The 144,179-nt window shown below is 38.7% G+C and overlaps 4 protein-coding genes, 1 non-coding gene and 1 pseudogene across 5 annotated transcripts; 2 read left to right on the forward strand and 4 right to left on the reverse strand.

Annotated features, from left to right (window-relative positions):
• Positions 1-5,129: 5,129 nt before the first annotated feature.
• On the reverse strand, positions 5,130-27,692 carry LOC139731303 (acyl-CoA (8-3)-desaturase-like). Its single transcript, XM_071642191.1, has 12 exons — positions 27,527-27,692; positions 25,873-26,085; positions 11,527-11,667; positions 10,164-10,412; positions 9,445-9,504; positions 9,014-9,140; positions 8,145-8,221; positions 7,337-7,434; positions 6,732-6,831; positions 6,344-6,423; positions 5,875-6,000; positions 5,130-5,231 (listed from the first exon to the last, which is right to left on the reverse strand). Exons 2-12 carry the CDS (start codon positions 26,077-26,079, stop codon positions 5,159-5,161), a joined length of 1,338 nt encoding a protein of 445 aa, XP_071498292.1. The 5' UTR covers positions 26,080-26,085; positions 27,527-27,692; the 3' UTR covers positions 5,130-5,158.
• Positions 25,060-25,131, forward strand: Trnag-ucc (transfer RNA glycine (anticodon UCC)). Its single transcript has one exon. It is a non-coding gene; the product is annotated as a tRNA-Gly (tRNA).
• An 8,644-nt stretch (positions 27,693-36,336) lies between the features above and the next one.
• LOC139731334 (stearoyl-CoA desaturase 5-like) lies at positions 36,337-65,176 on the reverse strand. Its single transcript, XM_071642227.1, has 5 exons — positions 64,837-65,176; positions 47,012-47,258; positions 43,800-43,930; positions 42,402-42,607; positions 36,337-38,556 (listed from the first exon to the last, which is right to left on the reverse strand). The coding sequence occupies exons 2-5, from the start codon at positions 47,238-47,240 to the stop codon at positions 38,127-38,129; spliced, it is 996 nt and encodes a 331-aa protein (XP_071498328.1). The 5' UTR covers positions 47,241-47,258; positions 64,837-65,176; the 3' UTR covers positions 36,337-38,126.
• Positions 65,177-69,090: 3,914 nt separating this feature from the next.
• Positions 69,091-77,824, reverse strand: LOC139731304 (biogenesis of lysosome-related organelles complex 1 subunit 2-like). Its single transcript, XM_071642192.1, has 5 exons — positions 77,666-77,824; positions 75,722-75,844; positions 74,649-74,768; positions 72,082-72,186; positions 69,091-71,253 (listed from the first exon to the last, which is right to left on the reverse strand). Exons 1-5 carry the CDS (start codon positions 77,757-77,759, stop codon positions 71,222-71,224), a joined length of 474 nt encoding a protein of 157 aa, XP_071498293.1. The 5' UTR covers positions 77,760-77,824; the 3' UTR covers positions 69,091-71,221.
• Positions 77,825-80,600: 2,776 nt separating this feature from the next.
• LOC139731305 (E3 ubiquitin-protein ligase RNF181-like) lies at positions 80,601-88,812 on the forward strand. The gene is made up of 6 exons (XM_071642193.1): positions 80,601-80,766; positions 83,080-83,121; positions 84,063-84,157; positions 84,982-85,088; positions 87,506-87,580; positions 88,753-88,812. The coding sequence occupies exons 1-6, from the start codon at positions 80,684-80,686 to the stop codon at positions 88,810-88,812; spliced, it is 462 nt and encodes a 153-aa protein (XP_071498294.1). The 5' UTR covers positions 80,601-80,683.
• Positions 88,813-96,158: 7,346 nt separating this feature from the next.
• The window catches only part of LOC139731338 (uncharacterized), an 82,500-nt pseudogene continuing 34,479 nt past the window's right edge, over positions 96,159-144,179 (reverse strand).

Raw genomic sequence — 144,179 nt, forward strand, 5'->3', positions numbered from 1 at the left:
GCTAATGTAGAATGCGCTTTATTAATGGTGTGTGTATATAACGCCGTCAGTTGAGCGTATACGAGCCACATGGGGGCGGTGTCGTTCAGTAATGTATGTGAACCAAGTGAGGTGATGCAGCATGTTGATTATCGTCAACACGCGCGATTGGCCAGAGAGAAAAGTACAGATGCAATGAATGTTGGTAGGAAGGATCATGATCCTCCTTACCTTGTGTAGTCGTGACCACAGTTATGTGCTGGCATTTTCTTTGGGTAGAGCGCCCTCAGTCTGCAGTTGTGCTCAGTGAGTGTTGCGAAGATGCATTTTTTTTTCTTTGAAAGGTACATCAATTCAAATTTTCTTACCACTTTCTCATAGACGTGTGCTTGCTATAAAGAAACACAAACCAAAACAAAGCAGCAACAATATTCAATAATTGGTGTTTGCATATTTCAATTTGTTTCACTGCCGTCTTGAAACTCATGAGTATGTATGTTTGCTGTTTGTAGATGGATGAGTGTGTTTTCTGAATATTACTTTTGGGGTCCGAAGGCCCTGAAGGGAGCCCTAGGGATTATGAATCTCTGTTTCGTTATGTATTTTTCCATTAAAATGCACATTTCCTTTTATCTTTTTCTGATATTAATTCTTTAAAAAAGGAGAAAACAAACTCGCACACTCCCCCCCCCAAAAAAAACCCAAACAAACACTATTTCCTTCCTAGTGGGAAAGAAGAAGAAGGAGAAACATTAAAGCCTCCCAATGTAATGATTTGGCTCCCAAGGGTCAACTATGATTTGTTTTGCATGTTAGAACTGCCTTCACAACTAGGAATTTTCCACGAAAAAATATAATTGTCAAATTCGGCACGTTGCTGTGGCAACGTCCTTAGAGTGGCTATATAGGAACACAAGATGGCGCCCTCACATTTACAGAGCGGCTCCTGGAGGTAAATGACATCCTGTTTTCAATCTCACGACCTCACGCGCATGCCTCGCTGTTATCTCAACTTGTAGGTACATGTAGTAGTATAGTTTACAAAGAATTTTAGCGTTTTGGCAATCTGTGTGATTGTTTTGTTTTATTTTGCTTTGTTTTTACTATTGCAATCGATCACTAATCAGTTTGAAACAATGAAATGAATGATATGAAATGAAAATGAAACAACTGCAAGCAACTGTAGTCCCGTTGTATTCTGAGGTGACCACACAAAAACGATACTTGTTCAAAACAGTAAGAAAAGATGTGATGACAACAATTAAATCACTTCTTTAGCATGTTTAGGGAACTGACATTCATTCATATTTCCATACTTGAGAAACCTAGAGTCGTTGAATGTGTTCGCTCCCCACCCCTATGACCCCCTCCCAGTACGTCATTATGTGAACAAAAAAATTCCACTCCATTTTTAGTCAATCAAATCTTTAGTCACCTACATACACCTCATTCAAAAGGTTCAACACTATTTTTTCAGCTTTCCTGAAGAAAGTTTGTTATTGAAATTATGTTATTTAACTTGTATTTAGGCCGTATAACAGTACAAGCTTTGCTACGTTGAAACACACACAGACAAAACCAGGCGTATCCTCTTATTCGTGACTACAAATGATTTCTAGTTTTTGTTTTTAGTCTGGTTTCTTCGTGATTGTAAATTGTTATTTTGTTTGAACAATGTGTCGAAAACAATATCGTCCGACCGATTGCACATTTGAAACTATGCTAACTTAATTCCAGTGGTCATATAACCTTATGATGTCATTTATTTTCAGAGTTTATCTTCGAATATGCCTGATGATTTAATGTTTTAACCATCTGCACTGGGTGTCGAACCACAAACACTGTCTTGTTTGTTTGTTTGTTTGTTTTGCTTGTTTTGCTTGTTTCATTCAAAGCGTCTGTATTAGACTCTGTTAAACATTAGATAAGAAACACCTTTCCACTTTCAAGCTAATTACAAAAATGTAAAGCTTATAACATATTTTTCCAAGAAGTGATATCGATTGTAAGAACTTAATGTAAATTAGATGAGGTACCCTGATGTCTAATTTCACAAGTCTGGCATGTGATAACCTGTAAAATCTTCGAAGAAAGTTCCTCTTCAGATATGAGTTTATTAAGTACATTGTATATCCTTCACATCAAATTATTCCTGGCTTGTAACGATGTAGCGGTGGCGAGCGGGTAAGAGGGGAGGTAAGTAGTTCACTAAATTACTGCTTTAAAAAAAAGATATGTTACATTTCTTTGTCAAAACTGATCAGAAAGTTGTGATGCCATGGACATCATTGGATGTCTAATTTGCATAGTATGATTGGATCTTTATAGCTACTTGCGAAAATGTGATACATGTTGATAGTCCATAACTTTCTTGCTTATATTCTGATTTTATTGAAACTTAGTTGTTGTTTTTTTCACTCTACCCATTACATACATTTTGAACATCAAGTGACTTTTTCATTTTAAATTACAAAATGATCATATTGCAATAATAAGACATCATAAAAAAACATCTGTATGAGATAGATTTAAATAATGATTCGTTTTGGTTTCAATATAGACTTAATCAAAGGATGACGACAAAGTAATCAAACAAGAAAGTATGATGATCTCATTACATGTTTATTTCGGCACTGCGACTTTCAGTGGGTACAATGAATAAGGCAAATGCGTACTGACGTTTGTAGGAAAAATACAAAAGATACACATTTTCTGAAGAAAAAAAATCCATCAATATCAATTCACTGCCACTGATATAAAATAAAGTCTCATCGTTTACATATAAAGCAGGCCACATTAATTTTGGTACCCGTGTGGGTCTCAAGAAGCGCACGTGATAATGATCTAAATATCGCGGTGCTTTCTTCATGTCGAAATATGCCAAACTATTCTAATCAAGGAGCACCGGTAATGATCTTTCTAGTAATCCAAACTGAAACATACATACACAATGTTTGTCACAATAATCAAACTCTTGCCCTCCACCTAACAAAGCCTAGTATCATAACCATTTAATGTAAAATAGATTACTGTCAACATAAGAAGAGCTAAAGTTTCAAACCAATACTACTCTAGATCTTTGAACATAAAATTATACACAGACCGCAATGGTCATTCTACCACAATGTCATTACATGCCCAGCTCAGTGTTCTTCAAATACCGATCAGACTCACTGTTGTGTCGGTACACTCTGTATAACATTCAAAAGGTAACCTTCATTTAGGGCGACTCAGAGTTGTAATTCGAAAAGAAAAGGATTATATTTCTATCTTATAGTGCATTAACCAATTATCGCATTTATCATCATATGCTGATTTAGCCGTTGATATTTATACCAATGTGTTTATTTTTGACGTAGTATTCAGTCATTGTAACCCAAAATAATTTGCTCACATTTATTCTTACAAGGACTCTCGACATTGAAATCATTGTTTAAGCAGCAAATGGAAAGTTACGAAGGAGGAAAATGTTCATCATAATATGAATGCAGAGGAGTAAAGGCGACAGATCAGCTCATCTGAAACAAAATGTCTCTGCAGGTGAATTAAATTTCGTTGGGTCTATCCTTTACTGCGGCAAAAAAAAAAAAAAAAAAAAAAACAGGCTTCAGGCTCATTGCTCCTGGGCATTCAAATTACATGTTCCTTCTGAATATGAATTATTGGTCAACTTTATGCCACTCCAGGGCTACAGTATGTATAGAAGTGGACACACATTCGTCACCGAGCCCTAAATGTGCACGTTTCACTGCCAGACCATGGTTGCATAATATTCATGATCAACGTATTCAAAGTGGTGTAGCACAATGTTACAGCCGATATTTCAAAACATGAAATATAAAAGAAAGGTACAAAGCGCACTGATTAGTGGCTTTAAAGTAATGTAACAATTTTCCTGATGGTGAAAACTGATGAATGGTGATGTCTTGCATGAGTTTCCAAGTATACGTATGTACGTCAGCGCAACGGGTGCGACTGCAGCCGTTCCGACTAAACTTAAGAATAACATCTGTAAAACAAGATGATCAAGTGAATACTTCCTATGCAATACATTAAAGAACAGACAATCGAAAAATAAGACAGATTAATGTACATAGAAAATCCAGAAGAAGAAATATCTGTCACTTAAAAATGACATTGTTTTGTTCAAGTCTTATGCCGAGGACGTTAATGCATTTATTTCATCGTAAACTCACAATCAGGATCAAGGAGCTCGAGAGGAATGACGAAAAAGAGTTTTGCTCTCAGTACTATTAGAAGATGGGATGCTTCATTCGTTGCTCTAACACGGATACTGGAGTCGGATTGTGATCAGTCCACTCCACGAGAAACAGTAGGTCGTGTGAAAACTAGAGGAATATCGATTGTGATTTCTCTTGCACACGTGAAATATGGGGGCGCCCTTCACGGCATTGAAGGACAAGTTCACCTTCATAGACATGTGGGTTGAGTGAATGCAGCAATATTAGTAGAACACATCAATGAGAGTTTGAGGAAATTCGGACAATCCGTTCAAAAGTTATGCATTTTTTAAGTTTCTGCTCAGTCACGGCTGGATGAGAAGACTACTATAGCTTGTGATGTCATATGACTACAACTATATAAAGAAAGTATAAAGAAAATTCAAGATATTCTCACTTTTCTCACATAATAAAAGAACACTCGACTTCTCTCTTTCAGAAGTCAGGGGGAATAATATTACCCCTAACATAAGTCAGTAACAGGTCGAGGAAGTCAAGTTTTGTGAAATTCTCTTTTTATTTTTCTTATATCGTTGTACTCATGTGACATCATACACTAGTCTTCTCCTCCAGCAGTGATTGTACAGATATTTCAAAAATTCGTAACTTTTGAACGGATTGTCGGATTTTCCCCAAACTTTCACTGATGTGTTCTACTAACATTGTTGCCTTCAATCAATCCACATGTATATGGAGGTGAACTTGTCCTTTAAGTGTACCACACTTAATTAAAAAAAAAAAAATGATGACACACGCAAATTCTCTCTAAAACTTGAAGGTAGTTTTCAAACATAGCGTGACGTTTTCAACACTGAAATCGTTAAAATTTTCATTTACATAATGGTTTGGCACATGTGGATCAAAGTAAAAATGTGCGTGAAAAGTTCCAATCATCATATTATCTGAGAGGGAGAATGAAAACGCCAGTCTGTGCTACATCAGTGGATGTCACCGCTAGCGTCCATAGCATGGTACAAGTCATACCAGAGGTTCCCCGACTTTTTCAGCGACCTGTGGGCAGAAATGCAAAGGGATATATAGATATCAATGAACATACAACCAGAAATGATAACTGAATGACTAAATAGTGATGTGCAAAGACGGAGGAGACAGAGTGTGGGAAGGTGAAACACAGTCGCCCGTTTCGAGTTTTTGGAGTTTTTTTTTTTCTTTTTCTTTTCTTTTCTTTTTTTTTTTTTTTTGGGGGGGGTCTCCTCTCACTGATAAGGAAGAGTATGATAAGCGATCTGTCTCATTATGATCACTACTATACTTTTATATGTAATAGAAGCAAAAATGGTAGTCATTTGGAAAGCCCTTTTTGCCCCATTTTCTAAGACTGAAAAAATCTTACCCTACTGCAAGTGTCCTATATCTATTATAGGCATGAATAGGAGTAAAGTCCGTTTTCACAAAAGTCATTAAAATAAAGAGGAACTTCCAAATATTACATGAGCAAGAATTTTTCTCATTTCGTTGGGTTCTTATGGACCACGAGTGTCTTCGTAAAGAAACAGGAGATCGTCTTCTTGTTTCCATCTCTCTTTCCAGAATATCATTTCTACCATTCTACCACCAGTAATGCTTTGCCATTTCGTTTTCTTTATAAAAAGTTTTGAGCACGTTTCCTGAGGTGAGAAGGTGTATTACTTACCTTAGAATGTCTGCTAAAGCCGTCCAGAATGGCTTCTTGATGTATGGAATGCCATGCTTCTTACACAGAGACTCCACGTGAGGCTGGATTTTGTGAAGATTGTGTCTCGGCATAGTGGGAAATAAGCTGGAATGAACAGCGTATAGAGAAATACGATCTTTCCTTTATTTTGATTAATAGAGGAAAATGAGTCTTCAGAGGAGTAATTGGGTGGTCTTGAAAACAACCTGGTTGGGTTAGCATGTTATTTACATTCACACCATTTTAACTGTCAGATTTTAATATTCTGCTATTCTGTTATCATTTTTACTATCAGAATATTATAGACTAACTGATAGTGTGCCCTTAGAATAAATTAATGTAATATGCAGTAATATACGGGATTGGAGAGATGAAAATGCAGAATCAGAGATAGGGACAAGGACAGAGACAAAGACCTGTACTTGAGGTTTTGAAAGATAATACTTACTGATGCTCAACTTGGTAGTTAAGATGCCCAGTAAACCAATCGATGAATAGGGATGAGTTCAAATTGCAGGTTGCGTGCATCTACAGAGAAGATAAACGAAACACAAGCACAGTAAAAAGAAAAATGAATACATTGTGTACATGAGTCACCGCTTCAATATTAACGGGGTCCTAAAATCGAGAAACAATTCTAAAGGGTTCGTTGTAAATCTTTGAAATTTTCGAAAAGACAAAAGGACGCAAAGTCAACAATTGTCAACTGAACTGCTGTAGAAAGAATCTACAGCTTTCACCGGCATATCTTTTGTAGTTTTTCTTCATAATTCTCTGTCCTTTATCGGGAGGGGGTACACTCGTGAAGACATCCCCTTGGGAAGTTCTTGGCTCACCTGAAGGCGGACCCAGTGCCTGCTGTCATCGTCGTGTTCGACAGCCATCGGAATGTGATTCGCCTGACTCACCCATACGAACCATGTGCTCTGAATTACTCTGGGAAAGAAAAAAGCAGGAACGATAAATAGTTCGTAAGTCAGTTCTCTGCACCCGCGCGTAGACAAGATCATGCAGGAACCATTATAGAGACTGAGTCTACCACATCATTCAGCCCTTCCTTTTGAAAATTGTTGATTTCAGCAGAGGTCAGTCATGAATGAAATACTTTTAAGATTTTTTTTTTTTTTCGGCATGAAGATCACGGTTGTGATCACGGTTAATTCCCCTAGACTTCATTAGACATCAGTTTCAAACATGTAAATCAATGATTGAATGAGATGGGGTATTAATCTGTAGATTCTGAGTTAGAGATGCATTCCTACTTCATGGAAACTTTACTAAAAAAGACTGAAAAAGACAATACGTGGTGTTGATACGAAGTCCTTGTGAGGTAAATCATGAACCTTTCTAGTTTCATAAAAACAAAATTTGGTGGAGAAAAAAACAAACAAAAGAACATATATGTAAATGATCAGCATGGTATCCAAATGACATCACCTACCTAGAAAGTTCCAGGAGGAGAAATGAGCCAATGAATCCAAGATAAGGGTTGTACAAGTAGAACAGGCGAACAAAGAACAAAACCATAAACGTCAATTCCTGCATGTGGTAGGGAAAACATGGAAACATTAACATTTTGCTCTTTATTAGCTTTAAACTATTACAGCGGATAACGATCGAATAAAGAACACTCACGCAGACTCACAGCATTCCCCCCTCATAGGTTGCTGCGAATTCTCGCAGTGAGTGGCAAATCCATCGAATTTTGATTAACTTGATAGTACGGTAAAAGCTCAGTTCGTGTACAAAGTGCACAGTAGTAGTATCATAACATTAGTAATTTTGCGGTGTGGGTTTTGTCCACTGACGACCATACAAAACAAGGTGCCCAGGACGGTATCGATGATTATTACAATAGAAACCGTGATATCAATTGTAGTAGCAGTAACAGTACCTAGAAGTGATGACACAGATGATAGTGATAGCAATGATGATAGTAACGGTAATAGCATAGCCTTTAAATGATTACACATATTAGTTATCCCTTTTCATACTTGAGTCAAGAGAGACAAAGTTGCTAAAAAAACCCTGACAACCTCACACAGTAGGCAGTAAGCGAACCAAGGCGTCTCTTTAATAAGAGTTTCTCACACCTTCCACTATACCTCGTTATTCTATTCCGTCCCACCGTGGTGTATCGCGCGCCGTGGGCAAAACGCGTCTTGTTCGCTCGGAAATTCTTGCAATCTTACAATTTCGACAAGTTACCCTACAACAAAAATGGAAATGTTACTTGAGAAACCTCTTACCAGCCATTCCTTCCGCTTAATGACGTACCGGAAAAACTCGAACGTGTAGTAGAGCGGGATCAGGAATAGTGGCAAAACTGAAAGGTAAGTCATAATAAGGATAAAGTCAAGTATTGCGTAAATGACCAAGAACATTGAGAAAGCTGAGTCACTTCTAACGTTTACTAACCTGTCGGAGATCATTCTATCCCAGGAATTCCGTAAAGAGGGGGCGCCTTTACAAAACTAAATGGGAGGGGGGCGCACGCGCCCCCCATTTTTTTTTTATATTTCTTTTGTTTTGGCACAAAATAAGTGGGGGGGGGGGGGCGTGCCTGGTGGCGCGCTCCCCCCTCGATTCGCCTTTATGGTATGATGCTTTCAAAGGGAAACGGACACAGGATTTAAGAGGGCGCTGTTCGCATTGACCAGCTCTTATGATTCCTAATTCGTCGTTGCTCCTGGTTTATTCTGCCTATTGCACGCGGATCCTTCAAAGACAAAGTTTGCTTGCTGACGGAAACTTTACATTGTCGATCTTCGTAATGAAGATGGTGGCAATCGTCAGCCAGAGCCTTCAGCCATTCAACAGCGCCCTCATGAATCCTGGATTCGTTTATGATTCTACTATTCTACTGATGCCAAAATATTCATGAAAATTAAAACCGTGGAAAACGCAGAGGGTAATAACGGCTCTTGGAACTGGAAGCTGGTGTATAATGCATGTACTTAAGATGGTTAGAATCTATAAACATTCTTGCGCAGGTGAGATATATATACCATACAAAGAGCTAAGCATAACCACTGCACTGCAAAATGAACATAACATAGCAGAGCCTACATCGAGATTGCCGGGCTCACAAAGTGAGGAGGTGATGGTATTGACTCACGGAAAGGGAAATACTTGTGTTGATGTTGGTAAGGCATGAATCCTTCCTTTGACTCCGCCACTTCCCTGGGAATTGTCTCACCGAGCAAGAAGAATATCTCCATCTTGATATCAGGGTCCTTGTTGATCTACGAAGCAGTGACCACGATACCAAGAACAACGATGATCATAAATGCAGAGTCCATCATTATCATTACGCCAATCATTATTATCATATTCCCTATTGTTATTGCTATCATGTCTACATTCACTTTGCCAGCCTTAATCTTAAGTCTTTTTCACAGCTCCTGTAGAACATACCATTTCCAGTAACTCCTTCAAACACACGTAACATGCAGAACCTTCGAGAGATAACATTTCTTGGCACAATCCCAGTATAAAAAATGAAGAGTTTTTCGTGACATTCTCCGAGAGGAAAAGAAGGACACTTACCACGTTGGGCTTTGCGTGGTGCTGGTAATGGCGATATTTCCACCATGATGCAGGAGCGCCCTGTATGTGAGCGTAATACAAGGTAAGTAAAAAAGATAATTTCAAGGTAACTGAGTAGAAAAAAAAATAGTCCTCGAAGAGCTAATGGTAAAAATAAAAGTGATTTGCCAATTTTTACTAGAAAGAGAAATTATATAAGAATAATTCACCCACAACTTATACTGCAAATTCTGCAAGCACAAAAATTATCTTCTCATACGGACAAAGAATATCCCGATAATTGTGGGAATTTAGGGCGAAATTTGTGATAATATACCTGCTTCCAAAGTCCAGTTGGCTTTACTGCTTCACAGTGGGTTACAGTTTCACACATTCACATTATACCATGCACCAAGATATATACAAGTATGGTTTGCTAAATTCTAAGGCATATTACCCGCAGAAGAAACATACGATAAGTCTGAAATGGTAGTTGTCCTCTTGAGATCCTAAGACCAATACAAAATGAAATGCATCTCTTCCTAAACGATTTGTTTTGAAGTTTTCGATTTTGATTTGCATTTGAATTTGATTTGCATTTGATTACTGAAACTGCACCGGTTGTTCGAGAACCCTCTGTTATCATCCAAATTATAAGTCTGTTATTGACTTGTTCTTCATATCCAGTGAAATGGTATTTGCATGCAAATGAGTAACGAAATCATTTGGATGCTGCTAACCTGGATTCCGTTAAAAACAAGAATCTGTACGATATGGTTTAGCTTGCTGGACTTGAAGACGGACAGGTGGCCGAAGTCGTGGTTGAGCCACGCCCCCTGTGTCTGGCTTGTCCCCATGAACAGCGCCGCCAAGATAAACGTGAAGAAGTTGGCGCCAAAATAGCGGATGGACGCATACGCCATGATTTCTAACGCAATGATGTGGAGGAGTTGGAAAGCGTAGAACCAGAAGCTGGGCTTGTACAGACCCTTGATATTGATGAAGAACAACAAAGTACGTGTATCACTATTACATATTGTTGATGTTCTTTATTGTGATTGAAAAAATTATCTTTCCATTAACATTTAATTTCGTAACACCTTTGCAAAACATTCAATGTCATCTTGGTGGGCATATACGTCAATTCCATTTGTGATTTTATGAAAAAAAAAAACCGCAGGTGGCCTCAGAACTGGCAATGATACATTAAGGAGAGAAACTAGAAGGCCCCTATTCTTATCTGTTCTTGATATCTCTCGTAGGCCGTTTAATTAACGACTACCGTCCATATATAGTAACTTGTAAGCTTTATTGTAAGCCGGTACCGTTTACAATATGCTTATCTGCATTAAAATATGCCACGTATTAAATGCTGTAACTGTACAGAAACTAATTTTGCATAATGTTATTGGCAAATTGCTTTTCGAGTGAACCACGTCTTGCAAGATCCGCTTTTCAGTAGATAACTATTGCTATGTTATACTGTTTGTCACCAATGAAAAGTATACAATTATGTTTCTCATTATGTAATCATTCGTTTAAATTGTTAAACAATATGAACTGTCAAATGTATACTTTGTATCATGTTTTACTTTTGTTGGATGGAAATAAAATATAATTGAATTGAAAAACAAAAACAACAACCCTAAAATGAACACTGGCTAAGGCAATGCTCATGCGAAAACTTATTGTTGTGCCCTTTAACACCGACGTCACAATGCACCGATTCGTGCACAAATCGTACATTATAAACTGGCAATGATCAAACGATTACGTAATACCAGAGATATAGAGACCTCTAATGGCAAAATAAGGTTTCTTAGTTCCCAGGCGTTTTTTTTTAAATGTGCGTGTGTGTGTGTGTGTGTGTGTGTGTATGTGTGTATGTGTTTGTTTGTTTTTTCTTACTTAAGTAGCCATTACAACTATTATTCTACTTTTCCCCCATGTTAGCCTTTAAAGAAAATAATGTCATTGTTATCCTTTGCTTTCATTTGACTTTGCTCAAAATATCATCGTTACAATAATCCAGGTTTTCTTCTTTTGGCAAAAGTTGCCATGGAGACGTATATACGTATGAATAGATGTATCTCATCTATTAACCATTCTCTTTGAGAGTTCCCGAAGTTCCGTGAAATCCTCTGCCAGCTGGGACGGCTCGTAGACATCCAGGTGTCCGATACGATACATCTTGAGGTACTTATTGACAAGACGACGATCGCGATGAAAGGCCCCGAAAGCGTCCTACGAGAAAAAGACCACATTGCAACATACGTACACTGTCATATACAGATTGTAAAGAGACATATTATTTGATTTTACCATAGATAAAGATTGTGATGCCATATCTCGAGCCTTAGTGTATAGGCACATGCAATGTTATAACGTTGTGCACTTGCTTACACGTATAACACACATACAGTCACACACACACACGCACACACACACATGAAACCCAACATCGTGCTGTGTATGAGATATTTCATGTACGTATTTGTAGTTATTTTATTGTACAATCCCAATTATGCTTTATCAACTGCTTATAGGCCTACAAAATTATTATTACTACTATGTGATCATTTTGCATTATTTTGGATACGGAAAATACACTGAAATGAAATGAAATGAAATGAAATGAAATTGAAATAACAACATTGCTATCTCTCACGCCTCCTCGATATTCATTATGCTCACTGTTCATCAGCACACCTACTCATTGTTTTCCTCTTTTTTCTTTCTTCTCTTCAGATACAGATCATTCTATCTATAAATGATTATCATAGCCATTTTATATTAGAGTACACCTTCTTACTTTCTAATGTGCAATGTCATGCTTTTTCATTTCATTGCTTAACCAATATAACGTAAAAAGCCGGTGAAACTAAGATACAAGCCTCAAGAACAGTAACAAACATAATTACATAAAGGAATACAATGTAATTTAATATTCACGTTGCAAAATGACCTCTGTACTATAAGAATAACGCAAGCAATCTTTATATATACTTTTAAACCAGGGCTTTAATAGGACTGCTGGAATTGACAATATGACTTAAAGACCGCAATTCTCCCTATAGTCTAGCAGCCAGAAAGGGTCCCCGTGCACCCCCCCCCCCCCCCTAAAACAAAATTCTACGATGTGTCCGAAGATCGTCAGAACCTGTTTTTTCCGAATCCGGTTGTCGCCAGCGGAAAAAAAGGTTGCGCGCGCGTCTAATTTGCATATTTCTAAGATGGCCGCCGCCCGTTGCTAGGAGACGGATTATTTTTGAATAACTTTAGTTAGGAATATCAAATTGCCATAAAAATGGTATCATTTTGAAGAGAATTAAATTTCCTACATGTTGATACCCTATTTGATTGGATAAATAGTTGTTGTCATGAGATATTAAGGAAGGAATTGTGTTTTTTAAACATTTTTCCCGAAAAATACGGAATTCGGTAATAATGTTCTTTTCCATACATTTAATATGCGTTTATAAATAACATTTGAATTTTCCTAAAATTATCCCCCAAACATAAGTATCATCATGTGAACACGGCTTTCCAACACACTAATTCCTTTCAAAGTTACACGACATCAAAGGGGATATGGTTCAATAGGTTTTACAGCAATATTTAAGGGTTATAATGTCTCCGCGCGCAATTACGTATGTTCTGTTTATGGGGTTTGTTGATGATCACTGCTATCTCTTGATCAAATCTCATTAGGGGGGGGGGTGCACGGGGACCCTTTCTGGCTGCTAGACTACTATCGCACATAGCCGATATCAGGCGCTATCACCTAGCGATACCGATATCTGATCGATCGCTTTTTGGGACGTACATACTTCCGGTTTTGCGGTTCTGGAAAATCGTACCAAAGATTCTACGTAGTGTAGGATCTTTGATCGTCCATTCCTTTCTGGAAATGTCTCGAACAAAATAAACGCGAGTTTCACTTCAGATCGAAGTGGTCTTTCCTGCGAAGCATATTTTCCACGCTCTCCGCTGAACTTTGTCTGTTAAAAACTTCACCCACGTCACGTCCTTCATCTATGGATATTTTCCATAATTTCGTCGTTTGGCATCATCGCCCCAGCATTGGGCCGCTTCGCAGAAGAATCCCATTTATCAAATGTAAAGTTACAGATTAGGAAATAACTCTATTATTCTCGAGATTATAAAGCAGAATTTGATACGATCTATGAATACTATACTAGTATATAGCTAGTACTTCGGCGTTCAATGTGCATACATTGGCACATCGGCGTACATTGGCACATCGGCGTACATTTACACATCGCGCGTTCATGACCGGAAGTTTATATCCCAAGAATTAAAGGTTAAAAAAAATTAGAGCGCCACACGCGTTCAGATTCGGAGAGCTATATGCGATATGGGGAATTTCAATAGGAAAGAGAACACTAGAAAGGGAATCGACGAACACATAAAGAGCATAATCATAGAAACGAGCTATGCGGCAAAAGCAGCCAGCCATCGATCTAACAAATTGCTATCGCTTCAAAACAAGACATTGTCGCGACCACATTCTCCGTCGGATTATGTTATTTACATACTCCTAGCATTGATAATCACGTATGACTTCTGTCTGGCGTGGCGCACTTTAGAACAATCAACCTTGAGATAAGTGAGATAAGTGTCAAGCACTGGCGTGATGTTACTGATTTAATAGTGATTTCCGATTTATCCGGTGTTGTATATAGGCGTCGCATGGAGCTAAAGAGATGGGTCGCTGTCTAACGAGTTCGGAAGATCTGCTCATCCGCAACTCCTGTTACTGGTTAAAATTGAAAGTGAAAGGACCTAACTATTTATATAGCTTCTCTCAATGCAGATGGTTTCGGGACACAATGATCTTCAGACTGATGCAGGCGTTATACTGTCCCAAAATCGAGCCAATATGGACACACGTCCCCGATTACGGAAATGCTCAGAAATCCTGCCCTGATCGTGAAAACATTAGATCATCCACCACATTCGTATTAGTCTGGTAGGAATGGGGGGTCCCCATGCACCCCCCGAACACATTTTTTTAACTTACTTTTTTGTAACCTTTAGGGTGTCTAGTTAATGATTTTTTTTTGTTCCCAAGAAAAAATCGTGTCCCATGGGGGTCATTGGCGGTCATCTTGGCAGCCATCTTGGATTTTCAGGGAAAATCATTATTTTCTATAACTTTTGAACTACACAGCATAAAATTAGAAATAAAGCATTTCTTCAGGGTAAATGTGATACGAGGAATCGATTGCAATGGTTATTTACACGATTAAAGCAAGTTTGAAACAAGAAAAGCCTAAAAATATGCAAATTTCGGTGTCATTTTCGCCGAAAAATACCCAAATAGTTTAACTTTTCAATTACACAACATACAGGGACAAATAAAACAGTACTCCAGAGTTAATACGGCACGAGAAATCGTGTGAGATCGTTATTTACATGATTAAATCAAGTTACATACAAGAAAAGTCCAAAAATGCGAGGAAAACCAGTGTCGTTTACTCTAGAAATATTCCCAAGTAGGACATATACATATACATGACAATCTCATACCTCCTAAGAGTAAACTAACTACTTTTTCTTAACAGTCTGGTAGAAATGGGGGGGGGGGGTCCCATGCAGCCTCCTTTTTGTATCCCTTAGGGTGTCTATTTGATTTTTTTTGTTTGTTTACAAGTAAAAATCATGTCACATGGGGGTCATTGGCAGCCATCTTGGATTTGCGAGGAATAGCATTAATTTCTGTAACTTTTGAACTTTCCAACATACAAGGACATATAAATAATATCTCCAGGGTAGATTTGGCATGAGGAATCGATTGAGATGGTTATTTACATGATTAAAACAAGTATGATACATGAAAAATCCAAAAATGCGAAAAAAACAATGTCGTTTACTCTGGAAATTGCCCAAATAGTCCATATACATACATGACAATATTATATACCTCATGATTGACTAACCACTACAGTCTTAATAGTCTTGTAGGAATGGGGGATCCCCATGCACCCCTCAGGGTGTCTATTTGATTTTTTTTTTGTTTCCAAGTAAACATGGGGGGGGGGGTCATTGGCGGCCATTTTTGATTTGAGAGGAAAGTCAGTAAATTCTGTAACTTTTGAACTTTACAACATACAGAGATAAACATAACATTTCTTCAGGGTAACTGTGTCATGAAAAATCGATTGAGATGGTTATTTATATGATTAAAGCAAGTTTGATACAAGAAAGGCCAAAATACGAAAGATTTGGTGTCATTACACTGTAGACTACCCCAAATCCGTATACATACATGACAGACTACCTAAAAAAATGACTTAGCACTTTGTCTTTAGATCATAGCTCAAATATGGTGTTTTGTGTATTAAAAAAAAAAGATGCAACATGCAACTCTAAGCATTTTGACGCCTCACTTGTTGAAATCAAATGAAAAATGTAAGCACGATGGCAATTCATATGCAGATACCCCTAAAATAGCAGATCAAAAGAGGTGAACATACAAATTTTGATCACAACATGTGAAAGTGACGAATCAACAAAATTCAAACCTAAAATATAATTGAACACTTTTTGTGTGCATCTGTTATTTCATTTAATTTTGTATTTGAAGAGTTTGAGTAAGGGTATTTTTATAAAGGAAATCACTGTGCCAAAATGCTCTGTCGGTTTCACCAATTTAGGTGCCAGATTGTTATCATTAAAACTTATTTAAGATTAAGTTAAAAATGGTTCATTCAAACGTATTTGTTTAAAGCCTTCCTGTCTGAAAAAAAAATATCAATTTTACTTGACAGCCAGAAATCCACTCTATATGTATAATATATATATATATATATATATATATATATATATATATATATATATATAATATATATATATATATAATATAAATATATATATATATATATATATATATATATATATTATAAATATTATATATATATATATATATATATATATATGTATATATATTTGCCGTTTTAGTTATTCATACATATAAAGTATGGAATTAACGCATATCGAAAAAAAGTAAGACAATATGACTTTACTTTGTCTAAAGTATTCTGAATTCTCATCCTGTGCATTCATACAAACCACAGATGCGGTAAGCGATATGTTAGCTTCTGGTTTTACACTTCTGTAATTTCCAGTCATCATCAATACGATCATTGTAATCAATATCTGGCTCCTACTCTTCATCCTCCTCTGTCTACGCAGTAACTTTCTGAAGCAAGTCAATGAGGGAAGGGGAAGGATAGGGCCACTTGGCCACACCGGATCCATGATACCGAAGGCTGTCTTCTGCCACCTTTGTCCAGGATGAACGAGGTAGCGCACCAGAAGATTGGCTAGTCAGATCGCTTGAAGATGGCAGGGTGGTACCCGTCGTTCACACATTGAAAGTGTGAAATAAGGTTGCCTCTGCCAGGTGGGAGCAAGGAGAAATCCACCTTGGATTTGGTCATCAGTTGCTCGCCCTGTCCCACCATCTGTTTCAGCATAATAATAAGGTCTTATTTACCCAGGGTAGCCTCTTCAGTGTTGCCACTGCTCTACCAGAGGGCCCTGCTATTATTATTACCCTAGCGTTGCCAGGTACCCATTTATACACCTGGGTCGAGAGGGACATTGTGGGTAAAAACATCTTGTCCAAGGATGTAAGCACTGGGCGGGATTCGAACTCACGGTGCTCCGTTTGGGAGTCGGGAGTCTTATCCACTATGCCACAGCGCCCCCACACATGATGTGGGCATGATGCTGCGAACGCCATTATAATAGACTTCTCCCGGGCCTTGCTATACATTTTAGGCATGTGAATGCTTCAATGTCATCTGTCACCTCTGGCTCCACAGACCACCCATCACCAAGATTTGTAAGGAAAAAACACTCATCTTGGCATATTGTAAAGTCGTATTCGGAGTAAGCATGGTGCAAGAAGATCAAGAAAATGCCTGTGTCTGGTTTCCTTACCACAGCTGCTTTGCACCCAAGCTTAATAGTGGAATACTCGAGGTAGGGCGCTACCCTGGTGTCCTTCAATCTTTAATATGATATAATACTGAGCAACTTATTAGATTTCACTGAAATACTTCTGAAATCATCATATCAAACAACTCTCACCTGAATGCTATGTGGGTGGCTTTGTAGATTCTTTAGGAGTCCAACTTTTCCCAACCCATGAAGGCACTTTAATTGTTACATCTTCCCCGGTGAAAAAATTTATACAGTCCAAGTATTTTGGTACAGTAATGAGCTCCCGTTGATTCTATATGCAAGTTAATTGACATTCACAACCTGGCAATACGTGACCGTCCGTTTTAAAAGATACTACATTGTAGAATGGATTAAGCATGGACCAAGGGGATCAAGAAAATGTGTGTCTGTATTCCTCGCCAAAGCTACCTTGTATCCAAGCTTAGCAGCGCACTTGAGGTAGAGCACGACCCTGGTGTCCGTCTCCTTATACTGGTTAGACAGTCACTCATGGATATTGCACCATTGTCTCCTGGAACATGACATTGTGTAAACAAAAGGAATGTATAACAGAAATCACATTCTCTGAAGCTTAAGTGATTCCTGTTACATTCTTTTTGTTCACCCAATCATCCCAGGGGACAAAAAGCTCTGTCCATGAGCTGCTGTCTAACCAGGAGAAGGACACCAGGGTAGCGCCCTACCTCGAGTATTCCACTATTAAGCTTGGGTGCAAAGCAGCTGTGGTAAGGAAACCAGCCACAGGCATTTTCTTGATCTTCTTGCACCATGCTTACTCCGTCACCCTCACTATCTTTCTTGATAAATGGACTGTCGAGCATTGCCAGATTGTGAATGTCGTTGAACTGGCATACAGAATCAAAGGGAGCTGGCTACTGTACAATATACTTGGACGACATGTGTTTACGGGGGAAGATGTAACAAGTGCCTTCAAGAGTAGGGGCAAAGTCGGACCCCTATTAACGAATCTACAAAGCCACCCCATGTAACACACAGCATTCAGGTGAGAGTAGGATATGACATTATGATTTCTGCAATATTTTACTGAAATGTGGTAAATTGTTCAATATTACATTATAATGAACACTGCTGAAATCTTAGAACATGACTTTAAAATGTGCCAATGTTTTTATCCCCCACTTAAATCTTGGTGATGGGTGGTCTGTGGAGCCAATAAGAGGTGACAGAAGACATTGGAGCATTCACATGCCTAATGTATGACCAAGGAGGTATGGCTTCTCTCATATAAACCTCCTTGGTATGACCATAAGAGCTGGAGAAGTCTATTTACAGCAGCATCATCCAAAGTAAATGATGGGAGAGGGCGAACAAATGACGACAAACTCCAATGTGGATTTCTTCATGCTCCCACCTTGCAGGGGCAACTTTATCCCACACATTAAATGTGCGACCCTTTGCCTTGCCATCTTAAAAAGGGCTGACCAACCAATCTTCTTATGCTCTATGACCACTTTGAACCTGGGCAAGGATAGCAGAAGATAGCCTTTGTTATGATGGAGCCAGTGTGGTCAAGTGGCCCTTTCTTTCCGACCTTCCTCATTGACTTGCTTCAGAAAATTACTGAGGAGATGAAGGAGGATGAAGAAGAGGAGCCAGACATTGATTACAATGATCGTTTTGATGATGACTAGAAATTAAAGAAGTGTGAAATTAAAAGCTGATATATCGCATAACCGCTTCTGTGGTTTGTACAGTTACACAGGATGAGAATTCAGAATACTTTTAGGAAAGTGAAGTCATATTGTGTTTCTTTATTTTTTCAATATACGTTAATTCCGTACTTCATGGAAAGCATATACACATGTCACAGATGTTAAAATATATAGATGATGACTGGCGGCGGAGGGAACATACCCAATATTCCACCCGAAGGGTTTGAAATGCTGTTGAAGGAGGTTATAAGTGTGGTGTGGTCCTAGGCCTTAATTCTGTCATTTGTTACGTGAAAATGTTTTCCCGTGGAAGAACATTACAAGAATGTTCGCCCATGGGCGAACATAACGAATGTACCTCCATCACGTGACTGTGTTCAGCCAATCACTAATCGGTATTTGACTAACCCATTTAAAATATCATTTTGTCTTTTGAAAGTAGCTTGAATATTGTGTCTTGTATCAGACAACTTTTCACCGAATTCGAAAGAAAACTTAATTCCAATCAATGTGAACTTGAATTGAATGTATACAGGATGTAAGCACAAAAGCGATTCATATGCAAATATTTCTAAATTGAAGTAGCAGCAATCCACATTGATTTACAGTCCCTATTCACAGGGTAGATTTTCGGCTGTCAAATGAAAATTGTCTCTTTGTTTTCGGACAATAAGCTTTCAACAAATGCATTTGAATGAATTGCTTTTTTAACCTGAGTATAAATTAAAAATATTTTGGCATCTAAATTTTTGAAATCGGCACAAGATTTTGGCACAGTGATTGTTTCCTTGAAAAAATCCCAACTCAAACTCGTTTTCATTTCATTCATTCATTCATTCATTCATTCATTCATTTCATTCATTTATTTTTCATTTCCAACAAAAACATATAAATATATTACAGAAATTGAATACAGTACATAAATTTCACCATAATACAAAATAAAGGATAAGTTTACAGAAAAATTGTAAGTATACGAAAATGTTGGAAATGGGGAGGAATGCTAAAAAGCTCGGTTTGTAGGATACATTCCCCCCACACGTAATACAAGAAATTATATGATCGATTGACTGATATACATTGAAAATGGATGAAACAGAGAAAAACCTATAATTATGTCAAGACAGTTGAAGAGGTCTACTTATATGCCGTTGATGTTTTAACGCATGTATATTAAACGCTACCATGTGTCATGAATCTTTCAAGATAATGGCCTCCTACGTTCACTTCACTTCACACATGCATGCATGTTCACATGTATGCTTTTTTATTTTCATTTCCAATCAATATACACAGGTAATACACAATGAAACGAAATTGAACGCGCACAAAGAATGTTAAATTACAGTTCAAGTTTTATCTTTGTCCATTAGTCGCTTTCACGTGCTGTGATCAACATCATTATCATGTGTCACCTCCTTTTTAGGGTAGTTGCATATGAATTACCATAGTGCTTAAATTCTTATTCGATTTCACCAAGTGAGGGGATAACAATGCTTGAAATTAATTTTCTCTTAAGATTTTATTCAATGTTTTTGACACAAAACAAAAAAGGCCTATTTGGGCAATGATCAAAAGACAAAGTTGTTAGTCACTTTGTGAGGTATACAATTTGTCATGTATGTAGCAACTATTTGGGTACTTTTCGGTGTAACCGATATAGAATTTTTCATATTTTGGACTTTTCTTGTATGAGACGTTTTTTAATCATGAAAATAACCATCTCGCTCGATTCCTCATGTCACATTTACCCTGAAGAAATGTTTTATTATTCCTTGTATGTTGGAAAGTTCAAAAGTTATAGAAATTAATGATTTTCCTTGGAAATTCAAGATGGCCGCCAATAACTCCCATGTGACACGATTTTTACTTGAAACAAAAAAAAAAGATCATCAAATAGACACCCTAAGGGATACAAAAAGGAGGGTGCATGGGACCCCTCCCCCATTTCTACCAGACTGTTAAGAAAAAGTGGTTAGTCACTCTTTGGTGGTATGAGATTGTCATGTACATGTATATGGACTACTTGGGAATATTTCTAGAGTAAACGACAATGGTTTTCCTCGCATTTTTGGACTTTTCTTGTATGTAACTTGATTTAATTATGTAAATAACTATCTCAAACGATTCCTCATGCCGTATTAACTCTGGAGTACTGTTTTGTTTTTCCCTGTATGTTGTGTAATTGAAAAGTTAAACTATTTGGGTATTTTTCGGCGAAAATGACACCGAAATTTGCATGCTTTTAGGCTTTTCTTGTTTCAAACTTGCTTTAATCATGTAAATAACCATTGCAATCGATTCCTCGTGTCACATTTACCCTGAAGAAATGCTTTATTTCTAATTTTATGCTGTGTACTTCAAAAGTTATGGAAAATAATGATTTTCCCTGAAAATTCAAGATGGCTGCCAAGATGGCCGCCAATGACCCCCATGGGACACGATTTTTTCTTGGGAACAAAAAAATTCATTAACTAGACACCCTAAAGGTTACAAAAAAGTAAGTTAAAAAAATGTGTTCGGGGGGTGCATGGGGACCCCCCATTCCTACCAGACTATATGACCGCCGGTGGAGTTTCAAAGATTTCTCTCTAGAAGAAACTCTTGAGAGATGGCAAAATCTTCTTGTATTTCTTGTATAAGCCATTACGTATCCTTAGTTTGTCCTTCGAGCAAACTTCTTGATTCATACTTCATGTCGCCTTCTGGCGTGATTCGGGTGCCATCATGTGACTTTCAAATCTGTTGGCATCGTGATATTCGCTTCGGTTGTTGGTTGTCTGTCGACCAATTTCGGGGTCAACTTAGCAAGAAATTGAAAATTCCGTAATCGTATTGCCATCTTGTGTCAATATCGGGACAGTGTGACGCCACCCCACGATGGCAGACACGAATGGAGGGGATGGAATGAGAAGTAGATAATTTTCAAAGTTTCCATATAGCAACCATGTGTTACTACTTTTTCCTGCACGACAACTGCATTTTTAGCTCAAGAGATCTATTTCGTAAACAACACTTTGCAATTTACTGCAACTTTTACAGCAATTGAAATTGCCACGGCAACAACTAAAACGCTCACGTTGATTTATTGTTGCCACTTTGGCACTTCATGATGTTTGTAATTATTGTAGGTTAAAGTTATTGCAGAGTCTTTCATGAAACAGGTACCTTCCTTACTGGTATAATGGATGGCTTCATAAGTCTGTACTAGATGTGTGTGCTGGGCACGCTATAGATATTGACTTTACTATAGCAGAGGGCTGACCAATCAACTCTAACTGTCGTCTCTCTCTAAATAATATCTGCTATTCCAATGCTCAATATCAAGGATGCAAGTACAAACACGCCATGGGGGTGGTCTTGAACAAATGAATTTTCATCCCAGTCCACCAGTCCTGATCCAGGCACCGAGCGAATTGAAATGACCAAAGAAGTGACCAGAATAAAAAGCTGTGTGACTTTTCACGGTCAATGAATGTTAGCTATGTTGGGTCAAATATTCGACAAAAGGTTTTTCGTGCCGCCATTATGACGGAGGACAATGTGTGATGGCTATAAATAATAAAAGGTTTGATTTTATTGTGGACACAGTTCCCTGGGAGATAGATTTTCGAATCAAGGGGTCAATTTTCTTTCATTATTACCCGGCCTTATTGAAATCATTTCGCTCAGATAAAGTACCAGGTGATCTCCTACAATGATTTCTCTTAAAAGAGATATCTTCTTTCTGATAGTTTTCAGGGGCGGATCCAGGAATTCCGTAAAGAGGGGGCGCGTTTACAAAATTAAAGGGGGGCCGCACGCACCCCTCCCCCATTTTTTTCTATTTATTTCTTTTGTTTCAACAAAAAATAAAGGGGGGGGGCGTGCGCCGGTTGCGGTCCTCCCTGGATCCGCCACTGGTTTTGATGTTGGTATTCATTAAACTTTGAATTTTGCCTTTCTTTAAAAACTCTTAGAAGAATCTATACATACCTTGTTGCTTGATTTCACTCCGTATATTAAAATCAAGTTAGACGCAGAGTAACGATGAATTTATTTTACTGTTCACTTGCCCTGGTGCTTTAATTTTTGGCCATACCTATAGCCAAGCGCAATTTTTGCCAAAGTTATTGTTAGTTAAGCAGCTAAAGAGAATTCTGAACCTCGTGGCTCTTGAGATAGACGAGGAGCGACGAGAGCAAATTTGTGTGCGAGAATGATAGAGAGAGGGGGGGGGGGGGTGGAGAGAGAGGGAGAACGCACGAATGAGAGAATGCGTGTATGCTCATATAAATCACCCATAATTGTGCTAATTATTACGTAAGAAACACCGGATGAAATAGAAGAGGGGAGTCCAGAGTTCATATTGCCGAAAAATGATATTGCAATGTAACATTTTTCTCATGTTTCACGATGTTTCCTTGGATGAATCGATGAACTCTGACAATGTAATGAATGACTGAACATTCTGAATTAATGGAGTATGAAGATAAATGCACTCAGAGGTATCTGAGCCTCTCCGTAAATAGTGTGTCTGATTATTTACAACGAAGTGAGCGTTGTGGTAAATAGTGATTGATGTGTAGCTGTAAGACTATTTGATATCAAACAATAATGGAGAGACAATTAGAATATCTTTCACGTCATTCACAATACATCATGGATTTCGACAAAATCGTCACCATTCTAATCACTAATTTCAATTTTTGGACTATAAGACTAAAGATGATTAACGTTTTCCTCCTAAAATTATATTTTGTGTAATGATCATTAGCTGTCTTGAATGTTAAACAGGAAATGCAATCGTCTGATTGATTCAAAGAAATAGGGAAACTAACCGGAAATATAATGAATGAAAATGAGCAAAGAAAATGGGATTCCATCGGCATGGAACCCATTTTTTTTTTTTTTTTTTTTTGGGGGGGAGGGCTCATTTTCATTCCTATTTTGATTGCTTACATACACGCCACATATTACTTGCACATTACAAACACACACTTACACACACATAAATATGCATATATGTATATAATATTTATATTATATATATATAAATATATATATATATATACATATATATATATATATATATATTTAATATAACAATATACATATATATATGTATATATAATATAACATTATACATACATATATATATATATATATATATATATGATTATATACAATATGTCCCCCAAAAAAATTACAATCCACTTTTCGCATTGATAACACCCAATATGATAAAACCGTCTAAATGCCACTTCAGGGTCTTAAAATATAACATCTTAGCTCTATTTTGCAGAAAATCCCATAGCATTCAATTTGGTTAAGCGGTCACAAAGAAATGTGGATTGTTGTAAAGCATGTCATGGGTCTGATTCTTCCAAGTTTAGCACTTGGATGCTCTTGGAAATGCAAATTAATGTGTGAACACAATAGACAGAACTTGGAGGGAAGTGATTTCTGACATGCTCTACAAAATTCCTCATTTCTCTTTGACCACTGAAGCAAATCGAATGGGGTTTTCTGTAAGATGTGGACAATGAGTTATAGTTTCATACCCTGAAATTGAATTTGGATTGATGCATTATTTTTAAAGCTATCGTTGTGGAGGGTACCGTTGTATTTTTATTTTTTATTTCTTTTTTTTTTTTTGGGGGGGGGGACATACGGTATATTAATCAAAATATGAAAGTAATACGTCGGTGTGTAATAAATAGATATCAAGAGTAAAAACTTGGAGTCAAATAAAAACACCGCAGGAGCTAAAAAAAAGAAAGAAAGAAAAGAAAAGAAATTGGCTCCTGCGGTGTTTTATTTGACTCCTAAGTTTTTGCTCTTGATATATATATATATATATATATATATGAGGTACGCGGCTGGTTGTTATTCATAACTCTCTGCCCCAAAAAGGAACGTGCGCATAAAGAGTTGAAGGGTTGGTCCGTCGGGTATTCGAGCTTGGGTCTGCCTGAATCGCTATGACGTCTCCGTGGCCGAGCGGTTAAGGCGTTGGCGTTCCATGCCAAAGACCCGGGTTCGATCCCCGGCGGAGACCAATTTTTCAACTCTTGCGCTTTTCCAAAAAGGAGGAACAGTAAGAGGAATAATGATGTCTAAGCTACGCACCGATTTCTCCTTCCTTTCTCATATCTTACATATATATATATATATATATATATATATATATATATATATATATATATATAAATATATATATATATATATATATATATATATGCCTAAGATACATGCAAACACAAAACATGAAGATACATATATCAAGACCCTCGCAATAGCATTCATTCGTGGTTAAACCTTATGATTAAAAGGAAATTTATCTCAAATGAAAATATATATTTTGTGGATTCAGTGACTACAGAAACATTGGTAGTACACATCAGTGAAATTTGGGAAAATTGGATAATCTTTTCAAAAGTTTTAGTTAAATCCACATACCGTCATCGCTGGATAGGAACACTTCGGGATGTCACATTAGGGCAACAATACATTACCAGACGGGAAGAGATGTCCACAAAACTTCATTCTTTATCAAAAGTACACATTCCTTCGACTTGTTACTGACGTGTTAAGTGTGATAATGATTATCCCTGCCTTCTGCCTATGAAAGAGGTAGGCCTAAGTCAAGTGATCTTTCATTATGCCAGAAAAATAAAGAAAAATAAATTCACTTTCTATTTCCTTTAACACGTCTTTGTACACACTATTTCATGTGTCGTATTATTTTCAATAAAACACATCCATGAAATGTACAACTTGTCCTTCAGGATTTCCTTACCGAAGCATCCTGGCCGGCATAGTGGCTGATCACTCGTCGTCCACCTGGATGTTTGTTGCTCCACTTCGTGATGTCGTAGACCTCGCCGTCGATCACCAGCCACTTGTCGTCGGGCGTCGCGTGCTGCCGTACCTCGTCCCACGTGTAAATGACGTCGCCATCTGCCGCGGTCGATGACGGGCAATTCATCCTTTCGTCTTTGCACATTTTATTCTAGAGGATTTAAAAATCAAGTTGATAATTTATATGCAAAAAGGAAAAAAAGTTAAAGATTTAAGTTTCGTCGCAAACTTGTTTACTACTCGGATCACTCCCTCGTAAAAGACTATTTCTGCATGGGCAGAAAACACACATTGTGTAGGATACGTCTTTCAATACCATGCAGGATGCCTATACTGTGCATGAGAGATGTTGACCGTACGCTAACAATAACGACGTAACCATGAAAATCACAAAGCGTGAGGCGAACTGACCACCGTAAAACCTGGGAGGTGGTTCTCTCTTCCACCTCTCTGGTAAAAACCAGTCATTTTGATTTGCTACCCACGGTCGCGCCATTCTTTGTCCACTAGTACATTGTCGATCTTTTATGCAGCGTATAGAGAAATTAGTCTGCGGTCTGAGACGGTTACAGCACAGTTACAGAAATCACATTTTAATCATTGAAACAGTAAAGAACAAGAAGAAACAACATAAGAGATGAAAGTGCACAGAAGAAAAATATGACTATTCATGTCGAAAGAGACGAACGGGATAATGAGGACCTCCTACCCCCCCCCCCCCCCCCCCCCCACAAAAAAAAAATGAAAAAGACAAAGAGAAAGAACAGAGAGAAGATGACAGAGATCACAGGGAGAATTACAGGATATAATGAGAGAGGTTTAACGCCAGGAGGTGAACGATGACGCAAATACGAAACATAACAAAAGAACGAATTTATTTATACTGGTTCGAGGATTCCGTGAGGCGCAATGATTTGAAACCGCGTTAGTCAACTCCGACGCTGATGTTGGCAACAACGAAAATTATTAGGTCTACATGGAATTCGGCAGCTGGATGCTATTTGCATGTTTGTTTGGTTTTTTTTATTATTATTCAATTTCTTTTAAATGCTTCTATAGAAAATCGTTCATATACAGCTTTTCTCCATACATACGATTTCATTTTGTGATGTCAGCGGTCAGATTCTTTGGACTCTTTGTGCTCCGCCCTCAACACCATGCCCGGCCGAGGTCAGACAAATCGTACGATGTTTGTAACCGCGCGCATGCCTACGTGTCCGTATCACTCACGAAAACAAGGAATTTACTCGTTTTGGACAGGGAGGGTGCCAATATCTTTTGAATTTCATCATTAATTTGCGCGAGAAAATAAGACAACACACAACCAAAAATAGCATAGAGTCAGAAATCAAGTTAGAGTATCACATCTGTATCTGCACCTGCGTCATTGATTAAAGAAATTATGCAATTATTTGCATATATCCCTGACACCTTAACCTTGCTCACACATGTGGACGCTCGATGGGTTGTCTGATGAGACTACTGCATGTTGTTGAAGGGGTTGATCTAAATTAGACAAAAGTTGCAAAAATACGTGATCAAAACATGACATACTCTCTTTGATAGGTAGAATTTTTACTGAGTCTACTCACGTGGGAAGATTTTAGCTCTTTTCTTTGGTCGCAAATCAATCGCTGCAGACGATTCTCACCATTTCTTCTCGGTCTCAGGTAGAAGAAAGATATAAACACACAATCATCACAATCACGAACGAGGGAGCATTTGTGGGTTGAATTTTTGCAGATGGAGAAGGGGGAAACAAACTCTAAACAGTGGAGCAGTAGAGACCTAGACGCGAGGAAATTAGCATAACATTTGATTACCATATTCATAAAGGCTATGATTATAATCACAAAGTGCACTGCTCACGCAGTGCCTGTATGCTCGAGCTGGCTACTCGATGCGTGCGCATCTAACCCATGCGGCCAACCACCGCCGGTTTGCGGGTTCGTCGAACAGCTATGGAAAGCCAAGTGTGAAAAAGTTGAGATTCACTGGTGCAAACTCTTCGATCTATTGAAGGTGAAACATAATAGTTCTCAAATGCCCGCTGAACTGTCGATTTGTAATCGTACACATAATGCATTAAAAAAAATGTGTTAGATAATGTTGTAATAACACGATTTCAATTAGATGACGACGAAAATGTAGCATGGAGGACGTGTAGTCTAAAAGGCTCGCAGGAAGTACTATACATCAGAGCATATCCGATCATAATAGTAGAGCGAATTTATCAATTTTTAAAAAATAATCATTAGCTCGATAATCGACAAATCGGCTCACAGCAGTGTCCACCGATCTTCCGCGCTAGAGTGAATCGCATGCAGCTTGTTGGAAAATACGATTGCTTTGGCACGATTAATCATCACGTATAATGTTCGACCTACCCATATGGGGGGGGGGGGGGGGGGGGGGAGGGCCTTTCACGAATATGTCGTATGCATGGGATCAAAATTAGTTTGCACTCTTTATCTTTAAAAAAAATCCAAAACGACTCATATCCTGGCAAATCGCATCAGTCAGACAAATTTATTGCAAGCAAATTCAAAAGAGCCGAAGATGAATTCGTGAGCTCTTCTATAAGAACTATATGTCTTTAATAGCTTCAAGTGACAATGTACTATCCCAAACCCAGTAGGCGGTGTTAAAAAGTAGAAGGCCCTACTAGGACTTATGGATACGATAGTTTGTTGATGCTCTATCAGTTTCACTGACTTTTATTCTTTTTCAGAAGTGTAATGCCAAAATATAAGTCATAGTTAATTTGTTGCGTGTTCATCAGTGATTTTCATACAGTGTCATAATTATCATAATTGTCACCGAATTTCACCTCCACATTGTTTGTGACAATTAAAGCTCTCGTTCTTTATTGTTTGTGGTGAGTTCATGAAACATTGAATTTCAGACGATGAGAAGATAACATTTCCATAAAGAACGCGATTAATGCTCTCAACAAGCTCACAGTTTGTTTTTGTTTTGAAATTTTAGTTTGGGATTATGTTGTGGTATGGTCTATTTCATTCACTTTATGGGCCTGTTTGCTTCTACGTCATTTATCTTTTCGCTTTATTATAAAAGTCGTGGTTGCTTTGCTGTTGTTGGGTAAATACAGCGTTCTGCTGAAAACTATAGGGCCTACGTTATCACTGGATGCTCAGAAAAACATATGAAATACATGGATTTCAGATTAATCCTATGATTTGATCCGTATCTGATCGGCACATCCTTTTCTGTATTGACTGCTTACAAAGTATCGTGTATATTCCTTGTCAATGAAGTCCCTTCTATTTCCAAGTGGCTGATTTATGTGGATATAATGACAACCAAAAGATGGCAAAAATGTTTACTCCACTCATGTTCCTACACATGTCAAATGAAATGAAATGAAGTAAAATAAACAATAGAAAAATATAATTAATTAGATTAATGCCTGATCATGCCCGACTGGGATGTTCATCTGAATGATTTTGCCAAACTTGAAAACTACAAGAAATCATTCTCCAGATTCTTATAGCTTATATAATGTCGTCCTCTCACGCGCTGTAGACATAATAAATCCCGTCTTTGTGATATCATTGAAACTTATCTCTCGACTTTATTGCTGTTTTTGTTTATGGAGGGAATTATAACTCGCCGATTGCTGAAAAGACGATCAGTTGGTGTTTGTTTGATTTCGGGAGTCGTTTTTATCTCCTTTAACTTCACTTGTAATACACACAACCCCCTAAAAGATCACCTCATATGGTACGATATTTAGCGAGTAACACAACGCTGAGGCAATTGCCCTAGTTCAAGGAAACACAGCGCGACGGCAAAGTTTGTTGACCCCACACTTATTCCATTTACAACGCAATCGAGGTTTTGAGACTGCTACTTGCTCTGCTTCCATTATTCCTAAATATAGATCTACAGGATGATTTCACCAAGAACAGTGATGGAAACATAACAAGTTTCTCATCTCCTCTAAAATTGTGACGGGGCCTGATTACATAATCTGCCCCCCCCCCCTTATGTTCGCAGATGAAACAACATTTCGTCGTTAGCATCTAATCTCCTGCGAGCCGATGAGTGCAATCTGCAACATTTCTATTGCTCAAAACAAATAAGAAAACGTTGTTGTTTGCCGTTATGATTACAATCGGTGTAAGCCTATTAACACGATTGCTTCATTGCTTCCTATAGATAATGTTTACCTTTATTCAGTGTTAATATATGATGTATCTTAATTATTGTTTTCTGGCTGCTGTCACTGAAGTTATTGCAACTATTGCAACAATGATTTGAAAGTTCTTCATCCAGTGCCAAAATAACTGAAGAGTTTAGATAAAGGTCAACGAAATATGTTAGATATTTATTCTTCAATTTTTACTTAGCACACGTGAGTACAGTAAGGTGTGTGTTATTTGCGTGTGTGTGTGGGAAGGGTGGTATAAAAAGAATCGAGTTCAGGACTAAGGTTAACCCAAAATGTACAAGAGTGCGAGAACTTAACGTCGGCACGTCAAGCTCTAGTTCGGCAGAAAGACCCCATAATGATATTATAACGTAACCAAAGCAGAGACATCATGCACGAGAAGATAGATATGAGGGAATTTCAAACAAAGTACATGTAGAACTTGTATTGTCTATTGTTAGATGTTTGCTAAATGCGAGGCTGAGGAGATAGACTAAGAGAAAACTGCTGATGAAGTGAGAAACAGAAAGAAATGGTTCTTATATTCATTGGTAGATCATGTGTCATGGTTCACGCATGTTTCTTGTGCATGGATGTTCTAGTGACACATTGTGCGGATTTTTGAACAAAGATGCTTGGCATGCTTGGCAGCTGCACACTCCGCGGAAAGTTCGTTCACTCTCCGGATCAGCCGACACATCGTGCGATCGTGCCGGATGTGAAATATCAAATGAAATCCGCGGTTAAAAGACGCCGTCCATAATATATATGCAAATTTTATGCATAATCTCCTTAACAAAGGTCATCTGTGGGGACCCGAAAGTTTAGTCGAGATTCATGCCCCCCAGGCCACATCCAATCAACATGAATCACTGGTGTGATGTGGTGTACACTGGTGTATATCAGGCAAATAAAAGCATGAAAATAAGATTTAAAGAAGGTGATATGAATAGCATCTAACGTATATCACGGCAAACAAGACGGATGAATTTGAATGTTGATCTGGCCATTACTGGTAAACTGATACTGGTAAACCATGAGCTTCTTCCATAGGTAAAATCATTTTCATTTTGTGCGTCATCAAAGGTTTCGCGAAATCCTGCTAACTGATGGTTGTGGCTCGTGCGAATACATGTATGTGCCTATTATGCAGTGGACATAATTATTGTCATAAGTGAGCACGCATTTAAAGAGGGATGTCGACTATAATGGGATGCCACTCACGCATGAAAGGGATGGTATAGTTTTGGTTGCGATGGGACTTTAGGTTTCCAACTTTTCTTCACGAGATAGAAAGAAACATCTTATGAAATAATCATGAAAGAACATATAATTCTAAGAGGAATTCAAAGTTTATTTGATGAAAATTGGTTTTAAAATGGACCAAATTATCTAAACAATTGATACTCGAAGAAAAGGTGGGACCCACATTAGAATCGCTTTGTCTATAATACTTTGGTTGTTGTTTTTTATATCTCACCAATTTCTAAATTCTAAAGGTGGGACCCACATTAGAATCGCTTTGTCTATGATACTTTGGTTGTTCCTTTTTTATATCTCACCCATTTCAAAACCGAATATCCTCAAATGAAATATGAATTCCTATTCGAATGGTACGTTCTTAAACATTTTATAAAGTGGTTTTCTAAGTATCTCACAAAAAGTTCAAAGCTGAATCCTCACCCAACATATACCGCACTATCCCATTAACTATACGTGTCTGCCATACCGTATGTCCCAAACAAAATTACAACGGGACCCTCCGTGATGATAACTTTAAAAATAGTGAATCAATCCAAATACAATTTCAGGATACGAAACTAAAACTCATTGCCCACATCTTCCCACCCCCATCCAATTTGCTTCAGTGGTCAAAGAGAAATTAGGAATTTTGTAGAGCATGTCAGGATTCTCTTCCTTCCAAGTTCTGTCTATTGTGTTCACACACAAGAGCATCCAAGTGCTAAACTTGGAAGAATCAGACTCATGACATGCTTTACAATAATTTACATTTCTCTGTGACCGCTTAACCGAATTGAATGGGGTTTTCTGCAAAGTAGAGCCAAGATGTTATATTTTAAGACCCTGAAGTAGCATTTAGACAGTTTAATCATATTGGGTGTTATCAATGCGAAATCTGATTGTAATTTTTTTGGGACATACTGTATATTCATGAAGGTCATGGATCTTGAATAGTGACCAAGCAAGGATAGACCTTAAACTTTCCCCCTATACAAAGGGAAAATTACCGAATCCGTTTCCTCCAAATAAAATCACTGTGATTGGACTCATACAAGACTTAGTGTATCATTATTTTATTCGAATTAAAAGCTCAAATTACATGCTAGTTAAATGTTGAATGCCTTTGACTTTACCTTTCACCTTTTACTTCTGTCAATTTAGGCAGCTATATTTTCTATCCTTCTTACCATAATTATGGTATTACCGCTGGACATTCCTAGCTGAAGTTACGGCTGGAAAAAGTTCAGTGACCTCTGACCATTCACCATTTTGATGATCATGTAAATATTATTGTCAAACTACTTAGTGTACTTTTTTTGTCCGACAACTTACACAACCGCTACAAAAAAAAAGAGAACAATGACATTTGACTTGTATTTTCACAACTCCAGTTTTCATGGAAGTGCTTTTCTTGTGATCATACTCATCTTTCTACCAAATGCACTACCACTGGACATCCCTAGATGAGATTATTGCATAGTTAAAAGTGCCATGCACTTTTAGCCACAGTTTCGTGACATTTGACTAGGAGTGTTTTTCCCCCAAATCTTAGTAGTATAATTTTTGAAGCAAAAACAAAGTTCATCCTTTATAGAGATCCTTCGCTCTTAAAACATCCTGGTCAGAACTGACCCGGAACTGGGTCCGTTGGGGTCACACACCGTTCCGGGTCAGAAATGACAAGGAATGGGGTCAGATATGACCCCATTCAGAGTCATGAATTGGGTCAGGGTGACCCCATTCGGGGTCTTCATGACCAAATTCCAAGTCATTCTTGACCCGGAACGGTGTGTGACCACAACGGACCCAGTTACGGGTCAGTTCTGACTCGGATTTTTTTAGAGTGTTGTTGAGGAGGCCTATCATCTTCACCTCTAATCATCCCGGGGACTCGCGTATTTCATGATCATCATTATCGTTTACTCAGTTCTTGTTTCTTAGTAAGTAGATCACACACACACACACACACACACACACACACACACGGACATGTACACATATTGCGGCATACTCGAACTCTCCCCTCGTCTTCTTTCCTCTCTCGTCTCCATTTTCTGTCCTCCTCCTCCTCCCTTCTCGTTCTCTCATCCCCTCTCTCCCTCTTTTTTTTTCTCTCTCTCTCTCTCTGGGTATACTTGTAGGCCGTCTAAAATGAAAAACACAGTATGACAAAGACAGAAGTAGTACACTGATTTTGATTTTCATGTGTTAAGCTGTTAACTGTCAACCACGGAAGCAGAGTTCACAGCTACACTCTTTTATTACGTCATCGAGATGATGAATATTCAATGACCATACATCTCATGGGGAAACACGGAGGGGTGCCTCATTAATAAGGACGATGCATACAACCAAGGAGGTATGTGATACCTCCTTGATATAACCCACTGCTAGCCCCCATTTTATCTGCAACACTTCTTCCTATACAACAGAATCATAACAGCAGCACCGCTGAAAATTAAAACAAAAAACGCGTTCTACGCTAAATTATCGCTGAATTAAGTTAGCTTTATTATTGGGATACATCCCGTATCTATACAGTGCTTGTGAGGCAGATGCAATTAACGTATATATCACTATATTGTACAACAGCATTGATTCTCTCGCTCATTTGTGTCAATAGATTTTACATTGTCTCATTTTGACAGAAGTGCCGTTTATGGTTTCCTTTCAGTGTTTTGGTTTTTGTTTATATTTTCTCCATCTTTATGAAACGAAAGATGGATTGTCCTCTTTGGAAGAGGATGTGACATGGTGCGGCTGAAAAAGGAAACCCCTATAAACTACACGTGGACGAGCCAGGCATGCTGTGTAACATCACTTTACATAGAAGGCGAGTGTTTTACTCTTGTACACGTCAATGGTTATAATGACATTCACATGCAAAATGGACTATACTTCGATCTCTTCCCCTCACCGTGCTATACTTCTAAAATGTCAGCATGCTATATCACACAGTGTTCATTCATGCTGAAACTAGCATCCATGTACAATACTATGCTGCGCATTATTCGAAATATTCTTGGGCAGCTCCTTCAGAAACAATGACGCTAGGTTTACTTACAACATTACGATCTTGTTAACTCAGGGTAGCTAGCCTTTTTCTGTGTCGGCACCACGGAAAGCTTTGCCGTTATCATTGACAGATATATAGTCTTTGCTCATATAACTTGGCTAATAGTAATATATAATTGACGGAAAACATCTTGCCCAGTTAAGGAAGTTTTTCTAGGGTCATCCCAAGAGCTAGACACCCAGCAGTCATACAACCCACGAGCTATACAGGCACAAAGGAAAAAGGACCCAAGGGCTACAAACTAGGCAAATAAGACATATTGGGGTCTGATAGCTCGTGGACCCTTTAGCTCGTGGAACTATTCAACTTGATGTGGAGCTCCTACGATGTCTTATAACTCGTGGGCTGTGTGACTCGTGAGCAGCATGGCTCGTGAGCTGCGAGGTGACTCGTGGGTGCCTAGCTTGAGAATGCACTCGTTTTTCTATGAGCAAAATTTGAACCAATGACCTCCTCTCTACGAGAATTACCCACTACACCACTATACAGCGGTGGCACCTATCTTTCAGCACCTTCATTCAGTTAATTTGTACCACATTATTCTCAAGTGTTGGCCTATGTATACGCATCCAACAGACTTTAGAACATCGCTTTCAGGTCACTGTCTTGCTTGTATTATCCCTCAGTTTCTCACGCCTTAAACATAGGGACGAAAGAAGCAAGCACTGTATATGGATATCATACATGTTGGAGATTGTATTGGCAAACTTTCGACCTCCAGATGAGCATAAACTTATACACATGGACTTTCGTGTTTTGACGTATAGGACCCTAAGGCATAAAAGACTAGGGAGGTGGGACCTCCCTATAAAAAAATCGAAAATTATCATGAAAAAAAGAAGTAATCATAAAAATTGGGTGATGCGTTGTGAAATCATTTTCCTATCAAACAATCTGGACAAATGCAGAACAGAGAAATTTGAAAAAATGTTAAACCATTTCAATATCGTTACACGTATTCGTATCTGTACACAATATAATTTAGTATTGTTTAATTCTTTATAAACTCAAGCAGGCGTGTACGGTTTCATAAAATGCAAAGTTATACTGTGATTACAACATCATGTTTGGCGTGCTCTTCGCGTTGATTCGTGGGTGAAAACGTCAATTATTATCCTTTACTTTTATATATTTCTCGTTCGCGTAGTCACCATGAGTTGAAGTCTGTGTCATGACTAACATTGATTAAGATCCCTGTATGTTGCGTACTGTAGGAAATAATGGTTGGCATGTTGATATATAGGCTACTTATCGAGAACTGTGTAGACGGATTGTGAGCAATAATACGTCATGTGCTTTTGTAAAGTATACATTGTGCATCATCAAACATTAAAGTGAAATTATACGCTTACAATCTACGTTAGTACAAAATATTCATACTAACTAAAACAAAAGGCATTATAATAGCTTCTTAGCTATCACATTTCAAATTTGTGCGTAGCTCCAGAGAACTCGTTGGTGGTTTTGACGACCTTATATTGATATAAAGCATACCATCAGATATCTTATCATCATTTTTGGCATAAAATTACACAAAATACACACAAAAATGAAAGAGCATGACATGTATATACCGGTTGCATCATATTAACTACACACATTCACATACATACACACACGTCAAAAACAAATGATATTCCGTGTTTTCTGAACGGAAATACGAACGAAAATTAGTTACATCTTCTTGGACGAAATTCCTCTTTCCAAAAATGAAATATAAAAGTAGATAACAAAACACAACACTTAAATGCTGCAAAATCTCAATATCCGTTAGGAGCATGCTTACGAAGGTTCTTCAGTATGAACAGTGGCGCAGATATTTCACGAACCTACCAGAAACTAAATCATTAATCCTCTATGTCCTACTGAGTCTAATGATATTACAAACAGTGAATGTCAGGTATCGGGCTCATACAGAGAGTTTCTTATTCTTCTTCTTCTTCTCTGGCGAATATTGAAATTATACTTATCTGGTTTGAAAACAAACATACAGAACTAATACAACCCAATATATACAGGTATTTCCATCCAATCTGATATAAACCTCTTACAGCATTTAATTCGTTAAACCACATCTTATTTTCAGCAGTTCTGTGTACAAATGTGAGAGGATTCATATTTTGCGTTTATCCATGCTTGTAGACGTTAAAGTTCACGTTTATTTCTTGATCTAGTTAACTGTGTATATAGGTGTGCAGGTAAATAGAGAGATGGACAGATAGATGGATAGATAGGCAGATAGATAGATAGATAATTACTGACATTGACTGATGTGTTCATCTATTCATCGTTCATTGATAGCCAATACATAACTGAGTGACAAGTAGTATCATATTCTGTACATCTATTACATTGATATTAATTTTGTCCATCATGTCTGCGCTTTGAAATAAGATCTGCTGTCTTTGACATTACGGATGATGCTTTACAAAACTGGTTGCAATTTGACTTCACCAATTCCTGAAACAACGTGCTCAGGTTGTGATATACGACTAAAAAAGAGAGTTGATTTTCTTTTCAATAACTATTCCTTACACCTACTTCAACTTATCACAAGTCTCCATTACCTAAGAGTGCACTGTTAACGCTGTACAAATATCATCGACTTTGTTGTACAATTGGGGCCATATACATTGTAGAAGTTCTCAGCAATATGTGCGTAGAATTTAATCGAAATATTGAAGTTGGCATACATAAACGTGAGGTGCGTATTTTACCAACAAATGTTCAGAGCCATTCTATACTGGTACGATATCAGTAACCCTCGTCTATACTCTGTTTTAGTTCTATCACAGTCCACATCCTGACGAGGGTGATTAAATAGTCCGAGTAAAATCTTCACAACTGACGCCATGAACGATGAATAATAAAGCTTTACGATACTACACGTCTACCCAACACCTTGCTAATTCTTACCTCGTTTTTTTATTCTTTTTCTAACTTTTTGTTCAGGTCAATAAACTCATTATAAAAGTGTGTGCTTAGTCATAAAAGTGCACGTGCTACGTAATGGCCACGACAATAAAATGATGTAGTATAATTTCTTTGAACACCGTGGACTGTATTCCACGCTACGACATGCCCATATCTCAGAGAAAATCCACAACAAACCGGAAATGTATGGATGCTGCCAAAAAAAAAGGGGGGGCACATTTCTTCTATGAATTTGTGTCTGCTGGTGTATCACGCTTCACACTGCTCAACTACGAGTATTCGACATTGGAGTCAAATTGGTCATACCTTGGAAAAAAGGATGATGTAATTCATTATTTGCTTTTGTTTCCTCCGATTCGAAGAGATGATTATTCAAATTGGTATAGAGAAAAACTGAATGCACGCTGTCATGTAATAGCTTATTGCACTCTTCAAGCAAAATATTTGGAAAGTTGTATAATTGAAAATTAATATGTGTATTTTTCATCTTCCCTAGAGCCCAGCAATACATTATGACATTCTCCGTAATAGTAGTCTTATGGTAAACTTTCGCTTAAAATGGCAAATAAACAAAATCAGCAGAGAATATAAGCAAAAGGCTTCAGCAGAAACTGACATCGTGTCAAAACCGAAGAAAAAATGAATACTTAAATAAAGAGAAAAATTCGTGATTTGTCAACAAAAGAAGAAAGGGCAGAAAGAAAATGCATAATTATTTCCGCTCATCTTAGCACGCCAAGATTTCAAGGCTGCATAATGTGGGCAGTCACTTTTTGAGGGCTTTCTCGCCCGTGCGCTCCTTGCGCGCATGGATGATTTCCGGTGCCATTAACTTCCGGTCCGTGACCTGGCCCAGCCATGCCATGGTGTCGATGAATATGGACGTCGGGTTGATTCGCCAGCCAAACTCTCCCGTGCGGTAGTCGCTGGGGAACACGTGGTGGTAGTTGTGCCAGCCTTCGCCGAGGGCGATCGTGGTCACAAAGCGGTTTTCGGCGGGTCTGATTCGGAAGTCGTAGGGGTGATTGCCCCACATGTGTGCCGCGCTGTTGACTAGCCAGGTGGCATTCAGTATGAGGCAGAACCGAAGTAGTGAACACACAAGGAAGGCATTCTTGAACGACTCACCCCAGTACATGTACGGCACGTAGCACGGAAATACGAAGCACAGAAGAATCACAAGTGGCAGGTAGAACCTACAAACATTCAACAAAGAGTAAAGCAAAATGATCCTCACTGACGGAACACAAGACAAAGACGAGAGAAAGTCTTCAAACGGAACGTATTTCGCATCGTTTTATATCTCTTGACTTTACCTTAATATGCTGGCTGACAAATCCTGAAGAAATATATTTGCTGATGAAAATGAAAATCCTGGGTCTGTTTCGTTCGCGTTTATGTTTTTGGGAATAGGCTTTGTCAAATCCTTGTGCTGTACTACAAAAATGTAAGTTTTTCATTTCGATATCAAACTTGTAAACAAATAAACATTATTTAATAGATGACCAGACAGAGTTCAAGGACATAAAATGCTGATAATTAATTTAATGAGAGTCAGCAATCCAGTGATTAAATGGCAACCTAAGGAAAACAAACTACGGAAAACGGGTGTATGATCCAAATTTCGACTTGATCGGTATCATTAACGATTTATCGTTGATAGCAATGTTCTTGTAGGCTATGCATTATTTACATATTTGATCTCATCAACAATACCCTTATTTTCTTTCTTGTTGTATATGAAGAACCAACCAACAAGGCAAGTGCCAAATTGTGTCTCGCCCACTCGCGTACAAGGAATTAATATTTTTCTAACTCCCAGAAGTTCATTGACCGCCTATGACCTTTGACCTTGTGGTTACCTTAAACTCCCCTAGGGACATTACCATCCAAGTTTGGTCACAAACGGACAAAGGGATCAAAAGTTATGAGCCATAATCGAAATGCGCCCTAAAAACTTAATGGGCCCTAAAAATTTGTTGACCCCTTTCTGTGACCTTTGACCTTGTGATGACCTTTAATTCCCCAAGGGACATCTACCGTCCAAGTTTGGTCACAAACGGACTTAGGGATCAAAAGTTATGAGCCACAATCGAAACGCGCCATAAAAACTTAACATTAGGCCCTAAAAGTTTGTTGACCCCTTTCTGTGACCTTTGACCTTGTGATGACTTTCACCTCCCCAAGGGACATCTACCAACCAAGTTTGGTCACAAACGGACAAAGGGATCAAAAGTTATGCGCCACAATCGAAACGCGCCCTAAAAACTTAACATTGGGCCCTAAAAGTTCGTTGACCCCTGTCTGTGACCTTTGACCTTGTGATGACCTTCACCTCCCTAAGGGACATCTACCATCCAAGTTTGGTCACAAACGGACAAAGGGATCAAAAGTTATGAGCCATAATCAAAACGCGCCATAAAAACTTAACATTGGACCCTAAAAGTTCGTTGACCCCTGTCTGTGACCTTTGACCTTGTGGTAACCTTCAACTTCCCAAGGGACATCTACCATCTAAGTTTGGTCACAAACAGACAGATACATCAAAAGTTACGAGCCATAAACGAAACGCGCCCTAAAAACTTAACATTGGGCCCTAAAGTTCATTGACCTCTGCCTGTGACCTTTGACCTTGAGGTGCCCTTCATGTTTGGTAAAATGTGTAACTTTGTATAACCACTCTCCCCTCCAAGTTTGATTGAAATTGAGATCCTCAGTAGAGAGTTATTCAAGTTTTTGTAGCGTTACGGACAGACGACGGACGGACGACGGACGGACAGACGCCGCAGGCGATCCCTTCGTCTCCCCACACCTCCGGTGGGCTCGACAATAAACGAGAGTGCCCATTCATTTTTCGGGTGATTAATCACAAGGTTCCAGGTTCGAATCCCCTGATGGCAGCAGCAGGTTGTACCCTTTGGCAAAGCACTTCGTCATTGCCTACAGCTCTTCGGGGGAGCCTTAAAAGCCGCCGGTCTCGTGGTTGCTTCTCTACAAGCATAAATTTCTTCCTTTTCGGTCACGTAAACCATATCGTAATCCCAATTCAGAATCAGATACTCCTAGAGGGTGTTTCATAAAGCTGTTCTTAAAGTTACGAACGACTTAAGAACGACTGGTGATCAGTTCTTGTGCTGAATTATTGAAATCCTGATAAGTATAGCACATCAGAACTGATCACCAGCCGTTCTTAAGTCGTTCGTAACTTTAACCCTAAAAAGACTGGGGGGGGGGGCCTAAAAGGCCCCCCCCTCGACATTTCGCGCGATTACTCAGCAACACGCAATGCTCTCGCCGCGATGCTATATGACTTTTTTCTTTCGAGTTTCCCGCACATTTTGACACCAAATTTGTGACGCCCGGGGGTACGGTTCTGAAGTTACATAACTTTTTGTACATGCACGTGAGACCGAAAATGGCTCAAAAATGTGATTTTGTGTACAAAGTCAATACAAATTGAGTTTTATCACATGGTTCATATAAATATGCTTATTTTTACTCTCAATGGCTAAAATCAATTTGTTTCAGTAGCAATATGCTTCAAAAAGGGTCTGCCACAAATTTTGCTGAAAAAAACAACTAAAACAAAAGGTCGAAAAAACAAGGAAATACATAAGAAATTCATAAAACAATAAAATAAATAAGAAATTAATTTTGATACCGATTTTTTTTTCAAGTACATTTGCTAAGAATGCTACAAAGAATATCTAGACCAAAAATGAGCACTTTTGGAGCTCTATTTACTGATTTAGATAAAAAAGTCTGATTTCTCGCATAAATTAGCATAATTAATCAAAATGAAATAAAAGAAGACTATTTTGGAAAATTTAAATATACGATCTTGTAGATTACATCGCACACTACCATTGTGCAAATTTCCGCGGCGATCGCGCGATCCACGGCCGAGATCTTAAGGGGGGGGGGGGCCCTTTAGGCCCCCCCCCCCCAGTCTTTCGAGCTATCAAAATAGCCCAGTCTTTTTAGGGTTAAGAACAGCTTTATGAAACACCCCCTAGTATGAGAACAGCTGATAGTGATAGTGATAGTGATTTTTATTTCTTGAACGGCCCCTTCAGGGGCATGGAAGAAATACAAATGAGTATTTTACAAATGAGTACTTTACAGCAAATATAAAAATACATAAGAAAGAAGAAGAAAAAAAAAATATATATATACATGTATAAATATAAGCTCTTACAGCAAGCAAGTAAAGGCAAGAATTTTTTGAAATTAAATACATGTATACGGACTAATAACTAAACATAATCTTTAAAAAAAAATGAAGTCTTAGCTACCATGTATGTACATAAGTTTACAATAAAAATGAAAATTACTTGAACTTTGACATGATGATTTTACAAAATTTTGAAAGATCCTTTAGTTGCTTGATAGACTTAACATTAAATAACTGATTTAACTTGACGACATTAGGCCTGCGGTAGTAGTAACGCTTAACATACTTCCTACGCTCGTCAATGAAAAACGGGCATACCAGAACATAATGAAATTCATCACCCTGTACTTCAAGACTACACAACGAACATTTTTCAAGAGGTAGATCAGATGAATAACGACATTTGGAAACTGGCAGATTATGATTACCACATCGAAATTTGCATAAATATATCCTATCTCCTACCTCCAAATCTAACAAATATTTTTCTAAACCGGCTTCCTGTTTAAAAATTCTGTAATTGAAACATAAACGATTTCTATTAACTTCCTCATTCCAGTTTTGATAATCTATATCATGTAATCTACGTTCCACTGACGACTTAACCCAATTCAAATTTAAAGAAATGTCTTCATCCCACAGGTTTGACATTCCACAATTGTCTAAAATACTTTTAATTTTTAAGATCCATCTGGAATGGAAATCACAGTTTTCATGAAGTTTTCGTAACAAATTGTAAACGGTATAAGAAAGTTTAGATTTTTTACCTTGGCTAATCTTTGCCCAAAAATTAACCATACGCATCTCCACCTTATTTGCGAGAGCAAATCTACCAACTTCGCCGTACACCATGCTTATATCACTGACCTCTTTTGGATCCTGACCACAGGGTCACGAAGAAGGTCGGAGCAGTCGACCTTCTTTCCATACTCGAAGACGTCGGGGTGTTTCTTCACCAGCAGCCATCCTACGTGTGAGAAGAAGAATCCGCGGGAGGCATTGTGTGGGTCAGCGTCGGTCTCGGAGAACTTGTGGTGGACTCGGTGGTCACGGGCCCAGTCGTAGATGTCGTTCTGAGTGTGAGGATTGAAGCACGAGAAGGGGGGGGGGTGGTAACAAAGTGTCACAAAGTTGTCAGGGAGTAGTCGCAAATGTCACAAAGTGGTCACAAAGGTCACAAAGTGGTCAGAAGTGTTATCATCTTAATCTATATTTAAACATTTTCTGCTGGGATGTTGGTTGAGGTCGTTTTACCGGTTTCTCTTTATCTAAATCATTTGACATCTGCTTCATAATCATGATAAAAGAGATGTCTTTTGCTGTGGTCTTGGTATTGTTCGCAATGCCACTGCATTGTGAATCAAGATCAAAAGGGCAGAAACCAAGAATCCCCAGCTAAAAGAGATGGGTCTGATGACGGCCTCTTCAGAGGTGTGGTGCTTTGAATATTGATCATGAGATGCACCCTCATTGAGTTTATGACGAAAAGCTTTGAACTCCATGGGTTTGTTTGTTTGTTTGTTTGTTTGCTTGGCTTTTTTAAAATCATCTAATCACTTATAAATAACCGAACCGTTCGCATGCGTATCAAGCGTTTCTAAAGTTGCATTTGATTATTCTGATTTCCGGCTGCTAAAGCCAAAGAATAACCTGCATCAAGACTAACTTTTGGTTTTCATAAAATCTCTGCAAAAATTCGTTAACTTGTTCACCGTTATTTACCTCGTTTATTCATAAGCATGTAGATTTGTCTGTTCTACCGATTTGTACCTAAAAAGACCCGTTCGTAATTCCACTTTGCGCATGAGCAGAAAAAGGTCATTTGTACCAACAGGCATTTTGGTTTGTAAATTCACTGAGATAAGCATCTGTGATGCGATGATTATTCATGTGATCCGTATCTAAATGGTGCTTGCAAGCACATCCACCTGACAGCAAGAATGGCATTTCGCAATATGAAAGGAAATAGGCTGTTATTGCATTCAATACAAAACAATGAAATGGCTGCCTGCTAAATTGTCAACTGATGGAGTATTCTGATCACCTGATCTCAACGCAAGTTCATTCTTTGTTTGAACATGAATTCCATAAATTGTTACGTAGGGCAAGCTTAAGCATTTTGCCGCTTTGAAAACGAGTGAAGTGTCTAACCAACTGAGAAAAAAAGAAAGGTAATTTGTACCAATGTTTACATGAGCTAACTACGAACTGGCTTAACAGTAACTAAACGCAAGGACTTGTCGATCTTTTCACTTGCGCCCTCACCTGGAAAGCCATAGTCTGACAAATGCCCAGAAATGCCCTCAGCGGAAGCCTGGCCTTGTACGAGCGGTGAGCCCAGAGGCGATGGGCGCCGGCCGTGATGCCGAGTCCCGACAGTAGGTACACCAGTACAGCTGGGTGTACACAGGGGAAAACCAAATTAAAAACCATGTGAATAGTACAACCGTGAATTTCATTAGTGGCACCGAAAATTATACACAACTATCTGCATTGCATAATTATTTATTTATTTCTTTCTTTCTTTATTTATTTATTCATGTTTTCTTTAGAAAAAACAGGGTATATAGGCACATTCAGTTTGTTAACTGCTTTACAATGGCGCCCTGTCTATATACAAAATTGAAAATTACAATACATTTTATAGTAACATGATTCACATAATTACAGATCAATGGCAGAAACAAACAAACAAACAAACAAACAAAAAACTTAACTACATTTCTGTTACGTATAATACTAAATATATCAAAGGTTATACGGCCTTAGCAATTTGGAAAAGGGGAGAGTATATAACTATAAACAAAACAAAAAATGTCTAATGGGTGTGACAACTAGAAAGAAAAATAGAGAAATAAATATTGCTGGATCCATGAGAGAAAAAAAAAAGCATGCGGATAAATCTTAAACAATTTGTTTTGAATATATTCAGAGACGAGGACAGTTGTACTGCAATGGGGAGTTTGTTGAAAAGAGAGCTACCGGTGTACGGAAAGGAACGTTTCATATTCAGTTTTCGGGAAAGGTATTGATAAAGTGCAATTCTGAGAATGTCGTGTTTTGTAGTAATTGGCCGAATAAGAAGTAATCAAAGGGTTTAAAGAAGTAGGTACCAGATTATGAATAATTTTGAAGGTGAGTATGCAATATTGTAGCTTGATTCTTTCTTCAATGGAGAGCCAGTTTAAAGTGGTAAGCAAAGAGCACTGGGGTGTATAACAATCAACATTAAGCACTAATCGCGCATATTCATTCTGCATCCTTTGTATTTTTTGCACAACATCCGCACGAAAACATAACAAGTATACCGCTTCAAAAAATGTCAATTTCCCCGATAGCTATATTCTGGCCATTTTTTTTTCATCTGAGCACAAATTATTCTTATTTAGGAGCCCATACCAAGTATTGAAGTCCTCTTCCATCACCATGAGTAAACGCTCCAAAGGTTTTATTAATAAAGATTTTATTCCATTGATATCCTGGTTTGCACGTAATGCTGTATACGAGGCGAAAAATGATGAGGTATTGTAGCATATTGTAATAAGGTATCAGTGGTATAGTACACGTGTCATAGAGTGTGTTACTTTTATCATTTGATTTATTTTCTTCCCTTTTTTCTTCTGTATGTGCGTAATTACTTATACATCACGATATGAACTGGCAAATATATTCCTGTCGCTTAGACATGACGATAAATGAGTGTTTAGGAACAGCAAGTATTTGCAGAGCTTTGCCTACCGAGGGCTACTAATATTATTTGACCAACCACAGGAGATATCTGTGTATCTGATTTCTTTGATATCACGGACACTGTTTGATTGTGTTATCAAACTGATTATCCCATACTCAGGACATGCAGAGGGTTTCCTGTCTATTCTGTCAATAACTGCAGTCATTAGTCAATCCGCAATGCTGGTCAGATTGAATCGGGTGACGTGACTTTGCTCTTCCTCTGAAATCAAGTGGTCCGTTATTGTCACAGCATGTGGTCTCTGACGGTGATATCTGTTATTACGTCCATGGGGGTTATTCTACTCGTTGGTGGTATTGCAAAGATTTGCTTCAATGCATTCTTTTGTTCATCTTCGCTTTTTGTCTTTCATCTCGGTCATTGAATTACAATGAGGATTTTTTTTTTTGTTGAACAGAATATTTATATTAACTGTCTATTAAGATTTTTTTAACGCATTGGTCATTGGTGGGAGGCTAAAAGTTCGATGCCAACTTCCAGCCAGTTTATGTAAGCAAGTAGTGACTTTAGTCTGACTTTGAACACTGAGGAACTTTATTAGTCATTGTTAGTGAGTATCTATGGGGAAAGTTTGATGAACTTCCGTTGATTGCGACACTTTTCATCGAATAACACCGAATTAAGAGATTACTGCACCAATCGCATCCACACTCGGAAGGCTTATCACAGGAACAAGAGATCACAAGATCGGATGTATCTTGTTTTCTCTTGTTTTGACGGAGAATTACATATTGAGTGGATATCCGAGGGTATCAGCGTGACATAGGTTTCATTACAGCCTATGTTCCGTTACTCTTATCTCCAAAAACATCGCAAATACAAAGTCACCACTTGACAACTCCGTACACCTGCGCATTAGTAGCATTCAATAGATTCAGATGATTCGCGGAGGGGCGCGCTAGCCGCAAACAAAAAACAAAACAAAACAAAAAACAAGTGCACTATATAGTCTTTAACAATGTGTTTGTTTTCAGCAAATCATATTCTTCCCAAATGTTGAATTTGTAACATACCCTGGGAGTTATGTCCAGAGCTCACTTGCAGTAAATACTGTTGATGTCGACCATAATTTTGGTATAAAGGAAGGTGGAGATCAGTCAGATTTAGGACGCTTTCCTTGAAAGCAACGTAAACTTTTCAGTAAGCCGTACTTCACAGCATCAAGAGCGTCATTGAGTGTTCGAATGTGCACCTTGGTTACTATCATAATCATAATCACCATCATTACCATTATCATCATCATTATCATCATTATTAGGACCGGGCCTACTTGGAATATTCAAGGAAGTGTTCGCGATAACTTGCGCAAAACATAAGTTGTATGTGGGACATTAAACTTTTGTACAAACTCGGTTTAATCAGGTTTTCAATGGTAAACTTCTATTCTTCGAATCACTTTTGTTTTGCCCCCCCCCCCTCCCGTTGACTCTTGTTTTGTTTTGTTTTGTTTTGTTTTTTCCTTGTAATATTCTTGTTTGACACAGATCTGTCCTTACGTGCTCACATTGTATTATATGGCATTATTCTCTCTTCACAAAGAAGAAAAACCTCTCGTTAAGCGAACACCTACAGATCTGAGTTTAAAAATTAATGGAAATATATTCAAAGATTTTCTGGCTGAAAGAAAACGCAGGAACGAAAGAAAAATCTTAAAAAGTGAAAAGAAAACAGAATCCAGCATCAGTCTGGAACGCAGACCTCTTCCAGTTCTCTTTCGGTCACTTACTCCATGCTATAGTGTAGAGTTTGCAGCCCCAAATGGAGACTAGAAGCGCGTAGACCGAGACGAGATGGAGCAGTGCCATCAAAATCACGTTGCGCCACACAATCCGTAGAGGGGGCTGTTTTTGCTGGTAGGAGGCAGCGAACGGTGCGGGCTCGAGGTCCGGTCCCCCCTCCAGACCGGCGTCCTCATGGGAGGGCTCCACGCTCATAACAGGATTCTTCGGCGCCATGGTTGTTCGTCAGGTCGTCTGTTCGAGGCGAGAATAAGAGGGGGAAAACGGTTGGGAAAATTTTGGGCATGTTAATCTCACAAAATCAAATGTAAATACACAAACGTACGCACGTGCGCGCGTTACAGTTACAAATAATAAAGTAAAAAACATCTGATAAACAAAATAATGTCAGCATGAACCAGGGAGCATAGAGAAATACGGACAAGTTGACTACAGACACTGGGACGAGTCCTTCAATGGCTAGACAAATTTTCGCGTACAGATGAAGTCACAAACGTTTTCGCGAGATGTTGTTTTGACGCCAAGCCTATCGTAAGTGCACTAATACCCTATGGATAGCGTGTGGCGATATTATGCGCGTTACTAAATTCGCGAAAATTAATCCCTTGCGAAAATATCATCTTTTACATCAGGGTAGGGACGATAATGCAAGTGTCATTGAAGGGGGATTCAACTTTGTGGGATAAGACATACTTGACTTAAAAGAAGTTGTACATGTTAAAGCAGAAAGAAATCGCATTACCGAGTATAATCACAGCACCAACCCTAATGAAAGTAGCATTAGTAGACCACAAGCCCTGTCATTCTCCCAATTTCAATGTGAAATCCAGCTTTGCACAGCGACTTGTATTAACTGCGAAGAAGACACTACAGGGTCTATAAAGCTGATCACGGATTTGTTCTAAGAACCTGAACACGGGCGAATAATGCCGAACCTTCATTGTTCGTCCCATGGTGACTATAGCACTAGCTTTTAAAGTCAGCAATAAGTATCAACTCGGCACATTGTGCTATATCTATAAGAAGATGTAAGAAGCTGTAAGAACCCGTGACCATCTTCCCTCTAAAATTTCCACTAAAACCTCAAAGACGTCATGAAAGTCAAAATGTGATTTTGTATGAGGTCGAGAACATGACAGCATCGTTCCAATACAGCATGTAATCCATGAACTAGATTTCCTGGGGTAGGCATATATCACGCCTGCAGGTCTGCCACATTTCCCATTCAAAATCAGAGAGATATACATGTACCAACTATAGCAATCGGGGAGATACCGGGACCTGCGTGTTATACATGCATCTCATTGGGAGAGATAAAAAGTTCTGAAATCAGGATGATTATGACATTCTCTTATCCGGATACAGAGAATTAACTTTTTAGGAAGTCTCTTGCAGAATTAGGAAGACTTTGAAGCTCTACAACCAATTGATTAATAGGATTATCATGTGACGTCTACTGGAGCATTATCGCTGCGATCGGGATATACTGATTTTTTTTCTTTATGGATACGAGCATGCACTATTCATTCTATTACAGAAAATGACGTCCATGCAAAATACTAGCTAAGGTTTTACTTTGCCTTCTAATTCGTCCTGCCTTTATCCCATTTTACACCGAATTTATGGATACGAGCACTATTCATTACAGAAAATGACGTCCATGCGTCTCTAGCTAAGTTTTAACCTTTGTCTTCTATAAAATTTGTCCTGCCTTTACCCCATTTTTCACCGAATGTATAAGTAAGCAGAAAAGGGTCACGTTGATCATACGTCATGGCACGTGGTTTCGTTCTTAAGTCAGAGAGACAGTATTCACAAAGTAAAGTACTCTTAAATATAATAATGGATAAATTACAACGGGAAATTTAAACGAAATCAAACTTCCTAATCAAACGATATGAGGAGTCAAGTCAAATAATCTAAGCCATTCATATTGCGCCTCTCTTGACAGGAATGACAGTGACGGCTGATACCCTGTCAATTTCATTAGTTTCCGCACTCTGCTAAAATCTTCCTCCTTGATAGTCATTAAAAACCCTGCTGATGGGTAATGATGGAGTATTACGTTCCCTCCTCAACAGGTATCATAAATTAAGAGCTGAATAAATAATTATCGTGTACGGTAACTTCTGTAATTGCAATATCTCCGTCATCATCCTCATTCTTTATTATCGACTGCAGTAGGTAAGTAGTATAAGAGCAGCGGTAGGCCTACATCTTTATTGCTATTCCCACGACCAAATATCATCGCCATTTTGATAAGATACAATATACGCCCAAACTACTTCGTACTGATGGCTACTGCTACAAACAAGAATCACGCCCTGAAAATGTTTGAACATGTGGTGTACCACATTATAATTAACTTCCTGACGATTTAAAGGTCTGCTTGCATGGTGATTTGTCATTACGGCAGTGAAAAAAGGTAGGCCTATAAAAGAAATACGAAACTTTGAAAATACCACCAGTTTGTCATTCAACAGCAAAACAGTTTGTGTACTCCACAATTCTTCCTTATAAATAAACATACTGTTAACATAGAATGAAGCAAATGCACCAAGAGCCTTTATAGTTGATCCATAATTTTACTATAGAGGCTTGAAATAGTGTGTGATGTATTTGTTTTATATTCTAAAATACATGTAAAAAAAATACAGGGCGGTTTCACTTACAATAAAAGTTACTCTGATGTTGTTGTTTGTTTACATATTATTACAGCACAGACGGCCATGCAGTGTTAACCGCGCGCAGTGGACCTGATCATACATTGTGAAAAAGTTTCTGTATCGTCAAAACACATTATACCACGGCGCGTCGCTGTGTTATGGTCTTTCACAAGCCGATACCGATTGCACTTTACACACGCTATCGATGAATATACATGTATTGTACATGAACATGACGTCATTCGTGACATAGTGCACTAAACCATGAATTCAGCGTCACAGTGTGGCATTGTTTTTCACCCTATATGCATTGTCGTGGTCTGCATCAAGTTTTAGCATATTTCCTTTTTATTATAATTATGCAACCCCAAAATACGGGATATATACATGCTGGAGGCACAGAGAAAATACATGTATGCGTAATTATCCGTTCATATGTGAATAGTCTGTAAAGGCGGATCCACTGTATCATAGACACTGTGTTGTCACTGTCATGTACGGCTTTCCTGCTCATCCTTGTAAAACAGATCATGAAGCAGTCAGTCAACACAAAAGAAAACAACAGTCGTCCATACAGTTCGCCTTAGAATATTTGCTGGCAGTCACTATTACGAGCTGTTCTTTTTCACAAAGCTTGTATCGCTTTAAACGAACAGATAATTATCAATATGTTTCAAACTATTAAAAAACAAACAGAAATGGAATGTATAATCTGAAAAAAAATATGCTGGTAGTCATGGTAAGCATACTATCACTGCAGGCGAAAATAAGTGTTGGTCACTTTGACAAGCCTGTCTCGCATTAATTTATCAGAGCGTTCAATGGATTAACGTGTAACCTTGTAGCTTTATCGTAATAGCGTTTCATATGACACGCTGTATTACATTCGGATGGCCATGAGCATCATATTTATGTCAATAAGGACGATACTTTCGCCTGTGGAGTCACGGGGACTGTATTAGACTGAACTATATCACGTTCAGTTCAAGTGATCCTTTTTCCCTCAACGTATGGTATTGGACACTCAGCAGCGTAATCTGATTATCATCCAACAATAATAACCGGCTATCAGTCTTCCTTAATGGTTTGATTGCTCTCGATTCTCTCTCTCCCTTCCTCTATCTAACAATGTATCATTATACCAGGTATCAACCTATCTCTATTCTTCATGTAATAACATGCAGTATGTGAGCAGGCCGGAAGTGAATAGTACTTTTGGAGGCACTGAGACCCAATACTGTAGTTTTAACAAGAGACTCAAAATTAGACAGAGTATTTTTGTTTTATATTTTGGATAAAAAATTACACAAAAGACGGGGGAAATGAGGCAAATGCTTTGTTACATTTCACAGTGACCGTACGAAGCAGCGCACAATGTCAGAATTGCTTTATGATATCATTTTTTTTTGCACATTTCACAGTGACAAAGTAGCGCGCTATGATACTATGTAAAGTCAGAATTGCTCGTGCACTGTTTGGAAAATGTCGTCATAAACGGTGACGTCATTTTCCAAATAGTATAGCGTCGATTGTCAAACAGCCCAACATTCTAAAATACTAGTAGTTGAAAATACATCATTATAACCAGGCTCTTTCAACTAATCACCATACGGTTTAATTTTGACCCCAAATACATAATAAACTACGAATTAAAGTTATATGACACGGTGGTTCTATGTGGAAATCAGGTTTTGTGATCCCTATTGAGAAGTTGAATAGCTATAGCAAGGCCTGCACCAAAGGCTCAATGAGAGTAGAGAAAATAATGGGAGTGCATAGAGCGTTAGTAAAGGGGGTGGGGGAGGAAAAAAGAGGAGGGGCGACATCATAAATTACGGGCGACTTAATTCGAGCCATCTTTGATTACCATATTCATCCCTACGGTAAATCACGAAAAAAATATAAGGGAAGCATATCATGTTCTAGAGAGAGAGAGGGAGAGAGAGAGAGAGAGAGAGAGAGAAACCCAACAACATCAACATGGAGCGTACGTGCGTGCGTGTGCGCATGTGTGTATTGTAATGTAAGTAATAATGAAAAGAGGGACGGAATATTCGTTCAACAGCATTCTTTTGCCTGCGGCTGAGGCGCCCCTATGTGACGATGCACGAAAAGGACGTTACAGAGGGTAGAGCTGCTGTGTATTAAGGCCGCTCCAAAGGGCACCTGCGCAATTTTCAGACGTTCTGTAAATAGAATCCCCCGTTTGAGCACTGCTGGTGAGCGCACTGTATAATCATAGCGAAGTACATGTATGCAAACAAACTGCTCAGGTCAGTGTGTGTCCTACATACTGTGGAGAGTACATTCATGAAATAGGGGGAGGGGTACATGAGGCACAAGCTGGAGAGACATCCACTTCTGAAAGGCTTGAATTCTAGTCTGGATTCAAGCATGTTATGACTCGTTCCTCACATACGTCACAATCACGTTGACTTCGTGAACACAGCAGGTAGTCAGAGGCTAGACCAACACGAGAGAGTGGTCACTATAAAAATCGCGAACCAGGGTACACACCACTGCGATGCACGAGCATCACTTGGTGTCTGGGGTGGGTGAACCAAGGAGGTACTACCCTAGTACTTCCTTGGGTGAACGGGTTGACACTTTGGCCTTTTTTTTTCATTGCAGTGGCAACATCCTGTCACACAAGATCGACATGTGAGGGCATATCAGTATACTTTTCTTGTTGCAATGCATGGAGAAATTATACTTATCGTGCTAGTCGTTCTAGGACATGAAAGGCCTTCATCATTATCTACGCATAGCTTGTGGTACATGCAATTAGAAAGACAGCCCCATGTTGCACAATAACGTTCGAAATGCTGATATCATAATCTGCCTATCTCCTCTAAAGAGCTACCTTCTGTGACCAATAGCTGCCAATATACTGTAAGATGGAAGAAGCAGATAGAAATTCGCTCCTTTTCGACAGTGCAATAAAATATATTTGTTGGTACACGTTCTCTTCTAGTGCATAATAATAATAGTAATAATAATGATAATATCACTAAATATTATCATTATTATTATTATTATCATCAATATTATTATTATTATTATTATTATTATTATTATTGTCATTATTATATTACATCATATAGTATTCCAGTCATCGTCATTATTATCAGCATTCTCTGCAGTTTATTATGTATGACGCAGTTGACTCTGAGTATGTCCTGGAGGAATGGGACCTTGCTACACAAACTTTGTTGGAAGACACAATGGCCAAGAGCATTCAAAAAATGAGATAGATGATCACATCTACTCCAGTCTTCTCGCGATGCCTCAAAGGAGTATAGCAGACGAAATCTAGGCCACGCTCGCAATTAGTCCAATCACATTACTCATTCAAGGAAGAGCCGGGTAGGGTGGCGAGAGACATCCTAGTGATAGTCCTTGGTGCACACATAGGGAATAATTAAGCAGCTACATTTTAGTATGAGCAGGCGCACTCTCTTTGAACGCAAGATAATAAGCTGTCTCTCCAACACCTCACGTTATAGGGTTGGAGCCGGGATGTATCGCCTCTCTGGTAGCCTTGTCAAAGGCCACGACGCTGTTGTTGGCGTCGACAGGCAGCGAGCGAAGCGATCCGAAGCCGAGCGCGTCAGCGTGAGAACTTTTGAGATCTACGAATGTGGTACACTGTACTTCTAATTTTTCACAAGCTGGGAGAAATGTTCACTGCCTGAAAAACACACTTACTGGGTAATTCATACACTGAATAATTCAGTTCGTCACTTCAAACAATGATGGAATTGCTAGATTCGCCACTGGTCCTCAGTGTGATGCGCGTATGCGTGAACTTCTTTTTTTTTTTCTTAACAGAGCTCTGCTGATTGGTTGTCATTTTCGCCAGCAAACGCTGAGAGAAAAATTCGGTAATGCAAATGCTAAAATGTTTACAACATGGGTGTCTTATTAGCTTTGAGACTATAGGTGGCGACCTGGTGGCGACTCGAGTCTCGCAGGTGGCGGAGACGTCTCCACGACGTCTCCTATAAGACTACCAATATAGCTTTGTCTCCGGGGAGTCACGAGAGAATTGAACACGCGAGATTTTCTCAAGTTTCCAACTGGTCTGGGAGATGTTTCCGCCACGTCTCCTCCGTTGGGGCCAAGTTGTGGAGACTAATTTTGTTAGCGAAGTCTCCAAGACGTCTCCGCAAACTTGCGGCTACCCATGCACGACCTACCGGCGACGATGTGAAGACACTTCGTGGAGACGTCTCCGCTCTTGAGAAGACGCCTCGGAGACGTCGCTGTGACATCACCACAACTTCCAGGCGACTTCCGGACGAAAACGTTGTCATTTTGTCTGGAGACGTCTCCGAAGTTGCCCTGGAGTCGTCTTCTTGGTGATAGTGCAAGCCGTTTCTTGATCTTTTGAGTCGCACGATTCGCAGCGACGTCTCCACTATAGTGCATACTGGGGTTGGTTCCTCGCTAGTGACTAGGATATGTCTGGCGTAATAATCCTCTACAATTTACTCGCTTTTCTTGTATTACTAAACCGACACAGCCTTGGACAAAGACTACTTCCCTTTAACCACCTTGTATTTGGCGTAAATACTCAATCTTGACATATTCTTGAGTGATACACGCCATCAAAACCAAAACAACAACAACAACAACAACCTTGTCTGCTGCGCATAACAAAATAAGCTGGTCCAATGTCAGTCTTGGTTGATGGAATGGTCATGGGTTGAACCAGCCAGTAAATGAGACAGCACGTAGCCAGTCACCAGTAGACTCAATAAAGATACAAAGACAAACATCGAAAACATAACAAGAAGAGCCCATAGAAGAAAATGTCCATGGTTAAAAAACCAACGACCTGGAACTGTAAAATTTGATACTTATTACAGAAACAATACAACTCCTCAGAATGCAATGGGAAATAAGTGAAAATGACTTTGCCAATGGTCAAACAACAATCTGAGTAGTGATGATGATGGTATGCTACAATGAAAAATAGAAAGAATAATAATGATAGTGTTCGATATAATCATTAATGGCAATAATAACATGAACAGTAATTGACGCAATAATTACATCCGATTTGATGACTCTAACAGTAAAAAGGATTACGCGAAATATAATTATGTAAATGACAAAATACGGGAGTGTTCAGTGGCAAAAGTGAGGCGATTAACACATTTTGCGCTTCTCAGACGGCAGTACAAAACTGTTCTTTAAGCCAATAGGTGAGCCCTAAAGAAACCTTGCCCTAACACTCTTTCCATCGCAGACGACACCCGGATTCCCCTGATCCCCAGGTACGCCAAGCACTGACCTCGCTACGAACGAGCCGCCATGCCTGCGGCTTCACAATAAAACCCGTGGCGTCGACTTGGAGCAGGCCTACATGATTTAGTTCTTCGAACAGGAGTCACGATTTTATGTCTTCCGCTTCATGGACAGGCATATACTCGGTGGTAATCAATTTCTAGACTACTTTGAATGACGCTCTTCAGTTAGCTTTAATTTCCACCGATGTATATGGCTTAGGTACTCCAGGAAGGAATTGCTTAGTCTATAACGAGCCTTATCAGAACGTGCACAATATCATGATCTTCCACGTTTTCATGAATCAAAAAGATGTCTGGTCTCAAATTACCATACAAAGTGTTCTGCCTGATCAAAAACAAAACAAAACATCACCCCCTGGTTTACTCTATACCACAACAAATTAGTGGGCATGCGCACAATAAGTGCATGTAAATCGGCGATGTGTTATAATATAGTGCTGCGCGATAAAGAAAGGTCATCCGAAACAAGAGTCACCTATCACCGACCTTCCACGTACCTTATCATTTTGAAGGTGGCATAAAAACATACGTAAACTGTATTAAACATCTGTAATACCAAACGCACTGCCGGTACTTTCAGCAGGAAGGAAAACACCAATACATATTCCAGGTGACCTGAAAAGTTTCGTTAACCCAAGGTTCTTTGAAAAAAACGAAAGAAAGTTCGTAATTATGAAGGTTCGTTAGTATGCACCCATCCATCCCCCCCCCCCCCCTTTTCGGGGATGGCCAGTCCTGCGATAACATCATCACCTCACATGAATATTGAATTCATATAAAACGGTGATTGAGACCCTATCACTGTAAGATATTGTCAAAAGTACGTTAATATTTCATAGCTTTCGTTCATTCATACCAGTGTATTCATCAGTTTTCTACCGTTCTGTTGGATAGATTTCCCTCTCAGTAGACTTGAAACACTGTGCGGAGTGTACGGAGTTTCCCCTTTAACCCTCGTTTCCTATATTATAGCCAGCTGATAATGAAGAAACGAAAAGCAAACGACCCGTCGCTGCTAGTTAATCGAATCTGCATCTCAATTCACACTTAGGCACAGACGGCATACTCATTAGAAGCACATGGGGAGAAAGGAAAAAAATATTATTTGCTCGTGAAATTGATGTTCACTTTACGGAACTCTATCATGCTTCGAAGCGTGAAATATTTAATTACACATATCATATGCTGCGGAACAATGGCCTTCTCTCTCACAATGAGACTCGGACGATGACTATAGAGTATGATGGAGTCATGAGCCGATGAGCACGAAGAATATAAATGTATATTCTTCATGCTCATATTATGAAGTAAGACATCGTGATACATTGTCACTTTACCCGTACGTATTGACAAACAACAGCAACAAAACAAACTTACGTTTCATGCAGCAAGCCACGCGAAGGGTATACCAAAAGCAAACCGACGAAATCGTATTGCAAGTATTTGACTGTAATGGCGATACTATGTCGTAATTCATGCAGTGTGGGAATTTCCTTTTTCTTAAATACAGTGAATCGTTTAATTGCCCCTACCTAATATATATACATATTATATATATATATATATATATATATATATATATATATATATATATTATACATATATATATTATATATATATATATATATATATATATATATATACATTAATTGTGTATATGCAAAGGGAGGGGATTGAACAAGATTGTTGAAAGACCATGTGCAGAATCTAGAATGACGTTTCAATGATATTTCTTTGCATGAACTCTCATTTTTTTTTTTCATTATCATTTTTTATTAGTGAAAATAGATAAGCCAATGTTCATCATGATAGCATGGCAGGAAAGGGGGTAACGCGGAAGTGGTCAGGTCTCCAATGAATGCTGTCATTACATCGTGACATGCCCGTATACTCCGCGTACAGTCAGTGTCACGGGGTGATGTTATCATGATTCTTGTGCCTGAAATAAAAAAAAAAAAAAAAAAAAAAAAAAACACACACATTTTCATGACTATAAGCCCGCATCTTACTTGCAAGACACAACATCACCCCTGCTATCTCCCTCCCTTCAAGCGCGCTGGACACAGTCGAACTGTGAAGAAAAAAAATCAAACGGAGAGGGCAATGGGATTTGTTACATATCTAACGTAATGCAACGAGATCATGAAAACAAAATTGCTTTCTGGAATTCTGTATACACCATGAAGAATATTTTGATTATAGCATGGGCGATAATAGACTTTTTCCTTTTAATATATTCTGTATTTCAAAAACGCATTGATACATTGGTTTGAGAATAGTAATCTCCACTAGATAATTATCTAAACTCGTTGTAATAGCGTCATGAAGGTTGCACTGCAAAAATCCAGTTGAAGATGAGAGCCTAAACCTGGGACAGCAGTACGATCGCTTTATAACTTGCTTGTCTAGTTCTGTCTACTAGTATTGTATTGTTATTTGCTTGCTTGTTTTGATATTTTGGTATTTTTATGGGATTGCGGGTTTTGATTGGTCTTGCTTTGTTTTGTTTCTTGTTTCTTGTTTTGGTTTCTTTATTTGTTTGTTTTTCGCATATGAGATTTTCATCAGTTATACAGAATAAAATCAAATCGGAAAATAATGAATTCTTGCGTGCATCACCACTGCACTGTAGGGGTTATTGAGCAGCCGGCCCGCGAAAACAAAGCTAGCAGATATTGGGAATTCGTGTGTTTTTCTGCAAGCAATCTGCCATTCTCTTCATGCTCTTACGAGGACGGCCTTGCCACTGAAGTCCAAACTGTTGGGTGCACGTCACGAGTTCGACACCCACGAGTCATACAGCCCATGCACGAGCTCGACCCTAGGCAAAAAGGCCCATGAGTCCGACATTGCGCAAGCAAGGAACACTGGTCCGACATTGGGCAAAAAAGGCCCATGACTCCGACACTACGCAAACAAGGCCTACGGGTCATTGTATTACGGGGCTTAATGTACGCAGTGTCGGTCTCGTGGGCCTTTTTTGCCTACTGTCGGACTCAAGGGCCTTATATTTGCCTAGTGTCGAACATGTGGGCCTTGTTTGCCTACTGTCGGACTCACGGGCCATATTTGCCTTGCATCGAGCTCATGGGCTGTATGACCCTTGGACATTTCTTTTTTTCAATGTCAAACTCGTGGGCCGTATGACTCGTGGGTGTCGGTCTTGTGGGGTGACCCCAAACTGTCAGCCTATTCAAGTTGCACCATGGCTGTCATTGGTAATCATAACCGTCGTCGGGGAAATCATGCTCACTGTCTTCATGCCCTGACGCTGCCGCATACACAGTTTTTAACTCATCTGAAATGCTCCTATGTAGTATATAAATACTTTAATAGGAAGTCCACCCTCGAAAAAACGATTGTGTGAAAAGAACCTTAAAGAACTGGAAGAATACAGTTTGAGCAAATTCTGATTAAACCTGAGAAAGCTATATTTCAAGTTCTGATCAATCTAACACAAATCATCAATTTCGTGATATCACACCCCTATTTGCGCTATGCTACAAAAAAAGACCTCGTTTTCCATCAAGTAAACTTCCAATCTTATACATGCACACTTTATTAAATCATCAGATACTTTCATTTTTTTTTTCTATGCCACTCCTGCATGGATAAGATATATTCCGTCATCAATGAAAACAAAGAGAGATGGAATGTGAAACATCATAATGGTTTCCCCGAAGTGGCCGCATTCAAAATCGAGAAACAACAAACTGCTGAGGTCGATCTCCTGTATTTTTCAATGATCATCTCCAATAGATAAGAAAAAACAACAACATGGAAATACCATTATCATTATTTTGTTAGAAGTATAAATTACTTATTGGATTACTATTGTGCCTTGCATTCAGTTCTGTACCCAATCACGTCATGTATTTGAGAATGCTATTATGTATAATTCTGTTTGTGTTTGAAAAATGCAGAATTAAAACAACAAACTAAAACAAACCAAGTCAAACATCACGGTGAGATCAATTTGTGCTCGACTGGCCAAATCTTCACAATTCTATTTCTTCCTTGTCTTTAATCAAAATTTGGTCAAACTTTACGTATCATTCTCCTCTCATTTTTACAGGTTATATTCAAACTACTAGGGTAGACTTCCCCTTAGAGCTCAAGTCACCTGCACGCGTCCAACTTGCACGATGCCATGCATGCGATTCCGCAAGCGACAGATTATGACCTATACTGACCGAACTGACCACAAATAATTTCATTCTATTAGATTTCAACATATACGTTATATTGTCGATACATCGCTCGTCAGTACTTTTTTTTTCTGACGTTATGTAGTTCTGTCTTTCTTACTGCTCTCCACTGATGTAAGAATGTCTCGGCAGTCTTTCCTTGGTTTAGCCTCAAAGTAGATTCCATCTTTCCATCTGACAGTGAATCTTTGGCGCCATAAACTGCAACCCAAAGAAGGCTTCATTCTATAACACGACATCGTCTAGCCAGGGAGCCATTTTGATATTTAATATACAGTGACACATGCAAGACATCTAGGCATGTGCAGTACTTGAAGAGGAGAAATAACTGGGTTTTAATTGGTATTAAGTGCAATGAAGACGAATGGACAAAACGTCAGATGGAAACCAATGTGTGACATGCGCACAGGGACAAACAAAGTTGTAGACAAGACTGAAACAAGAGACAAAGGATCACTTAACCGAGTGACCTTTAATAATCTTTGAACTTCGTACTTGTGCTTGGTCAGCGTTATTCCACAGAGATCCCTCAGGTGAATCTACGTCCGAATAATTTGTTTGCTTGTGTTTTTTTTTCCAAGAGACTAAAGAGTCTTCCAAAACTGCGAGGAATCAGATGTGAAGGATTTACTGTAGAAGTAAAAGCATGCGAAATTCATCTTACCCAGCCGAGCGCGAAAAATTACCAGCGCGAAAATAGCCACTTTTACAGTAACATAAATGGCCGACGACGGACAGCACACGGACTCACTTCAATTCCAAAGAACTGACCTCCATCTTCAGAAGACAAGAAAAAAAAACTCAAAACAAGACCTTACTAGAAATTCAATGATTGACGTCACTGGCAATTTGCGCATTTAGTTATCCGGTTTTAAGTAAATAGCAGAACTTTATACAGTAGGCGTTTTCACATCAGCCCGATAAAAATCCAAGCTCGAGATATTTTTCGCAAAAAATAGTCAGCAAAATAGCGCGCTATTTCGAAACATCGGGCTGATGTGAAAACGCCTAGTGTTATTTATAATCATAAGCCCTGTCGTTGCGTTGTATGAATGTCTGTTTCAAATGTCAATAAACTATACAGCTGTGAAACGCCGCTATTTCGCAAGAAGACAGCTGAAAATGTGAATAAAAGAATGCAGATACATCAGTTGTATGCACATTTTTTTTGTTGTTGGCATATTCAGCATTCGTTTCTTTCAGTATGCCGTTGGTCAAGTATCATCACTTAAGTTTGCAATAAGTTCCCTTGCTGCAATTTGCGTAAGAGATATTGGGGGGGGGGGGGGGGTCTCGTTTTGCTTGTGTTATCGTATCCTGTAAATTGGATTTCATTGAAATTAGTGAAAAGAGAGTTGCCTCTTATTTGTGAAAACTGTTGCTGCCTGGTTTTTTTCCATAATATGCAAAGATAACACTTTGATAACAAAATACATATATTACGCATGCAACAAAGGTCTATATATAGCAAGGTTGTTTGCACAATGAAGTCAGTGCAATAAATGCTGGCGTCTGGACCGCAAAACTGTGTGTCAGCGAATATACCACCTCGTTCGATTGGTTTAGTGTGTACATTCGAGGGGTGCCGAGGTCATCCGAGGACAGCCATGTGTGACGCATCTACACGTACACAACCAGCACTATACTTGTCTTGGACAGCTCTCCTTCAATTAGTTTAGCGATGAGAATATTATTCGACATTTTAGCTAATGCTTCTTAAGTAACACAATCCGTTAAACTTGGTTAAAAACGACGTAAAGCTGAAAAAAAAACCTCGAAGACTAAAATCTGCACATCCGTATCGATATTGGTTACAGATTAAAATGGAAGTCTCTTCTTTTACCAAATAAAAATACACATCATATCACAATTTACAAGTTGCATTTTACATCTAAAATATACTAAATTTTATTTCTAACTGATCAAAACGACTGATGAGGTGCCTACCAGGCGTTTGGATCAATTATTTCATAAGTGAAGTTAAGTATAATTATGGTCGTTATATTATATTGGCAGAATGCTAATTACTGCGCTGCTGTTTCTCACAATAAAAATTGAATGCAGCATTAGACCATATAAATTCGCTATTCTGTCAACAGCGAAAAACTGCTTGCCATACCCAGCGGCGGTTAATGGCACTGACAATTGCACTGTGTTCTTCCTGCCAAAGAATAATGCTGTGTTTGGAATGTATATTACTTATATCACATCATGCTCAACAAGGAACCAGTCATTCACATAATTTGGACTAACAGCAAATTTCTTAATAATATACGTGCATGGTCTATCATCCAACCCGTACTCGAGCAAGGATGCAGGAAATTAACTCCATCAACACAAAAGTAACTCATCCATAAGAATTTACGTTTTTATCTCAATGAATGCATCACTATAAGTACTTAAGCAATCGAAGAAAGATTTTAGAGAGTAGGCCTATAGATTGTAATTTGGTTACTTGATGCCGCCAGTCAACAATGCGGGTTCAAAGTCGCAAGTTCATCTGATGACAATGATCACGGACCATGATCACACTTTTTAGTTCTTTCCTATAGAATTCACGTAAACAATGTATTCATGTCGACATGCATGATTGCACAACCTAGTCATGTGCACTGTATAACATGAATAGCATCCGCGCATGACCTTGTACCGACAACCTGCCGTACAAAATGAAATAAAGCATTTTGTGAGCACACTCTCACGGATGTTTGCAGGCTCTAGGTGACTTTGTTCTCTCCTATCATCCATCCATAGCTCATAGACAGACTATAGAAAGCTTTCTCTTTTTTATTGGAGCAAATATTGAATCAGGCAAATAAATCTTGGTTCATTGTGTCTTGTTTGGCTTTTGGAGCTCACGAGAGCAAGAAGCGTGGACCCTACACCAGCTCTAGATGTCATTAAAAAAAAAAATCAGTTAGTCTTCATATTCATTGGTAGTCTCCTACTAGTGTATACTGACCTGCACACGGTACGGTGCCCATATCGTTGCGAACGATACATGCTATAAGTTTAAAAACAATAACAAGAAAAAAAAACCCAACCCCCCCCCCAATATTATGATTATATATGTATTATATATATATATGAATATATATATATATATATTATACACAAGCAACTTTTTATTAACCTTTTCATTAAACCTTTCCCATTCTGATTTTGCTCTATCAATTAACAAACGAACATGGATATTTCACTTTAAATGATAGTCCAACATATCGAAAAGAATCTCTTGATATGTCGTGTTTACAGCTGCGTGTTTAATCATGTAATCGACAATAACATTAAGCAAGACATGTATCATCACACAATGCTGGTGAGTTTTTTCAACCATGCATTATTACGCTCCATAATTTACCGATATTTGAAGGATGCAGACAGGAAAGACGATGATTACAAAAATGAAGACCGTTCTCCCATCTCGGAACCAGGCCTATCTTGATAGGTGGTATACGTGTATCAATAGGCCTATATACACACCTAACTTCCTCCACCACGAATCATAGGGTATAATGGACCATCGTACAAAAGGGGAGAGAAATACCAGGACGAAATCACAGAAAGTGTCCTCTTTTTACTCCAAATGGCATACCTTGCTTGAAAGGACAGTCTCATAACCCCATACTGTAATTAGCTTTCTTTATTCACATTCTCCCTCAACCCCCATCCCCCGCCCCCTCAAAAAACAAAAATGATAACAAAAACTTGGGAAAATCTATGGTTGTGGGGATGACTACGCATGATTAGGAGCCTTAAATTCCTCTATTATAGTCAAAGACTTATAAGCAGCTTAGAATTCAACTGGTCTCGATCACGTTATGGCAAAACGCTTCTAAGGAAAACCCGATTTTCTACTATTTCCATTGTTATACCAGTAGGCCTACCTACATGCAGAGAGACAAGAAAAAGAAGGAAAATAGGGAGGGAGAGAGAGGGAAAGAGAGTAAAAAGGATAAGTAGGTAAGCAGTTGCGCATTACCACTAGAAACCAATATGTGTTTACTGGTACAGTATCTATGGGGATACGGTTTTCGGCGAGGTATTTCTAAGTAGGGCCACACCAAAATAACAACAATGACATATATTCATATACTGTACTATAGACTGGAGTAGAGCTAGGCCTAATAGCTAGTTGTATCATATCAACATCAAATCAATTTCTTTCAGCCAAGTGAGCTAGGGGTCAGGAAGAAAGTTGAATCTATAGGTTTCATGGTGTGTGTGTGTATCTAATTCACGGACGTTTGTGTCAAAGTGGCATGTAATGAGCTGTATGTTCTCTTTGCTTTCGTTTTTTAAACGTGTTCCGGAGCTTCAGTGTAAGATGGTGAAAGTCGTTTGCTACTAATCAAGGAAAGCCTACGGAAAGCATATCATTTTTACCAGCACTCACAATTCAATAGTTAATCTAATGTATGTATATATATATATATATATATATATATATATATATATATATATAATACAATCAATATACATAAGATTATATTTTTGATTTTGTTTTTGGTTACAGGTACACTGTATAGCTTCCTCTCTGCATGTACATTGAGGAAACATCTGATTAAGTGCATGTTAGGTATCACCTCATATAGGGCCTACACATTGACAGCCCGAACAGTGACTGTAGTACACCGACAGGGCTGTGTGATATCTAACACATAACTTTACTAAATGTGTTAACGTGAATACATTTTCTGGCAGCAGATCCTTTTACCTCAGAGATGCACTATGGCCCCAAAAAACTCGACAAATCAGTAAAGTATGTCCCCCCCCCCCCCGGAATAATAATAATAATAATAATAATAATAATAATAATAATAATAATAATAATAATATATATATATATATATACATATATATATATATGTATATACATACCGTTAAAATGATTCCTGTAAAGTGTAAAAGCAATTACTTTCATGTAAAAAATTGGAAGACAAATTGACAAATTGACTTTCTGACAAATGTTGGAAGAAAAACTGCACAACTTAATTGCAGGAGCACTTGATTCAGGGGCGGATCCAGGAATTCAGTAAAGGAGAGACGCCTTTGCAAAATTAACAGGGGGGGGGGGGGCACACGCAGTCCCCGCCCCATTCTATTTCTTTTTATTTCTTTTGTTTTAACCAAACATAAAGAAGGGCCGCGCGCCCGGTGCACCCCCCTCTGGATCCGCCACTGTGATTTACAGGAAGTTGAACACTACCCTCCTCATCTCTCAGCTCAGATTATATTCCCTCAGTAGCGTGAGTAGGCTTCTACTACAAGTGTACTTTTATATGGCATCTTCCTGAAATCATGTCCGACTCAATTCCTGGTTTAGGGCAAGGTCTGACTACTGTATTAGATTTCACCATAATAAATTGGACTGAAAATGAATGGAATGAATGGGGAAAATGTTGGATATAGGCTTCATGCAATCGGGATTTACATTTCCTTTTTAATCTACGTTGTGTAATTCAGATTTTATCCGAGATGCGCCGCCGTTCATTGTGGGATGGGGTCAACTGAGGCGACATATCCTATCAAGATGAAGAATGAGGCAACAATGAGCAAGCTACACAGACAACGAAAAATTCACCAGTCTACGATATATTTCTGATAGATTGCTTATGCTCACCAATCGATGCTATGAATCAGACGGTATGATATTGTTCCGGCCCTCTTTGTACACAAGACGTGGATACTTGCGTCAAATTTGAATCCGCAGATTTAGTGACGAAATAATGCGCAGCTCCTGAGCGCACTCAGCTTCACTTTTCAGATGGAGAATGTTTACTGTATGTCGTGCGTTATGTTCCTAGATTTCTTCGCCTTCCTTATCGCTAGCCGTGTGCGTTTACCCTCAGACAAATCGAATGTAGAGACGGACAGCGACAGCTTACATAGGCGCACATGGGAAAAGAGCGCGTGCATCCAATTACCGGCACTCTCCCCTCGCTGCATCGCCTGCATCCATCCATGCACAGGGTAGGTGATATAATCGGAGTCAGCTGATCTACTCGTAGCAGACGCACACACACTGGCTCGCTGTGTATGTTACAATAGACGGTACACATGTGACATGCCGCAATCACGCCATCATATGGTGCCACTGCCTTTTATGGAACGCCAATGAGACACAATATGAGTTTCAGCGGTCGACCTCGCAGGTTCACATCACCTTCAGCGCGCGCCTTTTCAGTGTTGTTTTTTTTTTCCTCATTCAATAACAATTCCCAGGTTTTCGTCTGAAACTGAGAACCCACGGCAATATACGTATTATGTATGCCAAGCCCCATAAAATAGGGGGGGGGGGGGTGCATCATCTCGTTATACATTGCTGTCTAACGCTAATGCAAATTTTCACGTCGAGGACCGTCAGGAATGAAAGAAACATTTTTAAACAACAGTCCCGGGGCCGGATGTCAATGTCGGAATCGCTGAATTCCCGCGGCATGACTCGCATGAATTCATACAAAGGGAAATACAATGTATTCGATTTACACCATAGTAACAACAAACACATCAATCTCGTCTTATCAAGGAGGTTTTATACATGGAGTTCCAACTGGCTGTAATTATTCAAACAGTTGTCAGATTTCTATTGATGTACGAAAGAATTCCACAGGTGCACTTGTGCCTTTGATGATCGATGTTCCAAGCCGCCGTCTTGCTGAGCAATCTGAAGATTCATTTTGAACGTTATCATAATGTTGGCCATATTTTGTTTATTTATTTATGAAATAAAATGAAATTTCATTCAATGATAAAGCATGTAAAACAAAAGTCAATTCCGTCCAGAAATTTGTGCAAAAGTGTAAATCAGAGCTGTATCATGTGAAAATGTTTAAAACTGTACCATTCTGGAAAGCTGGTTTTATCACTTTTCCGCTTAATTTCCAAAAATGAAACTAATATGGAATAATCTTCAAGTATATTTCTTTATTGATAGATATATCAGATTAGTGCCCGCGTATGCTCAGTCGAGTAATTTTCATCTTCATTTCAGCATTTTTTGCTCAATTTTCATTCGCGCATCCTCGTGTCTGTACCACCTACCTTTTATAAGAAGGGATAGCGAAAAGTAATTACCATCACAAAGACATATCTTCCTTTGAAAGTGGCTGATGATTATGCAATGAGACACGAGTCAATTGTCTTCGTATCTGCGCGGCAGATCCTGTTTGGCACATGCTTCAAATATTTTTGAGCAGTAGCTTCGAACATGGGATCAAAGGGAATAACACTGTTATTACTCCATCTCTTGAACCTCCTTGGTTACACTACCAAGACTGCGGATGTTTGATACATTTGTCACACCTGCCGATATTTTAATTACGTAATTATCTTTATTGTATTGTTTTGTTTTTTAGATTCATTCCATTTTTTGTGTTTTCGTTCGTTTTGCCGGCCACCAAAAGAACAGTTAAATTCTACCCTTGATTATACACGTGTATACATATTATACATATATATATTTATATAACATATATACTATACAATACTGTATATATATATATATATATATATATATATATATATATATATATATATACAGTATATATATGCCTACACACATACACACACGTCTTTTTCATCGGCCAACGTCTTACAGGCAGTAGATATAACATCAGGTTGAGAGAGGAAGTATAAAGGGGGTACCACAGTCAAGCCTCCATTTCTACGCCTCGCTGCAAACAAAGTGATAAAGTATTGTTTAACTCTTTTTCACAATTTTTCAAAAAAAAATTGTTATAGCTCATTGTTTTGTCCTGCTGTTCTTTGAGCTTGATTATACATATACTATGTGCAATGTGCAGAAGTACATGTAATCATGCCAATTACATGTACGGATTTTTAAAAATAGAATTTATAGACATCACCACCACCGACATTTATATACCATATCATCACCATCATCATACAAGAACATTACCTGTCCTCAGTTACATGTTAAGTCAATTTCTTCACAATATGCAAAAAAAAAACAAAAAAACACTATAACATGCCATACACTGTATGAGTTCCTAGCACGCACATGGTCTTTCACTTTTCCTATAACATTCTTATTTGCTTGTCGATCTTACTTGACAAGTAAACCTTCTGTTGTTTCAAACTGCTGTGACAACAAAGTGAATAATGGTTCCCCTCACAACCAAGCACAATTTTAAGCAGCATCATGCACGCAGTCTCTTGCAATCTTTTCACCGAATGAGATTCATTGTGACGCACATCACCTCATATTGTATGCAATGAATTCAATACATAACTATGTGTTAAAGTGAAAAAAACAACACAGTCCATGTATAATTATATTCATGCGCTTCACAAACTGGGACATTTTTCAAACAGATGTTGCTGTAAATTGCAAGAAGTCCTGTGAACACAGCAAATATCGAGCACTCTCAGTTGACTGGTTGTCACTGCGATGTTTATTGCAACTTGAGATAACATCTTTATGAAATACACGGTAGGTCCAGTATTTGGAATGTTCAAACATATTTAACATGTAAGACAGAACGTTAGTGGACAGATGAAGGAGATAGCCTAGACAAGAGACCCGCGGGTCACGCGCTCACCTGAGTATCGCAATTTCACCTTCCATGCATTCTTGCACACTATTACCTGAGAACATTGGAAACTTGGGTCTGCATATGGATCCCCCCCCCCCACCCTTCAACTCCAGGGGGGGGGGGCAAGCAGCCCTGGATCTGCAATGAACAAACTTGGAACTAAAGTCATCAATGTACAAACTCATGGTATTAGCTATGCTTTATCATTCCTGGTTCTAGAGTAGAAGATTTAAATATTCCTTAATGTGGGGGGGGGGGGGGAAGGAATTGAGATTCTATCCCCCTAGGGATGCTACCTGCTAAGTTTGGTCAAAATTTATCATGAGGTTTTCAAGAAGAAGATGAACATGTACAATTCAGGCCCCATTACAACTGTAGTGTAGGACTTTTCTCCATCCCCTCTCCTGGGTCCCAAGGGGGGGGGGGGGGTACCCTTGATCCCGCCAATCCCATGAACAAACTTGAAACTACAGTCATCAATGTACTAACTCATAGTGTTATCTAAGCCCTATCACTTCTGGTTCTAGAAGATTTTTAAAGATTTCTTAATTTTAGGGGGTTTGGGTCCCCCTGGGGGCCCTCCAGGTGGGCCATGGTGCCCATTTGAACAAATTGAGATCCTATCCCCCTAGGGATGCTACCTACCAAGTTTGATGAAAATCAGACATGGGGACATCAAAGTGAAGATGAAAATGTACAATTTAGGCCCCATTAAGACCCCTCCCCATCCCCCTCCCCTGGGTCCCAAGGGGGGCACCCCTGATTCCCCCATGAACAAATTAGAAACTACAGTCATCAATGTACTAACTCATAGTATAAACTAAGCTCTATCACTTCTGGTTCTAGAGAAGAAGATTTTTAAAGATTCCTTAATTTTAGGGTGTTTGGGCCCCCCTGGGGCCCCCCAGATGGGCCATGGTGCCCACTTGAACAAATTGAGATCCTACCTCCCTAGGGATGTTACCTGCCAAGTTTGGTGAAAATCTGTCGTGGGGTTCTCAAGAAGAAGATGAAAATGTAAAAAGTTTACGCACGACGGACGACGGACGACGCACGACGGACTACGCACGACGGACGACGCACGACGCACGACGGACGCCGGACGAAGAGCGATATAATTAAACAATGTACACACATTTTTTATTTGTCAATACAGTTGAACCACTCTTATCCGGCCTCCCTTTATCCAGATCTCTCTATTATACAGACGCAATTTCGCCGTGATTTTTTTAAAATTTTTTTAAATAATTACGGAAGGAAAGGGGGATTCCCAACTCAATCTAACAATGGCGACCTACATTCGACTTTGCCGAGCCGTGATGATCGAATTTTGAAGCGTCGTTTTGTCGACTCGTACTGTTTATTTTCAAGATCTACTTGATACATTTCTTAATAATTATTTAGGTAAATCATCCCAAGAATTTATAAAAGAAAATGATTTCATTCATGCAAACACGAACCTCTATTTTGGGGTCTGTTACTGAGTGTAACAATGAAAAGGTTGCAGTATACACATTACTACATGTGGTACTACAATGGGCTACATCAGTACATGTGTATGTATATGTACATGTATAAAGCATTGAGTCTCCCGTATCCGGCCAAATCCCTTATCCGGATGAGCCGCGGTCCCGACTTGTCCGGATACGAGAGGTTCAACTGTACATGTATCACATAACAGGTGTACAGTGTACTGATATTTCATATATTTTACTTACAGTAACTTCAATATGCTCCCTAATATTGGCACAGCTCCAGGAAATTCGAAAAAAAAAACCCAACAACTACACACCACAATTTGAAAATCTGAATAAAATGGCAAAGTCCCACCTTCTCTTTACCATCTCTGAAAGTTGGTTATGCTCTAGAGTGAAATGCCACTCTGTATTCAAGTTGACTGCCATAAATTAGAAATGAATATATCAAACAGAATTATTTCAAATTCAAAAAGTTTCAAAATCAAAAATATTGATCAGAAAATGATTAAGTTTCATGATTTCAGTCAACTGTGATGTTGGGAAACATGCAAACTAGATAATGTGATGTCATCACTCTACTTGTAACCCATTGACCTGCATGCAGATCTTCACGAAACATTCTTCATTACGTGAAATAAATGGGATTATCTTATATCATTCACATCATTGTATACTGCAATGACCTGGTGATTATGCCTCCTACAGTATAAGGACTGTACAAACTGTAGTGTCTGAATCAACCACAGACATGATTTGTACATTGTATTTCCTTTTTTGTATAGACTCACAAAGAGCTGTATGGTGATTTTAACTTTACTGCCTCATTTCACTTGAAATGTGTTTGAGACTAATATAGAGGTTACATGAGAAAAAAAAAATGAAACAATCAGCTTCCAGACCTAATGTTGGTTTTTTTAAGTCTCGCTTTTCATGATATTCTCCCAATTTATTTGTATATTTTCCTCTTTTTGATTCAAGATGCTATGCCACTGCAGTCTAAATAAACCATGAAGCCCATTTGAATGCCACAGAGACACACTATGCACGTTATTTACAGACAGACATCACATTACATTCAAAACCCTCTATAGAATCCCTGACATTTCCATAACAGTCCCTTCAAGAAGTTTAACAGATCCCACTTTTGCACTAATACGATTACTAAATTTCCAGCACAATATCTTCCTAATTTCTTGCCTTTTTCACTAACAACTGGTGAGAGAAAAGTAAAACATTCTGTATGTTGCTGAGTGAAAATTGTACCAAGAATGTTGGATTGACGTGCGTATATACTTATACAGTAACGTTCATTGGTTATTGTTCTGAGAAGCACAGCATACTCAATTGGTGCTGTTGAACTTCACTGACAAGCCCATTTAGAGTACTGCTATCAAGATTTGTTACCAATAGTCATGCAGTAAACATGGGTCCCTGTAAGAATTCAGAAACAACTTTCATTGATCACTGATTAAAGCCTTGTGCTGTAAATGCAAGAAAGGCACATCAAAACAAATCAGGAAATCTGATACAAAAAGCACAGCTCCTACCTACACAATCCAGAACAGCAGGAAGTACAACTATAAATGCTGAAAATGATAAATCCTTAATAGTTTTGTGAGATATCATCATCGCGATCATGTCTTCAAAGGTATTCTTTTCAACAAAATTATGGGCAGTCAAATTCACTGAACTGGTCTAGTGCAAAAGTATTAATCACAAGAAAGTTTCCAGTGTACAACAGAACACATTTCTTTGATTAAGAAATCCACATGACACTGAACAGCAAGCAGTCAAACAGAATTGGCTGCGCATGGCGAAATTACTGAAATCAGCAAGAACACAGTCCATTTACAAACCCTAGCTACAACACCACAGGAATGTATCCAAATGTCTGCAACAAATCATTCATATTTCCCTTGGTTGCCAGGTGGGCTGATATTGCAATTCCAGAATCGAAGCCTTTGCCACATTTTCATCTTTTCTCCAGTTGCTTGAACTTTGCTTCTGTAGAATGTGGAAAGAAAAAAAAAAGGGCCATTGTTAGACAGACCTTCATATGACTGTGGTGAATTTTAAAAGGTTTCAGAAGTGTGCAATATATTGTTTTTGTTCCATTTTGATACCAATAAATAACAGGTGTAAAAGAAGACAAGTGTTGAAACTACAATACAGGCAAAACATCATTAGAAGGATTCATCTGCCATCTGTATTGTTAACCTACAATAATATTGTCTATAGTTTGGAAACTCAAATATAAATGTGGAATGCTGAATGCAGCAATATTAGGACACATCAGTGAAGTTTGAGGAAAACTGCATGATCTGTTCAAATGTTGTGAATTTTTCAAGCCATTGCTGGATGAGAAGACTTCATAATTATGTATTCAAAATACACTTTGTGATTGCACATATGAAGAATGATATCAAGAAATATATAGAAAATTCACAAATTTCACTCTTTTCATGAAAGAGCACTTGACTTTCGGCTATCAGAAAGTAGGGGGAATAATATCACCCTAACCCGTCACAGGAATGTGCACTTTTCATGAAAAATTAAAGTTTGTTTAAGTTTCTTTATATTTTCTTCTTATCATTCTTCATCTTGACATCACAATCTGTAGTCGTCTTCTCATCCAGCTATGGTTGCACCAAACCTGGGATTACAAAAATACTCATGCAAATGCAATCTTACGGCCGGAGAACAAGTGTCAATGTATCGACTCTTCAAGCTGCATCTTACGACAATGATAACATCCATCCATTCCACCCCCTACCATCAAAAAAGAACATTTTAAACAGAAGAGCTAAAACTTCTTAAAGGAAGCACACAAACCTAATCTCTTGGAGTAAGCATCCAACCTAAAGGCAGCCTGCTCCAGACTAGCGACGCTCTCTTCAACTTGGTCAATCTGATCCAGGTATGGCTGAAGGCTCTGGTCTATGGTGGACATGGAATAACAGACAAACTTAGAGCAAACAAACGTGATGACACTTTATACCTTACAGCACCAGTAAACTGAGATGCATGCACTTCTAGTTTCAAACAGACAAAACATTGATCTCTAATCTATTTCACAATCACACTTCAGGTGTTACACTATGTCCTGCCTACATCAGAAACTACCAAACGTAAAAATTCACAAAATGCAATATCAACCAACACTTTAGATGCAGCCCCTTTAAACACTTGACTAGCGAAGAGGGATCAACAATAGATTCATACAAATGTTCCTTGTGACCCACTTCTTCTTCGTATGGCACAATGTGCATGGTTAAAACCGTTAGCTGATTAAATCATGTCACCCGGGGTGAACCATGAGGGTTCGGCATCATTTATCCGTTTTTCTTGGGCAAGTTGGTAGGTGGACCACTTCATCTGGTTAGCACCATGCTCTTTACAATCAATGAAACCCACTACCGTGTACTGTTCGAATATAGAAATGAACCTTACTCACACAACTCTCAATTTCTAACCAACTTCAATGCTATCCTATTCACCATATCAGGTATGATATACAATGCATTTTTAGGACTCTAGACTACTGTATTCTGGTGTGTTTTTTTTTTGTCTTCTTCTTCATTTGTAATAATACAAGTGCAACTGTAATGAGCAGCATGAATGAACTGTTACTTTCTTTTATATTTTTCCCCTGGATCATTGGCTTGTGATATCACTGGCTATTTTTTTTTTTCTCTCTCAGGGTAATATATCAAGGGAGTCAACAACCAAATGTGACCTGCGACAACGGTTTCAGGCAAAAGTCGCAAGAGCAAATTCCCTTCTAGGCGGAGTACAAAGATTTTAACTATTATTTTTGTCGATTTAGGTTTTTTGCAGAAATCGAATCTTTGATATGTTTTCTACATCTACACTAAATTTCATAGCATAAGACTAAGTTTTTCCTATCGAAAATGGAATTTTAAGCACCCTACGTTGGATCGCACTCGTCAGTTTCGAGCTTCTTTCGAACGCCGCGCCAATATCCCCAGTGTTGCTACGGCGCATGGTCTCGCATGCGATTGGCTGGTGCGTCGCATACATTTACATAATTCGGCTTTCGGAGACACCAGTTGCAGCGTGTGGGGAATGCTTTGTCCACGCGTGCATGATTACATGCTCCACTGTTCTTGCTATAGTGGTTTATACGCTCGCTCTGTAGTGCGTGCTCTTCGTTTGGCTTTCTGTCCAAACTATTCTAACGCAATGTTCGACAACGGAAGTGAAACAAAAATCGTGTAGCATGACATAATCGTGTGAAAAGAAAACTAAATATTCTCAAATTTGTCTACTTGTACATGTAGTAAAGATTATGACAGCAGACTGACTCAATGGAAGGCAGATAAGAGGAAAGGAGCGGTCACATGTGACCAATTATATTCAAATACTACACATCAAAATCGCACCAAACTTACGAGTCGTGTTTGGGTTTTTTTTGTTTTGTTTTGTTTTAATTTAAGCAAAAGGGTCGCCAATGATAAAGACAAATCAACCACAATGAAAACGCGATTTGTAAATGTGTGGATTCGCCACCGCTTCTGTTACATATGCACACAGTCATGGCGTGTGGATGCCATTGCATAATACGTGCACCATACACGTCATGTACATGTACACCGTACGTGCAATTATCGTATTCGCCATCTTGAAAGACGTACTGTTAAACAAAACCAAGCGAAACACATTCATTGTTTTTCTGCTCCATACGCTGAGCTCTGAGGAAGGTGCCCGGGAAATTTGACTCTCTCAGTGAGCCAATCAGAAGGCGATGTGGTTGCTAGAGGCGGGGCTTAACATCGATTGGCACCATCGCACACGCTACGGATGGGTGATTCTCCCCTCGCATCGCCGCTCGGACATTGTCTTTGAGAAAGAGGTGAATCTTCAAAGCCTGTTTTCTCGCAATTTTGTCAGGCTAACAACTTAAAAAGTGCGTTTTATTTCTCTTTGTATGCCCACTTATGGTGCCAAAGAATACAAGTGTTTTATATCAATGCAAAGCTTAGGAAATGGGCAATGTGATTCAGTGAAAAAATGAATTTTCAAAATTCCCGACTTTTGCCTGAAACCGTTGTCGCCGGTCACAAATGATTTCTGAAGTTTCACTGTCAGAGTAACATGAACATATATTGTGTCTCTCTAAAGTATCATCTTGAAGAGACAAATCCGCAAATTTTACTGACACCACAGGCTGATGTCATTCCAACTCAACCTAGGAAGTGAGCCTGATATGAATAATCTTTACAAGGTAAAAGGTCATTACGTTCTACTTCTCAACATGTACTCCATTTCAGTTTGTGATTGCTTGAAATAGGAGCAATGTGACTGTTTACAAAGGCCTCTTCACTACAATGGTCACAAATCTCCCAATGCTGTCAGCCATTACATCTGAAAAGACTCACACTTTTCCTGGAGGTCACTCATGGAGTCGCCAATCTGCAGGGCAATGTTCCTCATGTCGGCATACTTCTTGGCTGTCACGTGGTTCATCTGCTCCAGCAGCTTGTAATCATCTGCTGTCGCTGCAAATACATATCACCAGTGGAGCAACATCTTTAAACTAGAAAAGCACTCTGAAAGCGCACACCTCCACCAAGCATGCAGCTTATTTCCATCACTGATCTTGTTCTTCCAAAGAGATATCAGTGATTTCCACACATAGGCCTATGTACTTATCATCATGCTGAAAGTGTTTATAGTGTGCTGAAAGTCTCCCGATTTCCCAAAATAGAAGCCTTTGTTACGTCATAAACCCTCAGCTGCATGGCGCGCCTCGCCCTAGCAGAAACTAGAGCAGTCACTTTAGTGCGCGCATGCAAACCTCAAATACGCGCAGCCCAAACTCCCAAGTTCATTGACCCTACCTGCCAAAATATCAAAAATCCTTTATAAATTCCCCACAAATTCTCGGATCACTACCAAAAGTTAATCGTTTGGTACTTGTGTCATTTTCAACCTTTCTTGCAAGTTTCATCCCAATCCGTTAACTACTTTTTGAGTTATTTTGCACACGGACAAACTAACTAACTAACATACCAACGGTAACGAAAACATAACCTCCTCGGCGGAGGTAATAATAATTTACCACTGCAGCGCTTCATGGAATTATTACACTAACCATACTTGAATTGTTGCTGTTCTATATGCTTTGAGAAGACCTTTGAAGACAAATAACATGGCATGTAAAGCAATCTGAAAATTTAAAGTATCAAGTGCTCACAGTTATATCTATATCAAATAACAATGATTTACATAATAGTCATATTATTTATTCAAAATGTTCATTCCCCCCAAAAAAGAATTGGCAGTATATAATCAGACACACTTTCTTTTCATTGCTCTTAAATCAGTTACTCCACTAGAATTTTTTTTTTCTTTCTTCTGCCATCGACAACTTTTTCAGCCCTATCTGAAATCAAAACACATATGAAATTAAACATGACATGAATACAACCAAGAAAGTAAGCAAACTTACATGCCAAGTCTCCCTGAAGATATTCTACCATCTTCTGAAACATGTCCCTGGTAAGTTCCGCAATATCTGGATTTTCATCAGCCGTGACTTCTGTTGCTGTTTCCACTGCAGCATCAGTGCTTACTGTTGGGTCAAGCAAACATGACATTTACTGTCTCAGCAAAGCACAAGCTTTGCTTTGTTATCTCATCTTTTTTTCCTTTTTTTTCTACAAGCTGTGTAACCATCAGACAAAAAACAAACAATAACAAATAAATAAATAAATAATCCTTTTCACTCAGGTGCTCATATTCAGGATCCAAAGAAGTCTTTAATTCTATGCAGTTCACATTTTTTTTTAAGAATGATGGTACATGTATACATGTAATAATCATAAAATATTATGAGAAAGCAATGACTTAGTAAATGGACTCTCCTGAGATTTCAATAAAAATAAAATAAATAACCTGGGAATCTGCTAATTTCCTCACTAGCAATGTAGCAGTGACAAACCATAAAGAAGTGTTACTACTGACTGGTAATCTCTCAAACACTGATCATGTTATCATTCTATTTGCTCATTATCATTTCTGAAAGAATTGTGGGAAAGCAAAGTTACATGTGTTGTGTATCTTCTGTATATAGTTTTAAGGTGGTTAGTTTTTCCATCCCTCTCAATTCAAATCAAGGCTCTCTGAAATGACACCAACACATTTCCATAGCAGAGCATAGATCTAGTCTGTTTCTGTGTATTTGTTGTAATGTACGGTATATTCATTAAAATGTCATGCTCAAACTCACCGAGTGCTATGAAAGAAAGTACGTCTAATCACAATGATCTTTATTGTTTGGAATATGATTGATATAATTTTTGAACTCTTCTTTATCATTAGTCTACTATCCCTACGCTACACATCAAGCTGTAACACAACTTGAACTTTTGGCCTTGAACTTTTTAGCCTGTCCTGACCCTGGCTGGCCTGGGTGTAACCGCGGAGTGCCCCTTCACAGAGTTATTAAATTAACGTTACTGCGTTCGGGCTGTTCGCAGCGCAGTTAGCCTGGGCTGGGTGTAACTGCGACAGCCCCAACGTGCAGCGTTGGGGTTGTGCCGTTTTCGCATTCAGATCGAGGAGTTGTACAAAACGGTGCCGTTTCGGCACTATATTTCCTTAATTTTTCAACAAAAACTACTAGGAATACTTACATGGGTCGATTAAACCTAAATGATTAATTTCGGCGACTGTTTGATGCATTTCATTGCTTATGATGCAGAAAATGTTGTCTTATAACGCGGCTTTACGCGAATATCTTCAGCTCACCAATCCGCGATGCTCACTGAAACTCACAATCACTTGCACAGGCGCACAGCATGCATGCAGTGCAGTGCATTGACAGCATGCGCAATGCATACTAATGGATATAGCAGCAAGTCTCTCCATTGTTGCACTAAGTCTAAGGGCAGGCCGCCTATTAAATTTACTCCTAAAAAATGTAGAAAATTTTGCAGTTTCTAGATAAATGGGTGAGAAAACCCAAGTCGAAAAGGTAATTTATATTTCATTTTTATTGTCACTGTGTTTATGATAGAAATTTAGCCGTGCTTTATTTGTGAAGTCGCTGTGAATGTGGCAATGGAATTATTCGTGATTTTTGCTCCCGCTCAGCTGCGAGGTAGCCGCCAGGACCGCGCCGCAAGGTGAACAAAATATAATATAACATAACATAATGTTATGTTATGTTATGTTAATTAATGTTATGTTCATTAATGTTTATAATATAACATAATTTGTTTCAGTAATTTTTTTTTTGATTAAAAACGCCTCCGGGGCTAGGCTGGGTGCAGTGCAGTGCAGTGGGTGGCGGTGGCCCTATGGCCATACAATAACATAAAAGACTACGAAAGGGACTGTGGGATCAAATCTACAAAATCCCCAAGCAATGTGTAAAACTACGGAATATTACCTCTTCTTGTTGATTGATCTGATTCATTAGTCTTAACTTTATCAGCAGACGAGGTCGGACCAGCCTTATCACTCGTTGGCTCAGGATGAGACATTTCCGTAGGTCAAAGTTGTGGTTAATGTGAGTTTTAGTTTACGAAGCGAAGTGGGTTTATGTGATGTGACGGCAGAACTCTTTGACCTAGTGGGTGGAGAGTAGGGTCCTTTCGTCATGACTATTAGCATAAATATTCATGACATCCCTCAACTCTGGTCTTCTACACTCCTGTTTCATCACAAGTTTGTCACCAAAGTAGGGTGGAACGTCAGAGTTTGATGTATTATGTTTGCAAAGTAATCAGCTTTAAATTTCTTGATTTGGTCTAATCTACAATTTGCAGATGAAACAAGAATCCAGCATTAGTGCTTTGAAATAGTTCTAAAATGTGAGTTAGGGATAGAAACAACCATTGTGAAAATTTGAATCAATAAAATCGATGTTAAATATTGTTAAATGTACAAAATGTGGACAATAGTTATAATAAGAATGTTTCCATACTAAACCGTCTAACATTTACGGTTTATTAAGAAAAATACTTACATCTCCTTATATTTTTGGCTTTATTGCAAAAATTTAATACGGGAGGATGTTTTGTGGTACAACAGACCTGCACATAATGTAGGCCTATGCATGAAAGGCGATATCTTGAACATTTTTCAATATAATCAAATCACTGTTCCCAAAGGTAAACCGGACCTTTATGGTTGTCTTACCAAACCAGAGGAAGAGGATTAAGTATTCAGGAGATCGATTTTGCAAAATCATTTTGTAATATCATTTCAGTGACTTTGAAATTATCATTTTGATTATTTCAAAATCGTGTGACGGCTGATAACAGTAGCTAGATTTAGTTCTCTCTATGCATGGGCTTGTAAGTATTTGTGAATTAATCGGAATGATATAATTAGGTTAACACACACACACACACTCACAAAATCATTCCAGAGTTTGTTTTATTTCAATTTCATTCATTGCCATACATTCTATTTCAATGTTTGAATATATATAATGAATGTATACGAAACAATCCAAACTCTGACAATTGAGTACACTCAGATAAGTCTACTTGAATATTCAGATTTTAAAAATGTACAGATATTCACATATATACAAAATAGATACACAACAAAATATCTCCTGTCATGGAGTGTCTTGAATCATGCTATGGCTTGAATGTCCAGGTAAATAATTGATGTACCATTTTTCAAATATACAAAACATAATATATCAAGTCAACAAGTACACAAGACACATGCGAATGAAATCGTTTGTCACATAAAAAGACCCCAACTTCCCATTCCCATAACACAAACACAAATATATCATCCTAATCATTAATCAATCAAACTGCCCTTTATGTACGGCTCCGGAATCCCCCTCCCCCCCAACATACACACAGTGGCGGATCGATCGGGGGGGGGGGGGGGGCACCGGGCACTGCGCCCCCTCCTTATTTTTTGTTAAAACAAAGGAAATTAAAACAAAAGAAGTTAAAAGAAAAAAATGGGGGCGTGCCCCTCCCTCTAATTTTGTAAAGACGCCTCCCCTTTACGGAATTTCTGGATCAGCCCCTGAGATCCCCCATGCAACGCACACACACACACACACACACACACACTTAGCAAGAATTTTTAGCTAATAAAAGGAGGCAGATGCCGAAGACGACGACGACGACGACGCCAAAGAAGAAGAAGAAGAAGAAGTAATATACTAAATAGAGCATGAGACATATTGACATAATTTTCGTTAAAGATTTGATTATCATTAAGTATTGTTGCCATCATCGTCATGAACGTGTTATCATTGAAATCATTATCATCATTCAAATTTATTCCGAACACATGCATGTACCAAATTTATCTAGACACAACATGTATTACGATCATAATCATCAGGAATTATCATTGGTAGGCCTATATCATGGTAATCTTGATATCAGAAGGGCACCATAGTTATCATTGCTATCTATGATAGTCACTGGTGTAAAATTCATTGAAGCATTTATCCTGGCCTTATTTTCGAATACCCTGCGACGGTGTTCTGATCATGTTTTTCATTTCCAATTTTCAAATTCAATGGATGCATTCGATGTCACGAAGTCAAACATAATAATTATAATAGATAAGTTCTGCATAAGTTCCATCAAATGTTAAGAGAAAAATAACGAGAAGATAAACAAAGTGCTAAACAAATTAATATCTATAGAAAACAACCTCATTAAAGGACTCCCAGTTTATTTAGAGAGAAACATCCGTCTGTCCGGAAAGCCAGACGTATAGTCTCCGCGGACGATCAAAATCCCAGTGCAGACTGATCTTTCGGTCAAAATAAGTGAATGGATACAAACAATAGGCTTAATTCTACAGATGACATAGTGTGCTATTGTACTAAATTCACAAATAAAATATTTCTTTGAGGACTTAGTGATTTGTGTTTGTAAAGATGAATTTCATTTACCTTTACTCCGCACCATCCTCGCCCAGAATACTGTTTGTTTTATGCAGGACCAACCTTTTGGAATTCACCAACTATGTGATGATTTAAAATATGCACCAAGTCTTGCTATATTCAAGAGAAAATTAAAGAAGTTTTTGTCGGCTTTTAGATAACATTTGAATTAGGCCTACATATTTGTTCATCTCATTTGCATAACTTTTCAGATGTTAATCAATTGAAATTTGCTCAGGCCAATCGATAGTGTCTCTGGTTATGTGTACGGGCAACTTTTTCTTTTTGTGTGTATAGATGTGCATACAACACACTGCTTGGAAAGCGACCCTCATGAATATTCACTATGACGTAAGTACGCTACCTACTCACCTTTTGTCTGTAATGACTTGCTACATCTGTGTTTCTTTTTTCTGATGCACGCAGACTAGAACAATCTACATTTGTACATAAATTTGTACTCAGTATGGCCTAGGACCGGTTGTGTATTGTGCAGATCAAGAAGGAACCACCACAACCAGTGAGCTGAAAATGGCCTCGTACTTTGACGAACATAGTTGTGAACCTACTGGCGAAGAGGGTCCTGAGTTGAATACGTTGCTGAGATGGGCAAGGTATTGTTTATTGTCTTTGGTTTGCTTTTGCTGGACGTAAAGTTTACACTCGTAGATCTATGGGTATCCTACAATAGGGTAAACTATTCAGTGCACACTATTTTTTATTTTCAATTTTAGCGGGGGGTAAACGCTATCTATGGAAGTCTAGCCCAAAAAACAAAGGCCTATGGAACTCTAGCCAAGAAGAGAGATATCCTGCAGATCTAGACCTCTACTGTCTGGACTACAGGCAGAGTACAAATACTGGCATAAAGAACTCTCGCCAAGAACTGATTTTCATTGCAGTAGAACAACAAAGATTCGTAGTGAGTCAAAATAACTTAGACTCTATTAAATCTAATGTAGAATAGTAGAATAGCTAGACCGTCTTACTTAATTTACTAGGCATGTGATTAACACTGGTTACTTACTGCACTGAATATGGTAACTATACACAGCCCAGTCGCTATATAGTGACAGGCGTCTGGTCGGGCTATATAAATTACATGGTATTATTGGTAACATTGAGTGTAAACCCCGGAGCGCTCCTTGTAACGTAGGGTGGGACATCTAATTACCGGACGCTTTTTTTTCGTGGCTTTGATTTCCGTACTCAGTGCCAGTGGATGAAATTTCGGCTAAAAATAACACCACTTATTCACAGACTCCTGGAAATTACGAATTCAGCCAACTTATGTCAATTCTTTGTTCCAGTTTTTAGAAAATATGCTTCAAACATACCCCTCTAAAAATAGTCGTTTATTTGCGCGGTGCAAAATCGCATTGTATTACCGGACGCGATTTTCGTAATCGAATAATCAAGGTCTTTCGCACCTAGTCCTTGCACCAGAATCACAATTCATCCCATAAAATCACCGTACACATTCTCACCGAGCGGATGACAAAGAAAAAAATCGGCAAATGAGGCTCAAATTTCGTATCTTACGGTAAAATGTCTGTCTTGAACATTTCGAACAGTTCACGCAATAAAACCTTGTGAGAAATTGACAACTGGTTAGACTCTATACTTCTAGTTTACGTGCTTTGTCTATGGGAGCTGCACGCGCGGGTGATGAGTTGCGGGCCCCTTAGCGCACAACTATTCCGCATCGTTCGCGTTTGAGGACGATAGCTACAAATTTCCGATACCGGTATTGATCAGTGAACTTTTGGTTCAACTGGAATCTTCAGCATTTTTCCTGTATAACTATGAAGAGGTGCGGGTCACTCAACTATAAATTTGAGGTAAAATGTGAATTTTTTTCGTGTTTTTACAGTATTATGTGGCGTTTTTGCGATTTCGGTCCACACAAAGTTCTGTGAGGCTAATCTACGAAGTCTCGCGCGTACAGAATGTCATTAGTACGCAAAAATGTGCGTGTCCGGTAATACCATGCGTCCGGTAATACCATGCTTGCCCCTACTATTTTGTAGTAAGTACACAACACAGTTATACTGCATTGAGTGTTACTTAAAACACCTTTGAATAGATGCCTAGACCCTAGATTTTTAGATGGTCATTCTCTGTTAACTCATAGCCTGAGATTGATAAAAACAAAAAGAAAATAGAACTTGTAAATTCATGAAAGACTGTCTGTGGAACTGTGACTGTATTTCAACCACACCTGATGCTTTTATTTAAATTTACCTTGTGGACCTAAATGTGTTCTAACGTTAGATCCTCTCTACCAATGCATTGAACGCCAGTCACCAAAGCAGGGCTGCCAACCCTGAGCCATGCTGAGTGAGAGTTTGGAGTGAGACACTGTGAAAGAACGAGTGACCAAACCCGATCGATCAAAGCGACTGTGGTGGTGGTGGTGTGTGTGTGTGGAGGGGGGGGGGGGGGTGGGTGGGTTGGGATGACGTGGAAGGGGATTGTCTCCCCACCCCCTTTTTCCATTGGAGGGAGCTTTGATTTGACAATTTTACATTGTAAATGCTGCACTCTGGTGCATACTTCAGTAAAGATTTCAACACATGCATAGAGAGAGTGTGCCTGTGGGGAAAATCTCGAAAAGTTTGGGCTTGGGCATATTGAAAGTTCGAATTCAGGGATTGGGGGACATTTCCTGTTTTAGGGGGTCTACTCATGTTTTGGGGGCTCAGCATGAGCCCCCAAAACAGAGGTCATCAGAGGTCATCATTTCCAATGCATGAATGTTTTATGCTGCAAATGATTTGTAGTATACTTAGTATTAAAGTGGTGGCTTCTGTCAGATTTGCCTGAATTGCTACAAGTGTTCAAACATATCGCCACATAAACAGCATTTGCCAGCATTTAACAAAGACATATCACTGTTTGTCTTTATGTTTATCCACTGTCTGTAGGATACTCATCAATGATATCAGGGATTATGCAGAGAGAGAAGGGTAAGTGCCATTTATCTTTTACCCAGTACATAGACTGTTTCTGTATGATGATGAATGAATCAGATTCATAGATGCTTCTTTCCCTACAGTTTTAATAGTAACTGAACAAGCCATTCTATTCACCTGCCCACCCCCCTCCCCCAAGTTTTTTTTTGCAGGAATTCACTTTACATTCATCAGTTGTTATGAGCTAGGGCAAGCCCCCAGCAAGCTTTGTGGTTGTTAAAAAGGCAACTTTTGTGAACAAAGCCAGCATAGATTTTAAATACGTTCTTACAGAAATGATTTCTTGAGGAATCGTACACATATCTTGATCCTACCCCCCCCCCCCCCTTTTCAGGCACTAAATCAACCATCCAAGTGTAATGTCGTCATTTATCAGCAATAAACATTATGGCCAATATTTTAGAGAGAAGTAAATTATGATACACTCAATTCTGTTCTACAACTGTCATTCATTCTTCAGTCCTTTGTTTTTAGCATTTTCAGTATTCACCTAGATTTGATTTATGAGAATTGTATGATACTTGTTTAAGGATGTGCATGTATTATTAACTTTGTGTATTTCTGAACCAAGGAGCTATCAAAGACCTTTGACTGAACTGAAAAATAGACTTAAGTTGTGCTAATGTTGTCATATTTGGCAAATAGCGCACCATTTGCAACCTTTTTATGATTTATAAGGATTATTGTTTTCCTGTACAAGTGTTGTGTCCTCAACTAGCACCTTGCATGAATGTGATCAAAGTGATATAAATTTTCTATTTTGCATTGCAATATGACAACCCCAAATTATAGCAATTCGGAATATACCAAAATCATTCTGAAACAAGATATTACAGTCAAGTTGTGCTACTTGTGCATGGTTTTAGTTAATATTTTGTTTGGCATGTTTTACCAATTTCTGGTTTGTAATTTGATTTGTTCTTCAATTTCTCTAGCTTGGCTCTTCCTGAAGATATCCGCAAGGCTCCTCCAGCCTCTAAAGAAGTGGTTGCCAATTTGAAGCAAACAAGGATAACGTCTGACAGATTTGGTAGGTTCCTAAAGAACGGTAAAAGTGTGACATGCACACTACAAGGTACCTTTCAATGAGCCAGATTTGGCGTGACTGCACTCAGAATTTCACACAAGCGTGGTAAATGCCAAGGGAGATGAACTTTACATGGACATTATGAGCAGAAGTAGAGTCACTATCAGATGGGTTTATGTTAAGGGGAAACATAGAAGATACATTATTGAGAGGGGAGCTAAGTGACCACTGAAAGTTGTATGAGAATCAGAAAGCTCAAAGCTCCTTTAATTAAAATGCTGCAAGACCATCATGCTCCATTGGCGTCTTTTGATTATCGATTCTAGAATGGCACATGCTTCTAAGGTCTGTACCCTTAGGCTTGGGTCGTAAGGAGAAACTATCACACTCCCTAGGCCTATTTGAGGAGCTGATGTTCGCTGTTGCATATAACATCTTTAATAATCTAGACGTGAAATTAGTTTGATTTTTAATTCACAGTAAAGAATGAAATATCACCTCTTAGAGTTAATTTCAAACTTAAAACCAACTTCATTACTTGCTGCATTTCTGGGTCAAAGCCACTATGATAAGAAGAGAATTGTACTAAACAGAAATGGAAGATGATAATTTGATAATCAAATCCCTGATGCATCATCATTTGCAAGCTGAGAATTCAACCACTCCTTGTTGGAATGGTACCTTCATCATGATTTGCTTTATTCCTCTTTGCATCTTCTTCCAACAATCACCCCAAACACACATCCTTGTCTGTCCATCTGTCTGTCTCACTCCTTATCTTCTCTGTTTTTCCTGATTCTTCTGTCATTACCTACAAACGTCTACAGGAAAGTGTCCTATATGTCTTGTGCCATACATGGAGGGTGATGTCACAAATTCTCTGCCCTGCTCTCATGAATTCCATCGGCGTTGCATTTTGCCGTGGCTCTCCAAGGTGAGTCAGTTACATGCATAGTGATAACGATGGCACTTCAGCCGTGGCATGTTTTTAGCTTTGTAAATCCTAGTTCCCTCCGCCAAGGGGGGAGGTTATGTTTTCTTCGGCATTGGTTTGTTGGTTTGTGCGTGTGCAGAATAACTCAAAAAGTTGTTAACGGATTTGGATGAAACTTACAGGGAAGGTTAAGTAACAGATTAGTAACAGATTATTAAATTTTGGTAGTGATCCGGGATTTTTTTCTTTCAATTAAATTCAATTCAATTGCATATTTTTTAGGTTTTCATACGCGCACTAGAGAGCATGCTTTAGTTTCTGGTCCAGGGGGCGAGGCATGCAGCGCAGCTGGCATTGATGACGTAACAAAAGGCTTCTAAACGACAGTTTATTGGGAAATCGGGCAATTTTCAGCATGCATATGGGTAGAAATCACTGATCTCTAAGGAAGAACAAGATCAGTGGTGGAAATGAGCTGCTTGGCGGAGGTCTGCGCTCTCGGAGTGCTTCTCTATTTGTTTTTTGTATTCCCAGAGTCAATACCCTTGTGAGATTAAGTGTGATTAATTTTGCGACTGTTAGTTTCACAAAAGATAATCAATTCTGTACTAGATCAATCCTATTGTATTTTATTGAAGGGAAACTGGGGTGGACTTTATTAGCGTGGCAGAAATTAACTACCTTTGCAACTCAGCAGCATTGTGTGTCATTACTCATCATAACCAGTCAAATTTCTTCTATACCTCTTGTCTTTGTTTTTTTAATCTGTTGGAATGAAAGAGTTGCTAACACCATGTCACACTCAATTTAGCTTAAAGCTGGTAACTTTTTTTTGTCAGCATGGATGGAAGAATGGCCACATTGTCATGTCAAATTTGTTGTATTTTCCGCTCTGATTTTATCCAGATGTAAAAGTTATTTATAATAGCACGAAAGTGTTTGGCAAAACTTTATTGAAAGCTAGGCAGATGGTGGGTCAGTGGTAGATTGTAGAGAGGCAGCATGTTTTTTAAATCCTGCTTCAATTAGAAAAAAAAATAGTTTATTCCAACAGGATTTGTTACTTTAAAAGGGTATTATAATTTTGGTTGAGACCTACCTTGAAGTTTCAAACATTTTTTGGGTGAGATAATGAGAAACCTTTTATGAAATATGAAAGAGCATGTAATTCCAAGAGGGATTCAACATTTATTTGATGAAAATTGGTTTTGATGTAGCTGAGATATCCAAAAAAGAGCAATCCTTATAGAAGGTGGGACCTACATTTTATTAGGATCGTTTTGTTTTACTTTGTTTTTGGATATTTCAGCCATTCCAAAACAGATTTTCTTCAAGTAAACTTTGAATTCCTCTTAGAATATTATGCTCTGTATTGTATCATAAGTACTTTCATGGTATCTTGCAAAAAGTCGAAAGCACATTCCTCATCTCCACCAATACAGGGGAAACTCGGTATAACAAACACTGCTATAACGAGATATCGGTTATAACGAGGAAATTTTCCCGGTCCCAAATTTCCTTCCACACAAGTCTATGTAAAATGTTACTCTTATAGCGAGATCGGCTATAACGAAATAACTGCTATAACGAGATAAATTTTGTGACTTCCAAACAAAGAAAAACATAGTAAATCAAACCTGCTATAGCGAGGTAAAGCAAAATGCCATTGGTAAAGCTTTACTTCGCCTGTGCTATCATCTTCCGAGATTGTAAAGCTTGATGCGCCAAAAACTGTCTTGTATACACATAATCATTTTCTTCAGTGCACTCCAGCTAGCACTGCATGTTGTACGTGTAAGTGTGTGTGTGCGCGCACACTGATACATGCAGAAAATGTGGTGGGACGGCCATAAGTATGTATACATGACATCATCATGACGTTTAGCAGGTGTGAGGCAATCTGATGCTGTGATTGGCCTTCTACGTAGGGAATTCCCCATCTTCACACACACGCCAGTCATAATGCATACAGAATGTGTCATATACACACACAGCATTGTGCAGACCATATTCAAGCTTTCCACACAACACACACCCATACGATAACCACATACCAATCCACAGACGATCTTGATACAATCGCAAGCTATATAAATTTACAAATTCAAACATCTACAATTAATAAAAAACACATTCTTGATATTGGATTTCCTTGGTGAAAAACATCTTCTTACCCATAAAGGTGAGTAATTCCCTCACACACAATCAAGCTATCACAGTATTGATTGAAATATGATGGGTAGTCCCACATGTGCAAATTAATGTCTTTATGTTATGCCCTCTTTTATGCCTACTGATATAACGAGATATCGGCTATAACGAGGAAAATGACTCGGTCCCGACCATCTCGTTATATCGAGTTTCCACTGTACTATATCATCCCTTTAATGCTGTTTCATCCTTACTCCCCCATGCAGACCAACTCTTGCCCTCTGTGCAGACATGAGCTACCTACGGACGACGAGGATTACGAAGCATACAGGAAACGAAAAGTGAGTCGAGTCTTTCTCTTCTTATGGAGAGGTCCTTGACCTGCTTCTTTCATCTTTCAAATTCTGAACAATTTAGGCTGAATCAAAGGAAAACAAATCCCAATTATATAAATGTGGATTGAGTGAAAGCAGCAATATTCGTTGAACGCATCAGTGAAAGTTTGAGAAAAATCGAACAATCTTTTGAAAAGTTTTGAATTTTTAAAGCTTTGGTGCCATCTTTACTGGATGAGATGACTACTACACTTCATGACTTCATTTTGGACGATTTAAAGGAAAATTTAAGAAGAATTTCACAAAAATTTTTTCATAAAAAGCTCACATTCTATCAACTTGTTACTGACATGTGTTAGGGGTGATATTATTTCCCCATGCTTTCTGAAAAAGGTGAGTCAAGTGCTCTTTCATTTTGCTAGAAAAGTGAAAATATGTTGAATTGTCTTTATATTTTCTCTTTATTGTTGTCGATAATGACATCATGATGTGTAGTAGGCTCCTTATTCAATGATGATGGCACCAAAACTTTTAACATTTATAACTTTTGAATTTGTTGGATTTTCTACAAATTTCACTGATATGTTCTACTTATATTGCTGCTGTAACTCAATCAACATGACATATGCATTGTATATTTGGGCTTTGGCTTCCTTTTTACCCATTGAGAACGAGCCCTGAGTATTCTCGGGCAGGTGTCTTTGGGAAATGCATGTTGTAGCAAAATCAGTCCATTCTCAATGGGTTACAGGAAAGAAAGAAAGAAAAAAAAGAAGAGGATTACAAGGGCAGTAAATCCCTTGGCCATAGCCTGTTTTCATGGGCCCTGTGCTTTCTGTGAAGCAATAAGTAGAGGAACAGCAAACTGAAATGAGGATAATTGTAACATAAATTGCTCTTTAGATGCAGGTCATGGCCATTTTAACATTGTACACTTGTATCAATAAAACTCATTTGAACCATGCATACTTAGTTAATTGGGCATAGACACAGTTTGACTTTTTTTGTAGTTGAGTATCTGTATTTCAAGTATGGGGGAAAATTGATTTTAGATATTCGTTCTGTCAGTGACTCACTCAGTCAAGATTTTTATTGTCAAATATCTGTCTGCAAAATTTTAAGTGATTTAAGCATTTGCTTACTCCTGTTTTATCTCATGTCCCTTTTCAAACTTACAGGCACGAGCCAAGCAGCGGGAATTTGAGACTGAAACCCTGCACAACTCGATGTACACTTGACCGGTGCTAATGGTGTAATGTACAAAGTGTAGATAGTCATTGTGTCCACAGTGTATGCAGATTACTTTATAAACAATGCTTATATTTATCCTACTTGTATTTAATGTGGTATCACGTCAATTGCAATAGCAAATGTATTGAAAATGATCAAGTTGGGTATTTTTTCCCCCAAGTGTGGTTGATGTACTTTTTTACAATTTCCTTTCACAAGGCATGTTTCATGTCAGTGGTTGAACCACTCGAGTACATGAGAGTTGATGATTGCAAGAATGGATGGGCAGCCAAGTCTGTAGATACTAGTATCTGATGCTTTGCATCGAAGGCCACACACCGAATTCATCTTGTTAAAATGGTATATCCTAAGCTTATTATAACGAAGGCTTATTATAACTGTAGGCTGTACCATTAACATAAGATTATGAATTGTGTCTGGTTCTTGACAAAATATTACTCTCAGTACAACATTAAAGAGTGCATTGTAACATGGAGTATGCTGAAACACATTTTTTTTTTTTATCAAGCATTAGAGATATAAAATTATAGTTAATTAGATTTGTTAAATTGAAGCGTACAAATGCTACTGTTGATACCTTTCACCAGCCATCATGACCAGAAGTACTAGAGACTTAGAACAAATGATTCAAGCTGTTATTATAAGAATGGTGCACAATAATCTGGGGATATCAAATGAATCAGTTGAATCAAAAATGTTAGCGGCTTACATACACACAGAGGGATACTTAAAATTGTTCATACCATATAACAGGGCTCGACACTAACTTTTTTGTTTGGTGGCCCGATGGGGCCACCAAAATCCTCAATTTCAAATTTTTGGTGGCCCGAAAGAAAAATTTGGTGGCCCCGAAAAAAAAAACAATAAAAAACATTAAAAGTCCTGTTTTTTTTTTAATGAGTCAAATATCTAAGTTTTATCCAGTCATAGTAAGAATTGGAAGTTGGACATACATCTACTCATAAATAAACCTCAACAAACTCGCAACACTCACTCTCAGGCACTCATTCAGTCCTTTTCATCCATCCTTTAAACAAATATAACTGCTAATTTCCGGCGCAAAAAGTTACGAATTAATTGACGTACTTTTCAAAAAATTTTGGTGGCCCGAGGCGGGCCACCAAATTTGCCCTTTTTAAAAATTTGGTGGCCCGACTTTCAATTTTGGTGGCCCGGGGCCACCGGGCCACCGTTAGTGTCGAGCCCTGCATATAAGACAAAAGTTTATGTTTGTGTGTGTGTGTCTGTAATGATGGGTGTGTGTGTGTGTGTGTGTGTGTGCTACAAGTATATTATGAATTATCATTTGTAAATCAAGTGATTGAAAATCGTGACATATCTGAAGAAATGGCACCAGTTTTCCTGTAAATCTCGTTTCTCTCAAAAAGATAATGCACATAACTGATGCAAACAAACTCATTATTTTCATTAAAACTATCAAAGACTTCTAGTGCAATAAATAAAAAATGTATTTCATACGTATGAACCTTGGGCTAGCTCTCCAAGTGCTTTTCTAGTTATATGTTGTTATAAAATCCTTCTCTTTCTGGTATAAAACAACTAGTTGCAATGAATTTAAGCACAAATAAAATGAACCACTAATAGCAGAGAGATGCCGTAGAACAACTCTACTACCTGTGAGTGGAAAATATGGCAAATGATGCACCATGCTGTACCCCTGGATTACGTCGTTGCGTAGCGCCATCTCGTGTTTGCAAGATGTACAGTTACACTGTCATAATCGTGGCCAAATTTTAGCAGTCCGGCAATCATGACCTAATGCCAATTCAGTGCTATTATGACTTTTTAAACCATAACACAGTTATGATGATAGACTTTTCATTTATATTTTTTGAAATATGTTTTGACTGTTTTGAATAGTAATTCAGAATGAGATCATTTCAATCAATGAATTCGTCCCATGATTTCTTATTTGACGTCTTCCTTGGACTGGTAATGTATACAAAGTGCGATGCTGCTGTCTGTGTCATGTCTGACACAGATCACTGGTGTGTATGACGAGCGTGTTATGATGCTGTTGCACTGCTGAGCTCACTGTTGCAACAAAGTTTTCTTTCAAAAAGCTTTATAAATTACTGTCACCCATTTTTTGGTAACCCAGGGTACTGCGCTAAAATCAAAATAATTCAACAAAATGGTAGATTTTTATTTGGTACCCCAGGGGTTTGAGATTTGATGTGATTTGATAACCACTTGTAATATTTTCAAACACTATCATTAACCACATCAGACATTGAAGTAATGTAATTTTTATATCTTATTTTATCCTCACTTTGACCAGTAAACAAACTAGTGGGCTGAATAATACTGTATTGCTTTAATACTGATGAAAGTCACTGGGATTTTTGTGTAAAATAGCGGGCAGAAACATGGATAGACACTGCTTGCTGCAAAAGAGTTCATCTTCACTCTTAATAGCAAGAGATGGCAAGATGTGCATCCAATTACAGTGCACTCCCGTTATAACGAACACGGTTATAACGAAATTCCGGTTACAACGAAGTAAAATTTAGGGCCCCGACATTATCAACTCTATGTATCTTTATTGTTTATTCATTCGGTTATAACGAAATTTCGATATAACGAAAGAAAACTGCCGGTCCCGAGGACTTCGTTATAACGGGAGTCCACTGTATAACAAGTTGCCCTTTCAGCTGTACTAGTAGTCCATTTCTTTTTTCACCTTTTGAAATGCAATGATGTGTGATTGCATTTAATTTGTCAAAGTTTCCAAGTTTGCTCTAGATTTCTGATTTTGTTAATAAGACTGATATGGACTGGCTACTCAGGGGATACAACATTAATTGCCCTCACTAGAATCTTATTGCCCAAGTCCAAGACGAGTGCAATACATTTCTACTTTAGGCAATAAATAATGCATCCCCCGCAAGGCCAGTGCATATAATATTATGTGTACTGTTTACTCGGACACCAAGTAACTTATATTTTAACGTGTACATACAATACATACTTTTTCTAATCTTGGACAAACTGAAAGTACAAGAGATTAATTGGATCGTTTCATAAGTTTGTTGGTTGGTGAGCACATTTATTTCATGATTTTCTACCAAAATGTTCACAAATCATCAATAAAATATAATAGAGATATGCAATGTAAACTGAAGACTTTGTATTACTTCGACCGTGTGCAACATTTAACATAAAAGAAGGCACCTTGTACAAATGTAATTACTGTTAAAGAAAACAAAATCCTGCACTCTTTTTGCATGAGTAAATTTCAGTATTGCTATAAATGACAAAATACACACTGCACAGTCACCAGGGCAGAATATCTGTGCCACCTGTCTCATACATACATGCATGTAAATGTACACAAAAATACAAAATTTCACCAAAATAAAGCACACATGTGAATTTCAATAAAATCCTCTCCAGAGCTGTGAATGGTGATAAATGCAAAATAACACAACCACTGGCAGACATTTTGGCACCAAAAAGCCATCATCATTTCGTAAATTGCAAATATACAAATTGGCACATCTCACGATTTTCCTTGATTAGATCTAATTTACAAGAAAATGGAAACTAAAATATACAATCATTGCTCATTTGTGTGTATAAAATTATGTAAATGTACATCTCACACTATAGCCTCATGTATACAGTGTAACATTCAATTTCTTTCTTTTTTTTTTCTTTCAGTCGCTTGCTATCTCCAGAAATCTTCAGAAATGCCCGACCACCAACTCTAACAAGGGAAGTTGTGAAAGTCTTCCTGTCCTAACATACACCTTTCACCTTACATTGTGTCAGACTTGTACAATTGTGGCAATACTATACTATTCCAAATTTCTCGTTCGTGTAGCACTTATCTTACGATGAATAAAAAAGAAATCAAAATGTTTCTTTTTGCCAGGAAAAACAAACAAACCAGCAGTTGACAGCCACCGTGCTGAAATACCTCCCGAGGGAAGCACTGACAGAAATGTAGTACACTGTATACATTCTTCACAAACAATCACACATAATCCAATCTGAAAAGAGCATATTAAAATATAGACTCTTCACATATTTTGTTAGAGTTCTCAAAAGTAATAACTTCTTTTAAAAAAGGTGGGAAAAATTCTGACGCGAGTGACACTTTGTCATCAGTAATCCCCATCCTGGAGGGAAATATAAAAGATGCGATTGATTACACAATTTAGCAGTTGAATTGTCGGTATAATTCAACATTTTCCTTGGGTCTACATGATATAACAAGAACCATATCCATGTGCCAACAAATTAGTACACTACCAAATATGGACTTTCCAAACACTAATTATTCTGAAGAACATACTAAAAATCAAATAAATATCAGCTTGACTAAAACATGGCAGTAAACTGAAGTATTTGTAACATTTCTTTTTTCTAAATTTTGAGTACAGTGGCATTTTCAAAACATGTAGATGAAAAGTATGATGTCTTAAAATTAGATCTCCAACATATTTGGAGGCAGGCTGCTGATTCGTCACAGAAAAAAAAAATTGTAAATGGTCCTTGCTTCACAAGGTTCACAAATACGTCCTAACCTTTTATTTCACTGATATGACAGGTGAATACATGTATTCTGCATAAAACTTTGACATACAAATTCAGATAACATTACACCTCATCTACATACTTTTTGTTTTTAGATTTGAACCTGCATTTCCATTCTTAGCGAGAAAAAATAACAACAGGAAACACTTTTTTTTCAGTACTGCATAAAATTCTTTGCTGTAGCAAAAGAAAAGGAAAATTAACTAATGCCTACCACAAATAATTTCAAAGTGGCATACAATTACTAAAGCACCATAAATGTTTAATTAAGTTTTGTATAACCAAGAGTAAATTATGTACTTTCAGAGCAATCTTTTGCAAATATGCAGAAAAAAGGTGCAAATTGACTGTAATTCACATATTGGTAATCCACAAAACATGATGCAGCGCATAATGACAATTAAGTGCTCCACAATAACAGTGAGTTAAGCCATTGCCTACCAAAAACTTAGCAAGTCCTGTTTTTGATCTACAAGAACATCAAAATCATACATGGAACAGGTTGACTACAGTGCACAAAACAAGAACAAGACATTTGTAGGAGATATGTACTTGCATCTGTAATTGCCAAAATGCATTTTTTGCATTCAGCCACTCTCCAGACTGTGAATATCTACAGGTGGGGAAAAATGAGTAGGCTGTTGATTTGAATGTGTACTTCAGAATGCATATTTCATCACAGCGTCCTTAATATCACACTCTTTTGAATATAATGATGTAATTCATAATGCTGGAGTACACTGCGTTTTCACTGGACGAAAAATTACTTCAAGTCACCTCGCTTGCAGAAAATGACATGCTTTATATTATAATTTGATTCCTGATACCAGTCAAATATTACAGTTCATTCAAAATCATTGTTTAAAACCACTCTCTTCAGAATCTTTTCTCCATTTCAGTCCACATGATAATGAGTCATGTGACTACACTCGTATTCAATTGTACTGTTTTGTTTCAGAGTTTTACCTTGAACTAAGTTATTCGATTAAATTCTGCTGGGGTGTCTTGATATTGATTCCTGTATAAATGGGACAACATAGTTCTATCACTTTTGCTGCTTTTAACAACTCTTTGCAATACAATGTCCAGGTTACCACAGAAGTTGGTCCTTTTCAAAGGGAATGCACTTGACCACTACTGCACAGACTTGGAGGTAGTTTTCCCATGTTTGCAACCCCTCCGCGCTACTGCTAAAATCCATCCGCAAGAGGGCTATAGTTGGTATCAACATAGTATGAGTCAAATTCTAGCTCAAATTACTTCAAAAATTTACTCAAAATAAGGAATGGGAAAAAAAAATCTTTCATTTTTTTACTTTAATTACTGACATGTGCATTCTTCTAATAATATGATAGAGTGGTCTGATCAACAACTTAGATGGCACTTTTGAATGTGAGTTTAATGTTTGGAAAAATATAACATGCAATGGGTACTTAATCCATGTATTGTGGAGCTCATTTCTGTCATTTTTTTATCTTCCTCAAAACCAGATGAACATAAACACTATACTAACACTCCTCTGGACCTCAAATCTGCAACCTGCTGATTTCATATCCAAGAACAAAGTGCACAACCCTGCTGAATGCGTCCTATTACAGTGCTACATATGTGTTGTGTATGTATCGGTGAGGTAGCCCATGTTTACACTATTGCAGTGATACTCAAAACAATACAACGCAGCAGCTTTTGACACATTTCTCAGTTTTACAACAGGGCAAGACTGTCTGAAAAAAAAAATAGAGTCAAATATAAAAGAGAAAGATATAAAAATTCACCATTCTGTATTGAATATAACACATTTTCATCTAATCAAATTATAATAACAGAAATGTTTCTTCATTTTCCAAACAACCTCTTAATCAGAGTTGAGCACCACAATGGTACACGTCGTTTACAAACATAATATTTCTATGCAACGATCAAATAAGTATCATAATATTTACAGTACTATGTACCATCAAAGCTTACTTTGTGACTACATTTTACATTACTAATTTTATAAAAAATACATTGTGATACACCTCTCAACTGTTTCTTGTAAAAATAATGAGTAAGATACCAATACTATGATGGTATATACACGACTGCAATGCCAAGTATCATTCTTCAATACATATTATGGCTGTCAATTTTCAGGCACAGTTATTATGTAAAGTTGTAAATCTATTTTTCTCTATATTAATGTAAATATACATTTTGGCTCTCAGACTTGCAGATTTATGATAAAAGGCGAGACTAGAAGCTTTTATGTACATGGCTATCAGGCTACAGTTCAAAAAGTGGACTTCACAGGATAATCATGTGCATGTGTAACTACATCCATCCTTTGTTTTTTAAGTCCTGTTCAAGACTTCTATGGTGCAGTAGATCAACAGCACATAGAATTCTAATCTTAAGACAAGCATGTTGAAATCCTACTCATATTCAAACATACATGTATACAAAATATGGCAATACATCTTGGTGAATACAGTACGCTATAATCAATTAAGAAAATATTCATATATTACTCAAATATTTACACATAGTACATGCATCTTAGTATAAAATGTTTTCTTTTATGCAAACAAAAGTGAGGACAGCCAGAAGTGTCAAAAATATGAAGGCATAGGACATACAAATCATCACCCTGTCTTTCTTTCTTTGTCATTAAATATTTTCTACCTTATAACTGATCAATATTTATCACAGAGTATTGTGATATCGATTCTCTTGCAAGTCAATCATTGTGTAAGGCTCAAAGGCAATACAAGTAAAATATCATCTCCTCATATAGCACCATTTCATCTGACAAGGATAATACATTTCCAATGGATATTCATAGTATTCAATCTACCCTTCTTCATATAATTATATCATGCACACATATTGTGCCCGTTTCCACTCATCAAGATTTCACTTTCAGTTGAAATCTGTCATCACATGGTATATCAGACTTCATGCCAGAGTATACGATAATTTTCTTTTCTTGACACCAGTAAAAATTGTCTGTACGAAAGAATCTCCTTGACGACACCATGCAGCTTTCCATAAGGCAATCAGGGAATCCCTTCAGGAACCTTGAGTCACTGGTCAGAAAGTGAACGGGTGAATTCACCGCCAGACATCACGCAGTCTCTCCCACGATGATGGGATGTGTCCGAACACATCCCAGCATTCAAAGTGTTGGTATGCAAGAGAGAAAGTCTGCCCTCTAGTGATGATTTGCTCATCGGCCTCCGCTGAGATCTTTATTCACACCCTGTAAATGCAAGACAGAAGAAGGGAAAGGGGAAATATCACTGCAGTGGACTCCCATTATAACGAAGTCCTCGGGACCGGCAGTTTTCATTCATTATATCAAAGTTTCATTATGGCAAATGTTCACATGAGTATCCAGTCCACACAGTGATAGGAAATCTAACACATGGTCAATGAATATTTTGCAAAAATTTCTGGAAAAAAAAAATTAATTAGAACACAAAAAAATACCTAAGTGAAGACCAGCTGGTATCTTGCACTGGAAAGATTAAGCAAACCACAACTTATGTATTTGGTTTTGAATGACCAACTATATTTTCTTAATCATTTAATCCTGACAGTGCTATGAGTTTGTTGCTGACGATAATCTGTGCTTGAATACATGTAATTCAAGTGTTCATGCTTGTAGGTGTGCTACTAACTGAACATGCTTCGTGATGCGAAGTATTATGAAGCTGCAATTTGGAAGTCTGAGGTAGCAAGGATGTCATGCAAAGTATGGATGGTGGTGTCGTCAGCCGCGAGGGCAGCATTCGCAGACAAGGACCGCTGGCGTCAGCTGAGCATGGCTGCCTGCCGCCCAACGGACAAGGGCCACGTGAAGGCCTGCCTTCGCTCACCCAACTCCAGTTTGGTTAGGACACTGTGGCAGTCAAAGACGATTCGGTAGCACTCTTCCAGGTCACTCCACAAGTCATTGCTATTCGCCTCCTCATCATCATCACCATCATCATCATATTCACTATCGCCACTTTCATCGAATGAATCCAGTGCTTCGTCAGTTCTATGTGAGTGATGAATATAACATGCACATGCAAGGCAGGTGTTAGTACAATGAAAAGATCAGCCTTATAAATCCCTCCCAACGTTGATTCCCTGATTCCTGTATGATTTTTTAGACTATGTGGTTGCTGTTTATATATAAAATATTCCTTGTTATCTAGGTGATTCCATCATAGATACTTAGAAACTGTGACACCACTGAGCACTGCAAAATCACAGTGTTGAGGAATTGGCTTGTTTCCTTAGATGTTGTCAAAGAGTGCAGTACATGGTATAGATTAATCATACGCACATATACAAAAGGTCAGTTTAATGCACCCACAGTAAAAATACTTCTTGAAAACCAAAGAGTTTTAAATCTAATATCATTCATAGATTTTGATGTTCAGACTGGAAGTAGCTAAGATATTAAACTTCATATTGCCAAACATATATCTAGTTTCTTATTTTTCAATCCAATAATGCTACATTGCAAATTTCTAATACTTTTCTGTCTGTGACTCCAGCTCGGGCATTTGTTTGCACATTACATAGATGGATTGCCTCCCAGCTTTGACCAGTGCATGAGTGAAAAAAAGGGCGGGTGATACTATTTAAAGGGAATTCAGAACCAGTAAGAAATATTCTAAAAAGAAAGTAAAACTTGAAGCACAATAGTAAAAATTTTATCAAAATGGGATGAAAATTAAAAAAGGTAAAAAATTGCAAAATATGCTAATTTTTGCAAAACAGTTGATATGGATGTATGCAAATGAGTTGATTTTGTCATCACCTTATTTTTCCATTGATCATGTACAAAAAAAAGTGACGAAAATTTGATTTCTGTGCTATGAAACTTCAAAACATAATGTTATTCCTGACTGAATAACTTCAAAACAACGATCAGTCAGACGTAGACTCAGGATTTGAGACTGTGGCATAATTGCATTGAACAAAAAACTGGAAATTTCAAGCTGTTGTGAACAAAATACAAAACAAAGTTGTGAGGTGATGACATCATCTACTTACTCATCTGAATATTCATATTGTCTGTTCAAGAACTGTTGTATGAAAATTAGTGAAACTTCACAAATTCCTAACTTCCTCAATTTTTATCAGATTTTGATCAGATTTTCACTGCTGTGCTTCTGAAATTTTACACTTTCTTATCAGATTATCTTTTCACTGGTGTGGGATTTCTCTCAAGAGAAGATGAACTACACATATAAACTAATGGACACTGTTAATACTGTTATGTTTATTCATGCACAAGTCAAGGTTTTAAAACATAAATGTCATGCATGCAATCATACTCCAGATTGGAGTTAATCAAAAGGAAACTGAAGTGTACCAGATTTAGCGAACCTATATCCATGAGTTCAAGCCTTTGTCGCATCTTCAAATATTCATAATTTACATGGGAGATGTGACAGGATATGGATTACTTGCTTATTTATGTATTTATATTAATATCTATTTGAGTCAACTGCTTGCTTACGGTGTAAAACGTACTAAAATAAAAATATTTGTAATCAAAGCTGTGAAGAAAAAAAATTGATCAGAGAAAGTAAAACATGCCAATAACAAGCAAGAGAAAATGTTACGAAATGATATAAAATCATCTGAAATGGCAATCTTGGTCATGTAACTCTTACATCATTGGACAGAACATCTCATGAGCTTCAGTGCTTACAGCACTAAATACATGATTTTCTGTATACTACCTACATGTATGTACTGGTCAGTAGGCTCAAACTACCTTGCAGTACACATCCCATCACATCAATGTCTGAAATACAATGAAGAGTGTCTTTACAAATTTTCTCCTAATCTACCAGGTAAACACGTGACTGGAGTTCTTTATGGGGAATATGAGTGTCAACTGACAAGATAACCACAATGAAGCAACACATTAGCTGAGTTAGCGACTTTTATATCAATCTAAAAAAAAACACCACATAATAATCCTCTTAACATCATCAGCTGTCCAGTGGTTTTCTCTGAACTATTGCTTTCATTTCATCACTGCCATCTAGAACTACTCACTTTGATGCCTTGAGGAATCCTCCGATGGAGCCACCCTTCTTCTTGCTTGACTTGACTGGATCAGGAGACTTGGCCCTGCTTGCCTTCTTGGACCTATCCATGGAGCTGGACCTGATCCCTTTACTGGAGGACTTCCTCTCAGCACTTGGAGATCTGTCTTTGGCCTTCCCTGGCCCAACAGACCTTGCTCTTCTGAAGAGGTCCAGCTTATTAAGTTTGTCTGCCTTTGAGAGGAAACGTCCACGCCTTCCTGTTTCTTTTCTGGATCGCCTGTCATCTTCTTCTTCCTCCTTGGCCTTATCCTTCTCTTTCTCCTTCTCCTTGTCTTTGCCCTTCTCCTTTTCCTGCTCCTCATCATCATCAGTCTGCTTGGGCAGAGGATGTCCGATAGCTGCTGCTGCCCCCTTGAGTCCTGACTCTGCCACCATGGATCTAGGCCGTCGCTTACCATTGCCGTTGCCTTCTTCCAGGGTGTTACCTTTGTCTTTCTCACGTTGTCTTGTCTGAGCCAGCAGGTCAGGGTAATCTTGACCCTCTGCACTGTCAATGCTGCTGGATTTGTTTTCTGCCTCCAGTCGGGACTTGGCTGGGTCACGCACCTTGACCTCTGGCTTGGTATCCTCACGTTTGCTGACCATCCTCTTGAGGGCCGTCAGAGTGGACTCCTTGTCCTTTTTCTGGATATGCCTTTCAGAGGGCTTGGTGACATCCTCCTTCTTCTCATATTTCTTTTCAGTTTTCTTTTCTTCCTCCTGATTTTCTGTGGTTTCCTGGATTTTCTTTGCCTCTTGAGAAGCTGCCTCCTCAGCCTGGGCCTTCTTCTGCCTGCTCCTCCTCCTGCTCTTCTTTCCAGATTCAGGCTTTTCAACATCTTTTGCTTTAACCGGTTCATCTGTTGATTCCTTATTTTCTTGTGGTACAAAAGTATCTCTCACTGCTTCTGTTTTGGGTTGTTCTCTTGTTGGAGCATCTGGTTTTGAGGCATCTTCCTTCTTTTGTTCCTCCTGAGCTGCTGCTCTCTGCCTCTCTCGCCTCCTTCTTCGGCCTCCTTTATCTTTGTTCCCTTCTAGTTCTTTTACCATGGAAGAATGAGACTGCTCATCCTTCGTATGTCGGGAGCTCTTTACCTCCTCATGACCAGTTTTCTCAGTTACTTGACCAGTTAATTGGGTTGGCACTTCTGTCACCTCCGGTTCACTCTGCTTGCTGTTGCTGTTGTTTTTGTTGTCAGCTACCATCCCATGACGCCTTCTGCCATGTGAGCTGACAGTATATGTGACAGTATCTTGCTTCTTTTGTGAGCTTGGCGTTTCTGTGACTGCAGCAAGCCTTGATGACTTTGACTTCTGCCTGCTGGACCTGTCATCTAGTCTTGACGATTCAGAATTCTCCTTGTCACTGTCTGTGACAGACACAGTGTAGGAGATCCTTCCTGAAATCTTCTTGGGGGTGGCACTACTTGGTTCTGGACTAGTATTCCTCTCAAACTTGTTTCTGGTTGCTTGGATGGCTGATGTGGATTTCCTGTGTTCTGTTTCAGATTGATTGGTCTTCTCACCAGGCAAATGCTGCAGCTGTGCAACCCTTGCCTTGATAAGATCTGCAGATTTCCGCCTCTCCAGAGGCTTTTCATCTCCTGGGGGACTCTTCAGTCTCTTGATCTTCTCAGCAATGCCAGTGGACAAAGAACCAGAGGAAGAAGCTGGGGATAAGCTCTGAGGAGAAGTTTTGGTCGATCCACCTCCAGCACCCTTCTTCTCTTCGGTAGATTCTGTAAAGGCTTGACTGAGTGCCTTCACAGATCCCTCCCTCGGTCTCTCTTTCTCATACTTCAATGACTTACTCTTCTGCTTCACTGGACCAGCTTGGACTGTACTTGGGCCAGTACTTCCAGAGAACTTCTTTCGCAGATTTTGCACATCACCATTGGTTTTTTGCCTTGAGAAGTTGGAATCGTACAGTCTCCCGGTAGACGGTGAACTCCTACGAGAACTGCTCACTGAATCAGAGGACTCTCTGCGCCGATGGGCGAGAATGCTTTCAAATCTCCTACGAATGTCTGAGTCTGAACGAAGCGATATAGACTCCTGCTCACTGTCATTTGTCGTGTCTGAAAACACCTCCCTCTCCTGGCGATCTTTGCTCTGAGGGGATAGAGGGATCTTGAATGGCTGCTCTGTCTGCTCTCCTGTAGGAGACTGGAGTTGAGATCCACTTTGTCGGTCCCGTCGTCGCCTTGAACGCGGACTCTCTGCAACGCTATCCTTCACTCTTGCTTGAGCAGTTGGACTTGCCACTGGAGGCACTGATTTATCAGCAGCTGATCTCCCAGTGGATGATACAGTTGTTTTGGAGTCCTCCCTTGTCTCTGGAAGAGGTGGTTTGTCTTGGTTTGAGGTGATACCAAGTCTGATGTTCCTCCTAGCCTCACGTCTAGCTCTCCTCCTGGCGACCATGTCCTCCACTGACTCCTCCCGTGGTGCATCTGCTTCTCTCTCTGCCTCCTTGTGGGTGCTGCCAGTGGCCTCCGTCTTTGATTCTCTGCTACCCTCTTCTTGGACGTCGTTTCCTCTCCTTCTTCTGGTAGATGTCTCAATGGGACCATACAGACCAGGATACTGTCGCTTTTCAGAGTCTTCTTTAGTACTGGTTTGCTTCTGAAAAAGAACATGGTGAAGAAAACTTTGAATAAATTGCACTGTTTTCATCTTCCAAGACCCTCTCATGGATATTCAAAATGATGATTTATCAGGTACTGTCACAACCAGACTCAGTAAAGGTACATTCAATATTGTGTCTAATGATGTGAATGCACACAAAACAGGGACGGAAAAACAAACCTTCAAAACCAGAGGGCTACTGGGTCAGGAGTTACAATGAAATGTTTCAAAACTGTGATTTTTTTTTTTGTGCACAAATGTTTAAAAAACTTAATGAAACAGCTCTAATCCTACTTTGACTATGTGTGTAACCCTACTTTGACTATGTGTGGTAACACATTTACAAATGTCAACTGCAGAATGATCTCCAGGACAGCTGTACCATAAACTGCAGTAAAATATCAAATTGTTCTACATTATGCACTTTCCTAACCATCACTTTTGCCAATCAAACAAACAACACAAAAAGACATGTGAACGTATGAACTGAGAACTGAGAACATGAGAATCATAGTAGCTGGGATATTTTAATGTCCAAAGGGAAGGGCACAATGAAAACAAGGATCATATTTCCTTCCATGTAATGCTCACACAACATGAAGCTTTACTGTTATTTAATCAACCTCACTCTGGAAGTATTCCATCTGTGAAAATGCTACCTGTACATGAAATGCTACAAAAGCACACTGAATGTAGTCAGAGTTCAAGGCTGTGACTTTATAAAACTCACTGCAGCTTGTTGGAAACAACACTCTTCACAGCTATTGACCGATTCGGGTTCGTTGAGGGCAGCAGACAATATGTGGCACTGGGCACAGCCATGCGGTGTCCCAGCCGACCCCCCCCCCCCCTCTCCCCCACCCCACGGGCAACATGTTTATCGCGCACTTGTAACAAAGGTTCACGCACTAAGCAAGCATTCGCGCACTCAGTACGGCACGCCCATTGGCTAAAACAACCATGCATCAGTTTTTCATTCCGTGCGCGGAAGGGGGTGGGGGAGAGGGGAGGGGGGGTCGGCCGAAACACCGCGTAATGGCGCTGCCCATGCCAAAAATACACATAGCGCGTCACAAAATCGGTCAATACCAGAGCAAACCACTGCAGAAGAGGTTGGTATTGTAACAGTATCAAGTGTCCCTACCAGCATGTAGAATGTAGGCTCTACAGGTGTGACCCTCTAGTACACTCATCTAAGATTTTAATCTCTACTATGTGACTGTGCTAATAATGTTAACGTTACACATGGCAAGGTCATAGCCATGACAGTAAAAAAGTTGAAGAGGTCACAGGTCACCAGAAGTCACAGCAGGACATTACAGAACAAACATTACATCTTTGCTCATTGCAGAAGCTGATTTCTATAGATACATAAATGGACAGTCTGCGAGGTCTGATCTTCATAGTGGTAAAACTATCTACTGTAAAACGAGGAAAGTTCGCATGCATTTTAATTTCGCGAATTTCGCGAGCGCCAAGATTCGCGAAATTAAAATGCAAGCAAAAGTTCTTGTCTACACTATATGCATTGAATGCCAGTGGCAATTCGCGAAAATTTCATGCCGCAAAAAAAGGCCCTCGGCTCCAATTCGCGAAAATTTCATGCCGCGAATATATCATGTTTTACAGTATTTTTGTCCATACTGTCAATGTGGTTATGTACTAAAGTACAGGAGAGAGAGAGAGATAGATCAGGAAGAGAACTGTAATACCTGTTTGTCAGAGACTTGCTGTGGTTGCTGTGTTTGGAGGCGTGAGTTGGTTGGGGACGAGCTAGCAAGGGGTGGAACGCTCGTCACATGTTTCTTGGATGCATCATCATCCATCCTAATGTCTTCCGCTGCAAACATCATCCAACAGAAATGATAAACACAAAAAGCCATTATTTTAGACAATAGACAATCTATCATTATACAATTTATGACTGATTATGATGACAAACATATGCACGTGTGCAGTCAATAAATTGCTGTTACCTGCCTACACCCTATTTCCCCCCAAAAGAAAGAAACGATGATATATTGTAATCTAACCAATCAATAATATGTTCCCCTTTTAATTCTACAGCTTCCCATGTGTCTCTTTCATCCATGTCACAAATGATGCATGTTCTCTTGCCAAGTAAAAAAAAGTTCCATTATTTCTAACACAGACAAAGGGGCATCTATACAAGAAAATACGGAATGACCTGAATAATCCATAAGTGAGCTCAAGAACATGCTGGAAGTCTGAAGATTTGTTCCAGTTCCCACAACAGTTCATAATTGTCAGGAAACAGGCCTTGGTCAGAGCAGACATGGTCAGTGAAGAGAGACAAGTGACCACTGCTTACTCTCCTCTGTAATATGGCATTCATTATCACACAGTTTGTTACCATGACAACACTGAGAGGCCAGAAGACAGCAAGTTGTTATATTTATATCTTTTAGTGTAAGGTTTCCTGTCAGCACTCCCTTTTAATCACAAAATCTTGTGTAGTCTTTTATTACTCATTTCTTCTTCTTCTCCCTCATATCTATTTTTCCTATATACTTTTTTTTATCTATTTGTTCTAACATTTGATCCCTTTATTCATATGCTCCTTTTCATATCCATCTTCTCTTTCTCTCTCTCTCTCTCTTTCTCTTTCTCTCTCCCCCTGCCTTGAAGAATCTACTCTTATTCTCAATGCCATATGTTTGTTATTTGTTCAGTTTACCATTCTGGTTGTTTCTTTTTTATCTTTCTCCTCTAGCTCAGTCCATGCTCCTGTCACTGTTTCCTCTCCCTCCTCCCCCCCCCCCCTTTAAAAAAAAAATCTATTAATAAATTCTTACTTCTGTCCTGCACCATTCACTCCACTTCTTGATGTGCATGCTTAGCTGTGTCTGTGTGAACATATGTCACAACAATTAGCCTGAGTCACATACAAACCCCCTGGGACAAAACAAAGTTAGCTTCAAAACCCCTCTCTTACACAGATGTTCACACCCTATACATCCAGGGTATTGTCAAATGGTGACAGATTTTGCTCAAACAAGCTAACTTCATGGAATCCTAACTTGACCTTTCATGTTACACTTCAATATCTAGATCTCACTGAATCAATTGCAATGAAATATGAAGCCAAAGCACTGAAATTTTAACAATAGACTATCCGATTACAGCATTGCATGCATGATACCCATAAATGTTCATAGAGAAGAAATGTTATGATACAATAGTGTACTATTCAAAAATTGCCTCTGACATATTGTAATTCCCTGTTGGGTAAATTAAAGGTACACTAGGTCCCGTACGAAATTGCTTTCAAAAGCAGATGCCATGTTGTGCAGAAAGGTATCCCACACAACCACACAGTCTAAGAGAATGACCTCATTTTGTAACAATCCTTCTAGCTTAAAGTTAGAGGCATTATGTGCCTTTAGTATACCACAGAACAAAACCACACATAAAATGACAAAGAATGTGATTAAGAAATTCATTAAATATTGGGTTTTCAGTTGGAATAAGGCTAAAAGTAATAGTGATAGTTGGACCCATAGTTCATATAGCACTTTACAATCACAACTGGCAACAAATGCAGATGCAATGAATGCAGATGCAACTTGACAGTGGCTCGACAAAACTGATGAGTTCTTAAAGGACAAGTTCACCTTCATAAACATAAGGATTGAGAGAATGTAGCAATATTAGTTGAACACATCATTGAAAGTTTGAGGAAAATCAGACAATCCGTTCAAAAGTTATGAATTTTTGAAGTTTTTGTGCAGTACCCGCTGGATGAGAAGACTACTGCAGTGTATGAATAACTTAGATGTCACATGCGTACAACAATATAAGGAAAACATAAAGAGAATTTCACAAAATTCCATCTTTTGAAAAAAGTACACATTCCCCTGACTTGTTACCGACAAATGTTATGGGTAATATTATTCCCCCTGCCTTTAGAAAGAGGCAAGTCAAGTGCTCTTTTATTATGCGAAAAAAGTGAAAATATGTTGAATTTCTTTTACATTTTCTTTATACTGTTGTACGCATATGACTCACAAGCTGTAGTAGTCTCCTCATCCAGCGGTTCCAACACAAAAATTAAAAAAATTCATAACTTCTGCATCGATTGTCCAATTTTCCTCAAACTTTCACTGATGTGTTCTACTAATATTGTTGCATTTTCTCAATCCTTATGTTTATGAAGGTGAACTTGTCCTTTAACATTTTGACGGCCAGTATTACTTTGGTAACTACATAAATCAATGTAACTCAAAAGCAGATTTCTTTATGAAATAATCCCCTGGTGAGTTCTTCTTCCTACTCCACTCCCCCACCCCACCCCACCCCTCCTCCTCCCCATTTTCCTCTTTCCCAGGATCTCTTTCCCTTTCCCTCTCCTGTGCCTTCCTCTTCCTCCACTCCTCCTCTTCTTCCTCCTCCTCCTCTTCCTCCTCCTCCTCCTTCTCTACTCTTCTCCTTCTTCCTCCCCTATGCCCATCCTCTTCTTCCTCCTTTTCTCATCTCCCTCCTCCTCTCCTCTTCTTCCTCCTCCTCCCTTCTCTTTCCTGCTCCTCCCTCATCATCTCCTGTCCTCCTCCTCCTCATCCTCATCCATCATACCTGATATATGTAACGTTTCCAAGGATGGACTCCCATCTTGTCTGGATTCCGTGGACTCTGAGATGGATAGAGTGGACAGGGAATCCTTGGCGGGCTTGGTATGTCCAAGATTCCGTCCCACAATAGGATCCATGGACTGCATGTGGACTGGATTCTGTAACAATAAAATACATTTTCTTCATAACAAAACTGACCTTCCTAGTTTCCCTTTATTTAAAAGTTAAAGAACACACCATTGTGCAATGTGAATATCTATAACATACTTGAATTAGAGGAATTCCTTGTGAATGAAAACCAACCATATTGAATTTCATGGACACATACAACTGCATGCATATTCTGTGTCTCAGGATCACTGGTGAAAACAAATATTGGTATCCAACCCCCATAAGATGATTAAATCGACATAGACATTGCAATGGACCCATCAGATTTCAATAGCCAATGGATCATTGTCAATCACACATATACGTTAACTTTGTTTTCCCAATGAATATTACCCTCTTTAAACAAGGATGACAAAGCATCATGTTTGTACATTACAGCTACACAAGGAAACCATGCGGACATACAAAACAATCACTAATGTTGAGACTGGCTGCATGAAATACGCAGAGCAAATATCATCTACAATCTTCCTTGTGTTGCACAATGTTTGCATTTGGGTGCAGGTATTTGCCCAAGGAATGAGTTGGTGTACAAGAATCAGCAAACACTTCCAGGATTGTTTTGACAGGTAAGGACTGGTGCTTGAAATGTCACACAAATCACTGTTTCTACTTCAATTCTGAAAACACTGCCACTGTCAGTGACCTTTAATGTTAAATATCCTTTCTAATGTAGAATTATGTTGTAAGTTGATGTTCAAGTGGCCATTGGACTAATACACATATAAATACCACGTCAGCCAAACTTTATTTGTGCATGAGGGCAGCAACTTATAAACTTTGTTTAGAAAAGAATAACATCCATCCATCAAAATCAAATAAACTAAAAGCACCCGAAAGCTTGTGATGGTATCTCTGCGAAACGTTATGTTAACCTACGATTTGGTTGAGTTCTGGTCTAGCTAATTACCTAATGATTCTTTGCAGACAGGTGCTGTTTAGGCATACTACACAGTTTGAACATAAAAACTAAAAATAACACGGACGCATCAAACTTACATAGCTCCTGTCTCTAGCTGAGAAGCTTTTGGCTCTCTTGAAGACGTTGCCCTGGTTACGGAGATAGGATATCTCCTGCGACTGACGCTCCAGTTCCAACTGCAGGAGCCGGATCATGTTTTCCCGCTGCTGGAGACTGCGCTTCAGATCCTCGTTGGGGGCGCCCTGCTGTCGAGGAGACACATCGGCTGTCTGCACCTCTGCTTCTGTCTTCTCCGGGAACTTGAGAGGGTCTTGAATTTTGTGCAGAAAAGTCATTATGGGGAGAAGTAATTATTATATTATTTTACGGGGTAAGTAACAACAACACTTCAGTCTCTGTTTTGCATTTTTATCTTCATTTTTTAAAATGAATTCTCACTCCACACATTTGCACCAGAGTTGATCAAAATATTTACTGCTCCTCAAAGTGGCATACCATAGTGCACATTGGGTATTCTTCACTTACTTCAATACATTCCCAGATTTGCAGGTCAGTTCACTCATAAACTAGGTGAAAACAACCACCTCTGGTACACCATAAATGAATGTTGACTTGATCTATCAACTGCAACAAACATAATTCTCCAATACCACATTTTCAATGTCAATATAATAGAAAATTAAGAAGAGATAGATAGAGGCTTATGCATGTACATAAGACCTAGTAATTGCGGATAAGATCTATTTGCAAATTGCAAATTTTGTGTGAGCAGTGTTGCACATGCAGCCATAAAATACATAAGCCTCAGAGATGAAAATTATACCAGCACATTTTAAAGTTCAGGGGATATCTAATGCTAGTAAGAATTACATTGACACAATGGGCAAGCACATGCATACAACAGACAGAATTAAAAGGGTATTTGGGGGAATCAAAATGCAAGGGTTGATCAAATGTGCGTAAAATCAAAATATCTTGTTATGAAGAAAATATGGGACCAATCAGTAAAATCAAGATGAATCATTAAGAAAAGAATTTTCCAGTGTTAATTCAACCACAGTTAGAGGCAACTGGCATTTCCACACTGCAAAAATAGAGACAGAATCATCAGGATAAAACATCTCACAGAGTGACGCAAACAAGTCAAGACACAAAAAGTCCAGAAATCAAATCTCTGAGTAGTCATCTCTACATATGTCACCAGTGCAATTTAACAAAAAAATGAATTTGGAAAAACAAACTCTTTGCTGGTATTCACATATACATGTTTGTCATCTTTGGCTTCTGTAAATAATATTCAAAATTCAGGACTAACAAACCACTATTTTAAGGCATCTGCTCTTGGGTGTGTAAATGACTTTGTGAGTGCACATAAGTATGTACAAATGCCTTCAAGTAAGGACCATCCTAGAAATCCACCCATATTAAACTGGGACTTCATAATGGATTCATTCAAGGCCCTTTAAGGTGCCATGGGCTTTTTACTAGAGTGAAAACATATTTACAGCTGGTCCCAATCTATACGAGCATAGGTTGCTCCATGGCATGAATTATCTGAGCTCAGGCTGAAATGTATCAAGTCCAACATCCTCTCCTGAATATTTTACAGTCAGGCCTTGGGGTCCAGTGTTATGTGGTAAAACAAAATAAAACAAAACATCTCAAGAGGGGACAGGGTAGATTTGAAGGCATCTGCATGCATTTCTGTATGTGTGTGTTTGTGTGTATGAGCTATCTTTGTTGAAACTCTCAAGAAAAGACTGCATTCTTCACAAATCACTCAGTATCGCGAGGGTCCAATAAGAGGAAGCATCAGTTCGGCATCTCTAAATGAAAGAATTATGTCCACTGAGTCACAAATATCCATCGGCTCACCGTCTTCCCCTTTCTTCACCTTCAGTGTAACCTCTCTTGCAGAATATGCCTTCTGTTTTAGTATTATTGGTGCAGGAAGGTTGATAAGAACAGAAATGGACACTTGGGTTTTGATGTATCATACTTCTCAATTATGACTTTAGCAGGCACAGAATCATAAAAATAAACAATAGGGCCTACCCCAAAGGAAATTACAAAAAAAATCACAAGAAACAACTCCTAAGTGTTTGTTTTGTGCAAGGAGATAGAAGAAGTACATGATTTCAATATCCCTGCTTAAATCACTCTCTTTTTCTCTATTTTAAAAAGTCAGGCTGACGCTTTTCTAGGACATTTACAATTTGCCTGTGATACTCAGATGAAATAACTTGACAAATGAAATGAAACCAAGAAAGGAAAAATTTACACCTTTACTATTGCCGTAAGTGACACCTTCCATTTTATATATCCTTTGCTCACTATTTACATTTTTACACAATCCAAGGGTTTGTTTCCATCCCTTTTTCCATTCCTCCTACTCCACTCCCACAAGAAAAAAAAAAAGATTATATATAGACTTTTGCTGCAACTTCAATCGCCTTCCATACAACAGCACACTTCAATAACATTGGCTTTTGAAAACCTGCATTTTTTCTGATTTTGTTGTTATTGAAGCAAAATTTAGAAAATTGAATATGAATCCCTTCTTGCCAAGAGAATGACCACAAAATGATTATACCCTTTTGTCAATCTTTTTTGTCACTAAAGCATTGCCTTTTAAAACAATATTTTTCCACTGCCTACTGCCTTCAAACTCATATTAATTGTATCAATATTAATAATTTCACAAACACTTCCAAAATGTTAGTGAAAAAAAGTTGAATCAAATCATAGGTCATGCCACTAAACTTCAACAACCTGAAACTGACACAATTCATTATTCTCCTACAATCATCACTTAATGTAATCCCAAAAATATATCATAAAAAAATTTTTGCAAAAGTGTTTTTCAGAGAAGAGGTTAAAAATGTAATATTTCACTATGATATTGGATGGCTTAAACCTTAAAAAAACTGAATGCAAGGTGTGAAAAGCAATGCCTAAGTTATAAAGAAAAATAAGAGATCTTTTCTATGAAGCTCAGTTTATATGCACATTACTTTATTAAAAAAAAACAACTTAGTGATTACATTTCAAAAGCTGTCTTTGATAAGTCTCTTGAAAACAGACAAAGAATCACATGACAGATATAGGTTCTCTCCACTATCAAAATTTATTTACAGACCTTGACCAAACAGATATTTCAAAAGTGCAAAAGGTTATGGCATCAGACCTTTATATGCCACTGTTTTTGATATACAGCTGCAAAGCCGTAAAAAAAGAAAAACAAAGAACAATAAAAAACAAAAAAGCACATACAGTGACAAGGATAGATTTGAGAAATGATGCTTTAATATTCCCGGTCCATGCTACCCGCAATGATAAGTCTATGAAATATTATTTTATAGTTAAGGGCCATTCATCTAAAACGACAGCAATAAATAAATATACACACTGCAAACACGCTCCACTACTGGAGAGAAGGAAAAAGATTCTTCTCTGTACAATCCCACCAATGATGATATCTCACAAGACATGGGAGACAATGTAACGTTGCAGACAGTTCATGCCGTTAAATCGAGCCAGAAACTCCAAGACACCAATCCTTGTTAAAAGAGAATGAGGAGAGATTGGAGGAAAGAAAATTGGACAGTTCATGACATGTTACGAAGAAAACAAAGCATCTCAGCTCTTAGAGACACCGACCTGTTGAGGTGCACCCGTCTACCACCCCTCTGCCATCGCTCTCTTCTAACCCTTCAACGACCTCCGACCCAGTGTCAGGGGTCTTGTCCTCAGGACTAGTACCCTCCTGGGTCGGGTCATCAAGGGGTGATGTTGTTTGGCAGAAGGGTGCGGATGATGATGCTGCTGCTGATGCTGGTGGTAGCGGAGGGATACCAGGCGCCTCCTTCCTCCTCTGGTACTGCTGCTCCAGTATCTCCACCTGTGATTTGATGTCGTTCAGTTCTTCTTCCAGGAGAGACTCCCCGATGGAGGAGCAGGTGCTCATGCGCTTGTGGGAGAGATCTGGTGGGAGAGGCAGACAATGTGTGCAACAGGTTGCGGGAGGGGTTCAACAAGCCGTGGGGTATTAGGGGGTAGGGAGGCATCTGATAACTACATTAACGGCCAGTAAGCCTATGTGCATGCTTGGTTTGTACAAGAAAACACAGTAAAATTCGAAGTAGGCCTACAGCAATGGAAACAATGGAATGGTAATACAGTGGTCGAAGAACATCACAGAAGATGGAAATAGAGTAAATAGAGAAACACTGAAGACATGGTAATACACACAGAGGCATGGAAGGGATCACTACGAAGTATTGAACAACATCTGTAATATTAAACAGTAGCAGAGAACATGAAAAATAACAGCAAGATGGGACAAAGTGGGAATGATAGAAAAAGTGACAAATAATGCAGAGGACAGGAAGAAGACAGAGCATCTGAATTGATATGCATACAAGAAGGAGCATGATAACAGACAGATCTGAGAAATCTGCTTGTTTTATATCTCCATTGTCATACAGGAAGACTTGAGGTAAATTATGATTTCTTTCAACATTGCAGTTGTATGTTTGTTCCCTAAAAAAACTGGACCATTTAAAACTGTTTTGTTCTGACAGCATCCTTGATTACGTAATTTTGACAGAAAAACTGGTTGCAGGTATTTTTTATTTTGACACAGATGAATCTTTACAACTTCTGCACAGACTGAAAAGAAAAAAAAGTACTATGCTGATCGTACAGCTTAAATCTGCAACAAGAAGTGACATGGAAGATATGAATGAAACACGAATCCTCCGTTGCCTCTGGGCAAAATGTCACACTTCTTGCCAGACAGGTTAAAAGATAGAGACTCTTGGCTTTCGAGACACATTCCTTGGGAGGTTGGGAAATGTTACACCTCTGACTATATATAGGCATTGATTCATCCGATTTGGTGAAGAATTCCCAGCACCCTATGACGTGGTTAACCTTTGTAACAAGTGTTCATTACTCTAGCTCTCCCTCCCTCCATCTCTACCCTTCGTTCTCTTGTGTGCCCTGTATTCTTCTACCGAGCGAAACTTTCCATGACCTGAATGCATCAAGGCAGAGTTAGTGATGGACTGAAACAGTTGTGAATGGAGACACAAACAACATACAACAAATATGGTAGGAAAAGAAAAAGAGAGAGGGGGGAGAGATCCCTCAGAGAAGTGATAGAAAGAGGAGAGTAAGGGGAAAATGACAAAGAAAGAGGGGCAAGAAAGGAAAGCATAGACAGATAAGACAGACAGTGACTGGTGACAGAATAGTGACAAAGAATGGTCGGGGGTAAAATCCTCAGAAACCTGGGGGGTGTTTATCAACATTTGTCGGCGCTGACAGCTTGAATCACCATAGTAACAGTCAGTGACCAGAGCATCTCAGCCAATCAAAACCAAGGATTTTGCTGAAATTGGTCAGCGCTGACAGTTGTCGGCGCCGACAAGCGTTGATGAAACACCCTCCTGGTGTGGGCTTCTCACACGTTAATGAAAACAGTACTTTCCAGCCTTCGTTGTGGCAAAAATTATCAAGCGCTTATTAGTTCTGGCAGATTTTCATCCACAAAATATGTGAAAAATTTTAGACTCAGTGCTTTTCATTTGAGTTCACAGTACATCATGGCAGAAAGGAGCATTAGTGTTCTCACTAGGGGCTAGCTACGTGGGGAGGAGTTTCTACGAAATGCTGCATGCCGGTACAAACATTCAGCTGTTGAGCCACATGGCTGCTGGTTGACAACAATGCAAGCACTAGACAACCCACATCTAAGCATTCACATTCAAAGTCTGTTGATGTAGAATCCCAGCTGCTGCTTTATCTGTCATACTCTGCAACATTATTAATGCCACAGCTGTTAGACAACTCTTTCTGCCCTTTGAGATGTACATCCATTGTATAATATGAATGCAAAATGTGATTTAGACCATGGAGGTAGAAAGAATATGTTTAGACTAATAGATCTGAAGTGCAATACATTCATCACAATGTTTGAGTAGTCAGACGGAAGATAATAGCATCATTAATAATATCAACAATAACTGAACAATAAAGTCAAATTGCGCTTGTGACAAAAAGTAACAAATCATTGCATAATTGAAAGTACAGGTGTAATGACAGGACTATTGCAGCAAGGGCCTTTTACAGATTTAATTACTGCCTGTACGACGAAAGTCATTTCACATGGACATATTTCTATTTTCTCTTGTATATATTTCCTTCTCTTGGGTCATAGATATGACCTGAATTTCTGACCAGAAAGCTAATGACATTTTTCTTTAGTATTGGCCTTCCTGTCTGCACTAGACCTCAGTCGGTACTAAACCTTGCTGAAATAATTTTTGAAGCCAGGACATGAAGAACTGATGCCACGGCATAGGAAGGGATTCACTTAATGCAACATTGAAGTTTGTGGGGCCCGCACAGCTTGATTGACAGACTGGCAAGCGAGAGAAACGTGCCGATTCACGGGCACGGAGAGTTCCGCCTGCATGACAGGCGCAAATTTGCCCAATTTCCCCCCTCCTCAAGGACCATCACGCACCCATCCCTGGAACACAAACAAGATGGGTCCGTGGAGCCTCATCCTGTCAGGGAACCACAAGGGGGCTCTCCGGGATCGCTCCCGATGATTATCGCTAAAGCAAGTCTTCCATGCACTGAATGATCTTATTCACAACAACATGGCTGTGTTGTGCCTTCATTCAGTGTCTTCCAAGACAGTCTGTTTCCACAATGTACATGCATGTACCCTACAATATGCAGGGGAGCATTTATCCCACTTCAAATCAAAGTTCAGTATGGTTAAAACCAAAGTGATATGTGATTTCTGCCTCTTTTGAATTCAATGGGACACATTCTTCCTTTAATTATTTTTTTTTTTTATTTCATTTGAAATCTCTTAAACTGTGTATGAATTGGTGCATAACCTGTAGGTTCAAACATGCTCAAGAGACATACTGGTAGTCAAAAGACACGTATTACAGACAATATGTCTCATCTGTATGTTACATAGCATGAGTGGACCAACCCTGATACAAGAAAATACCCTGGAAGGAGAGAATGCAGCATGATTAATGTATGGTGTTAAACCTGCAGCAAAAGGCAATTTGTGTCTGCCATGCATTTATGCATCTTTTAAGGTATAAGATAATATAAATTTACATAACATGTTCTGGATACTCTTTGTAGTGTTAAACTGATGTTAGTGTTATTTCTTACCTCTTTTGCTGCCCCCAATCTGCTCAAGTTGGTGTTGCATCGTTTCAAGTTCAGACTGCACTGCCTGAAGATTTACATCTTTCCTCTTGAGCTGCGTTGCTAGGAAGGTGTTCTTTTCCTCCAGCTTGGTGATGTGTTCATCCTGCTCGGCAAACACCGCATCATCCCCCGCCCGAGAGTCATCGGGAAACTCAGACTGTGACCCTGCCTCCTGAGATGTGGCAGTCGGTGCTGGTGTGCTCTGCCCACTGACTTCCTTTGTGGTTGCACCTGTCGCTGCGTTTCCTACACTGTCTGACATCACTCTGCCCTTTTTGGGAGCCTGGGACACCCGGTCTTCTGACCCCTGCTTCTTCACCCGTTGAGATGGGGAGTCACTGTCCGAGGTCAGCGATGACTGACTGCGCATCTTCTCCCACTCCTGGAAGCGCTTGGAGAATTCCTTGGTGGCACCTTCCAGCTTCAGCTGCCCATCCTCATCCTCGATCACCACTATGTTTCGGGTGACTTTGGCTTCAGGTGACTTGCTCCGTCTGGTGAGCAGCGGAGACTCCTTGGTCTTCTGCTTCTCCTTCTCTTTGGCCATCTTGGTGCTGTCCTTCTTCTCCTTGCCGGGTTTCCTCTGCTTAGGTTCGGTCTTAGGGCTGGTAGCGCCATAGCTGGTCTTTTTCTTCTTCTCCCACTCGGCGAGCTTCTTGGAGAACTCTTCAGTCAGACCCTTGTTGAGTTCTGCCTCAAGGTCAGATGGACGATTTGGAGGAATCTCTGAGCTGCTGTCTAGAGATGACTGCTTGGACAGTGGCAATGGACCTAGGAATACAAAGTGAAATGAGATCACAAGTGTAATGCTTTACACTTTGTAAAATTCAGTGATCAAATGAGTCATATACTATGTGATCAGGAAGCATATCACAACACAATACATCAAGCACTGCAGGCTCTGCTAACATTCAAGAGAGGAAAAAAGGATGGTATGGATCTAAAGAGTGCTCTGGTTTGTTTCCGTATTAACCAGTTCCGCATGCATTTTGTAGTTTCCCAACGACTTTTGTGCAGGGTTTATATGGTGTTTGTAACAGCAATGGGTTAATATGGTACAAGACTATCATCCTGTCGTTCCATTCCAACATGGAATATACAGGATAACCATGTTACTAAGACAATAAATATGACAAGATGATTAACCCTTACTGTTCTTCATCCACCAATTGACACACAAGCTGAAGTACTTTCTTTACTGATTGGCACAGATGTGTAGAAACTAATTGTCAATGAATAGGGATTACCTAATTCCCCAATCCCTGTCGTGTCATCATGGCCTTCAGGTTGGACTTATATTGCTACACCTGAGTGTGTTTGCCACCTTTATAATGAGATCAAATTTGGATGTACTTCTGAATGCTGATGAAAAAGCTTGGCAGGTCATGCTCAGCACCTTAGCACATATAAAGGGTTAATCACTCAGTGTACCATCTCTCAAAAAGGACAAACAACTCACTCTTTCTCTGAATAACATCAGGATGTGAACATAGGCCAGGGACAGTCAGCATCAGCTATCCCTAGATTTTGAAGTGATGGTGCCAAGCATGGGATCAAGAAATGATTTTCAGCCAACACTTGCCAGATACCAATCAACTGGGCGGCAGCCTCAAGACCACAACACTGAGTGAAACTCTGATCTAACTTCACCACTGGTTAACACCTGAGTCATTAGTCACACGGTGAGTACTTCTCATTTCTCATACTGCAACCACTGTATGGAATCAGGCTTTGGAAGACTGTTTCAACAAAAAATGTTGCATTCTGTCATATCATTGGAACAGAGTAATCACTCTGCAATCATTCTAGCAAATGTCACGCAAGCATGCTGTCTTTATCTCTTGCACTCAACCATTTATTTCAATTTAAGCTTCCTCCAACCTCACAGAAAAATACTGACACACTCTCCTCTTTCTTTCTCTATCTCTCACTCTCTCTGTTGCTGATAAACTAATAGAGATCAAGGATTTTCAGCACTGCATTAGAGACTTATTTGTGACCGTGCACCTCAAAACGAACATAAAGTCGCACACACTGATTTTGCGTGAGGACTGAAAATAAGTGAAATGGTCAACCTAGCCGAACTTGACTTTTTCATGTTTTCTGAAAGAGCGGGTCTTCTTTTACATTATGCTAAAATTTGGTATCATAAAACGGGCAGGAAAGTGTGTTTTTTAGCAGTTTATCTCGAACATTTTTTGTAGAATAGTGGATTAGGTGTGTCTTTAGAATCCCTTTTTTCATGTCTGAAAAACCTTGTCCACACTCTTTACTTTCAACTCTAATAACTTTTGAAAGGATAGTGCTACTGCTTTGAAAATTGGCATTAATTATGAACAAAATGTGTTAATGAGGCATGCTTAATTTCAATTTAATCTGATAATCCCTTCATTGTTGTTACTCTGGTGGTTTACTTCCTGTTTTTTGTCCCATTCATCGCACAGCCAGCACGGTTTGGTAAAGATTAAGCGCTTGAATAGACACTGTACTTCAGAGCCTCTTTTCACAGTTCACACTTTTCCTGAGTTTATGCTTTCTTTCCAATGTTTAGATAGGTTAGGAGAGTCCATTTGATTTGAGTTATACATCATTTTAAAGCTTTAAGTCTACTCTTTCAGAATATGGTCTTAACTAAAAATTCATGTCTGGCGACTTTTTGTTTGTTTTGAGGTGCAGGGTCACATTTATTCTTCTTTCACTCATTTGTAGAAAGCTGTAATGTGTCTTCATCATTCCTTTTTCTTCCTATCTGAAATAGTCTGATGATGTGAACTGAATCTGATGTTGAATTTTACTTCATAATCATTCAGCCCGGTAAAAACATTAACAACCACAGCACCATCCCATATAAAGTAAACAAGAAGAATGGTCGCTTGCAATAAGTATATCAAACAGAGATCACAGCCTGAAACAAAAATTTTATCTTCAGTCTGAAACAAAAGCATTGAGATAGAAGATAAGGCACAACTGTGGCATCTCTGTTTATGTTCAAATTAAGCAGCAGAGTTGAAAAAAAAATAGTTAATATAATCATTCCTTAATGTAAGAGGAGATTACAACAGAAATAAATCAAACAAACTGATGACATATGACTTATATTCTCCCACAGACTTGTGCAGATCAAAACTTCACAGTACCCCTTGCTTGCAACGATAACAGTTAAGCAAACCTCCTGTTAAACCCTTTTCTGAGGGTCACATGTCTGCAAAACAGGAATTGTTGATCAGGTGAATTCAGATACAGGTGCATGCAGTGGACAGGGTATCACGGCTGGCTGATGGCCAAATGTAGAGCTCATACTAGCAAATTGTATTCCGAATCCACTGGGGAGCTCCAATTAAAGTCAACTTTAATCAATTTATGAAGACAACTAGACTGTATAAAATCCTGTGTATTGACTGAAGGCAAGCAATTCAGGCTACCTCCCTCGATTTCCTCTGCAATTTCCCTTCCAGACATTTTCCTCTATTTCAATCAAAATGATTAAAAGGTATATGGCTGTAGATGACAACGGTCACGGAACTATCTGTTATCATCCATTTCCAATTGAAGCAACCTGCCAACTGCATACAACTAATTGCTTCTTTTGTCATGTCTTCTTTTCAAGCCCTCGTACTTTCTTCCAAGGTTATTTGTCTCATATTTTACTTACTTGTAAAGTAAAGGATATTTTCATCATAATCACTGCCACAAAAACAATTCCTCCATTTAAAACAAAAATAAAAACTATGCTTGCCTCTTTAGGTGAAGATTGGTAAAAGTGATTAGGTCTAGTATTTCATATCCCTTTTCTAAAGTCAATCTAGAATACTGAACCGAATGTACCCTAACTGATAATTCTATTGCTTGTAAAGGAGTATCATCTTTTTAACTAGGAATGACGATAGTGCATGGTTCAAAGGCATCACACCTTCACCAGCCTGAATCAACCAACCAGGATTCCAGTTGCTTCTCATCTTCTGTCAATCAAACAGACAGGAAGGCATGAGTTTGCTGACCTTAGATGGGAGAAACGAGAGAGATACATTACAGACTTGTCAAGGAACTCTTTAACTTTCTGCTGAAAAGTAATGCTGTGGGGTATGACCAACAAGGGCGCTTAGCTGACACAAAATTGGCAAGTCACATGCATTAAATGCAGCTCATATCGCACAGTCCCCGGGATCAAAGCATCTTTTCTTTCTTTCTTTCAAGGAAACTGGAAATCCACTCATTACCTGCTACTGACTTTGATTCCATGACAGGACAGGCACTTGGAGGGCCACTATGTTTTATTTGAGCCTCTGCTATGGATCAATCTGGCAAAACATAGTCACGCAGGGCGGAAATCCCTCCAAATTATCCTGCGAAAGAGATGTGATCAGCACACACTAATGCCTCTTTGAGGCGAGCAAGACAAGCTGGGTATCGCTTCCCCTTATTTCCAGAGGAATGCACTCATTGAAAATTAAAGGCATGTCTTCCTACGTCTCTCCCATCTTTCCCAAGCCATTTCTCTTATTGCATACTTCAATCTAATCTACATAGGTCCTACCTAATGCCCTGGATTTAAATCTTAGAATTCTCTGAAAATCTCTGAACCTGGTTAATCAAGATAGTAAACCTCTCACATCTATCACTCTAATTAGTGAGAAAAAAAGAGTGTATTCAAAATGTGGGCCAACAACACACTCTTTTGCAACACTAAGCTTCAGACAAGAAAGCATAAGGCGTGTTACACAAGTCAGTTAATGTACTTAAGAAGCAATATCAAATGCAGACAAGGACTAAGTGACTTATCTCCTGATATCTTTGATCAAAAAAAAAATCAAATGATGCAAGTTCTCTTTGCAGGATTAATGAAGGGGAAATATCCTTTTTTTCTTTTTGGTAGGCCTCCACACTTGTCATTAAACTTATCATGGGAAGGTTCTTAATGCTGAATTGATGTGATTTCCTTTGAAATGGAATTCCATAAAATGCCATTAGTGTTTATTATCAGGGGATAGAAAAAAGAAAAGCGTGACTCATCATTGAAAAATATGAACAAATAACCAAACAATTAAAGTCTTTCCACGAGGTATGATAATTCTCTGACAGAGGTAGTGTTGATATGCCTGTATTGGAATATACTACCATTGAAGTGAGCACATCAACAACTGCAGATCATCTCCATCATCAAGTACAAAAAAAAAAAACAACCCTGAGTAACATTCAATAAGCATGAATGCAGCTTTCATCATCAGAACCAACACCCAACTCCTTTACACTGATCTAAATAATGTAAAACTTCCAGAGCATGTCAGGTTGCGACACAATGACTGACAGTGGCCTTCGTCTGTCCAGGTGCCTCTCAAGTTGGGGGACCTCTCATTCAACCACAGATCCAACCATCCACCACAGTTACATCCAGAGAGAGGCCAGGCAGGATTAATACCAGACTGAGACACCCCCTTACTCATTGTCGATACTGCACCAGAGGTGGGTTATACGACACATGACACATCCTGGAGGAAGTTGACAGGTCTGTCCACATCATGATGTCATATTACTACCGGGTTTTCTCAAAAATTTAAAGGTGCTCTGACCTTTCTGCAGGCAACAATGTTCCACTCTAAGAACATACAGATGAAATGAGGTCCTGCATCATGCCTGCAATTTGAGCTTTTCTACGGTAAATCGAAACTCTGACCAGTTCAGATAAAGAAGAACAGACAAAACCTTCCTGAGTAACCCTACTTCAAGAGATGTGTCAAATGTTGAAAAACACATAAATGAATTTCTGGAAATTTCTGGACTTATGACTCAAAACTCTGAGCACATCGTCTGTTGAGAATGAGAAGGGCGTTAAGTTGTCTCGAACACTATGGGTTTAGTGGCAACTTGACGCCCTTATCATTCTCAACCAACGACATGTTCAGTGACTTCATTCCAGTTTGACTCTTTTCTTGTGATCTACCTAGTTCCCTAAGCTTAAAAGACTCCAGAAGCAACGCCCATATGTCACCAACTGAACAAACTTAGCCAAACTTGCACAGGAAACACTCTGCCTTGACAAAGTAGATCTACCTGATTTTTCCTTTACACGAAAATGACACAATGCCAAGTGATCGTTACTGACTGACTACAGGGTTCTTCCATTTAGTCATAATCATTACTATTTCTGTAGGATGCAGGAATATTCTCCCCATGAGGAAGAAAGGAAATTAATGTTCCTTGACATTTACACTAATGTGGCCTTCCAACAAGCTCGGACATGAGCTGGCTTCCCATTGGCCTTCTCTCCTAGAACATATTCAATTTCAGGCTGATGTGGAGGAAGGGACTTGTTGCAGTTTCTTCACTATACATGACAGGAAAATTTGTTGAGGTAAGCCATGGAAACCTGTTCTCAGAGAGGAAAAAAGCACAGTTTTTGTCTAAAATGCGATCGGACAGCAGCCCCGACTCGAGCTATTTTGGTAGATTTACGCAGGCAGGCAGCAGTGACATTGTCGCCACTGCTGCTGCTGCTTTAATCGTAGACCAATCTCATCATATTACTAACCATGGCATCACACCCTAGTTATCCTTGACTTTCCGCCCAGTGGAAGTGGGTACAGACACCTGTCTCGTGAGATTTGAGGGGAAAGAAAAAAAGGGGGTCCATGATGCTCTCTAACTTTAATAAAGGTATTATCTAAGCCATGTAATAGAGCTATGGGAAATCATCGGAGAAAATTTTGTGATTACCTCATGAAAAAGGGACCAAAGTGTAATCTACGCCAGAATGTTGTACAAACAAAATGTGCAAGGGAAACTTTTGATTACTAACTCACTGGCAAAATGTCTCTCACATAACAAAGAAAAAATATTGTTACATCATTCCCACATTAGTCATGTAACTTTTTAGCATATCATCAATGTCCATTACTTTTGCTCCTACAATTAAACAGAAAGAAGCAATGAAAAATTGTCTAATAACTTATTCAAAACTGTAAAACTTAACCACTTGGGCTTTTGTCATTGTTTGTGTCTTTTATAACTTCACTGAAAAAAAAAATCACAATGAGGCTTCCAATCACACGCAGTACCTTTCACTTTCTGCAGAAGAGAACCCTAATAGCTCCCCTGTGAGAGTAACAATGCATAGAAAGACAGTTTCTGAGTGACAGGAAAAGAAAAATGATGACTGTACTGCTACTTGTTTCGTCAAGCTTCAAGAGTGTGTGCCATCCCTGTTCGATCAAAACCCCCCAAAGGACTTCAATTAGAGTCTTAGGCCAGAAATGAAATCTGATCTTCACTCAAAACTGGTATCACCCACAATAGCACATAATCACAAGCTTGCATGTAAGACTAGTGGCAGCCTGTCCTCAACTCTCACCCAGAAAGTCATGTCACAGTCAATTAATGTCCTCAGGATAAAGAGAGACCATGCTTATATACAATCATATTTATAGGCCTGATATGGTGAGTCTTTGGTACATATATAATGTGTGGAGCAGAAATACTGTGGACAAATTGCCAAACACACGACTAATGCAAGGCACGCACAGTAAATAGGTCCTACTCTGTTGAGACCTAATTTCAAGTTTCTAACATTTCTTGGTGAGATGATGAGAAACCTCCTATGAAATATGAAAGAGCATGTAATTCTATGAGGAATTCAATGTTTATTTGATGAAAATTGGTTTTGAAATAGCTGAGATATCCAAAAAAGAGTGATTCTAATAAAGTGTGGGACCCACACTTTATTACGATCGCTTTGTTTTGCTTTGTTTTTGGATGTTTCAGTCATTCCAAACCCAATTTTCATCAAATAAACTTTGAATTCCTCTTAAAATGGTATGCTCTGTACTACATCATAAGTGTTTTCTTGGTATCTCGCAAAAAGTTAAAAGCCAAATTCTCATCTCCACCAATACTGTATCCATCCCTTTAATATTCTTGGATTAAGAAACCCATACAATATAGCCAGCTATGCACTCCAATGAAAATTGATCAATGCAGCAATCCAATTGTTGGCATCCAATGAAAAAAACTAACGACTAATAATGATACAGGCAGATCTGAATCCTAAAACTAAACTCATTCATATGGGTATATCAAATTGATCCCTAGTGTATTGAAACATTGGTGTAGTTGCATGAACGGCACTCTGAAAGTATGCAGTTTGCAGTCTTCTAAGAATGCAAAATTGCGTAGTCTTTTTTTTTATTTTGCCATTTATCTTCTTTTTTTCCTTACTATCTGTCTCAACCCAGAAGAAAGTATAGTCTGATTATAAGTAACTGGGGTAAATGCCAATGGTGACACAAATTATTACTGTCATAATGCAAAAGTTTTAAAATGCCCATATTTTCTAGTGTCAATGTAAAACAAAAACATGAGAATTTTTTCCTTTAAAATAGTCACCAACAAAATAGTCACCAACAGCATAATCACCAACAATTCATAAAGTTTCTTACTGTGAAGTATTCACCAGGAGAATTTTAGTATATCATTTTGATTTTCCCTTCTTTGTTCACCATTTTTATACTTTAAAGGGATAGCATTGTATTGGTGGAGATGAGGATTGCGCTTTTAACTTTTTGCGAGATATCAAGAAGCCACTTATGGTGGTACCCACCTTTTATTAGGATTGCTCTGTTTTGGATATCTCTGTTTTGGATATCTCAGCCATTTCAAAACAAATTTTCATCAAATAAATGGTGAAGTCCTCTCGGAATGGCATGTTCTTTCATATTTCATTAGAGGTTTCTCATTATCTCACCAAAAAATGTTAGAAACGTGAAATTAGGTCTTAACGAAAACTATATGATCCCTTTAAGGTTGTTTTTATGGAAAGATAGGTCAGTCACATCATTTCCAGATCAGCCAGTCTCATGGAAACATTTTAGAACAGTTCCTGGCTGGATTTCCTCTTGGCTGACAGCTGCCAACTTGTGTCTCCTTTTATTCATCCTATTGTTATCCTGTGTCACACATTTTATGGGGGAAATGTGATGATAGCACACTGTGCCTACTATAACATTGTTATTCCATGTGAAAAGAAAAAAAAGAATCCATTAAATGTATATGTTCTTTGAGTGATTTTGTAAATCAAGATCTGTAGATCCAACTGATTTGATATGAAATGAAAAGTTGACTGGATGTTTGGACACTGGCCCATAAAAATTCTTGGTTTGTAGTAAATAATCTGTAATACTTTACTGATTATTCTCATTTCTTCTATCCTTCTCTTTACCCTTGCTGAGGAATAACAACAAAAATATTTGAACCCTTTTAAAGAATATCTCCATAAATCAGCTTTATCACCCAAACTAAACATTTCAACTCATGTCAACCAAAGACTGGTGTAATAACTGCATCGGCCAATAAGAAAAAAAAAAGGCGAAGGAGGGGGACAGAAACACACAATAATCTTTCATTGATATCTATCACAAGAAAGTCAACTCCTGTAGCTAAAACATATCAACATCTGCAAATTATGCAAATCTCGAGAATTGAGAAGGCATGCCTGACAGCTCTTCCCACCTCTTTCTTGTGGTACATGCCCACACAAGAAAAAAAAAAAACATGTCGAGTCAAAAGCAATCTTTCCAAAATACAAAACAATCCCAATCCCACATTCCACATATGGGAAATCCAATAAACATTCAGAAATGATTGTGTCTCATGAATAAACAGCAAAAGGTGAGCAGAATAAAAGAGAAGTCTGTATACTACTTTCAAGTCAGACAAGATTAGCTTGCACTGAGTTTTATGATTCTCTAAAAAGTCTTGTTCTTCTGACTGATCTGTCAAGATCCAATTTGTCAAGATCCATTTTGTTTTTGAAGACATCAATCAGGTAAGCCGCTAATTAGATTCTTTCAAGGTTAATACTATTGTCTTCCTCAAAATAGTCATGACAATTTGCCTAGGTCTTAAAGCAAAATAAGATCAGTCTACACAAGCAGAGGAATTACTAGTACTCACTGAGTCATTGTGAAAACAAAAAAGGCAAAAGTCATGCACGATTTTAGGTTTATAATCATCATGTGATTGTTACTAATGTAATCAAATGCTTAATGGACTGGGAAACTACAAGATAGTCCAATTAAAACTTGGGAGGTAGAAAACAGTACATATCCTACAGTCTCTGATGTTGCACTTAAATTTCAAATTGCAGCAATCCCTTACCTTATATTTCAACCAGCACTTTGACTTACAAACAATTATTTGAAAGCGATAGAATAATATGACATAATGAACACATAATCACACAGAAAGTGAAATGCTTCCATGCATGTTTCTTTCCCAGCTAAAGACTGTGTGAGTCCTATGATTCCTTTCATGGAAGCACTGAAACGATCACATGACTCTATGATGAAATCACTCATCGCTCGACTAAATGCAGCATTACAATTAGAACTATGTTACACTGATTGCTTGTTAGTAGCTTACATATGGTGAAACACAAAACTAGGAAATGAAATACATCATAGGACTGCAAGAAATAGTTCCAAACAGCTGAACAAAAAAAAAATGCATTTGACTATAATAAAGGGCCCATGCAGACTGCTAAAAGCTTTGGCAAAGTTCATGATGCTCATTTTGACCATGCACATGGAATGGCAAACCATAAAGATCTACAGAAAAGAAACCTGCAACACAGCTTTACTGCCAAACAAAGGAGAGCAATAAAATTCACATGGAAATAGTTGCAAAATTAATTGTAATTGCAAACTCCTCTAATAAAGGGTAGGCCTACAAACCAAAATCTGAACTCAAAATTTCTAGAACTTGAATCTCAAAGGGCTTCACATCTCTCAGCTGAGATATGATAAATTAAATCAAATGCTGAATGAATCATTGCTGTAAGATTAAGAACATTCAGCCGCAGGCCTAGTCAAAGCTGCTCAAGCCAGATGAAGCTCTTGACATATCCATTCTAATCAGGCTGGGAAGACTTTCACCTGCATTCCTCGGTCTCAGCCTTTCCCACTCTTGCAATTTTCTCGCAAACTCTTCACTGATTCCCGACGTAGAGTAATCGCACTTGCTAGACTTGGAACGGACCAAGCACTCTGGATCAGCTAAACATGGTTCTAGGAACAGTACATGTGTCAATCAACACAGCGTGTGGGGATGAAGGAAAGAATGAAGCATGATGGATTAGAAATGGGTGACAAAGCTGCTAGCAGGCTGGAAGAAGCAATGGAGGACCAAAAACTTGTTAGACGTAAAAAATGGAATAATGTGTTACTTACACATCAAAATGCTTGATTTGGAAGGAAATTTATTTTGTATATATTCTATGCTTCATTTCATAGCAAGAGCGGTACACAACTACACATGTATCAATAAACCCATTCAAAAGTCTTGCGATCAACATTAAAAGGGACTGGCATAAACTGCTATAACAAAGCAAGCATATAACGTTACATAGACCTTATCCCAGCACTGCTATGTGGCAAGCAACAACATGAATAGATAGCATCACCATATTACAAGGACATGCACTGGCACACACAAACACACATTCAACACATGGTAAGATATTTTGGCACTGTGAGTGGACACTTTTGGGGCATGTAATGGCAAGTAACTGACACCAAACAACACATTTCCTGTGGAAAAAAAAACACCTGAAAGCAAATCATCCACTATTATTTCTGTCTCTTTTCAACTGCTCCCCAGAAATTAGCCATGGCAGAATTTTGGCTACAGATTGTTCTTGTTATCCATTATTCTAAAATCTCTTTTCACTTTCACTTGTGAATGTGGTCTGTTGATCGGCTGGTTTGTTGGTCTTTTTTCAGTTTTGTGCCAGAAAAAGTACTCAATTTTCCAAAAATAACCAAATTGTAGTTCATGTGCTCAAAACTAGTGGAAATGTCTTTCTCACTGTAATTTGCTGAGTTCACTGATGACTCAATTCCGTTCCCATTCACGTTTTGCAGCAGTTTGTTAGGTCTTGTTACAGTGCAAGAGTGCAGGTGCCTTGTGTGACAGATTTTAGTCAATACACGATTGTCACAATCTTGAATTGGTTAGATTTTACATAAATTAAACACAGCTGAACTATTTTGCCAATCTAATGGCTAATGACTAAAACATGTAAGATCAATATTTATGTGCTTGGTTTCATCTGGGAGATATCAAAAAAAGGATATACCTTTCTCTCTCTTTTGACTTTGTGACTTCTTTGGTCCAGCTCCTTCCCTTCTTGGTCCTTTCCTTAACCCATCATCTGTGGAGTCACCTGGCGTCAGGTACCCATCCTCTGTTATCTCCTGTCGCTTAGCAACGGGAGGACTCTCCTCCGTGGACGATGTCATCATTTTTTGTCGATTGGTCTCTGATAGATGCTTCTTGCTCATGGCATGCTTCACCTTCTCCCAGCCTGCAGAAACATATGAAATATATATGTTTTTATGGAAATATGTTTATATATCCCCATGTCGCACATGGAATAAAACATACTCTTATACAACAAAAACAAGTAATCAATACTATGTTATGTGATGTCTCTTCCACTACTGATGAAGGTAATATAAATCCAGATCTTATCCATGTACATGGACAATCATTTTGCACTACACACTCCCCATTCATTATATTCCACAAGATCTTTAACATATTACTACAGGCAGAAATACAACAGGAATACCAAATTTAAGTATTTGTTGATCAAATGCCAAAAAGATTACATCATTACCACACATGGCATATCTCAAAGTGATTCAATTCCACTTTTGAATATAAGTCAAAATGATGTCTAAATGGTATTCACATCATCTGACCCTATCATTACAATCATTGTTTTCCCTCTCATATCCCATTCAAAAATAAAAACAAAAATTGCAGTACCCATCTCAGAACCCTGCAGTCTCCTTCCTAGAAAACATTAAGGAAATGAAACTCCACACTAATGACCTACCACTGAGCAATTCTATTACATGGCATTTCTTATTTCCATTTCATTTCTGGCCCTGCAACGAATAGTTTGAAATCGTACACCGGCGCTGTTAGTAAATCACTCCGGGGCCGAAAATAGAAATTTGCCAGTGTTCAGGCCCAGCATACCTACCATTCCCAAGAGTTTCTCGACCCAGCTCTATCTGCAATATGAGTCTCTGAATCGCCTCAAGAATGGAGTCCACGAGTTGGATGAACAAGGCTCAAAATGAAATATCACAAGACCTACTTTGAAGTAAAATAAATGAACAATATTTTGTTTGTAGATATTCTCCTTTCCACTATGACCCTGGTTACTACTTTCCTGTTATATGTTGTCATATTAAAACAAGGGGTTGCCCAGCACTATTTTCTCATCTTTTCAATCTTCTAAAGAGTTAGTAGGTATATAGGACTGAGTTTGAAACCGTGAATGATTCAAGAGACATGTTGGACACAGGCTCTTCAGCCACTTGCTGCGAAAAGCCACAATGGTTTGGCTTCAGATCCAGGTCTATTTGTACCTCTTGGCCTCCTGCCTACCACCAACTTGACATTTCACCAAGACAAAGACAGACTGCAGCTACATCAGACATAGCCAGAAAGGTTGCCAAAAGCACTATGTATCTACAGAGGAGGGGGAAACAGCACTTTCCACTGCCAAAACCGAAGACCTCGGGGTATCAGCCAGAAAGTGGAAATGTTGAATAGATTCACACTATATCATAAAACTGCCTTTAATTACACAGTGTGCTATACATCTGTCATAACTCTATCCGTGAGCAATCCTATATGGGAAAAGGAACAAAGAATTTCCATCATCTTTCCAAGTTGAAGAATTTCCATAATCTTTTCATGCAGTAATGCCCACACAATGCCGACTGCAGAGGCCAACCCTGGAGTTACACAGACATGATCACTGTAGGTCCATTTGCATGCAAACTTCACAATCACCAGAAAGTGGAAGTAATCTCAGGGTCTATGCTGAGTTAGTTGGCAGGTAACAATCATAATCAGATACAAAGCTTCAGTAAAATAATGTGTAGCATCGTGTAGGTCCTTACCTGTTTTGTTTTTGTAGTTTTGTTTGTTTAGTTACTTTTCATGAAATATAGAGGCATTGTTTCATCATTGTGACTGCAACCTATACATTGTTCATCACGTTTCTACTCATACAAATCTCATGAAGATATGAAATTCTAAGAGAAAAAGAAATGATAGTCCAGTAAGGACTGCAGGGAGTCAATACACAGTAGAACTTCAGGGAATGATTAGGAAAGCCCTTCAGTATTACTATTACTCTTTGATTTTTTACCCTATATATCTATGGGGGAAAAAGTGGTACATGGATAAAATCAGCTAAGCTTTCCAGTCCCTTGACTCATCAAACTTTATCACAAACTAAATCTTTCATAATGCTCATGACATACCACAGAAAGGGGGCAACTTCAGTGCACTAGTGCCTGACTGTGACTGGCTCCTTGTTAAATTCCTCATAGTATCATGAACTCTCTTTCTTTCTTTCTTTTTTTTACCACTTGTGTTCAAATCAGATCAAACACAAACACAAAACTGATTTCCTTACAGAGAATTTGTGGCAATAAAATCCTTTAGTCATACAAACTTCCTCATGATAACTCAAATGCCATATGCTGAGGTTGAATCAATCCTGTCAGTGAATATTGCACAGACAATTCTGCTTACAACCAGTTATTGAAATAATCTGAAAATGCAATTACATCTATCGAATACACTGACCTAGAAAAGAATGACACGATGACTATGGCATGGAGTTTGAATTCAGAGCAGACATTTCTTTGAGAATCAGACACAATTCTGACAAGATTCCCATCGCAGAGGAAGTGTTGAATGCTGGCAAAGTGGAGAATTGTAATTTCTGGACTTGCTCAAAGTTTGATGAGTTAACCATGACAGTCCACCACCTGCTGTGAGCTGTCAGTTGATGACAAACCCATTGCCATGGCAACCAGCAAAGTTTAAAGTTTTTGAGGTTTTTCGAGCCACTAGCCTGGATGATAGGGAGGTAAAGTGAGTGCAGTGGCTGGTGATGGCATGCCGAGTACGAGAGTGGCTTGTCCATCAGTGCGAAGGTCATGGAGAGTGACTCTTTGGCTAGCGGATCTAGCTGTGGCTACAATCTCCTTCGCTCTCGTGAAACTCAAGATTAGGAAGATTAATTAAAATCAAGCCATATCTAATAATATCAGGCTGACGAATCAGCCTTCACACAGTATGTGATGTCTATGGGAATATGATAGATAGGTTCCTGGCTCTGTGCATGGGCATCTTTTTCTCTTTGGGTATTTGGTATTTTGTAATTCAAAGAAATAAATGAATTGAATAAAATCAAACTATCAAATTAGTCTTCCAAATGTAAGTATGTTTGAATGCCCATACACAAAGCAGTTTATCTGAATAGGATGGTTTAAGAAATTTTCATCCCTTCGACAAAACATGGAAATTAAAGATGACACCGCTGATGAGAACAAACTAACATAACTATGACACAATGTGCATATGCTCAACAAATGGTTATGGTGACATAGGCCTCACCATCTACGTACAGGAAAGAATTCATCAAGCCCTACCAAGTTCAGCACTAGTTCAAGGCAAAAATGGTGGGGTGATTTGCTAGGTTCATATCTTCTATGTGCATGTTCCTTCATGCGAGAATGAAAATATACAAATAAACCATGAATGTACTATCATAATCAATGATATATAGGGATGATATTGACATTATTATATTTAAAAAAAAAACAGAAATCAAAAAAGGCCAAAGAGAAGAAAAAGATAGCAAAATCATTTTTTCTTCATCAGGTCAAAGGAAGTCAATGATTATCTCCTGTTATTCTCAATCAAAACATGTCAGTAGCCAAGTCCTACTTCCCAAAGAAACTAATATTGTTTGGGGCAGGCTCTGCCAGTAAAGGCAGTCATTGCTGCTGTCATTTTCCACAATCAAATCCCCGCTTTAAAAGGTACTGTGTCATTTCTTACGACTGAAGTGGTTGCAACAGCAATTTGCTAAATAGGTACATCATGACTTTAGCAGTAAAACAGTGCTATGAAACTCTACTGACTTTGTGCAATGCTTCAGGGGTTCTAGGTCTCAGCAGGGAGGTGAGAGGAACCTCCCTGGTCTCAGTTTAGACAATACTGTAAAACAAGGAATGTACTCATGGATTTTGATTTCATATATTTCACAAGGGCCAAGATTCATGAAATTAACATCCATGTGAAAGTTTTTGTCTACACTTTATGCATTGAAAGTTTGTGGCATTTCATGAAAATTTCATGCCCACAGTCATCTCCAATTTGCGAAAATTTCCTGCCGCATATATATCATGTTTTACAGAGTTACATTTGGGGGCTGTCATCCAGTCAGATGTGCCGAAAGGACAAGAAGAAATGCTCTTTTCTACAGAAATTAGGATTTTGTCCAAAAACTTCATAAATGAAGTGACATACAAAAAGTAGGTCCCTACACTGTTGCCTATGTCATGAAAGGTTACAGAGATGGATTTACTGTCCTTAAATGCTGGTTGCATCCAGCCATCAGCTGGGCATTTCTGGGGGAAAACCACTTAATCTCCAAACTACGTCCGGCATGTTGACATTTTCTCTGTCTCTCTGGGAAGCCGGGCGGAAACCGGAGGGGGAGGTTGCACCGATCTTGGCCGAGGCTCCATCCTCCCAAGGCATTATGGGAGCTCAGCGAGAAAAGCTAGGTGGGTTCGCCGCCGCTGCCGGCTTTTTCCGCCAGTAATCCTGCCTAAGAACTCTGCTCCAACTCAGAAACTTGAACAGGCACGTCAGACAGGGAGCAAATATTTTGAATCAAGGATATCTAATTACCTTGAAGGATTTCAATTTAAGCTACAGTACTTCTTGCCACTGTTGCACATTAGGTTATTGATGTTGTATTAGATAATGCTTTATCTAGCAAATTTTAACATTACAGGACTATGAGAGGTTTTATGGAGTCAATGTCTTACAAAGTAGCTCGTTAGTCATCTACAAGTCGCCAGCAATGTTGGAGTGTTGCTCATGACTGCTTATATATCACTGACATAAAAAAAAAAAAAAATCTGCACATTGTTACACATAAATATACAGTATATCCCTATACTGTGTGTCCAAACCATGGTCAGTCTGAACTAAACATGAACATCACTTTATAATCAGCCTCTGTATAGGCCCAAGTGGGTGGAGGAACTAAATCTGAATGCTATCTACCTGATATGGGAGTATAAGGGAGGACCAAGGAAGTAGGCAAATGGTTACCATTTGGCTATTATCTAATCTCAGATGCATTTATTGCCACTGTTGTTATACAAAGGTACAAATGTATCAGCCACACACATGATTCGTTTGTACTTCTAAGGTTGTTGTGTCTAGGACAGACACATTTTAGCTCCCTGCTGATATCACATACCAGACATACTGTAGGCCTACATGGCATGACTATTCTATCAAATTACAACAGGGTGCTTAATTTTTTGTTGTCAGATTATACACTGGCATTCCCATGGATAAGACTTACAAATTGCCAAGAAATCCTCCTTTTGACATGCTGAAATATCTTTAGCACTACTTGATCCCATATGATTTACAGCACTGCTAAATTTAGAAAGAGAGAGCTACATTTAGGGAAGCAGCAAAACGTGGAGATCCTGCAATGCAGAGTGAAATATAAATTTTGTTGGAGATGCATATTGGTCTGGATGAAATGAACAAGTACAGCCAGTGGTTATTTTTGATCCATTAGGAAATCTATGAAGGACTGTAGCAGACGAGCAAAATTCAGGCCTAGAGCAAAACAGTCCCTGGGAATTCTGTGTCTGCTTCCAGGAAACTCTCTTTAAAGGGACAATTCACACTGACAGTGAAAAAGCAACATCTAAAAAAATCAAGACAGTGCAGTGAAAGTTGCCAGGCATGTTTGCTAAAGAGAGCGCTTGTATCATTGCCTGAAAAAAAATAAAAGCACAAACATCTGAGTGAGATTTTTCTATCTTTGTGCAAAGTTTGCTGGACACATCACAAATCATAGTGGGAACATAACTTGGAGCAAACCCATATCTGTCAGAAAACTTCCAATCAATGTTTTGAATACTCCCTGCAACCACGCGTAAAATAGGCATCTTTCTGGTGATGCCACTTTACATCAGTTTCACTTCAGCAAACCATCGAGCCACTCTTTCATTCCCATTACAGTTGTCAAAAACTCACAAATTTTCTCTTGTGCCGAAACATTACACTTTCCTTTTGCAGTGAGAATGGAAAGGTCAAACATCACAAGTTTTAAATGTCACAGTACAATGAAAAAGGGGCTCAAGATCAAATTTGAAAGCCAGTAAATGACAATTTCTTACATGACAATCCCAAGTTTCAGATGTCGACTTATACATTATTTGCTCTTGTTTCGTACAATACTGGGCACTAGAACTGTTTGACATTCAAACCACTGTTTTTACTTGGCAACAAGGATATTGAAATCATTCTGTTCTGAAAAAGAAATGAAAAATACGCTTGCAAGCCTAGTGGATATGAATATGGCACGGGATCATTTGGACATGCTTCAAATTTGCCATGCTACACTGTAATTGATTCAGCTATTCATTATTTGATGATACCATAGATATTCAGCAAGGCAGCAGCTACTAACAGCAATGGCCATACAAAGGGTGGGCAAACAAAGCAAAATCAATCACGTTTAGTGACAAAGTTATAAAGGGATTGAGGATGTAATGCATGTGTGACTAATTGATGCTTGACAATTTTATGAGCCAAATCCTGTCGAGAAAAAAAAAAAAGAATTTCATTTAGAGGTCTGATGTGCTCACCCGCATCCCCATTAATATTGAAAAGGAGGTTCTTACTTTGTCAAACTTCCCTACAAAAGTACAGTGGGGATTTGAAAAATGTGTTTTTTGTTTCATTGTGCTTGGCATACTTACTCTTCGATATTTTGTATGAGGCTTGAACTCTCGGGAATTGATAAATTCATGCATCCTATGAGCCAACTCCTTGGGTAATTCAATGACTTAAGAACTTTCACCAGCAGCAAAACTGAGATGGTAACAATTTAGATAGAGCACATGCAACAAAAATACTTTTTAAAATAATTCCTACTGTTTAGAAATAATTAGGTGCCACTTATATGCAACTTCCATACTCTGCCAGCTGCCTGTCTTCTGAAAATGAATCTTTTCATCCCTCTTCACCTTCCTCTTCTTCTTCCCATTTCATTCGCTCCTCTTCTTCTTCTTCTTCTGCCAATACTCTCCCCCCATCTTTGTTTTGGCGTTTGTTTTTGGTTAGTGTAATCAAATGATGATATCCCCTTATAGAGTGTGTATGAAGTAATGCCTCTTTGCATAATGTACAATACCACATCTACATGGAATAAACTACTTTTAGCTAAAACCTGTCCAGGTGCACCTTTTTTCCTATTATGATACCATAGTAAATCCAGATACGGTATATAGATAGGAAGTAAAATGCAAGATTCTGGCCAGGACACACATTGTAGTTTGCAGGTACATCTAGTCATACAGCAACACCCAAGAACGGGTAGGAGACAAAATGCCACATTCTGGCCCAGGTTCACATTGTATTCTGTGGGTTTGTTTAGTCACGTAGCTACGCCCAAGTATAGGTAGGAAATGGAATGCCAAGTTTGGGGTGTAGGCTCAGATAGCCCCTTGAGGGTATTTACACAGGCCAGGTATCACAGAATCTCTCCATTAAGCCATTACATTGCACGTACACTTTCACTTCCAGAATGAGAGAAACTCCTCTTCCTCGGGCATTCTCACATTTAACAGGGTTTAATATAAACCTCAAAAATTAGAATTGAAGGAATTTAAAGGCCTACAGTTGCCTTTTTCTCTGTCATAATTCAACATCTTATTTTTTCATGAGTTTCTCAAGTGAAAAAGAAGAAGAGAAACACATAAAAATGCAAACATTCCCCCCCCCCAAAAAAAAAAAACAACATATTTTTCTTCAAAAGCTCAGACCCTATGAACCCCACTGGATGTTACAACTAATTTTACTTCACAATTAACGAATATTTCAAGGTAATTGTGCAGATCGCAGAAATATCACAAACATTTGTGACCCGCTACAACAAAAAGGTCCTAAAGTCGCGCACGGTCGAAGCCGTGAAAATCGAGTTTGAAGTCAGAGCATCACAATTGGTCAAAACTTACGATTTTCTGATTTTGACATATTATTGGAGTCTGACATGTCTTCTATCATCTGTCGAAATTTTGAAGCAAAATGATGAAAGGAAAGACCCCCAAAATAGCGTTTTTCTGGCCATGTTTTTTGGCGTTTCAATGAAGCAGAAACTGGTTCGAAAATTTGGATTGAACGCCACAGATAGGCTCCGCCCCTAACAACGACCAGAGTGATCTCATTGGTCAGTTTGCTGCTTGCCGCTAACCGAAGCGTGAAGCTCGCACACTGCCAAGTCGACTGGAGCGTGCGGGCGGGGTGCGCTATGCCCAGCCGCTTCCCCTGGCATCCTGGTCACTGATTGGTCGGTGAGGAGACCGCCGACGCTGTGCTTGAATGAGCATTTCGGGGGTTGCTAGGGTTTACCTTCTATTGTCCATAGGTGAAAACTAACTTGCATGTCCCTTGATCGCGACTGCGTCGCAAGGAAAACTTTCAGGGCGCTTTTTTCGAAACGGTGATTTCCCAGACGTCTGGACATGCTCTCTTTTAAATATCGATATCTCCGCAGCCGATTATTTTCATAACATGAGTTATATATCAATTTAAAGCAGAAAGATTAGGGAATATTGTCATGCAATTTTCAAATAATCGACCTCGCCCGACTTTAGGATCATTTTGTTGTAGCGGGTCACATTTCAAGGCCAAGATAAAATCTAGACACTTTTGCAGGCTTGTTAAAAACAAAAAACACGCACACAAAAAGATAAAATCTGTATACAAATATTCAATGCCATGCACAGAATGTGCCATTCAAATACAGTAGAGTCCAGCCCCTCCACTGCACTTTTATTTTTCTGTACTTCTCAATGAGGAATGGGCACCTATATACGTTACAACACACGATGGCAGTGAAATATGCATTTTTCTAAATCTGCTCTTGAATTTTTGTAGAGGACAAAGCTAAAAATACCTGCAAAATGTTGCTGGTAATTCATAGACCTTGAACTTCCTATTCTGTCCACTTTTGAAACTCATAAAAATAGTTTTTTTTTGACAGACTGATTTATGAAAATAGCACATCATAAAGCATCAAGCTATAATAGAATATCATAACACTATTAATGGAAATCATTTTTGGAATTGTCAATATGGCATCCTGAGATAAATACAACTACCCGAGGATTCTAATCTATCACATAATTTTGAAGTCTTAATCAACTGCAAAATAACCATCTAATTGATTTTTTTTCCAGTCCATTGAAAACTGATATCAATGGAATCATGAAGATGTGACTAGAACTTGTTTCTAACTCTACATCATTCTTATCACATTGTGACAATTGCTCACATCAGTTTCAGTATTACCATCAAATGTATTATAAATTAAGCAGTATTGACAGTCAGGCTAGCACAAATTGTTTAAAGGAATGGGCCACTGCTCCGGCATAAGACAATGTATGTAATCTTTTTGAGAGTTTGATAAATACTACCTGTTACCATTGCCTGTCATATTCCATTATATTGTATGAGTTTGTTTAAGTACGTCTTTCAATAACACTACTATAATCAATATTTGTTAAAAACAACAGCAACAAACCCTACAGCCAAAATTTATTTAATAAGCAAAAACACTCAAATTCACAAATGTTTTTACCAAATATTGCTTTGTTTCTTTTCTAGAGTAGTATTGTTGACAATTGTTTTCAAAAAGTCCTCGGGACCAGTGAAATTAGTTGTAGAAATTTACTTTAATGTTTGGGTTTGAAAAAACAATAAGGTAAGCAAACTTTTTAGGTTCAGGCAAGGTAAGCTTTTTCATTATATTGAGTAAGTCATACCAATGTTTTTTACAATAAGGGTCTATGATAATGATTTGATGAAAACAGAGCTATCTAATTGTTAATAATAGCAGTAGATGAAGCATGCTGTATGTTAGAAAGTCTTTTTTGGTATTATGAAATACATGAAAATACACACTACATTATCAGAGATCTGTAGCTGCCTGTAAGAAATCATCTCGATGAATATGATCACTATGGGGGAGAAAACACCTGATGGAAATTTCTTGCAGAACGGAGTGCTGGGCGATAGCACTTGACCCTTATGAACCTTGACATACATGTGTATGCCAGGTAAACATATTTCTCCTGACCTGAAAAAACACAACTTCTGTGGTGAGCAAATTTGATGCGGATGTGTTCTACTTTAACACGCCTTAGGGCAGATAGTGTTCATGCTATGCAAAGGCCACTGGCATTTGGTTGCACACCAACCCTCCTAGAGCATGTTTATCTGAATCCAACATGTTGTGAAATACGACACTTTCTGTACAGTTGTTTGTTTACATCAACATTTATGCAGAGTAGAAACGGTTAGCACCTCCCGGTGCACAGGAACACAGTGTTAATACGATTGACAGTGTTTGTGCTTTGGCCAAACTCAGTGAAACTGGTCAAGTATTAAACATTCAGCAACATGTTCCAAATAAAATATACAGCATGCAGAAAGACTATATATATCAAATAAAACTTGATTTCAATTTCAATCTCAATCACCTCTCCTTCCTCTTCCCTTTACTCTTTCTCTGTATATTCTCATTCCCTTTCTTGCAATCTTATTGTACATTTCTGTGTTCTACTTTCACATTTCTTTAAGTCTACCTCTATTTTCTCTCTCTTCAGAAGGACATATTTTATATAAGCTTATTATCTTTTCATTAGGGTTCTAAGATTTGGTTAACTTCTGTTTCATTTCCCAAATTATGTCATACATTCAACATCATATACTTCAAGATTATATCTATTAGGCTGTATATGCTTACTTTAAAATTAGTAATATGTACTTCTGTCTTGTTTCAAACAGTATTATGTATGGTAAAATCATTGCCACTTATATTCCAAACTTCAATGGTGTGTTCATTTTGTGTCTTGTTTACCGTGAGTATAAGTGGAAATAAATGTCAGCGTCAATTCAATCCTGCTGCATGTCTTTTCTCTTTTTTCAATCTCTAATTTCTCTCTCTCTCTCTCTGGAGTCTGTGTGCTCTGGTGAATTGTATGTATGTATCATCACTCACATAGTTCCAAATGCCTATAACAAACTTGGCACACACACAGGGGTGATATCATATTTTATCTCCTTTCTGAAGTGGCCAAATTTCTTGATAGCCTTTGATGACTGGACAAAATCGGGGCCAAGATAAGAATCCATCAAAATGTCTGACAACACTGGAAGCAGAGCACATCATATGTTTTAAATAAACTACATACAGAAATATGTGACCCGCCACAACAAAAGGATCCGAAAGTCGCTGACAGCTGAGCCGAGAAAATCAAGCTTGAAGTCAGATCATCAAAATCGGTCAAAACCATCGAATTTCTGTTCTTGGCATAATGTTGTAATCTAATGTTTCGTTTGTGATCATCTGCCGAAATTATGAAGCCAAATGATCAAAGGAAAGGCAAAAAATTAGCATTTTTCTGGGCCATGATTTCCGACTTTCACCTGAACAGTGCCGTGTCCGAAGATTTGGATTTAGCGTGCAGTTAGACTCTGCCCCTAGCATCAAGGGAGTGATCTTATTGGTCAGTGCGTGGCATCCTGGTTACTGATTGGTCGTGCATAGACCGCTGGAGCTAAGCTTGAATGAACATCAGGGAGGTTGCTACGAGCGGACCTTCTATTGTTGAGAGGTGAAAACTGAAATACCTCCCCTTGATTACGATTGCAGTAGAAAGAAAACTTTGAAGGCAGTTTTCTCGAAACGCTAATTTCCTAGACCACTCAACATGGTCTCATAAAATCATCAATATCTCACCGAGTACTTTTATAAGTCGTGTTATAAATGAAATTACAGTGGAAAAGTAAGGAAATAATGTCATGTCAGTTTCAGAAAATTGACCTCCCTCGACTTTTGGATCCTTTTGTTGTAGCAGGTCACATATATTTTGCACTACATCGTACAGTGATGGAGGTCTTATCATGACTAAAGTAAAAGTCATACAAAACAATTCTAGATTGTGCAAAATCGTTAAGCCTACCAGAATTTCACACAAAAAAGCCTAATTCAATTCAATTCAATTCAATTCAATTCAATTTATTTGTTTTATTTTATTTGCCTACTTATGATACGGAGGGAAAAACATATTTCAGTGATATTGTCAGATATTTGGCATATTAGATGATTGGCAGGTAGAACAATGAGAGTATCTTTGGCCATTTACAAGTTTCTCATTAAATTGAATACCAGAAGGGTTCTTTTTTTTTTCCTGAATGACAGAAAATATGAGGGAGGTCAATTTTCAATCTGAGTCACTGCGCATTCTGGCTATTGAATGGAGAAACACAATGTCAATTGATGACTAAAGTTATGAATGAGGCTTCTATTAATTATCAAGATTTCTGATGTATTGTGTGTGCAAATATCAACCTCCCTAAATGACACCATCACTTTTAAGCAGCATTATGTTTTGAACTACTCCAGAATTTCTAAGACTTAGACTTGACAAGAAATTCAAGACAAAAGACACAATATCAATTCTAAAAAGTCAGCTGTTTACACCACTTTTTAAGGGTACTTTCAAAACAGATGCAAAGTAACCTGTATTGCAGCAAATTCATACCTCCTTAGCTTGGCAAAATAAAAAGAACCCAAAGCTATGCCCTACTTGTGGTAAAAGTCAGGCTTCTTACACTAAACAGGCAAGTAGCCATGCACTCTAGTTTGAAGCATGCAGCATTAAGCACCATTATAACTGGTACAGTAAAAGTAAAGTCTTACCTCTGTGTTTCTTCTTCTCTGGTGGTGATGCCTTTGGTGACCTTACATCCTTAAAAGCGCCATCTATTGATACTGATGAGGAGGAATGCTCATCATTTTCGGCTACCTGAGCTTTGCGGAAGTACTTTCGCTTTTGAGGCTGCTTGAACTCCGATCCCGACATGCGTCCCATTTCCCTCTCTGAGGCACCACTCCCATCAGTCATTTCAATGTCCAAACTTTGACTCTGCTGGATGCGCTTGTGCTTCAGTTTTTCCTCCACCGGTCCCATGGACCGACCCCCACTCATCCGCTCTGCATCCCCCTCATCAAAGGACACGTTGTCCTGGCAACTGGTTGTCCTCCGAAACCTCGACCTCCTGACCGCAATGTCGTCCCGCGTCCTGTCCACTGCTCTGCGGCGTGACCTGCTTGTGAGGTTCATTTTGGCGAATTACGTTTCGGCTTTGATTCTAAGAAGTCTTCACTTGAGCTCTCTGTGGACAGGTCACTGCCTTTCCTGCGACTCTGTGCAAGCACTGCTGACCTAGCCCAGCTGGGTGGGGCATTCCCCTGGAAGATATCCTCATTATCTGACAAGTCTTCAGTGGACTTCTGTGTAAATGACTCCAGCCTTGCTGCAGCAGCCATATCTTCCGGTCCAACATGGTAAATCCCACTATCTTCCGACTTTGTTTCCAAACCATCCACATGGAATATTGCTCCTGATCTTCCTTCATCCCCTTCGTCATCTGACTTTGCTCCATCTCCTCGTGAATTAGAGCGTCGCTTCACACTGCCCCTGCGATTGGTCAGTTTTTCCTTCATTTTTTCTATTTTTGAAAATAAACCCTGTTTGCTCCTGTCCTTGCTGTCTCCTTCATCCCCAAATGGATCTAGTGATCGACTGCGCTTCTTTAAGCTTTTCTTGTCTTCCCGCTTTGCAGATCGCCCCCTTTTCTCTCCCCTCCCAGGCACATCTCCATCCAAGTCATCACCAATCTGACTCTCTGGCTCTGACAGCGATTCTCCTGTTGCATGCATCGGCTCAAAGCGGGACCCGCTGCTGCTTGCTGAGGTCCGAGGCCCTGCGATGGGAGTCGCAGTGGCAGTTCTGTAGCAGTGTCTCGTTTCGCAGCTCATGGAGGTTCTTTATGGCCGAGAGGTACTCTGCCTGCTCCCGCAGCTTGGAGTTCTGCCGCTGCAGCACACACATTTGATCCATGAATCGCAGTAGATGGTTAAGTTGCTGTATGCCCTGGCCTTTCTGCAGATCCATCAGGTTGGGTGTCCCAACCACATCGGCGCTCTGGATGTTCTCCGTCAGCGGGGGCATCCGAGCCTGCTGTGGCGGGGGAGACTTGGTCTTGGCCATTCTGGTCTGATTTGTGTTCTCGATGCTCTTTAGCAAGTCGGCAATGGATCCCCACTCATCAGAGTCCTTGTGGGTCAAGCCTGGAGGGATTTTCTGGCCTTCCATTCTTCCATCGCGACCTTTGCGCTCTGCAGGTTTGCGATTTTCTGCCATGATTTCTACCTTCTCTGCTCAGGCAACAAACACAGCAACAACAACACAAGCTTTCTCCCTCTATAGCTGTGCGTACGTGGCAAACAAATTTGTAAATGACATTCTTGACACCCAAGGAAGGAAGCTGTCCCCAGGCCCTGTGAGGCAGTCACCAGTCCTCATACCTATCCCCAAGCGAAGCTGCGGCAAGGCAGTGTGACGTCTGCCTACGTAGATCGCTCCTTGCTACTGATCCTATTGTGTCCAGGAAGGATGTACTTGTCTGACGACAGCGCTATCACCATGTCTGGCACCGATCCAACCTCAGAGTCTGAACAGGCTGCCTCCCTGCCAACGAAAAATCAGAGGTTATTGTCAGAACTTTTCTGTGGTAATGGCACAGGTTATGAGAGAGTGAACGAGAGAAAGAAAGAGAACAAACACGAGACACACTGAGGTGGATAAAGTGAATCAAAAGGGAAGACATCTCCCACAGTGTAACTGACATATTGGAAACAGTTCAAATCCACTTTCCGCATCTTGTGATGACAACTAATGCCTGCTCAAGCAAGAAGAATTTGTCAGCACTTTTAGGAAATGATCACTCTTTCATCGATATAGTTGAAGATTTAAATGCACTCTACTGCAATGCAACAAAGTTCACCACCTCTGTTTCACAATACTTTTTAAATGCAAATTTAGCCATATGTTCAGATGAAAATAAAGACAAACATTTTAGCCCAAGAATATCCATGACAAAGAGAGAACAACGCTTGAATATTTCTGTGTGTGATTTAAAAGGTCTTAACAGGTGCAAAATTAATTTGGTAATAGCAGTTAATGATCAACAAAACTGCATAACCCACATACCGCAGTCTGCTTTCTTATGACTGACTTACTATCAACATTAAATGGCAAAATTCGCACTGTTATTTAAAACAATATTTTGCCCTGTATACTCTCTGCCATGTTTGTATCATGTAGGTTATGTAGTCTTCCCAGAGTTGCAGTTTTGCAAACTAACACTTCATGTTCCCAAATTCCCTATAACATGGAGATTCAAATTTACATTATTTGCAACAAATGGTGGATAACAACAATGGTAGTGGCTACTCGTGTAACACTCGGGTCCTTAGATTGGACCTATCTCTCTATTTGTTTTATCACCTATTTCCTCTGAAAGCCATGTGCCATGCAGAAACTCAATGAGAAAAATTACAGGGGAACATATTAATTACCAACTCTATACTGGCACGGTATAGGTGGAAAGGATTTGGTAATGAAGAAAACAAAACATTCAATTTGGTTTTTGTGTGGTACTGAGTGTTATTTCTGCAACCTTACAATCTAAATTGTGCATACAAAACTGTGACATCTTCATCCCCTGAGCAAGAAATCCGGATGTTTCTCTTCACATTCATTCAGTGTAGATACCTTGAGCAATCATTTCCTTGAAAAACCAACCGTCATCAATCAATGACTGACTATATTTCTGGCAATGTGCCTTCTCACAATTGCTCTACTTCCTACTTCAGACAATGTAAAATCACAGAAATGTTTGCATAGATCTAGGAATAAGGAAAGAAACTAATAAGCCAGATTTAATATCCATTAGATGGGAAACAGCTTTCCAAATAAAACTCACTGATTAGGTGTGGTGACTTTAAAGTCAGTCATATCAGTTCAAGATCAAAACTAACTTAATACCCACTAATATTTTTCCTGGGCAAGCGCCAACTGCATTTTGACGACACAAACTTTAGGTTTCTGAATGTGCCTGGATATTTGAAGCTAGTCAGAGCAACCCGGTGCTTTAGATTTCTAGCAGTTCATGCTAGCATCTCTCATCCACTTTATACTGCAATGGAGGTCTGTATTACTTAACAAACCTAAGAGCAGATAATTCTCTGTAATAGCCAAATAGCTTCCATGATTTCTTGATGACAGTTAACTAACAATGTAAGTTTGGCATTTCTTAAATTCAGTGGGCCATAGAAGGCAAATACATTCTGCACTGCAATCATAAGTTTAGTAATTGAAAATAACAGCATTTGAGCACTCAGAACTTATGGCAGAGAAACATGTTTAAACTTATTTTTGTGTTCTTCAGTCTTTCTCTCTTTTTAACTGAAAAAAATTACATACTCTCACTTTTGATATAGTGGATGTTGATGGTCACTTCCTGGACTGGACCAAGAGACAAACTAGACCAAAACTGGTCCAAGAGACAATTTAACAATGCTGTAACATAGCTCCCCTTCTTCAGTTTGCTATTATTCCTAGTTATCATGAAGTTTGTCTAATCCATAAATAGCTGATGTCTATTCATCTTTGTAGCTCCTTGTGGACATTCAAGAGGAGGACACAGAGTGACTGATATAACTCTTAAAAATTCTGCATCAGGGAAGACATCCCCATATTTTCAGAGCTGACAAAAATAGAAAGTGGTATATTCTCCCCCCACTCGTGACATTCATGGTTATGACTTGCAATAATGTATACAGTACTAAATAAGTAGCAGTAGGCTTCTCTCTCTAGCTCCCCCACTCCCCCCTGGGACCGGCCTAATCTTGATGTGGGTAGGGGATGCCACTGTGTACATGTAGACCAACCAGGAATCCTCATTTACAGTGTCAGACACATTGAGGCTTGCAGGGGCTTAGAATAAGACTTAGCAAGACCAAGGAGGGTTCTCTCGTACCTCCTTGGCAAGACGTACAGAATAAGACTCAATGTAGCAAGATGTACTCTCTCTGGTTTAAGAAACCT

The sequence above is a fragment of the Diadema antillarum genome, unplaced genomic scaffold, assembly GCF_040938485.1.
Source record: "Diadema antillarum isolate AM-2024a unplaced genomic scaffold, OU_Dant_1.0 seq00000368_RagTag, whole genome shotgun sequence".
NCBI lineage: Eukaryota > Metazoa > Echinodermata > Echinoidea > Diadematoida > Diadematidae > Diadema > Diadema antillarum.

What these genes read in the sequence shown, in the direction of transcription:
- LOC139731303 (XM_071642191.1), bottom strand. Translation starts at nt 26,079, where the DNA reads ATGTGCAAAGACGAAAGGATGAATTGCCCGTCATCGACCGCGGCAGAT. An exon ending in ATGCCGGCCAGGATGCTTCG is followed by an intron (nt 11,668 to 25,872) that starts GTAAGGAAATCC and finishes TTTTTCTCGTAG; the next exon opens with GACGCTTTCGGGGCCTTTCA. An exon ending in CTCCTCCTGGAACTTTCTAG is followed by an intron (nt 6,832 to 7,336) that starts GTAGGTGATGTC and finishes TTTCTTTCCCAG; the next exon opens with AGTAATTCAGAGCACATGGT.
- LOC139731334 (XM_071642227.1), bottom strand. Translation starts at nt 47,240, where the DNA reads ATGGCGCCGAAGAATCCTGTTATGAGCGTGGAGCCCTCCCATGAGGAC. An exon ending in ACTCTACACTATAGCATGGA is followed by an intron (nt 43,931 to 47,011) that starts GTAAGTGACCGA and finishes GTGTACACCCAG; the next exon opens with CTGTACTGGTGTACCTACTG. An exon ending in GTCAGACTATGGCTTTCCAG is followed by an intron (nt 42,608 to 43,799) that starts GTGAGGGCGCAA and finishes CCTCACACTCAG; the next exon opens with AACGACATCTACGACTGGGC.
- LOC139731304 (XM_071642192.1), bottom strand. Translation starts at nt 77,759, where the DNA reads ATGTCTCATCCTGAGCCAACGAGTGATAAGGCTGGTCCGACCTCGTCT. An exon ending in TCTTCAGGGAGACTTGGCAT is followed by an intron (nt 74,769 to 75,721) that starts GTAAGTTTGCTT and finishes ATGTATTTGCAG; the next exon opens with CGACAGCAGATGATTACAAG. An exon ending in GAGTGACCTCCAGGAAAAGT is followed by an intron (nt 72,187 to 74,648) that starts GTGAGTCTTTTC and finishes TGTCCACCATAG; the next exon opens with ACCAGAGCCTTCAGCCATAC.
- LOC139731305 (XM_071642193.1), top strand. Translation starts at nt 80,684, where the DNA reads ATGGCCTCGTACTTTGACGAACATAGTTGTGAACCTACTGGCGAAGAG. An exon ending in GATTATGCAGAGAGAGAAGG is followed by an intron (nt 83,122 to 84,062) that starts GTAAGTGCCATT and finishes CAATTTCTCTAG; the next exon opens with CTTGGCTCTTCCTGAAGATA. An exon ending in AAGCATACAGGAAACGAAAA is followed by an intron (nt 87,581 to 88,752) that starts GTGAGTCGAGTC and finishes TCAAACTTACAG; the next exon opens with GCACGAGCCAAGCAGCGGGA.